The sequence below is a fragment of the Aulonocara sp. 'chitande type north' Nkhata Bay genome, linkage group LG8, assembly GCF_057382095.1.
Source record: "Aulonocara sp. 'chitande type north' Nkhata Bay isolate Kocher_YH1m ecotype deep benthic linkage group LG8, A_spYH_male_GT1.1, whole genome shotgun sequence".
Lineage (NCBI taxonomy): Eukaryota > Metazoa > Chordata > Actinopteri > Cichliformes > Cichlidae > Aulonocara > Aulonocara sp. 'chitande type north' Nkhata Bay.
This window is the reverse complement of record NC_141351.1, coordinates 7,364,271-7,469,474: the sequence shown is the minus strand read 5'-3', so window position 1 is coordinate 7,469,474 and position 105,204 is coordinate 7,364,271. Positions and strand designations below refer to the sequence as shown.

At 41.1% G+C, this 105,204-nt stretch overlaps 3 protein-coding genes across 4 annotated transcripts; 2 read left to right on the top strand and 1 right to left on the bottom strand.

The window, feature by feature from the left end:
- Positions 1-8,084: 8,084 nt before the first annotated feature.
- Positions 8,085-14,195, bottom strand: nptx2b (neuronal pentraxin IIb). The gene is made up of 5 exons (XM_086303081.1): positions 13,377-14,195; positions 12,660-12,879; positions 12,102-12,346; positions 11,827-12,006; positions 8,085-9,515 (listed from the first exon to the last, which is right to left on the bottom strand). Exons 1-5 carry the CDS (start codon positions 13,815-13,817, stop codon positions 9,285-9,287), a joined length of 1,317 nt encoding a protein of 438 aa, XP_086159207.1. The 5' UTR covers positions 13,818-14,195; the 3' UTR covers positions 8,085-9,284.
- Positions 14,196-18,025: 3,830 nt separating this feature from the next.
- On the top strand, positions 18,026-104,062 carry trrap (transformation/transcription domain-associated protein). Of its 2 annotated transcripts, XM_086303078.1 has the most exons (73): positions 18,026-18,073; positions 18,647-18,818; positions 19,872-19,921; positions 20,528-20,638; positions 21,556-21,660; positions 21,913-21,996; positions 23,188-23,244; positions 23,428-23,553; positions 24,117-24,194; positions 24,488-24,576; positions 25,112-25,208; positions 25,848-25,986; positions 26,734-26,812; positions 27,411-27,645; positions 27,748-28,084; positions 28,280-28,377; positions 28,475-28,669; positions 28,775-28,966; positions 29,077-29,242; positions 29,326-29,582; positions 29,768-29,968; positions 31,298-31,449; positions 34,027-34,226; positions 34,485-34,702; positions 35,009-35,206; positions 35,438-35,698; positions 35,938-36,099; positions 36,343-36,439; positions 36,649-36,770; positions 38,172-38,342; positions 38,539-38,607; positions 39,860-39,880; positions 40,429-40,548; positions 41,327-41,446; positions 41,778-41,942; positions 42,108-42,289; positions 42,895-43,093; positions 50,062-50,190; positions 51,177-51,443; positions 53,977-54,183; positions 57,403-57,561; positions 57,917-58,054; positions 59,159-59,269; positions 59,908-60,054; positions 61,806-62,019; positions 62,710-62,838; positions 63,663-63,812; positions 64,918-65,117; positions 65,549-65,670; positions 66,810-67,023; positions 67,159-67,338; positions 67,613-67,759; positions 68,054-68,173; positions 69,577-69,864; positions 70,466-70,603; positions 70,700-70,812; positions 71,283-71,418; positions 73,591-73,782; positions 76,218-76,413; positions 77,119-77,237; positions 77,367-77,513; positions 78,209-78,309; positions 80,766-80,967; positions 82,178-82,339; positions 88,336-88,426; positions 88,699-88,904; positions 89,527-89,788; positions 94,998-95,223; positions 95,513-95,730; positions 96,582-96,766; positions 98,265-98,468; positions 100,566-100,760; positions 102,922-104,062. In XM_086303078.1, the coding sequence occupies exons 2-73, from the start codon at positions 18,719-18,721 to the stop codon at positions 103,204-103,206; spliced, it is 11,553 nt and encodes a 3,850-aa protein (XP_086159204.1). In that variant the 5' UTR covers positions 18,026-18,073; positions 18,647-18,718; the 3' UTR covers positions 103,207-104,062. The 2 variants fall into 2 exon arrangements, with proteins under 2 accessions (XP_086159204.1, XP_086159206.1); XM_086303080.1 differs by lacking the exon at positions 39,860-39,880.
- On the top strand, positions 44,286-45,794 carry LOC147323009 (uncharacterized). Its single transcript, XM_086304738.1, has 2 exons — positions 44,286-44,845; positions 44,890-45,794. Exons 1-2 carry the CDS (start codon positions 44,650-44,652, stop codon positions 45,459-45,461), a joined length of 768 nt encoding a protein of 255 aa, XP_086160864.1. The 5' UTR covers positions 44,286-44,649; the 3' UTR covers positions 45,462-45,794.
- Positions 104,063-105,204: the final 1,142 nt, after the last annotated feature.

Here is a 105,204-nt window from a genome sequence, read left to right as displayed (position 1 = left end):
GGAGGAACGGAGAAGGGCATACAGATAAACCTAAACTGAGAAAACTAACAAAACTGACCTGAAACTATCATACGGCAGAAACACAGGGAGTCTCGAGGAGACAACGCAGACGGAGCAGCAACAAGCAGGAGAAAACACAGGGCTTATATACACACAGGGGCAATCCGGGAATGGGATACAGGAGGTGACAGGCTGACGAGACAAGGACCTTCAAAATAAAACAGGAAATACAACAGGTATGCACAGACACGAGAATTAACACAAGACATGGCAACAGGGAGGGAGCACAAAGACGCGGGACCAGGCAGGCAGAGAGACAGAACAAAAGGAGCTCGAAATACAAAACAGAAACTAAACCTGAGAAGAAGAAATTCCTAACAAGAATGAACCTAAAACATAAGATAATAATCAAAACCAAAACCACTGAGTCCACAGACAGACCATGAGAGTAACCATGTAAACACGGCGAGAAAATGCTAACTCTATACAAAAACACATTTTTTCATACTCTTGAGTTGGTCTTCAAGAATCATTCTCTAGGTTTCTTGAAGGACATTCAAAGCCAGGTCAACACCTGAATCACATGATTAGTTCGTTACCAGGCCTCTGGAGAACTTCAGGACATGTTGAGGAGCTAATTTAGCCATTTAAATCAGCTGTGTTGGTTCAAGGACACATCTAAAACCTGCAGGGACACCGGCCCTCGAGGCCTGGAGTTGCCCACCCCTGTTCAAAGCCCTTCTTTAGCTGTTGGGTGCCTTTTGTTCAGTTCTGTCAAGATGATCCCAGGCTGCTTCAATAATGTTGAGGTCCGGGCTCTGGACTCTGTGCTTCCAACCCATCTTACAGATGGCTGTAGACACTCACTGTTGTACAGCTCTCTGACGTCCTGCATATATATTAATGACAATTTGATCTGTTTCCTTTCTGTATGAATGACTTCTTTACAGCCTTCCAAATGTATCTCTGGGTCCTCTTTTAGGTCTTTGCTCAGTTTTTGTCATATTTTTAAGGACATAGCATTTAGTTCTTGATTTACTTCTTCCTTTGTCTTCCACTTATTTGCTTTATCTAGATTTTTAAAATGAGAAAACTGGACAAGTGAAGAACTGCTGCAAAGAAAAGTGGGCCAAACTTCCTAACAATGTGAGAAAGTCATACAGAAAACCATTACTTCATTAGCTTGTACCAGTGAACCATGTGGTGAGGTGTACTTAGTTTAACACACACAGTGCTATTTTATTAAATAAATACCTAATATAATACGTCACATCTTATTCATCTGTCTTTAAGCAGTTGTAGAACCTGGTATGGACCAGATTTGTCACAGCCGAGCAGGCCGGTGTGTTTGAGGTGTGGACAAAAATGCAGACACGGGAGACAAACGAAGTGTAACAAAAAAAAACAAGGCAAGGCAAACTGGAGAAAAACTAATCTGGAAACCTAAACTGAGAAAAACTAAAACATGAAAACTGTGACATGAACAGGGCCTGAACTGGAACATGAAAAACTCTATCAGGGCATGAGGACAGAAGGGTAATGAGGGAAGTGGAAACACCTGAGGAGACACAGCTGACACAAATGATCATGACGCCACAGGGAAAAGTAAAACCCTAACACACTAAACATGGAACCACCAGGCCTTTCAAAATAAAACAGGAAGCATGGAGAGACGAAGACGTAATAACACAAGCTTGACAACATGAAACACACAGACAAGAAACATGACAGACTGGGTAGACATGAAGCACGGGGAGATGCAAGCATGGGCATAACTAAACGTTAAACAAAGAGGAGAAGACTAAATAATAGCACAAGAACAAGAACTAGCATTTTTACAATAACGTAAGAAAATCCAAAATAAACTCAAGACACTGGGTCACGGACCCGAACCCTGACAGATTGTTTTTGAGTGTGTACTAATGTGCTATATTTTAGAATAAAAAGAGGGTGTACTTTGTTTTTCATATGGCTCTAGACTCAATCGCCTCCTCTGGTTTTGTTTTTAGGCTTAGCTCACGAGGCTTGAGACAAGTTCTTTCAAGCCAGATCTAGTGAGCATAGCAAAAACTTGTTTAAAAAGCAGAGTAGTGATACGGCATGGTTAGGCAACAAAAGACCTTCACCTGGAAAGGCAGGGTTTGAGTCCTGTGTAAAACCAGAATGCAGGTTTGTTTGTTTTCTCTTCATTACTGATTAAGCCATTACCCAGTTGTTGTTGAGAAATCAATGCCACAAATATGAATGTGGTGTCATCAGCAGTTACTGAGGTAATGACTGACCAGTCCTCCACAGAGCCATATTACCTTCTTTTAATAAAACTTTATCATAACCAAAACAAATCAAAATTATTTAAATTCAACTTTGTGATAGAAACACAAAAATATAAAGCAATATTGTTTCTAATTACTGCAAAATGAAGCATCAGCCTGAGATGAAAGAAAGGATCGATTCAAATTCAGTAGAAAAACAGGAAGAGTTGTAAAAGTTAACCTTACATAAAGTCTTTGAATCTTTTCTAACTCCTCTAGCATCAGTCACGTTATTTTTATTCAGTTTTTTACCTTGATGGTGTTTAATGATAGTGTGTTCTCTGTTAGAGACGTCAGCATTATTAATTGTGAGTGTTTTGATGAATGCTGGTTGTCAAAGACACTGCGGGGAGATGCAGATGCTAAGATGAATATCAGGCTGACCTTGAGCTAAAAAAAAGTTAACGTCTGCAGCTGTTCGCATTTTTTAAGAGAAAAATCTGTCATTAAATTTCAGCTCTGTTATATTCACTCATATCTACTGAAACCAACGTTTGAGGTTTGGATGTGGTAATGTAAACATATGAACATATATGTAATATACATACAGTATGGATCATATCACTGATGTGTAAAAAAAACTTTAATGACTTAATTAGACATGTGGGACTTGCTTTTTGTTTGTTTTTGCTTCTTTTCTTCTCTTTTCAAATTTCAAACTTTGATTCTTTTTTCATCACCATCTTTTTGTAACTTCAAGGTCTGTGTTTTAGCTGCTAGAGTAAATGGCCTGTATTTATATAGCGCTTTACTAGTCCCTAAGGACCCCAAAGCGCTTTACATATCCAGTCATCCACCCATTCACGCACACATTCACACACTGGTGATGGCAGGCTACATAGTAGCCACAGCCACCCTGGGGCGCACTGACAGAGGCGAGGCTGCCGGACACTGGCGCCACCGGGCCCTCTGACCACCACCAGTAGGCAACGGGGGAAGTGTCTTGCCCAAGGACACAACGACCGAGACTGTCCAAGCCAGGGCTCGAACCGGCAACCTTCCGATTACAAGGCGAACTCCCAACTCTTGAGCCACGATCGCCCGCCAAAGTGTGCCAGAGTGACCAAAGAGTGAATTGCTAAGTTATAAACTAACACGACGAAGCTTGATTGGCAAGGTGCCATAACTGATATGGATGCATGCACAGATGCAGGCATGGTAAAATACAAAGAAACCAACAAAAAGCAACAAAAAATAAAATAAAATAAGCTCAGGTCCTCTATCAGAGGCCTGGGAGCTTGAGGGTCCATTGCAGTATCTTAGCTTTTCCTAGGACTGCGCTCTTCCAGACAGAGATCTCGGAAGTTGTTCCTGGGATCTGTTGGAGTCACTCCCCTAGCTTGGGGGTCACTGCACCAAGTGCTCCGATTACCATTTAGACCATTGTTACCTTCACCCTGCACATCTTCTCGAGCTCTTCTCTGAGCTCTTGTTACTTCTCCACTTTTTCGTGTTCCTTCTTTTTGATGTTGCTGTCATTCGGTATCGCTACATCTATCTCTACGGCTGTCTTCCTCTGCTTGTCTACCACTACTATGTCCGGTTTGTCCGTTTGTCCACCAGATTGTCGGTCTGTATCTGGAAGTCCCACAGGATCTTACCTCAGTCATTCTTGACCACCACTGGGTGCCTCTATCATTTTGACTTCAGGGCCCTGTTTCAGGAAGCCGGTTTGGAAAACTCAGAGTGAAAAACGACACTCACGGTTGAGTAACCCCGAACTGTCCAACTCGGAATATTCCGTTTCAGAAAGGCTGATAACAATTAGTTCAGTCAACGCGGAGTTGCTTTAACCCCAAGTGAAGCGCGCGGACGAGGATACATAAAGCCCTGATAAGCGGAGCACAGATTAAGCGAGTCACCATGGAGACGGAGGGAAAGAAGGCGCGGTCAATGTATTTCACAGCGCTTGAGGCCGAAATTCTGATGGCAGTATATGCCGATAACATGCAAATTCCGCGGAAAAAAGTAACACAGCCACAGCTGCAAAAGCATGCATGGCAAAACATAGCCGACAGAGTCAATGCGTGAGTGTTAATTTAAACATTGATCGAGGGATTTCCACCCATTTAACACGTTATTTTATCATATGTTATTTTATTTGTTATTTTATACATTTTATTTTGTGATGTGATGTGAGCGCAGGTGCAACCCAACAGGCCCCAAACGTGCCTGGCAGCAAGTAAAAATGAAATATAAAAATATAGTCCAAACAGGTAAGGTGTAATTGTATTATGAGCCATAGTGCTTGGTCTGTTTGTCCCATGTAAATCAATTGCAGTTAGAGGCTACATTAATTTTCTTTCTGTAAGCACTTATTGAAATTATCTGAGCACATTACAAGTACATATTTGCTTACTCTGTATGCTCAAATGTGGCCCGTTATAGCCAACAGAAAAAAAGCGGAGGCCCGAAAAACAGGTGGGGGTCCTCCACCACCACCACTCACAGAGGCTGAGCAGTTGGCCCTCAGCCAAAACAGTGGGCGCCCTGTGGCTGAAGGCATCTCTGCGGGGACATCCTCTGAGTCAATAACCCCGCAAGACACAAGTGCCTACATAGGGGGTAAATTCAAAATAATACATGATGTGCATACATCCTTTCTTCACAGTCACCTTTGCAGTGCTGCTCATTCATTTGATAAACTCTTTACCATAATGAATTATTTTGTAGTGAAGTTATTTTCCGACTGATTTTGCCTTCCCTCAGCCTTGGTTGTCTTTGAGAGCATAATGACAATGAAGTGTAAGGTGATTGGTATGTTTGTTAATTGCCATTTGGTCCCTTGTAAGTTATAAGTGACCTGTATAAACCTCATATTCTATCAGTTGATGGTGGTGGTGTACTGCATCTGGTGCAGCCTCCTGTTGAGCCAGACCAACATGCAGTTGTGAGTAATACTCCACAGATTATATGAGTTTACAGTAGAACAGCAATGTTGTTTATTTCTTTACTACAGGAAAATAATGAAGAAACATTGACAGCTGTTACAGAGGAGGAAGCAACAGAGACACTTTATGAGGTTTACATCTTTTAATACTTTGTGTACAGGAAACACAGGCGACCAATAAAGTCAGTTGAACAAAAAATCTGTTTATTCTTCTTTCAACATGTTGAGGTGATGGGTCAAAAGAAATGATTGTGACATATGGTGTCTCTGACTGCTCTTCCATCTTGTATGTCCGTGGGAGGGTCAGGATGTTCATGGTTTGGATCACTGCTGATGTTTGGTTCAGAAGGACAGTGTTCTCCTCTAATTGTGGCAATGTTGTGAAGAATCACACATACCACAATAATGTCACATGCCCTTTCTGGGGTGACCCTGAGTCTTTGCAGGCACTGGAACCGGGCCTTAAGCATTCCGATAGTCATTTCAATTCTGGCTCTTGTCCTGCAATTAGCCAGATTATATCGCTGCTGTGGGCCCGGTTCAGGGTCAGGGTAAGGGGTAAGCAAATAGGGTAAACATGGATACCCCCTATCACCAAGCAAGTAGCCAGTGAACTCTCCTAAGACAGAAGGGTACACTTCAGTTCAAATGTCCCTGAAGCAATTGGTCTTTATATATTTTAAAGTATTCTCAACTCACCATGTCCAAATTTTGTGCTCAGTGTACATTCACGGAATATTTGTGAGTCATGGACAGAGCCTGGCCACTTGGCTTCCACATTTGTGATAATGTTGGCAGCATCACATATGATCTTCACAGTGCAGAGAACACAAATTAGCATCCATTACTATAATGAAATAATTTGTTAGTTTGAAATGCTACAGGGAACTATGTACCTGTACATTAATGCTGTGGAAAGACTTCCTGTTCACATAGTCTCCTTCATTTACTGAAGGAGCAATGACTGGAATGTGAGTGCCATCTGTACAGCCAATCACGCCTGGGAACCCTGAAAATAAATGTAAAATTTAAGTAGTAGTTCAAATATCACCACATCATGAATTAAGTTTCGTTCATCCTGATACCTGCAATTTTGTGGCATCCCTCTTTGATAAATCTTGTGGGTCTATGACCGGGGAACACCACAGACGAGTACAGGAGACGTTTCAGTGCAACTGTAACATTCCTGACTGCCCGACAGACGGTAGCCTTGGAAACGTGCTCAGCGTCACCAATATTATACAGAAAGCTCCCGTTTGCAAGAAACCGAAGTGCAATACAAATAATATGTACAGAACTGAGAGAATGTCCGCGATGTGTCACATGCGTAATATATGGCCTGAGGATGTTATTCAAATAAATTATAGATTGTGCTGAGACACGGTAACGTTCGCACAGAAAATCATCAGGAAATGATAAAATGTCCAAACGCGCTCTGATCACTCTCTCCCGGCGGAGAGCTCTGCGGAGAATTTTTGGGCTTCACGATCTACTGGCTCTTCAAGGAAGTGGCACGCCATGTCCGACACTTCCTACTGTCAGGTTTCCGACAAAGGGGCGGAGACAGTCAGGGTTAGTTGTAGTAAACCTGCTAGGGGGCAGGTTAGCTTCACGGAGTGTGTCGTCATAGTGACTCACTCAGGCTGCAGCTGAACTCGCTTTGTGAAACCGAAAACCCAGAGTTTTCGTTAACTCAGGGTATACTTACTCAGTTTTTCCACTAAACCGGCTTCCTGAAACAGGGCCCAGAACTTCCAGGCCATATTCTGCATAGATGTTCCTGTATACTATGCTGGCCACTTATTTATGGAGTTCCATGTATACTCTGCCTGCTAGCATCTTGCATCCTTCTGTTATGTGCTGGATTGTCTCAGGGGCATCTTTACACAGCCTGCACCTGGGGTCTGCACAGTCCTGAGAAGATTGGCAGATAATGGACTTCAATCTGTTGGCCTTATAACCCCTCCCTGATTGATGGGCAGCAATAGTTGTTTCTACTAGGATCCTTGCTGATGCTTTTCCTCCTTGGCATTGTGTTACCAAATACCTGAATGCTCCAGAGCAGCGAACTGCAAAAGCTTCTGCTTTCATAGAAATGGCCACACTTTCTGATGATCAGTTAATCAAGTGGATTCATCAAGCAGCATCTGGCTGATACTTACCCTCTTAATTCCTGTAGAAGCAGGAAGGGTGTACTTAGTTTTTACACACTGCTTCTGTGTGTCTATTACATTTTTAAGACCTGCTAAGAACCAGCTTATTTTTATTATGTCCTGAACCTTTAAGGGTTTGCTTTCTTTTGACCAGCCTAAGCTTCTTAAATGCTTACCTCTCCTGAAAACAACCTGTGTGAATTATATAAATTATTCTTCGCTACTAATCCACAAGAGCACAGTTAATATTCCCATCTTCAAAGACCCTTAGAGTATAACAGGTTTTGACAATTCTTGGTTTTGAGAAATGCAAAAAATATTTTTCACCTGTCAAACTTAACCGATTGCTTTGTTTTGCTCAAGCTGGGCGGCTAAGCTAACATATAAAAAGATGGTATTCTATATGATTTCATAATTCTGGATTTTAGTGAAACTTAAACTTAAATAACTCAAATAATGAATGTGTGTCATGTAGTTTCAAGGCTGTGGCAGACTTGTCTAATAGAGTGTCCGTGATGTCACCCCTGACCTTTCTCATCTGTTAAGAGTTGCTAAATCCACCCGGGACATCTGTTGCTGTTTGACTGAAGCCATCAGAGTCTGAACAGCCGTAAGACAGTAAGTCTGTCTTACTCGTGTGACGCCTAACAAACAAGATGGTTTTAAAACTGGCATATAAGATTCATATGATTTTTTTTAAACAGTCTCACAGAGAGTACTCGTGTTCACTTGTAAATTCATTTTGCAGGAATAATTATCTTTATTTTCCACATTTTCTGTACATGGTAAACATTTGGAAACACTTAGAAAACATTTAATGGCACTTCTATGAAAAGGCCACAGGACAAGGTGGAGAAAGCCTTACAAATGTGCTAAAAACAGACCACATTAAAAAAATACTTTTTTTTCTGGACAGAGACGTTACATAATGGAAAGTTACATTCAAATTTACATTCAAGCACATGTTATAAGGTTTTAATTTTTTTTCACTCTTTGTCATCACAACACAGAAGCTGTGTGTATGTTTTCAAAATGATTCACCATTTCCTGTGATGGAAAAAGCCAGGAAGAGAGAACAGTGATGAGCAGCAGCACTGGTGACAGATATGCATCCCACTTTTGTTTTTCACTACGTAAGCTATAAAATGAAATCAGCAGCATGTCTTACACAGATTTATTTCAATCGCTGATGTGCTTCATCCATCAGTGCCACATGAAATATGGTCTTTGGGTTTTTCTGTTTTGTTTTTTTTAGTATTATCCCTTTAAAAGAGCCAAACATGTGAGGATCAGATTGCTGTTGGCTCAGTGCTATTGCTTGGTTAAAGAGGTGGCATAACATTAGCCACCCTTTTAATCTTTCCTCCTACACAGCACGCAACACTCGCTCACATGTTAATGGCAACGTCGGTCTGAACCCTAATGTGTTTGTCATACTACAAGTGTGCTGCACTAGAGTGGATTTTCTTTACTTCAGAGCTTCAGAGTGAGTGTGTGTGTGGGGGGGGGGGTCATTTTACGTCTTAGCACCAATACCTACGGCCTTATGTTACTACGGCTGTTGAAGCCAAGTATCCTAATCGTGATGAAGAAACTGCTGTCACTAAGGAGCGCTCTAATTGCCACTGGAAACCGCAAGCAGAGGTGATTGTGATCAGCCTGGGCGAAACAATACACACTTAGATGTGTGGCCCTGAACGCTGGATCACACCAAACGGTCAAAATGTCACAGCTGTAATCTCAGGGGGTCTTTTTCAGAATTGGTTCAGTAATCTCAAAGCTGTAAATGTAAACCAGACTACGAAAAGCATCCAACTATAAAAAAATAAAATGAACAAGCTGCCTCACAGTATGAACAGACTACTTAAAATAAAAAAAGTTGAATGGATGGAAACATTAACAAATCAAATGACAGGCTGAGAGGTTTTTTTAAGCGTTGGGCAACCTCTCCTGGCATATCTCCAAGGGCCGCTTGAACGCTCCCCTCCCGAAAACTTCGACGTTGCTCGCCAGCCAGGAGACGACATTCCCAGGGACGTACGAAGTGCAGTTGGCCATAGACTGGATCTCGACGGGCTTCAGAACGCGATCCCAAATGTTCACCTGACTCAGCTCGCCCACGAAAGCCTGTCCGGCATCAAAGCGCCCGCCCACCACGTCCTGGAAGAGCCATAAACAGCAGGATGTGAATTTAAACCGCATCGACAACAACATCATCAAACGTAATTACCTGTTCCAGTGCGGAGGAAGAGCCAGTCAGTGGGAATGAACTGCTCATTAAACTTTTGTACTGTCTTTTAAAGTACTCTTGGACACGAGGTCAAGTCCTTTATCTGTTTTCTAAGAAATGTGTCATTTTTTAAAGACTTTATGTTTCATAATTTAGTAACACTAAGCGATCACGTGAGAGCATCATGGGTATTCATGTTGATTTGAACTTTAGATTCACGGTTAATATATTTGGTTTTTGTTTGGCTTTTATTGTTCTTCTAGCATTTGTAATCTTGATTATGTGTTCACTGAATGGTTGAATTCCTGATTTGATTAATTTATTATTTTAACAGAGGTTGAGTTTTTTTTCTTGTGATATTATTGACTTTTTTCTTCTCTTTTAATTTTCAGTTTTACAGTTGTTTGTTTTTTGGTTCATGCCTTCATTTTTATTCTTTTAGTTCCCGCTGTGCCCTCTGTGTTTATATAGTCCTGTTTTTCCTTTGTCACTTTGGCAAAGCATCTATCATGCTTCCCTGTGTGCCACCTGCTGTGATCTCCTGTGGCTCGCCTTCAGTTATTTAAGCCTCTGCCTCACATTCAGATTCTCACTCAATCTCTCTCCCTTGACGGATAAACTGCTTGAGAAACAAAACTTAGGAAACGGATTTTAAAACTGTTGATTTCAAAATGAAAATATGAAAAATACTTAATATTTATTAGTCATATCTGGTAGAAAATTTGTGGTAGACAGATAAGAGTGCAAAGTCCTTAGACAAACAATTCTCCTGACCTTGGTCAAGCTGGTCCTTGTTACAGCTGAAGCACCTTTTCACACCATCTTCACACAATTTTGAGAAGCTTGACCTGAAGACCTGAAGCAATCATCTGACACAGTCATCTGTCTGCACTGCAGTTGCAATCCTTGTTAGGTGTAGTCTATAAAGTCCAGTGGTTTTATGTGTTTGCAATCAAGAGTATGATAAAACTACCAAGCTAAATTTCATGAATCCTATCGATCGATCCCCAGCTCTGTCTGTCTTGGTTGTTGTGTTCTTGGGCAAGACACTTCACCTACCGCCTACTGGTGATGGCCAGAGGGGCCGATGGTGCAATATGGCAGCCTTGCTTCTGTCAGTCTGCCCCAGGGCAGCTGTGGCTACAACTGTAGCTTGCCTCCACCAGTGTGTGAGAGTGAATGAATAGTGGAATTGTAAAGCGCGTTAAGGGTCTCGAAAAGCACTATATAAATGCAATCCATTATTATTATTAAGATAGAGAACTGACATCGGCTTTGGTGATGTATGTACTCTTCTAGTCTTGAATCTGTATGATGTCAAAGACAGTGGATATACTAAATATGGTCATTTCAGACACACAACTCTGGCTGTGAGAATAGCAGTCCCAACCGATCTACTGTACAGAGTGCAAGGGGCAGCCATTCAGAAGAAAGCTGGCTTAAAAGGAGTCTGGTTATAAAGGGAGAGGAGTAAAAAGGCTCGTCTCAGGTAGAGGAGGAACTGAGGAGTTATTTTGTACTGTGAATCATGCAAAGCTACTCTAACAGAAACCAAGAATATAAATATGGAAGTGGAAATTAGGTTCCCTTCAATCACATAAATATTCTGCATGCTGCTATGTAAACTTTGATTAGCAGTGATTTGGATACCAAATGTTCCCTGCAGAACTGAACAGTAATATGATTTTTTTTTAAACGATAACAGCACTCAAAGACCACAAGCCTCAGCAAACGGCCATTCATGCCTTTTAAAGAGGGATCTGGATGCACACCAAATATTTAATGGCTTCTTCCCTCAACACGAAGTGTCACGAAAATAGACTGGGCAGGTTTTGTGTAAAGCCATTAAAAGGGACACAAACAAACGTCAATAAAAACATGCGTTATTACCTGCTTGGCAGAGGTAATAATACATTGATTCATTTAGCGACCTCAGCAGCTGTGGGCAGTGATGGATTCACTGTTGTTTCTGTTAATTGTTTTGTTCTGATAATCAGCCTGGATCTCATTTGTGCCGCTTTAAATCTGGGTAATTTTCTTCTTTCCATCTGCAATTTGCAGAGACACCTCATAAATAGTGCGTCTTATTAGTCGAAGCGCTTGGTACAGCATTTTCAAGTTATTTTCTTCTTGCAGTAATGTGAGCGTGTTGAGTTGAGTGCACATAGCTGCAACACATTCTTTTTTTGACGATGAATCTAAAAATAGACATTCATCAAAGATTTTACTGTATCATTTCACCTGCTCCTGCCCCAGGATGATCACTCCTTCAGGTTTGATGGGGTGCCAGGCTGCCAGGTTGTCACCAGCTCCCAGCTTCTCCCCGTCTTGGTAAGCCTCCCACTGACCATCTCGCGTGGTCCAAGAGATGCAGATGTGGTGCCACCTGCCGTCGCGAACCTCCAGGGGAAGCTGAGCAACCTAGGGTCAAAAAGACATTATAATTTTGAAACGTGTGTTTTGGTACAAATATGATTTTTACTAAATCACTATTTCAATCCGATTTAATTACTTGCCTTGTCATTAATGAGAAGCTCAATTGGGTTGTTGCCCCATTCAATCAGCACAATCTCATTTGCTTGCCCTGGTACACCGTAAGAAAAAGGCGTGCCTATGCCAGGGCTGGCGCTGGACTTGATCCACATGCAGAGAGTGAAAGCATACATCTCTGGCAAGCTCTTGGTGATACGGCCATACAGGTAATTGGTACGCTGGGGCAGGGACAGCTTAAACTGTTCTGGGGATATGAAGTCTCCTCCGCCTGTAATAAGATCGGCAGAAAAGACCCGTGGTGTAAGGAGGGAGAGGTGACCCATGAGGCTAATCTTCTCACCCGTTATTTCACCTTTGGTGATTCATAAGATCATCTTGACTATTCTGAGTGCAGAGGGCAGCAGCCTTTCTCCACTCTTGTAATTTTCCTTTCGTGTGGGACTATTCTCTGTGTAGTCATCCAATCTGTTAAATGGGCTGTATGTCATTGAAACCTATTTATATCTCAAAATAACATTTCCTCTTGATTTGTTCTCTACAGCTATTGTAATGTAAATATGTGAGTTTGTGCTTGGCTGTACCTTTCTCCAACTCATTGATCCTCTCTACCAATGCGTTTAGAGTGCTCTCTGTTTTCAGCCTGTAGGCAGCTGTGGCATTGGACAGCATGCTCTTTTCCGCCTCCAAGGTGCTGACTTTTTTCAGGAGCTGTTTCTCCAGTTCTCCAAGACGTTGCTGCAGCAGGTCACGGAGCTCACTGGGGAACGAGGCTCCAGATATGTTGGCCCTCATTTGCTGTTGCTAAGGAAGGATCAACATCACCAGTTATCATAAGCAGGATGTGCACTAAGCCCCCCTGAGAGCTGTGAGCTTCTGTGTGACTGATTGGCAGGTTTACAGATTGAGTTTAAATAAAAGTCTTTCAGTCAGTTTTCCTCTCCTGTCAGGAGAATCCACTCATTTATTTTAATGTGGGAGGCACATACTGGGCTTGAAACTGAGTATTTTCATACTGTGTGGTAGTCATGGTAAGACTAGGAACAAAAGACTATTCAATTTATTGAAAGCGCAAGCAAAGTGAAGGCAGGTCACACGAGAAATTAACCAGTTAGCTGTATAATCTCTTCCCACATACTGTTTTGATTCTCCACGATAAACTCAGTAACAATTCTTAGAAGTCACGCTCTGCTTTTGTGCGAATCGACAGTTTGTTTTAATCCCCTTAAATCCGTAATCCGTAAGCAAACCAGGTTTTTAGGTTCGGGCTTTGGCACAATGCTTTGCGCAATGACTCTTACCTCAAGGTTTTCCAGTCGGTCCTTGAGCCCCTGCATGGTTTTTCCAAGATTGTCGATAGTTTCATTTGGATCCCCGGGAACGTCCCCCATCGTGTTTTGTTTGTCTTTGCCCCATGTTCCCCCTTTGTCGTACTTTCTATCGGTGGTTGCTGACGCGCACAGAGACAGCTTGGTGGTAAGCTCGTTGATGGTGCCAATCTGTTTGGAAATCGTTTCTTTCTGTTGTAAAATCGTCTCCCTTAGCTGCATGACCGTGTTTCTGAGCTCTTCTTCCTGACCCCCGGCATTTAACTCGGGTAGCAAAGTCACAGGGCAACTGGCATCGCCCGTGAGGGGTATTGCCCGGCAAATGTAGCGCTTTCCATCGTCCGCCTGCCTGTTTGTTAGCTGACCACATCCCAGAGCACAAAAACATAACATCCCGGACAAGAGTGAAAACATACCGGCGGCTTGTGTCGCTCAGAGAGGTCAAGAAAGAGGTGAAAACCTCACAGTTAAATTCTCAGCACTCCAACGCGAGCCCGATGTTGAGTTCAGTGCGTAAAAGTGTACTCCAAACGGGTCTGCGCAAAAAGCATCATGTATAACTATCTTTACAAAGTAGCGACATGATGTCCGACCGGCAAAATCAGGAGTGGAAAATGCGATCAGGGGAGTGTAAGCCCATTAATGTGGCTTGTGATAACGGAACTATTCCTGGCACGAACGGAGCTCACAGTGAGGTGCTGATCAGACAGCTCCTCTCGATAAAGAGGATTACCAAAAAAAGGTGTCTGTGAAAAGTCCTGGATGTGTTGTAGTAGGCTGACGTCACCGAGTCTAGGCTTAAATGGTGATTTGTTGAGCTGATTAAGACTCGAAGTCGTTGTCGGAAATTGATAGGATTGAAAGGTGTGGTCGATTAGAAGGCGTGGTTATTTTCATACGGATGCCTTCCAACACGTTATCATGCTTTATTTTTTACCCGGTTCCCATCCCCAGACATATGTGTGAGCGTGCGCTGTATGTGGTAGAATTTGAGGTATATGGATATTAAACAATAGAATAACTTCAGAACACATTTATGGAAGTCCTGCAATAAAATCAATAAAAAAAAAATTTAAAAAGAAGAAGAATCGATTTGAGTTTGGATGCATACATTTTTCAAACATTGCACCAACACACGTGGCCTCAAGGCAATTTAGAGACTGAATTGCAGCTGCGAAAAACATAACAAATGATTCCCAATGCAGGTGAGTCTCTTCAATAAAGCCAACGGTGGAGAAACAGGATGTGGTGGTAAACAATTAGCAACAGTTGCCTGCCTAGTTGCAAAAGGTCAATAAAGCCTGTTGTGCTGACTGGAAGGCCTACCACTGTGCTTTGAAGATGGCATCCAACCATGATCCAAACCACAAAGTCAATCAAAACTGTTTTACACTAGGGGATGATAAAATGGAAGCAGTGCTGAGCAAAAACTGTTCAATTCTGGGATTTAAAACAGCAGAAATGAAGCTCGTGGAGATTTTGATTTTCTCCAAAGATATGATCAAAGACTTAGATAATTACATGCAGAGTTGGTAAAAGACTAAACATTTTACAATTATTTTCATGTTAAATAAAATGAAGGCATCGCAAGCTGTCACGTCTGACTCATCACGCTCTCATTAGGAAGCACATGAATCAGAGAACCCGTGGCTGTCTTCCAGCCAGATTTGTGAAAAATTCTCATTAAGAGCAACAATTATTGTCACTCTTGGAACTTTAGTTGGAACAATTTTTAATTGCCATGCAAGCTTTAGTATAGTTAGGGGTAACATTACAACATACAGTATATAAGTACGGTTAGATATAGTCAGGTTTCCAACCAAGAGGCAACTTAACGTTCAAAAAATCAACATGGAAGTGAAAACTGTGGAGAAAAAAATAAGTGTGGTACCCGGATTGTTCTGTTTTTTGTCTAGAACATTTTTTAAATCACTGGGCTTGATCCTCTTCTTTCTTTTCAATAAAACATCTAACACCTCGGACATTTGAACTGTGTCACGGAGGTTTCAACCAGTCCAGACACAGCTTCTTTTTATAAGGGTTCATAGGCCATAAAAGTTAGAACTCACTGGTTTAATATTATTAAAGCAATTAAAGTTTGATACTTGGCACCTTTCGTAGTTTTAGTTCATGTCAGTGCAAAGCTCAGCAGGACGATGGCCCCAAAACCTTCAGAGAATATTACTGCAAATCTGTTTGATGATTTAAGCAGTAATGGACAGCAGGGACTGACCATCAACGCTGTTAGTTTGCCCATGGGGTTCAGTTGCTTGTGCTCGTGCACACGTCTTGATTAAACACAAACGCTTTAACGCTGACTCTCACTATCTACTTTGTGTTTACTATAGGATAAAGACATAACTCACCTACCGGCAATGGCCAACAAACTTGGGACGTCAGTGCTGTTACAAAATTATGATTTTCATTAACAAGCATATTCACCGTGGAGGAGATTCTGCTGTGAGTGTTTGCCTGTGTCACAGAGAACATGTGTCTTATTCATACAGACCTCAGGAGTGATTTAAAAAAAAAAAAAAAGAGTGAATGTCCACGGGCGCTTCAGATGCATGAATAGATTTTTGGGTATTGTTGATGATTCAGAACCAGTCTCAAGGAAAGTGCACTTCTTTCTATGGAAGAAATAATGCAGGGGCGATGCGGCTTCATCATAAGGGCATCACCAGTCGCTGCAGAGCACTGAGAAAAACACATATCTAATGGACAGATGAGTGGTTTTGGAAACCAGTGTGTCATCCACTCTTCCCTCTCAGGATAAAGCCCCCATCAGGGAGAGAAAGAAAAAAAAAACACTGATGAAACAAACAGGACAGCGCAATAAGCCAGAGACAAACATCTTTTAGCAGATCATTATTACTTAGGGAACATAGAGTGCAAAGGAGAATGAGAAAGTCATATTATATGTCAGATTAACTCTTACATCATATGTGGCATTCAGTGAGAGGGATATCTCATTCTGCAGTCTTTGTGCCAGTGGCTCCAGTCTATGGAAGGAGGAGGAGGAGGAGGAGGGCTGTGAAGGAGGGAATTAAAACCCATTAGCAAAGCTTGTGGGTAGGACACATGCTTGATAGATTATGCAAGATAAATAATGATCATCTTTCAACCAGACTTCATTATTTCCAGAGCTATTAAAACAAGCATTATGAAAAAAAGAAAGAAATCTCAAGTCTTATCCCTACACTGTCATTTGTGAACCACAAAAGCGTGCATGACAGCAACTTAATGTGGTCAAAATGAAAGTCGGGGGCTGTTTTAAAAATGATCATGAAAAGGTTACATGCTCTGATCTCATAGAATAACTGTTTAGCTTGTGACTCGCTTCACAGAGTCAAGAGGATCAATGAACACTGTTAACATTCATTGCAAAATGTATAACTTTTTAAGGTGGCAAAGTATGGGGGCATCTTTAGTTTTTTAAATATATTTTGCTGGGAAGATGGGAAATAGGTGAAGGGAATACAGGCAAAAACAGAGTTTGTATTATTCAAATGAGCTTGACTGTCTTCCATTGAGAGCATTTCTATTGAGGCTTCAGTGAACAGGTGAGAGTTCAACTGAAGGGCCAGATTGATTTTTCATGTCAGTGTCAGGTCATTGCTGGATTCCCCCCCAGCAATGACCTGGATGGCATCACATTCACTTTACTCTGAGCACTGGTAATTTCAGAACACGGATAGACTCCAGAAACAGCTTCAGTAGGCTGCCATCTTGTGGTTAAAACAGCTCACGATAACTAACTAAAGCAACGCAAAGACATGGAACAAATTAGTCAATAAACTTAATTCAGATTAAATATCACTCCATCCCATGGCCAATTAAATACAATTCCGCATACACTAGTGATTAGTTATTAATATTATCTATTGATCTTTTGCTATGTAGAGCAATATCCCCCTGGACAACGTTTACTGTCCTCCAGCACTGCTACTGATGCAAAATCTGTTCAACTCCGTGTAAACACATCCCTTAAAACATTATTTTACTAACATTTGAAAGGCATCTACATGTGTGTTGGCTTTCCAAAATGCCAACTCACGACCTGTTATTAATTACAGTAGTTATTTATTGTATTGTATTGTCCCATCAGTATTGTGGAATAGCATGGCAAGCAGGTATCCATATAACTAAAAAAAAGCTTCAAATTGCCTATTTTTAAAAATGAAGTCATCAGTACAAACTTCTATTTTAAGTCCTCTATTAATGATTGCTTATATTTGAATATATATTGTTTGCACAAAGACCACTTATATTATATTTATTCAAGGTGAAACGTCTGCCCCACTGGGAAGCCTATTACCTCCAGGAACCATGTTACTTAGGCTACCACTTCCTCTACTGTAGAAGCCTAGGAGCCAGAAGACCATCGAAAATGATGGTCTTATAGCTACTGTTTTACACTGTATATTCTTCCGCGGGTACTAGGATAACAGCTTTTCATTTTAAAAATGTATTATTATAGAGCTTAATAACGAATTTGTCACTATTATGCACATATAAATGCTAAACAGATATCATAATACCATATTTCATTGTTAAAAAAGAAGCTATAATATGCATTGCGCGGAGAGATATCACACATCGTTGGGCGCAAACGGGAGCGCGAGCACGGCGCATACAGGCGAGGGACAGTTTCCTGTCTGTGGCGTTTGGTAAGTGAAAGATTCGCTCTCTCTTACAAACTTTGGATAAATATAAGCAGTTTTGGGGAGTCTTAGATACTGGTGTTTTGGGGTAGGTTTTAGTTGAAGCAAATGTGCTTTATTTTTTTGTGGCTCTTGTTTATAGTCTCCTTAAAGGAGTTTAATGTTCTGGGATGCGCGAGCGCTTTCTTTCTTTAACGAAACTAGCTTAGCATTGCCGTTCGACAGCTGGTTCTCTAAAATAAATGTGTATAAATTTGTGTTTCATTGAGTAAATCATTAAGATTGCAATGCGTCTTAACAAAACATTGGTTCCAGTTTTATGCCGAAACCCCAAGTTTGTTCATTTAAATTTTCAAACGCTATTAGAGTGCACAGAAATTGTGCTAGCTGATGCATAATGATGTCATCACTCTGCGCCCATTTATTGGCATGTTATTTATTATGGACGTTACCGGTTTGTTGGTGGGACGCAGCAGGTTTCCTGTTACAAACTAATTTTACCTGAATGCTCATCAGATACATCTTCTGTTGTTTTTTTTTTTTTGCATGCAAAGATAAGTAATTTATCTCCTCTTGCAGGTAGTGTACATGAGCTCAAAGTGATCGCGTAGACCTGTGCAGACTGCATCCCAGTCTGTCCGTGCTGCCACCATGGCCTTTGTACCCGCGCCCAGTCCCACTGTGGTGGACCAGACCACACTTATGAAGAAGTACCTGCAATTTGTGGCAGCTCTAACAGATGCGAACACACGTAAGTTCATAAACCTTGCTGTGTATTTTTTGGTGTCAGATGTTTGAAAAATCTGGAAAAAATTACTTAGTTTTAGAAAATATCTATTTGTTTTTGTGAGGATTACTGTTTCAAAATGCAGATTTATTGTTTGAATAGCTGCATGTATTTTTAAGCCTCTAAACACTTAAATGCCCTTATGGGTTTAAAAGGTTTTATCCAACAGTAATCCAGCAGTTACAGATAAATTGTTGGGATTTAGAGGCATTATCCAATTTAAGTATGGATACTTGGCATACATATTTAACGGTTATTAGGAGGAAGATGTGTGTGCATTAGTTTTTTTTTTTATAAAAGTGTTGTGGACATGTCAGTTGATTTTGGCCTTGTTCACTGATATTTGCCATTAATCAGAAAGGGAGTGACATTTGCCAATGACAATAGTTAACGGTAATCAATTTTGCACAAGCTAAATGTTCATAGGTAATGTGATGAGGAGCTGAGCAACTTTAAAAGATTCAGTTATCTTATACGGTGCAGATTTCCTTGATTCCTTGTTTATAAAGAGCGAGATAGATGACATTAACAACAAAACCCTGAAATATCAGTAGCAGTGGCTGTTGGCAAAATTGTTACTTTAAACTTCAGGGTCCACCCAGAATTTTGCAATTAGTATATGAAATAATAAATGTACATATTTTTTGATGGGCAAGGGAATAGTTAATGTGAGAAAGGCACATTTCTTATGCACATTAGTTATTAGATGCAGCTCGTTACTCCTGTTTGGTGTGTCCAAAATTGCTCAGATGAGGTCCCTGTGCTTAGCATGAGCGATGTGATGAGAGCGATATGCTTTAGTCCAGTCAAAGGTACGTATGTGTGGGAGAGTGCTTGTGAGTGTGTGCGTGTGTGTCTGTGTGATTCTTGATGTACCTTTTGATTAGCCTGGACGCTGAAAGTAAAACTGATAAGATCTGAGAGCCCCTGCTGAGCACATGGAGATAACAATGACACCTGGAACTGTATCATTAGCAAGTTTGATTAATGGTGACACTCTTGTCCTTCAACTTCCAGCTGATGAAACTAAACTGAAGATGATGCAGGAGGTCAGCGAGAACTTTGAGGTGAGTTTGATGAATGTTTCCAATCTGTGATGGAGTAGATTCATTTTCTTTGTCTCTAAAGATAGATTATGGTGGATTTTTGGTAGTTTTTATGGATCTTACTAAAATGTAATTGTGTGAGATTTTGAGTGGTAACTGGAATCCTAACCTTAAAAATGTTGGTATTATAAATGTTGAGAATATTTGCAGAGATGAAAATGCTTTGATACAGGAAACTTTTGGATTTATACTTGTAATCTATTTGTGGCACCATTAGTAATGAGAAGTTATATCTGAGTTGGTTTTGGATGCATGTAGGTAAACAAACTTTGAAAAAGGAAATCTCCAAATAACTGTCTATAACACAGTTTTGTTATTTAAAATTGACTTGCCTTCATATTTGTACTGTAAACAAAGACCCACAGATGGAATATAAAGTAAAGTATTGGTATAGGTAATATTGTCTATTAGCTTGGTAATGCAGGCTACACCAGAAGCCCTATTGGTCATTACCATGGGATGTTAGGTTATCAGATGAGAACTTCTAATGTATTAATGTAAGCCTGCAGAAACACGAAAACGCTTGTAACAAAGTTGTTGTTTTTTTTTTGTACTTGACTATTTCAGAATGTGACCTCTTCACCTCAGTACTCCACCTTCTTAGAACATATCATCCCTCGCTTCCTTACATTTCTTCAGGATGGAGAGGTGCAGTTTCTTCAAGAAAAACCAACACAGGTAACTTTAAAAAGATGTGTTATCTATCTAGATTGGTGTGAGTCTTTAACATACCTGTTGTAAAGGTGTCTGGTTTCTCTTTGTTATAATAGAACTAATATCACATCTTTTTGCTACATAAAGCACCACTTGATTAAATCAACAGGACACGGTTACTGAAATGTTAATCAATGGATAACTGAACTAGACCCATCAATTGGATAGCGGTCTCTGAGCTGTACTGTTAGCTAGCTGCATCTTTTGGTTGTTCTATGTAAACATTAGAAAAAGTTGCTCCTTCAGTGACCCTGAAGATGATGACTTGTGCCTACTTTTCAGTAATTGAGTCATGAGGTTTTGCTTAGAGCACCACAAGGCAAGTGTTTTTCAAATGCAGACATCTCTACAACTGATAACACCAAAGCTAATCAATTCACACCAAAACAATCTACATGGATGAACAGCAAAATGCACAAATTGAGTGACTGAGTTACTTTAACTTATTTCCGTTATATTCAGTAGTGTGCAGAAAAATCTACAGCTAATATCAACAAAGCTTATCACCTGACAGCACAACAGTGTAGAAGGATGAACAGAACCAGAGAAAGCTGCATGAATTGATTGAGTTACCCAAACTTACTGTTTAGCATGGATTTCCCCCCCTTACAGAGCTGTTAAATGTTTGTGGTACATTAGTCAATGAAATTCATTATAACACATCTAATGAATTTAGTGACTGTTGGATTTAATCAAAGTTGTATTATTGTAGGATATTTACCTTACAATATAAAGCACCTTGAGGCAACTGTTGTGATTTGACGCTATATAAATAAAATTGAACTGAATTGAATTGAAATGATATGAGTGTAATGAAGTTTGAATTCTTAATTTAAACGTGATTACCTGTTATTTATTTCATTTTATTTTAATTTTTTAAGCAATTGCGAAAGCTAGTGCTGGAAATCATCCATCGCATTCCAACAAATGAGCACCTTCGTCCCCACACCAAGAACATCCTCTCTGTGATGTTCCGCTTCCTGGAGGTATGAACCCCTGTTTTCTTACAACATCGTGATTTTTTTTTATGGTTTTATACCTGTCAGGTGCTTTAAAATTATATTGTCAATATTCTTACTGTAAATATTTTGCATCTTGATGTTTGATTTTTACCACTCACTGTGAATAGTAGGAATTAGTAATTTATCATATATGTAATTATGCATTGCACACATGAAGTCAGGTGGCTGCTTTTTATGTTTATATTTCCCCCTTTGTTTGTTTTTTTGTTTTTCTAGATTGAAAGTGAGGAAAATGTGCTGATATGCCTTCGCATCATTATTGAGCTACACAAACAGTTCCGGCCTCCAATCTCTCAGGAGGTGAGCATCTTTGTGTTCTGTGTTTAAAGTTTGTTGGGCATTGTAATGACAGTTGAGAAAGTGATGATGCTGATATTATGTGTGTCTTCAGTCTGAATTCTTAGTTAACTAATAATCAGTTAAAAAAAACCCTGATCATTGGTCATAATGATCGTGGCTCAAGAGTTGGCAGTTCGTCTTGTAATCGGAAGGTTGCCGGTTCGAGCCCCGGCTCCAACAGTCTCGGTCGTTGTGTCCTTGGGCAAGACACTTCACCCGGTGGTGGTCAGAGGTAGGGCTGCTCAATTAATCGAATTTTAATCTAAATTACGATCTGGGCTTTCAACGATCATTAAAAATGACTGAGCCGATTATTAGCACCTCCCTCGTGCTTTACTCTCACGCTGCTCCGTGTAACAAAGTTCACTAAACATAGATGTTTACATTTTTCATGTCTGTGAAGGTTCTCAGTCATCCAGGTCATCGTAGTCAAAGGAGCTTGCAAAGAAAAGCGTCTGGACTTCTTTAAGTTGCATTTTTCATTTATTTTTTATATTGCAAACATTTGCACTGTTATCAGTATTTGCACACTATTTTATATTATTTTTTGACAATCTTTAAAGCCATTATTCAATACATTGTTATTGTTAAATAAATATCGTCAAATAATCGAGATCTCAATTTCAGTGAAAATAATCGTGATTATCATTTTTGCCATAACCGAGCAGCCCTAGTCAGAGGGCCCGGTGGCGCCAGTGTCTGGCAGCCTTGCCTCTGTCAGTGCGCCCCAGGGCAGCTGTGGCTACAATAAAGCTTGCCATCACCTGTGTGTGAATGTGTGTATGAATGGGTGAATGACTGAATGTAGTGTAAAACGCTTTGGGGTCCTTAGGGACTAAGTAAAGCAGGCCATTTACCATAAATGCTGTCCTTAATGAAGAAATATTATGATCTCTTGAAGGACACTTTTTTTTATAAATGGCCATTAGATGTGATGAGTCATAATTAACAAATACAGTAAATACTTTATCTCTTAAAACACACAGTGATCAATAAAAATATGACTAGCAAACTAAACATGTTTAGAAGAACAAGACTTGAATGAGAGACAGCAGCGGCAGAAGTACTTGTGTAACTTTTCATGAAAAATAGAACATTTAAGTAGTTTGTGTGTATTAGATCAACATGTTTACTGTATTCTTCTCTTCCCAGATTCACCACTTTTTGGACTTTGTGAAGCAGATTTACAAAGACCTTCCTAAAGTTGTTGTAAGTAAAGGCTTTTCAGCAGGTGGTTTTGGGTATAGTGATAGTAAAAGTGTTGTTTCTGATGTGACTCTGTTTTTAGTGAAAGCACTTTTAAGTTGCCATTGTTTTCTCTCACTGCTCGCCTACCTTGCCACCTGTATCTTTATCAAGTCGTAATTTCCTTCTATTTCTACTTTCTTCTAGGCGAGGTATTTTGAGAATCCACAGGTGATAGCAGAGAACACAGTTCCCTCACCAGAAATGGTGGGGATGATCACATCAGTGCTGGTTAAGACTGCACCTGAGAGGGAAGATAGTGAAACACGAACAGTGAGCTAACCGCCCCTTTCTAGCTGTTGTTTCTACTTAATACTGTCTACTTTTTACAGTACTGCCTGCAGCCAGTGGAGGGTAGTAGTGCACTGTTTTGATACAATAAGAGCAACTGCAACAATACCATGATATAAAATGTATTAAATAATACATTGTGCTCTTATTTTTAAAGCAGCGACCTGTTTTACATTTTCAGCATTATTAGAGTAATGAATTCTCTGCTCCGGGTAAACTGAACATTTATAAGCCATACAGTTTTGTCAGTTTAATCTGATGCTGCATATAATTTTTGTCTCGCTAGGAAACTTTGTCCATTATTAAATGTAAATTTCATAAACTCTTTTCCTTAAAATGAGTTCTGGTCTTCATTGGACAAAAATGACAGTGGAAGCATAACTCCAAAAATCCAGAAAATGTGAACGCAAACAGTAGTTGTTATTACTCCACTGAGCTATTTACCTCCTCTTTATGCAGCAGTATTGCATTTCCTGGAAACAGTTTTTATGTCCAGCTTTTGTGTCACTCAGGACTCACATTTGTCCTTTTCTTTCTGCCTCAAGCACACCATCATCCCGCGGGGTTCTTTGTCTCTCAAGGTGCTAGCAGAGCTGCCTATCATAGTGGTGCTGATGTATCAAGTGAGTGTAATACTCTTGAACTTTTGTAATATACACATCTGTTCACACAGGAAAATAAGGCAATGTTGTTCCAGAATGAGAAAAAAAGAATGAAGGTTGCTTCAAAATGGGACGTTTTCTTGCTTATAAAACATTTTATAATATATTATGTTTAAAACTTGTAATCTAAATGCAAAGGAAACACTAAATAACAGCAATGTATTTTTGGTATATACATTACAATGTGTATATCAAAATGTTGGAGGGTTTTTTTGTGTAGTAACTCAGGTTGTATGTTTGCTCTGTCTCCTCAGCTGTACAAACTAAACATTCACAATGTGGTGTCAGAATTTGTGCCTCTCATCATGAACACCATCATGCTTCAAGTGTCTCCCCAGGCCAGGTAAAGTATATCCGGCTAAAAGCATCTATGTGAGCCGTGGGAGTGTATCTCAGATACGAGTTTGAGTAATAACTTTTATTTCCAATTTACAGCCTTTGAAATGGGTTTGAGGAACTGATTTCATTTTCCTCCTTTTTTTTTTCTTTCTTTTTTTTTTTTTTTGCTAATGCCAAGTTAGCTGACAGTGTTGCTTGGCTCTTTGCTTGCTTGCTAAAACCTACTTGGGGAAGGTAAAATTGTTTTAAAAAAATTGTTGTTTTAGTAAGATACGAGACCTTTCTGGGTGGGGAGAGGGTTTTGTTAAGCATTCTGAACAGAAGGGAAATGGAGCAGAATTAATTTAACACAAAATACCTGAGCAGTCTCTAGCAGATACAGAGAAACAGTTTCTGCTATGACGCAAGCAAATAAGTCACCCTTGTAGAATTGACTCCCACGATTTTAACCTCTGTAATTACTGCAGGCATACATCATCATTAACACTGTCATCAGTGTTTTGATGGGACTAAATGACTTTTTTGTTTCTTTTTTTTAGACAACACAAGCTTTATAACAAGGAGCTGTATGCAGACTTCATTGCTGCCCAGATCAAGACACTGTCATTCCTGGCCTACATCATTCGAATCTACCAGGTACTTCTTATTGATGGTTAATGACACTGCAAAACAGTGTCATTTGATCCTGCTGAGTGAAGTAACATAAATGTAATTTCAGATGCATCTTTGTATGTGTCATGATGTTGTGAATCATTTGCACGTGTTTGAATTTTGTTTCTGCACATAGCTGTTGTGATTGGCAGGAAAAGGTGTACTATTTTCTGTTTAGTAATTGGAAGACAATGGAAAAACGAAGCTAAAACTGAGTTACACTTGCTTTAGTTTCTTGAACCAAAATAATAATAATAATAAATAATAATAGCACAAATAGCTTCTCTGAATTTACCACCTGCTTTATTCACTGTGTGTAAACATTCTGAGACAACTTGTACTGATTTCAAAAACACTGACAGAAATTAGAACCCACTTACAGGAATTATATTTGTGTGTGTGTGTGTGTGTGTGTGTGTGTGTGTGTGTGTGTGTGTGTGTGTGTGTGTGTGTGTGTCCGCATTGCAAAGAAAGAGCTTGAAAAAGATTTTCTTTGTATTATTACTGCCTTCTTTTTTTGTTTTGTTTTTGTTTGTTTTTTGGTGTGTGACTGCCCTCAGAATAATCCATTTTAAAATAATCCTAATCATTAATCATACTGTATGTGTTTGTCTACCATATTAGGACTTGGTAGCAAAGTACTCTCAACAGATGGTAAAGGGTATGCTGCAGTTGCTGACCAATTGCCCCTCTGAGACCGCTCATCTCCGCAAAGAACTGCTGATTGCAGCCAAGCACATCCTCACAACTGACCTGCGTAGCCGTACGTATATGGACACAAACACATTCTGTGTAATCCATCCTAACAAAGAATGATTTGATGTCTCGAAAATATTTTTTACAGTCTTAAAGTCTTTTTTCTTTTTTTTTTCTTTTTTTTTGGCACTAGACATGTTTTGCCTTTTTCTAAAACGTTAATGCTAAGTGTTACTTAATGTGTTTGTTCTAGTCAAAAACACCAGCAGCCTGGATCCTTTCCAAAGCATACTTGAGCTTACACATTTCACTCTTTCCAAAATAAAATTTTTATTAGCTGTCAAAATGTAGCTATAGAACCTCATTTTGAATTGGTGACTGAGAGGTTAAAAGTGAGACTGTAGATGAAATGGAATGAAAGCACAACCATCCATCAGTGAAGCCTTGACATAGCACGACACATTTTGGATGATTTTCTGCATTTTACTGCAAGTTACTTCTTCTGCTGCAGGTCAAACCACTTTTACTGATTTTGGCTTATTTTCTGTGACAGATTTACCAACGCTGTTAGGTGTTTGCTGTTAACCTCCTGCTGACAAAGCAGTGTCAGGCACAGTGCTAAATTTATAATATTAAATAAACCAAATGGCATGTAGTTTTTTTTTCGTGTATTAATCACAAATAAAAGCATTTCCAGTAACACCCTCTTAATATATTCTTTTACTGCTTTTATTTAATTCTGTCACCCATCAGCTGCTGTTTCAGGTGCAACTATCAGCTCTGAATTCACAATATCTACTTCATTGTGTTTCAGAGTTTATCCCATGTATGGACAAACTTTTTGATGAGTCCATCCTCATCGGTTCTGGCTACACTGCTCGGGAGACGCTTAGGTAAGTTCTTTGTATGTGTAGTCACGATCATTCGAACTCCTCTGTGTCAGAACAGCCTCTTTCTCATGGATGATTTCTCAGCCAGGTGCATGTTAAGTGTCCTAGCATATTAATCAGGTAGTTCTCAGTACTGCAAAATTCTCAAGGAAGCTGACTGAAAACACTGCAGCACAGAAGGCACTGTCAAGTTGTCATGTACAACCTCGTCTCCAGAGTGCAGGCTGCTTGCACATCCTCCTTTAGTTGGATTGCAAAACCTCCTTGACCCGCCTCAGTTGCCAAACTAGCTCACCTCATCAACAAAATGCCTGTCATTTCACATTAGTAATACATAGGAAGCACGGCAGCTGGATGAGATCTGGCAGGATTATCATTGTCACTCATTAGCTTGTCTTCTCTCTCCCTTTCTCTCTTCATCCCAAAGCTACTTTCCATATCCTTTTGTTCTTTCAGCCTCTTTGATTGCTTTTCTCTGCCTTTTAGAAAATACGGCTTCCTCACTAAGCCAGTCTGTTCAGTTTGTACCACTATTTAGTAATGAAATATGATTATGATTCACCTCCAAATGTCACAGTTACATATCTGTCTTATTTTCTAGACCCTTGGCCTACAGCACACTAGCAGACCTGGTGCATCATGTGCGCCAGAACTTGACCCTGACAGATTTATCTCTAGCTGTGCAGCTCTTTGCTAAAAACATTGATGACGAGTCACTTCCCAGTAACATTCAGACCATGTCCTGCAAGCTGCTGCTCAACCTGGTGGATTGTATCCGCTCGAAATCAGAGCAGGAGAACGGAAATGGGCGAGACATCCTGATGAGGATGCTGGAGGTGGGTTGCACAAGGCTCAATTGAAAAGTCTTATTTATTTCAATAGACATATGGCTAGATAAATATTGAAAATTTTCCCTCTTTCCTTATCTTTATCAACAGGTGTTTGTACTTAAATTTCACACCATTGCACGGTACCAGCTTGTGTCCATCTTCAAGAAATGCAAACCTCAGTCAGAGATGGGTGTTGTTGATCCAGGGGCGATACCTGCGGTGCCAGCCACACCCACTCCATCCACCACCCCTGCCATTCCACCACCTGCTCCTCCAACTCCTGTTACTGTGACACCGCAACCACCTGCAACGCCCTTTGACCGAGGTGGTGAAAAGGAAGACAAGCAGACCTTTCAGGTGTCGGATTGCCGCAGTTTGGTCAAGACCTTAGTGTGTGGAGTGAAGACAATTACTTGGGGTATCACCTCTTGCAAGGCACCTGGAGGTGAGTGGGGACACACAAGTGGCACTTATTGCAAACCTATTGATATCTAATAAAATCCCACATGCTCGACTATTCTTGCCTGATTAAAAAGCATCTAGAAAAATGTATAAATGCACACGTAACAATAATTTCATAAGGAAATTCAAGATTTTATCATCTCAAAATGTGTGATTCCCCCCCCCCCTCCCTTAACAGAGGCTCAATTCATTCCTAACAAGCAGCTCCAGCCTAAGGAGACTCAGATCTACATTAAGCTGGTCAAATATGCCATGCAGGCTTTGGACATCTACCAGGTACAACCTAATAAAAACTGACTGTACTGCAGGGGTGATGGTGTCTCATAACAGACAATCATGGAGTAGTGGTATAATTCATGTGTATCATGACCAGGTGCAGGTGGCAAATAATCAGCAGACATACATCAGGGTGGCTAACTGCCAGACTGTACGCATGAAGGAGGAGAAGGAAGTTTTGGAGCACTTTGCTGGGGTCTTCACCATGATGAACCCTCTTACATTTAAAGAGATTTTTCAGACCACCGTTCCCTACATGGTGGAGAGGATCTCGAAGAACTACGCACTGCAGGTATGTCTTGTCTCCCCTATCAAGAGAAAATAACATGGGATAAGGTCTTTGGTCTTGATTAATCACTTGCTCAAATTCCAATTCTTGTTCTCTTTTGTTTTCTAGATCGTGGCAAATTCGTTCCTGGCCAACATCTCAACGTCTGCTCTGTTTGCCACGATCCTAGTAGAGTATCTTCTTGAAAGACTGCCAGAGATGGGCTCCAATGTTGAGCTGTCAAACCTCTACCTCAAGCTCTTTAAACTTGTTTTTGGCTCAGTATCACTGTTTGCTGCTGAGAATGAGCAGATGCTCAAGGTAAATGGATATTTCTTTTAGTTTTTTTGGGGGGCGTAGTGGCAGACTATTTCACTTATTTCACTGTACCATTGCCATGTTTTACTGATAAGACTTTACCTTTTCATCAGCCGCACCTCCACAAGATAGTAAACAGCTCCATGGAACTGGCTCAATCAGCTAAGGAGCCCTACAACTACTTCCTGCTTCTCCGTGCTCTCTTCCGTTCCATTGGTGGAGGCAGCCACGACCTTCTGTACCAAGAGTTTCTACCCCTTCTGCCTAACCTGCTACAAGGTAAAAACCGCACACAGCATTACTCTGAATTACAGACAACTCATGTATGAAATATTGTAAGCACCTATTTCCATTTCTATTAGGATTGAACATGCTTCAGAGTGGCCTTCACAAGCAGCACATGAAGGACCTGTTTGTGGAGCTCTGTCTGACAGTGCCAGTGCGTCTGAGCTCCTTGTTGCCATATTTACCCATGCTAATGGATCCACTGGTATCTGCACTCAACGGCTCTCAGACTTTGGTCAGCCAAGGCCTTCGTACCCTGGAGCTGTGTGTGGACAACCTACAACCTGACTTCCTTTACGATCACATCCAACCTGTCAGGGCTGAACTCATGCAGGTAGGGCGTTGTTTTTGTGATAATGATTACAGTTTTTTCTCTTCTCATAGAAGAGAATGAAAATGTTTTATTGATTATATACAAGGATAACTCAAAAGCTTCCATATAGCCACGTTCCCCCTCAATGTACCTGGTGTGTTTTTTCTTAAACTTATAGTTTATTCCCTTCCTACTCTTTGCTCTAGGCTTTGTGGCGTACTCTCCGTAATCCAGCAGAAAGCATCTCCCATGTAGCGTATCGGGTGTTGGGAAAGTTTGGAGGCAGCAACAGGAAGATGCTCAAGGAGTCTCAGAGACTACATTATGTAGTGACTGAGGTCCAGGGGCCCAGCATCAAGGCTGAATTCACTGACTGCAAAGCATCCATACAGCTACCCATGGAGAAGGTAAAATATGATCAGGTCTTTTTGTGCCCTTTTCTTTTCTTTGTAGATATTTCTAAAGAGCAGAAAACATTAACCCCAATAACTGTAATGTGAAGAAAATGCATAGATTTTGCGTTAAAATATGTCATATTTTTATGTGCGTAATTACCCCGGCACAGGTCGATTTTGAGCCAGGAAAAGGCCTTATGGTATCCTCAGTGTTGTTTAGCTTTTTGCCAGAGAGAAAAGATTTGGGAGTATTTCACTTTATAGCACTTTCTTTTTGATTTACTTTTAGAAGGAAAGAATTAAACGTAAAAGAGTTTGATATTCCTCATTATTGTTCTCCACTGGGAGCAATATGTCTTTGTCACAGTTTTGTGTGTGTGAAAGAGAAAGTGAGTGAGGAGATGTGTGTGTCCTCCAGGTAATTAAATTCATCTCTTGTTTCTCCTCCTCATCCCCAGTCAGTAATCATCAATCTAGTGTGGGCCACCATGACGGCATTATTTACTCTCACTAATGGATGCTCCTTCTTTTTGGCTATCAGTCTGCGTGTTTGCCATCATCATCATGGGCGCAGGCAGCCGACAGAAACCCACACAGACTGTCACATGCTGCACAGCCACATGTTATGGCTAAAGGCATAAATCTCTGGCAGGCTTGAGATGCAGCCATGCGGTTTGCTGCCACATTAGGGAAGGGCAACTGAAGGTGCTGTTATATAGACTGAGATTAAAAAAAAAAAAAAAAATACAAGTATGCATAACTTGCTGTGGTACAACAGGTAGAAATGGCACATTGTAACTGAATTTAATATATTTGTATTTTCTAGCTTTTATTTGTCTTCTTTAGCTCTTGTCCAACTGTCTTTTACCATATCAGCTGAGAAATCTTCTCTAACACATCTTACTTTTAAATGTTATATCTAATTACTAAAGGATTTGTTAGAGGCCCAGTCCTGACTAACACATCTGGTTATAGTAATCCACTGACAGGTCGACAGTTCGGTTTTGCTTGTGCCTTCATTTCCTCTCATGCTCTCTCAGTTGTTGTATTCCTCCTCATGTTCTCTTCCCTGTTCTGAGTGGCATTAATTAGTTCATTTTCTCCCTTTAAGTGCCTGGCTGCCGTGGCTTGACAGCTCATAATGTAGAAATGATAATGACCTTTGCTCAACCAGATGGTGCTCTGTGTTACTTCTCCCAATTAATCACATATGTAGCATATGCAATTTAATTCCCATTTTAATAATTTTAAGGATATTGGAATTGTGAGTCGGAGAAATCTGCAGTTTCTGAATGAAAATGTTAAAGATTTTGAAGTAACATTTGCTGCATTTCCTCTAAGGCGATTGAGACAGCCCTAGATTGCCTGAAGAGTGCCAACACTGAGCCATACTACAGACGACAGGCCTGGGAGGTCATTAAGTGTTTCCTGGTGGCCATGACAAGTCTGGATGACAACAAGCACTCGCTCTACCAGCTTCTGTCTCATCCCAAGTGAGTAAACATTCTTGCTTTGATTTGACTGGAGCATACACTTTAATATTGTTGCCACATGGCACCTGGGTACCATTCCTGATGTAATAAATTATTTGCTCTATTATAGATGTGTTGGAGTTTATACCAAAGAAAAATCATTGACACTACCTAAGGAAGTGTTTACATTCACTTAGTTTTATCTAGAATAAATGAGTTGACAAACGGTGCTGTATCTGCTACACTGGTTTTCCACTTAAGTGATAAAATTACACTTTCGAGTACATACACAGCCAGACTCTGATTAATCACCTACCTTTTTCTACCTTCACTTGGCACAAGTTGACCTTGCCATCTACTTCACCTTTCCTGTCTGCCCTCTCCCACTCACACGAGGTTTTTATGTACATTACCTCCACCGCCTCCAACTGTCTTGCTACCTGCTGACATGTCCCACTTTCTCTTTCCTCCTTGATGTCTTCACCCCACACTGCTTCATCAATTCCCTCTCAAGGGCAGGCATTGCTAATTACACATTTGCAGACACACCCTCTGGCAGGCTCTGCTGCAAGGCGGAAACCCATATATGAACAGACAAACAGGAAAGAAGGTTGTTGTTGGGTGGGTTAGTCACATTACCATCATTGATCCCCGGGCAGGGGCTAATTGACTTTCCCCTGTCTGTTTATTCTACACCATGCCCCTTACACTCTCCTGTCATTATGCACTAACACACATATGCCCACAAATACGTCTTTGTGCACATGGGGGTAATGAAGTGTGTCAGTTACGATCACGGGGGCTGTGCCATCGCCTCTTCAGTCGTCTCGATTTGCATTGTCTTTTCTCTCACTTGAAAGATTTTCTCTCTTTTTCTCCCCCTCCCTTCATCATCATTCAAACATCTCTCTTTGCCTCAGTGTTTGTTCAATCTAAGTATAGGGCTTTGGAGTTGACGTCACGCCGCAATGCATTGTGGGAGCGCAGCTCCATTTTCGGGGTCTACGAATCAAAACAAACACACTGTGTTGGAACAACGACGACAAGAAACATGCTTAAAAGCAGCTCAAAAGAAAACGGACGGTATAGAGACCGATTGCGTCCAGAGGCGAAGCAGCGGTACTTGGAAAAAAAATAGAGTGCATCGCAAATCTGGACCCATATGAAATACGGCAGTGGAGTAAAGACCCAGACGACTTACCGCCACTGTCCTACCCCGATATCTTCACGTATCTTGTTTGTGGAGTAAGCGCTTACACAGCGAACCAGTTTCGTAATTACAAGTCACTGGAGGCGCACATCCAATTTACAAATGGCTGGGCGCAAGATTTGGCTATTTTCAAGCCGCCAAACTCTGAGTACGTCGTCAAAGTAAGTCAGCTGGAGTGCATCGAGTGAAATAGCCATTTTCCACCCCCCACCATAATTAATGTTACACATTTATCATTGAACTGCTAAAATATCGTTACCATATTATATGCCCATAATTGTAAAGTACATGCAAATTAACACATTGATAATCGGGTAAATTATTAACGCCAATTTGTGTCCTTCCTGTCTCATTTCATTTATTGTCTTTACATCAACCAATCAAGTCACTCCATTCTATGTTTGATCGCAATTTCTATAACTTCCGAGACCACCAACGATGATATTATTCAGCTATAAAGTGTGATGTGAACATATTTAGAACTTACCGGAATGAAAATGTCTTGAGCACACCAGCTGATATATCTGGAGACGTAACAGAACTTGATATCAGCTCGTCTCACGGCTTCTATCCAGGCTAGACGCCTTCGTTTGGTAATATCCGATACATGAGCTCCTTCATGTTGCTTCCAGGTTGGGAAAGCATAAAAAGACAATCGAAACTTATTCCCGTGCCGGTCGTAAGATCGAACATTGCAGCCGACCACACAGCAAGTACGAACCATGGCTATGCTTTCGCTCCTTACTTAGACCCCCAAAATGGCGGATCGGGCCAAAATCCTTTCCACGCCCACCCCCGTGACATCACGCTCCAAAGCCCTATAGAAGAATGGGAGACCCCCCTCCCCCACTGCAATTCATGAAATGCCAAATTGGAAGAACGAAGCAGTGATACTGTGGCATGCCCCAGAATGAGTGAAGGGCAATTGATCTGACATTCTGTAGACCATGCCCGCTGCCATTTTCTCACCCCTCTTCCCTCCCACAGCATCATACGCTCCTTCTCCCTCGTTCTCCAAAGAGCAGTTTTTTTAAATGGCAATAATAAAATGAGACGATCCATCAGGTCTGCCCCTGGCATGTGGCATTATAAAACACAAGCTCAAGCATGGAGAAAGCAGCCGCTCAATCACATCATGGCTCAGTTGCCTTCAGCTGCATTAAATAACAAAAATACCAACAGGGACAAAAAGAATTCAGAAGGAACAGAAAGGAGACAGAAAATTTAAGAACAGGCAATAGATATTGATATATACATTTAAATGTTGTGTGAATGCATATTACATTGCTTTTGGGCTTTTTGAAAAAATTTGCATGCCACTGCCACAATATGTCATCCTTTTTAATCTGTAGACATCCCATTCATTGTTTGGTTTTCTCCTTCATTAGCTTTACTGAGAAGTGGATCCCCAGTGTCATCATTTCTCACCGCTATAAGGCACAAGACACACCTGCCCGCCGAACTTTTGAACAGGCCCTGACTGGAGCATTCATGTCTGCTGTGATAAAAGACCTGAGGCCCAGTGCGCTGCCCTTCGTAGCCAGCCTGATTCGCCATTATACTATGGTTGCTGTGGCTCAGCAGTGTGGTAAGGGACTGGTAATCTTTGTACTATAGATTTAATAGTAGATAATATAGATCTAATATTTAACAGTGTTCACTTTTGCCCTGTGATCAACATTTTATTCTCGGCTGTTCAAAAAAATTAGTTCATTTCCGGTTTCCTGTGATACATATGCTTGTAATTGACGTTTAAAATCTACACATACTTTATCGTAAAGTTGTAGCATTCTTATGTTTGACATGAAACATGATCCTTTCCTCTTGTCCTACTCTTTCAACCCAGGCCCTTTCCTGCTGCCGTGCTACCAGCTGGGCAGCCAGCCAAGCACAGCTATGTTCCACAGCGAGGAGAATGGCTCACAGGGCATGGATCCACTTGTTCTGATTGACGCCATAGCTATCTGCATGGCCTACGAGGAGAAGGAGCTGTGTAAGATCGGGGAAGTCGCCCTGGCCGTAATCTTTGACGTGGCCAGCATCATCCTTGGGTCTAAGGAGAGGGTACGTTACTAAGAGGAGGGCATTATATGGTTCACTTATTTAGCAGTCTAACAAAAGCATGAATTGTTTTTCTGCAAATTTGTGGTAAACTAACCCAGCTAAGACTTCATTCTGTCATCCTCGTAAAAATGAATACTCTGCCAAATTGATTACTCTCATTTTCATATTGAAATTTGAACTCTATATCCAACTAGCCTCTGATCAAATTCAATTAATTTTTTAGCATCTTGCAATAATGACTCTGTGTTACGTGTATAGTTTTTAAATGGGAATCGCCCTTAATTACCCTGGCTTCTACATCCCCAGGCATGCCAGCTGCCCCTCTTCTCCTACATAGTGGAGCGTCTGTGTGCCTGCTGCTATGAACAAGCTTGGTATGCCAAGCTTGGTGGTGTTGTGTCAATCAAGTTCCTTATGGAGAGACTGCCTCTGATTTGGGTGCTACAAAACCAGCTCACCTTTCTCAAAGCACTGCTGTTTGTCATGATGGACCTTACAGGAGAGGTGAGAGCAATTGATTACAACTTGTTATGCATTTATTTTATTTATTAAATAACTGTGGTTGCAAAGATTTACCTGGTTGTGCTTTTTTGTAAGCCCTGTATACTGTATAACTTGTCATGTCTTTTTTCTTCCTGTTCAGGCATTTGTATTTATTAAGTTACTGATTTTTCTTTTTTCCCCTGTTTTTTTTTTAAAATTTTTTTATTTTTTAATTTTATTTTTTATCCACAGGTGTCAAATGGAGCAGTAGCCATGGCGAAGACCACCCTGGAGCAGTTGCTGGTGCGCTGTGCCACTCCACTGAAAGATGAAGAAAAGACAGAGGAGTTGCTAGCTGCACAGGACAAGTCTTTTCACATGGTCACCCATGACTTGGTCCGAGAGGTCACCTCCCCCAACTCGACTGTTAGAAAGCAGGCAATGCACTCCCTGCAGGTGCTAGCCCAGGTCACTGGCAAGAGTGTTACTGTGATCATGGAACCACACAAAGAGGTAAAAGTCTTAACAGTTTTCTCTAAACCTTAAATTCGGATTAATACTTTGCTGCTGTTGCTTCTTAAATGCAATGCATTCATGAATAGAAGGACCTCCAATAAAAAGCTGCAGTATTACTTTCTGTCAGCAGCAGGTGTACACATGGCCAATTTTTTATCTCTATCTAAAGATGAGTGTTGAAATATAAATGTAATGACAACACAAGGGCCTTTTTCATGGGTTTGTCTTTTCTTTAGGTTTTGCAAGATATGGTTCCTCCCAAGAAACACCTGCTGCGTCACCAGCCTGCCAACGCCCAAATCGGCCTGATGGAGGGTAACACTTTCTGCACTACTCTGCAGCCCCGCCTCTTTACAATGGACCTTAATGTCATGGAACACAAGGTCTTCTACACAGAGGTGAGTCATTAGCATAGAGCATTTTGACTTTCTTAATTGTGAACTGCACAGTAATGCAACTGTTAGGACTTTAACCTTGAAAGAAACAATATTGTGGGTTCAAACTTGCTGCTTGGCTTTGGCTCATCTGTTTTAAGTATTTATCCTTTTACACGGTGCATATAAGCTTGATCTAATTTAATGGATCACTGACCTGTTCACCTCTGCTCTTTATGTCATATTTATGCTTTTTCCACTATCCAGCTGTTGAACCTATGTGAGGCAGAGGATGCTGCTTTGATGAAGCTGCCCTGTTACAAGAGCCTTCCCTCTTTGGTTCCCCTCCGTATAGCAGCCCTCAGTAAGTAGGCCCCATTCTGCATTGTTTGTTAGTGTACCAGGGATGGTTACTCTTCTTTTGTGTTCGTGTGCATGTGTGAGTGTGCGTGTCAGATTTAAACCTTCTTAAAATCCCTGTCTAAATCAGTACTGTAGACCACATCTTAAGACTATTATTATAGTCTATTCATGCAAGTGTAGAGTGTCATTAATATTCTTTATCCTCATTAGATGCCCTGGCAGCCTGTAACTACTTGCCACAGTCCAGAGAGAAGATCATTGCTGCCTTGTTCAAAGCCCTCAACTCCACCAACAATGAGCTACAGGAGGCGGGTGAGGGATGCATGAGGAAGGTCAGTGTTACATCATTTCATGTTAATTTTTTCACCTCAATTAAATTTCCTTTTTTGTAGTAGTTTTAGATATATAAAAAAAATGCTTTTCTAAGAGATGAATAACTTTTTATGTTCTCAATATTGCTGTTAGAAATCATGATGCCAGGTTCATGTTGTTAATTTACAGTATCACAATGTGGTGCAAATTTTCAGCAAGGCTAAATGTCTCCTACTTTTAGTTGTGTTTTTCTGCTTGTGAGACCGTCTTTATTTAACTTCTTCTATTTAGAGCTCTTTATCCTGGCAACTGCTTTGTTTTTGAATTGTTTGGAATTAATTTCAAGACTTTATCGATTACTGAGAAAGCTTGTATCTGTGTTACAGCACCTAATTTAACTGCAGTTACCTTGGAGCCACAACAGAGCTTAGACTTGACGCCGTAACCTTTTAAAATATGCATTAATCTGTTTGGTTAAACTATGAGGTGATCTACCCACGAACTGATAATTAAATGTAGTCACAATCGTTTATTTGATTTCAGAGTCAGGTTTTCTGCACCTTTGAAATGGCCTTCTACCGTGTCACTTTTTCCTCTTTATTTTTCTGTTTGTATATTATCTTGTTTTCCATTCTTCTCATTTCTTGCTTTACACATAGTTTTTTATTTGTAAGGTCTTTGTTAATTCTCTCCTCATATCATTTCCGCACCCACTTCCATCTTTATGTGGACCTCCGTCAGCTTTATCACACTGTCCCTGAACCAGCTCTGGATACTTCATTAAAGTATCCATGCCATCTTAGCCTCTATCTATTTACTCCAAGCTCTTTGTCCCCTCTCCTATCAATTTATGTGTCCTTATTATTTTATTTATTTATTTTTTCTGCCACCATCACTCCTTTTCACTATCCTGTGATATTTTTTTTTCCTTGCCATTTTCTGTTCTCTCCCTTCTTTCATCTCTGCCCTGCTAGCACTAATGAGCGTTGCCATGGCCAGATCGATACAGGATGGAGTGTTTGTTCTCAACGCTGAGAGGAAAATGAATGTGGCTGCCATGCATCATTCCCTCCCGTGTGTGTGAGGGTGTGTGGGTGTGCGTCATCAGTGTTTGGTTGGCATGTGTGCTCGTTTACAGCTCAACATGCTGTCATTTGAGTGGCCTTATTACTTTAATGGAGACACAAGGGGTAGTGACCAGTTCACGGGGCTAGAAAACCTGAAAAGTCTCATGATTAGGGGGAAAAATATAGAGGTGAAATTAAAATCACTGTGTCCAAAACTTTAGTAAACATCACCACACAAATCTGAATAATATTTGAGTGTTGTATACGTGTTATATTATTAATCAAGGCAAACAAACCACTCGTCACTTTGTCTTGTTGCTGAACATTTCTACTTTGTCCATTCTCCTCTTGTAGTTTTTGGAAGGTGCCACGATTGAGGTTGATCAGATCCACACTCACATGCGCCCATTACTGATGATGCTGGGTGATTACCGCAGCCTGACTCTCAATGTGGTGAACCGCCTGACCTCTGTCACACGACTTTTCCCCAACTCCTTCAATGACAAATTCTGTGACCAGATGATGGTGAGAAACTTAAGTCGAATTCTGTGTTAAAACTGGCAGGTTAATACTAAGGCATCAGCTTTTATTTATTCAAAGACTAGTTTTTGATTTTATTTTAGTTAACTAAAAATTTTTGGCACTTAGTTTTTAGTTTAGTTTTAGTCAGCTATCAAAACCTTACTTAAACACAGGCATCTTATTTCTTTTTCTTTCTCAGCAACACCTGCGGAAGTGGATGGAGGTAGTTGTAATAACACACAAAGGAGGCCAGCGGAGCGATGGCAGCGTAAGTAAACTCATTTCAGATCTGCCCACGTGTAAAACTGCAAAAATACCACAGATGGGAATCTTTGTACAGTCTTGACATGTATTTGTCTTCTTTTCTTTTGTATGTCTTATTTTAAAATCCTGCTTCAGTGTAGTACAAAAGCATTCACGGCCACTAGGACCATGTTGATACGGTCGTCTGCTGGCGCCATATTTGTTCAGGTCATCTGTTATGTCCAAAGCAAATACCATTACCAATAGGGAATGAGAAATTGCCCCTTGTTTTCAGAAAGCCTTAGTCACATGCAGTGCCCCTTCTCTGTGTGGCCTCCTCCCAGATGAGTTGTGAGTGTCCATATTACAATCAATGATTAATTAGGCACCAGGCAGGCTGTGGTTGGCCTCGTACTCTGTCTCCTCATTATCTCCCCGCAGATAACCTTGTAAAAGGCAGCGAGAAGAGGTGACAGAAAGATTGGCCAAAACACCTGCCTTTTTTTCTTTGCTCCCTACTCTGTGTGACTTCATCCTAACCCATCTGAAAGTGTTCTGTTTTAATTAGATGCAAATTGGCCTTTTGTCTTTCATGCCCTCCAAATTTTGGTCTTTGTGCCCGTTGACAGCAGACCTGGAAGTGAAAGCAGAACCAGGGTCAGGGAGTCAATTATGATAAAGGAAAAAGAAAAGTGTGGGAGGAGGAATAGAGCAGGGACGAAGAGGATGGTGTGAAGATGTGTGGGTTTTGACGGGGTGTAGTAACGAGGAAGAGTTTTTGTGACAGATAAAAAACAAAACTTACCACAGTGCATGCATGAAATATGATTATTTCTTTTCGCCCTCACTCTCTAGACTTTGTTTCAGTTACTTAAGTATTTATTCCATTGATTCTGTGTTACCCAACTAAAATTAAAAAAATATATATATATATACACAGTATATTAAAGTTATCTTGGAATTTAAAAATGATGGGCTTGTCCATGTGTATCAGGCAACATATATAAGTATGTCGTCGATAAGCCAAAAAAATCATTCGATCAGTATGTTAGCTGACCTCTATTTCCAATGTGGCCCTTGCCTTTTTATTCACCGGAGGCTAAGAAAAGTTTTTCCTGCGGTCACTTGTAAAGGTTGCGATAATCTGCCCCTCCATTATCATCCCATCTTATCAGCTCACCTTCCATATTGAACAAAGACAGACAACAGATAGCCTCACAAAAAAAGCACACATGCTGTTCTGCTGACTCTGATCATTGTCTCCCATTCTGGCACAGCCTGCGTTGGAAGGTGTTGAGGTGAGATGCGACCCGGTGTTGCGCCCTCTGTTGGTAACTCTTTGTCAGTGATTGAAATTTGGTCTGATCCAGTGTCGTGCTGGTGAATTGAGCCAATGTCATGGTAGTGGTGGAGTTGCCCTGTATTTATGTGTCCATGTGTCTGTTGTCATCTCGAGAATTGTTACCATCATCTCAGCTTCACTCTAACTCTAATTTTGAGTGTCTAGAAATGTTGAATTCTGCTCTTTTATTCCCTTCTGGCATCTTGGAAGCGCAAAAGTCATAGGATTTATAAAATAACCATGTTGCTCCTTTTATTTGTTTTTACTCTGTCTAATCCAAAAGCTGGTGTGTGTGGTACTCTGCATCTTTCCTGTGGGAAGTTAACACCCTATTAATTACGAATTGCACTTTCAGTCATTTGACTGAGGTTCATCCTCGTCTTTCCACAGTGGCTGTTGATCAAGACTGTCTGTCAGGAATGATGTTTGTGTGCAGCTCATCTGTCCAAGAATTTCATCCACTCCTTTGTTCCCTTTGTTGTATGTCTTTGAATCTTCCTGTAGGAGATGAAGATCTGTTCAGCCATCATTAACCTTTTCCACCTGATCCCAGCGGCACCGCAGACTCTAGTCAAACCTCTACTAGAGGTGGTCATGAAGACTGAGAGGGCCATGCTCATAGAGGTAGGAAACCAATTGCATTATGTAGATGGAGTTGTAGGTAATATCTAACAGTGGTGTAAAACTGCATCGGGCAGGCAGTGAAAGCAGTTGGATGATTAGCAAATAGATCGCTCCCAAACAGTTCAAAAAGAGGGCGGTTTTAGTTGTTTCTTCCATTAACAAAGTATCTATCATTAAGGATTTAGACATAATAATAATAATGGATTGGATTTATACAGCGCTTTTCAAGGCACCCAAAGCACTTTACAATGACACTATTCATTCACTCTCACATTCACACACTGGTGGAGGCAGCTACGGTTGTAGCCACAGCTGCCCTGGGGCAGACTGACAGAAGCGCGGCTGCCATATCACGCCATCGGCCCCTCTGGCCAACACCAGTAGGCGGTAGGGTAAAGTGTCTTGCCCAAGGACACAACGACCAGGACAGAGAGCCCAGGGATCGAACCGGCAACCTTCCGGTTACAGATGCACTTCCCAACCCCCTGAGCCACATGTCAGAAATTAGACATGCTTTTCTGGTTATTCCGGTTATGTTTAAGAGGGTGAATGGGGCCAGAAAGTAAGTGTTGGGTCTTATTTAATAAATACAATAAAAGAGGGAAAGAAATGCTTTATATGTGATTTAGAGGATGCAGGATTAAATGTTATAATCAAAATCTTCACAAGGAAGTGATGGAGTCCATATTTACTGTGAAGTAATTCTCATCCCTTCTTCTTCAGGCTGTTTCCTTTGCTTATGTTCCTTCAGTTTCCTCATTATTTTGTCTCGCACTAGGCTGGCAGCCCGTTCAGGGAGCCTTTGATCAAGTTCCTGACGCGTCACCCATCTCAGACAGTGGAGCTTTTCATGATGGAGGCTACACTCAACGACCCCCAGTGGAGCCGCATGTTCATGGTCAGACAATAGGAGCTCTAAGTAGCCGTCCCCTCAGTCTTTTCATTGACACATTTGCCATTAAAAATGTATTTTGCTTCTTTGTTGCATTTGCAATGGGCTGTATTCGGAAATGTATTGAGTGTTTCGAGCCTCAGTGGTCCTATTAACACAGAATTGAGATGGATTGCTCCAGTAAAATTTCCTAATTTTCTTCATCGTTCAGTATCACAAGTCTGTATATCTGCTATGCACTGTTGGTGATTGAATGGGGTGGACCTTGTAGTCTATTGTTATAGTATACATTTTCTTTTGTGTTATAGTTACAGTAGGTGTTTTTGTTCACATGCAGAGTTTTTTGAAACACAAGGATGCCAAGCCATTACGAGACGTGTTGGCCTCTAATCCCAACCGCTTCGTCCCCCTGCTTGTTTCTGCTGGCACTGCAGCAACTGTTCGACCTGGATCTCCCTCTACTGCCACAGCCAGACTAGACCTGCAGTTTCAAGCTATTAAGGTATGCAGAATTCAGTCTGTTCTTTAAGGTGGACTCACATTCACACAGTTGTTATACTCAGGGATGTCTCGGCAGTTTTTGATCCAAATCTATATACAGCTTAACTCATATTTCTGTTATTTATCCTTAACTAATTTAACCTCGTTCATCTTCACATCTGTTCAGATTATTAGCATCATAGTGAAGAATGATGAGGGCTGGCTTGCAGGGCAGCACTCCCTGGTCAGCCAGCTGAGGCGAGTCTGGGTCAGCGAGGCCTTCCAGGAAAGACATCGCAAAGACAACATGGCAGCCACTAACTGGAAGGAGCCAAAGCTGCTGGCCTATTGCTTGCTAAGCTACTGCAAGTAAGTAGATTTGCTGAAATTGTAATGAAAATGAAATGTTGCAGTTTTCATAGATGTTGCACACTGAATTTGCCTGTTGATATGAAATGTTGTCAGTGGACTGATGTGAAACCCCAAAAACAGCAACCAGGCAGTGCTAATGAGCTTTGTTGAAGACTTAGTGACCATTAGAGTGTTAGTTGATAGTTTCAGTAGTGTGAGCACTACAGGTTAATAATGCACATTTTTAAAGTTACTGCATTTTCCAACTTTACTCAAGTGACATTCCAATCACAAATGACCTTCTGACCCTTTCCTTTCTGTGTGAGCACTGAGAAAGTGCTAGCACACTTGGTGCACTAGGCATTTAGCAGATGTTTATTTCAGACCTTGCAATTAACCCCCAAACACTTCAGCCAGTAATTTTAGCTTAGTGTAATGAGTTCAGTCAACCTTCCTTTGACAAACAAAGTTCTGTTTAGAAAAAAATATATATAAAAGTGGCTAATTAACAGTGCGTTGGTTTCTAAGGTTATTTGAAAGTTGTGTTTTATAGTGTCCCCGTTGTTAACGTTAGCCACTCTTTGTGTCTGTGCACTGAACTTATCCACTCTCTCTCTTAATAGGCGTAACTACTCTGAGATTGAGCTGCTGTTCCAGCTGCTGAGGGCCTTTACGGGTCGCTTCCTGTGCAACATGACCTTCCTGAAGGAGTATATGGAGGAGGAAATTCCCAAGAATTACTCCATTCCTCAGAAACGTGCCCTGTTCTTCCGTTTCGTTGAGTTTAATGATCCCCACTTCAACGATGAGCTTAAAGCAAAGGTATGTATACATCCAATCAGACGAAAAACGTTAGTTTATAAGTACAGGCTGCAGATATTTACCCTCTTTTGAAATTGACATTGAAGTGATGCCTGGAGGTAGAATACAGTTTTGCGTATGACATGCTGAAAAAGCAGTGTAGCCTAAACTGATCCAATAGCGCGATCAGTAAATGTATAACATGACAACAAGCACTATACTGTTGGTATACTGTTTGTAGTTAAAGTATCCGACTGGTTGTCTACTCTTTTATGATGACACGAGCAGCATCCACAAGGCCAGATGTAGTAACTCACATTAGCGATGATGGTGCACTTAAATATGCTTTCAGGTCAGCACTTCTGTCTCTATAATCAGCACGACGCACAGTATCCCAACCTCTGCCTACGCTTCCTTACAACATATTGTGCGTCAGGGGGATAAATGCCTATAACCCATTTAACAAAAAAAAAAAAAAGGAAAAAGAAAAAGTGAAATATTTTGCAAATAAGTCCATTCCTCTATTTAACTGAAAATCATGCAAAGACAGCATATCTGATTTTAAAATTGGTACTATGTTATTATTAAATATAAGCTTATTTTGGAATTTTATGTATTCATCGTTACACACATGTAAGACAATAAATGATTAATCAACTGAAATTCATTGGATATTTGTTTGAATGGTGTAGTTTAATTCAATTAAGACTATTTAAAACAGTCATCCCTCCACCTCTGACCAGAGATCTCATACTATTTGCACATTTTAAATACATTTGTTGACCAAACATCATATTAATCCTGTGAAAGACTGACCCATCCAGATGTATCCACCCCATGCTGAAGTAAAACAGGCTGCAGCTCCCCTTTGGCCTGGTGTAGAATAGGCACTCGAATGATGGATGGAAGGTGCTTTGGCAGTGTGTGTTGAGGGATTATTATGATGGTAGATATGTAATACCATTCCTGTCAGATACTTTAACATCTGTGACCCATACTGACCACGGCTGAATAGCACACACTGATTATGTGTGGGCACGCATCCAGAATGAACGATATCGAGCCATAATGCAAATATTTTGCTGCATGTTATGTGTCATGTTTTGGTTTTATTGCTTCATGATGCAGTGTCTGCACAAGCAATCATGGACTTTATTTTGTTTTATGTAGTGGAGTTCTTCAGGTTTGCATGTCCACAAAAGCTGGTGTTACGTTTTGGTGTTGTCGGTGTGTTGCTTTTGGCGTGACTGTTATGTGTTTCCTGTTTTACTTTGAAAGTCTGTGTTATCTTAGTGTTTTCAGTTTACGTTTCCCTGTCTCGTCAGGTCTAATTTGCCCCAGCTGTGTTTCCCTCCTGTTGTCCATTCCCTGATTGCCCTTCTATGTATTTAAGCCTTGTGTTTCAGTGTGTCATGGTCGCGATCTTCCCCCCCGTTGTAAATAGTTTGACGTCTGGTGTTTGGTGATGTAAATAAATGTGGTATTTTGCTTTAAATCTCGTTTTGGGATTATTTTTATTTTCCTTTTTTTTTATTTTTCTGCGTTGCGCCCCGGTTGCCTAGGCCGGGGTGTAACATATGGGGGCTCGTCCGGGATCGCTGGAGGGTCCGAAGGAGGGACAGCTTCGGCCTTCTGTCTTCGCTGGAGGATCCGAGGGACCGCTCCAGCCTTCTGCAGCTGGTGGGCTGCGTGTCCGTGTGTGCAGCTGGTGGGCTGCGTGTCCGTGTGTGCAGCTGGTGGGCTGCGTGTCCGTGTGTGCAGCTGGTGGGCTGCGTGTCCGTGTGTGCAGCTGGTGGGCTGCGTGTCCGTGTGTGCAGCTGGTGGGCTGCTCATCCGCCTTCGCTGGAGCGTCCGAGGGACCGCTCCAGCCTTCATCCGCCTTCGCTGGATGGTCCGTGGGACCGCTCCAGCCTTCGTCGTCCGCTGGAGGGTCGGTGGGGCCGCTCCAGCCGTCATCAGCTTCGTCTGCCTTCGCTTCAGCCATCCGCCTTCGCTGGAGCGTCCGAGGGACCGCTCCAGCCTTCATCCGCCTTCGCTGGAGGGTCCGTGGGACCGCTCCAGCCTTCGTCGTCTGCTGGAGGGTCAGTGGGACCGCTCCAGCCTTCATCAGCTTCGTCTGCCTTCGCTGAGGGGAGGGTCCGTGGGACCGCCCCAGCCTTTGTCGTCGCTGGAGGGTCCGTGGGACCGCTCCAGCCTTCATCCGCCTTCGCTGGAGGGTCCGTGGGACTGCTCCAGCCTTCGTCGTCTGCTGGAGGGTCAGTGGGACCGCTCCAGCCTTCATCGGCTTCGTCTGTCTGGATCAAACTTTTCACTTGGTGTTAAATGTTTGATTTTTGGGTGGGGGGAACTGTTACGTTTTGGTGTTGTCGGTGTGTTGCTTTTGGCGTGACTGTTATGTGTTTCCTGTTTTACTTTGAAAGTCTGTGTTATCTTAGTGTTTTCAGTTTACGTTTCCCTGTCTCGTCAGGTCTAATTTGCCCCAGCTGTGTTTCCCTCCTGTTGTCCATTCCCTGATTGCCCTTCTATGTATTTAAGCCTTGTGTTTCAGTGTGTCATGGTCGCGATCTTCCCCCCCGTTGTAAATAGTTTGACGTCTGGTGTTTGGTGATGTAAATAAATGTGGTATTTTGCTTTAAATCTCGTTTTGGGATTATTTTTATTTTCCTTATTTTTATTTTCCTGCGTTGCACCCCGGTTGCCTAGGCCGGGGTGTAACACTGGATTTTGCAAAACAAGATGTTTCAATTTAAAACGGGACTCTAAGGACATCTTGTTGTCATTGATGCAGCAATTTTAATACTATAAAGCAGCCTTATTAAAAATAAAACAAAACACATTTGATAAATATGATCCTTTTAAAAAACTCATTGAAAATAACACTAAATTTATGTTCTGGGCTTTTTTTCATTGTAGAGAGAGAGATTTAATAATATCATATTCATCATAAGCTCCCCATCTCCACGGCTCGATTACTTTCCTTCTCAACTATTGGACATGCAGCATTTAGGGACCTGATCTGTGTGACTTTTATAGTTAGTGTTTTGTACCAGAAGTTCTTTGATAGAGTGGGGAAGGTCATTTTGTCTGGTTCTAGGACCTCAGAGGCTCACAGATGAATGCTTCTGTAGTCTCTACCTGACCTGCTGCTGCTGCTGCAAGCATTACAGTCATTCAGGCTGCATTTTAATTAAGCTCCCTCTCCCGCATGCAGGCATCGGCACAAACACACACCCACACCCACACCCACAAACACATATTTCGAACAGCTGTAATGGCACATAACCTGGCACAGAGAAGCAACAGCACTGCTGTTAAGTACAAACGGGTCAGTGGGGAAGGCCTGTCCTGGCACACAATAGCACATACCCAAATGGTTGTGTGGTAGGCACACAAAACTGTAGACTCACAGGCACACCATGCCATGTGCACACACACCACTAAAATCCAAGGACAAACAGTGTTTCTGGTGCTGCTCACTGCACCTGTCCCTTTTGCTTGTATTCAGTTTGCATTCCTTGAGCTGCATACGGGCTCTGAAAATGAGAGGCAGAATAAAGGCAGAGGAGAGAGAGTTCAGCCAGCTCATTTCTCTGTATTTTTCTTTTTGGGTGGAAATGCTGCATTAGAATTTTCAGCAAGGTTTACTCTCTTAGCTAGCAGAGCTTCAGCACCCCACCATGCTCAGCCCACCCCCCCCAGCAAAATTTTGCTCCTATTGTTGTTTTTCCGCCTTAATTGTCCTCCGCTGGTGTGCAGCAGATGCTGGCTGTGCAGATGAGGCAGAGACCCAGACTGACAGGCGTGATGTGTTTCTGTGCGAATATGTTTGTGTTGATTGGTGTACGAGTAGTGAGCATGAGAATGAGCGTGGGTGTTGCCTCCATTGACATTTAAATAATTGCCTGTAGCATTTATCATAGGAAAGTGTGTGAGTCTGTGCGCTTGCAGTTTCTCGGGAAATCTGGGAGTTAGAAATTCAGGTTCGTATAGAACATCAGAAAGGTCCAGGAGAGTATTTCAAACAGAGGAGTGTCTAGAGAGAGAGAAGGAGAGAGACAGCAGAATGGGACAGCAGCAATGAATCATCTACGGTAGTGCAGGCTGACCCCGAGCTGCTGGTACTGCTGCTGTGTTCCTTCTTTTTGTTTTATCCAAACACTTCTTATAGAAAACCATTTTTGTGCTGCTCTTCTATTCAAAGGCGTTTCATTATTTGCAGAATCCATCTCCAGTCGACGAGCAAACAAACAAATATATGAAATTTATGATGTGCCGTGCATCTGTTTTGCTTTCTGCTGCTTCTTTGTTCCAACATGAGAAAGAGTGTAGTAGAACATTTTTTTTACAATATGTACGATTAATCCCTTCCCCGAGTAGAGACATTAAACAGTAAGCACGTGTGCAAGTTTTTAATACCTGTACCCTGTCTGGCACAATAATCTAAACAGCGATGAGGAAGATTAAGGATTCTTGACAGTTACATCATTTAGATGAAGGAAGATGATTGTTAAAAATTAATTTGATTTTTCACATTCAAAATATTGTTCTTGAGCAACTCTATTACTAACATACATTGTCTTTTAGTTAACATAATTATTATTCAAACAAATAATCAAACCATTTTAAGTGAATCACGTTATTGAAGCCGATTTCTTAACTTCATCTGCTCTCCTTGGTTATGTGCACTCAAAGGGAGACTGCATCTCTTTATCTAGTCATGTGTAAAATGAATGTACTGTTTACATCTAGTAGTGATTGTCGTCATCACACATTCATTGTGGCTTCGAGCCATTCATTTTTTTCTGGTTTATATAAAGACATTAAAAGACCCCCCTTCAACCACCCACCACTCACCACCCCAGTTATCACAGCTCCCCTTAATTGAGCTCAGAGAGGAAATCTATGGGCACTGCAACTAGGGCTGCTCGATTATGGCAAAAATGATAATCACGATTATTTTCACTGAAATTGAGATCACGATTATTTGACGATATTTATTTAACCCTTTAAGACCTACTATAGAACCAAGTCCACCAGAGCTTATATTATTTTTTTTTACATGCTGTAGTGCCATTTGTGGGAGCATTTCAAGTTGCTATACATCAATACAACTGTTATAGCCCATATTTTAATAATATGTATGCATTAAGTCCATAGTAATTACATAAATTGCAAAAAAGTGCAATAAACTACAAAAAAAATTGAAAATCGCTTTTGTTTTGTTTACATATATTTCTACTTGGAGAAATTTAAGAGGCTTATCCCTCAAAACTTTAAATACAATAAAGTTGCAAAAAATAGTTTCCCACCACAGGAAATTTATTTTGAGTGTCTTCATAGTTTTATTTTGGAGATACAGCAATTTTTATATACTGCAGGAAAAACAAAAAACAATCCTATGATGCAAATTTGCAAAGAAAACAGCATGTGCATAATTTCACTGTGGGAAGTGTTACGAACAGCTGATAGGAACGGCAAAGCGTGTTTCTGGAATATTATGTTTTTGTTCCTGCAAGCGCTTTTTATGCAGTTTTTGCAAAGCTATATGTGGAACGAAACCGTGACTGAGGACAAGCTGATGGCATCAGATGTAAGTACAACTCCTCCGGTTTCATATGCAAAACAAATTATTGCGCTAGCTTACACGGTTCAGGTTCTACAGGGATTTAAAAATAGTTAAGCAAAACGGAGCGTGCTGCTCTGACCGGCTTTAAAGGGTTAACAATGACTTTAAAAAATAATATAAAATAGTGTGCAACACCACTGAAGTTTTTTTTTTTTAAACTCTCTTTTCAACCAACGGCAGTCACTCTCCAAATAACTTCTGCTTAGCTTTCCGAGCTTCCCTCGGGTCCTCTTAATCAGCGGTCTCCAACCTTTTTTGCGCCACGGACCGGTTTATGCCCGACAATATTTTCACGGACCGGCCTTTAAGGTGTCGCGGATAAATTAGGGAGGGGCTAATAATCGGCTCAGTCATTTTTAATGATCGTTGAAAGCCCAGATCGTAATCGTGATTAAAATTAGATTAATTGAGCAGCCCTAACTGCAACACACACACACGCGCACACACACACACACACTTGTTATATGTGAATTGAAAATGAAATTTAAGATAATTAAGACACCTGCAGAATGTGATCTAGGCCACTCGCCCAGAACTCCTGCAGGACCACATCATCAGTGGCATTACAAAATGATGCTGTTATCGTACAATGATTGATATCAGAGAAGCTTAGAATTAATAGGAATAGATGACACTGAAAAACAGAGTAATGCTCAGTGTGTGTTCAGCGTGTGAGAAAGAGAGCGAATATTGTGCTAATGGAGGAGATGGAACATATGCTACCACAGCTCATTCTCCACTGAGCGATGCCCTGTCCTCCCAGTGATGGATTGAATAGGGGTGTTCATTAATAGATAGCAGCTTCTTTAATAAATGCAGTCGTTAGCTGTATAGTGGTTGGGTTAGTCGGATTTTACAAACTAATCAAGCCCTCATTCACATTCCCTGTTAAGATACTCTAAATCTTATTGACTTTTGTTTTTGCTTTAAATGCTTGTAGATTAATTAAGGAAATACATTGTTTCTTTAGTTTTGCCTCAGAGAGGAAATTGTTTTCTTTTTGCTCTTTAAATTATTTATTGCAATCATTTGGTGCCACATTTGACATTGCTGTGGTCAAATGTGTCTTTTTTCTCTTTCTCTGTACAATCCAGTTGTTTTTATTATTTATTTTTTGCTGTTATTATCAGTCCGGAAAGTATTCTCTTCTTGTTCCTACCCCTTTCTGTGTAATCACTTATGTGTTTGCCACTGAGGGCTGATTGTGTGCAGGGTTTTCTTTAATGTAGGTTTGAAAAGGGTACACTAGGTGATTTCACTGATTAGTTTCTCCTTTCTTGAAAGTGTGCTATCGGTGGAATCATCCATTGTAATCTCTCTTGAAAGGGTCAAAGCTGTAAACTCCACTTTTCTTCTTTAATAGGTGCTGCAGCACATCTTGAATCCAGCCTTCCTGTATAGCTTTGAGAAGGGAGAAGGTGAGCAGCTGCTCGGACCGCCCAACCCTGAAGGAGACAACCCTGAAAGCATTACCAGTGTCTTCATCACCAAGGTACACATGCTATCTCTATCTGTCTAAATCCATAAAATACATGGATTTATTATCTTGTTATTCATATTTTTCCTCTTCTTACCGTTCTTACCATTTTCTTCTCACAGTCAGCAGACAACCCTTGCTGTCTGTTTATTCCATGACTTTGTGTCTCTTTGTGTTCCTGTTTCTGATTTCATTACCTGCTGCATTTCCTCTCATAATGTCCTATCAGCCCAACATCTCTCCTTTCTGAGTCATCATCAGCTACATCCTATTTAGTCATCTTCTTCTCTCATGGCCTTACACTTTAATTACTGTCATTTCATCTCTTTCTTCTTCCTTTTTTTCCCTACATGTCTTTGATTTTTCTTTCTTCCTCCCAGAAGCTCCTCTCTGTTTGTTATCACGTTTGATTCATCAGACTATAATTTCTGGTGTAAATGTCACATTGTGACCATGCTAAAGGTCGGCATGTTTGTTTGTACTGTGGCAGATCTCATCACTGACTAACACCAATCCTAATGGCTGCTAATAGCTCCTCTACAGTCTGGATAAAACTGATTTCCTACCTCACCTCCCTGTCTCCCTATGTACTGTGCTGTCTTCTGTACGTTCTCTTTGGGGAATTGGTATTTGGGTGGTTTGAGTGATGCAAGGTTTTCAGTATATGTAAAATTAGATTGTGTTGTTGTAAAGTGTCATTCAGAATCAATGAACTGTGTTACACTCTAGAAATTTAAGTACAGATTATTCAATAGAGTGAGTTTCGGCTTATTGTTTATCTACATATGAGGAGACTTATTGATCTCTAACTGGAGTTGTTAAGAATTAGCATAACAGGGCTAAAGTATTTTTTGTGAGAAGTTTTAGTAGTGTTAATACAACATCCCACCAAGCTCCTGAAAATGTTCTGTGCCAATTCTGCTATAGATTGCAAAAACGGTATAATTTTCCTGTATTGCCCAGCAATTTTTAATGGCACTTCTTTCCTATCCCTCTCCAAGGTTCTGGACCCGGAGAAGCAGGCTGACCTGCTGGACTCTCTGCGAATCTGCCTACTGCAGTTCTCCACCCTGCTAGTGGAGCACGCTCCCCACCATATTCATGACAACAACAAGTCACGCAACAGCAAGCTGCGTCGTCTTATGACTTTTGCCTGGCCGTGCCTTCTGCCTAAAGCCTGCGTTGATCCTGCCTGTAAATACAGTGGTCACTTACTGCTGGCCCACATCATCGCAAAGTTTGCCATTCACAAGAAGATTGTCCTGCAGGTGAGAGCTAATAAATGTTTCAATGCCGAAAAGGGACACAACAGAAAAATGACAAAAGATGGATTTGAAAATGGAACATAGCAGATGAATTCACAGTAGAAAACGGCGTACACTTAGAAAGGTACCTTTGCTTTCTGAGTCACACTTATGAAGAAAATGCTGTGTAGTTGTGAAGTCAGAGGAACTATTTTGGGTGCCCCTGGTTCACTAAAGCCCCTTTCAGCCATGCACTTCCATTAATCTGTCGGCCTCTGAATGTGTCAGCTTCATGGCCAAATGAGCACCTCAATGGTTTTTCTGTAAAAGTTTCAGACGACGGTCCTACTATGTCAGATTTAGTAATATTTACATATCACTTTCAGTGCTGCAGGAGCTTGAACTGCATGCAGTCACATTAAAGAGCAAGCCTGCAGAAGATTATGATGTACTGATGTAAGAAAGAACTAAGAAAGAAATCCGTTCATCGGCAGACTTCTGAGATCCTGTGCAGGCTTGTGGCTGACATGGACAGAGATTTTAATCAAAGGCTGTCTTCGTCTAGAGGTAGAGGGAATATAAAGGACTGGGTTAGCAAAGAGGCAAGGGAGTAAGAAGTGCAGGAACAGGCCATGCAGATGGCAGTCTTGAGTGCTGTGAGTGCCATCTGCATGGCCTGATCTTCTTTTGTTTTTCGAGTTAGATATCCAGCATTATGTTACTTAATGTATTGCCTGCTTTCATGCATCTAACAGATGAGCGTGAAAAGGCAATATTATTATTCATAAGTTGTGCGTCTTGTTTTATGTTGAGTTTTTGAAATATCACTTCTTAGTAGAGCTGGGCGATATGAGATTTTTTCATATCACGATATGTTTTTTTCATTTCAGGCGATAACGATATCTATCACGATATAAGCCAAATAACTATATTTGTAAGATTTAAATGTGCCGTTGCTCACAAGTAAAATGTGAAATAATCAGCAGCTTGTTTTTATTTAAATATTTATTTCCCATAATAAGTTCAACAGGGTAGATGTACTTAAGGAACATGAGACTTTTTCAGATAAATAAAGGCAAATATTGCAAACTACACAAAAGGCAGCCGCTAAAGCGTTTAAGTTTCAAAATAGAACAAACGAAACAGACTAAATTGTCAATTCCACTTAGAAACAAAATATTAATTCTAAAAATAAATCTTAGTTTGTTTTACAGAAGAACAGACAAAACTGACTAACTTTTGTCAATATCAAATAAACTGAGAACTAAAAGGAAATTCTCAATCTCTCCTTGTTGTATAGCTGAGCTTTTCAAACAGTTTTAACAGTTACTTTAGTCTGACAAAAGCCGAATGACGAATTAGCGCTTCCAGTCAGAGACTGAGGCTACGTCCACACGTACACGGGTATTTTTGAAAACGGAGATTTTCCGTTTCCGTTTTAAAAAATAATCCCGTCCACACATAAAGGCAGAAATGAAGGAAAACGCTGCTATGAACATGCCAAAGCAGCAGGTGGCGCTAGATTCCTAACCGTGCATAAATGTTGGCCAATCAGAAGTCTAGAAGCCTCGGTGGGAAAAAGTAAACAAAGCTGGGGCATAGAAGCAGAACCGAGTCGTATGTGTGGAGGGACAGTAACTGTGTGTATATGTAAGCATTTAAACACTGCAGAGAGTAGAATTAACAGTAACAGTATTGTAGAAATTCATTTCACCGAAACAATAACGTGGCGCACAGTGTGACGCATGCACCAGTTTATTGTATTTCCAGACTTGCTTTCGGCACAATTTACAGTGCACGCTACTCTGTTTTTTGTCAGACTTGAAATAGCCGAAATACCTTCACACTACGGAACTTCTATGGCTCTTCCGTTCAACAATCTCTCCGGCATTGGAACCATCATCTGTTTTCTCTTCGGTCACGCTCGGTTGATTTTTCTAGTCGGCACACTCATTTCCTCCATTACGCGCTGGCTCCATTACCTGCTGGCTGCTTCCCAAACAAACACACGTGCGGCTTGGCACTTGTGCTGTAGGTAACAAGTCACGTGACGTGATGCTGCGGCTGTGATTGGTTCGGCTCTGCGCTACTTAATTTGGATTGGCTGACCTATTTTTTTTTTTTTTTTTTTTTTTTTTTTAAGAGGACAAGAGCGGCGAGGTCTATCGCGATAGCTTAATTTCTCTATCGAGTAAAAGTTATATCGCGATACATATCGTTATCGTTCTATCGCCCAGCTCTACTTCTTAGATTACCCCACTTTTAAATTTTGTATCTTGTGTTGATGGGTTTAGCAGTTGTGGAGCCAGCTTAACAACTCAAGTGATGAAGCATTTGCATTTATGCCTGTCATCAGCTTCTTTCATTTTTTTCCCAACTCTGTAAGGAAGGTGTGTGTGTGCGTGCGTGTGTGTGCGTGTGCGTGTGTGTGGTTTGTGTGCTTTTTCTATCTTCTCTAAATGTGTAGGCAGGAAAACAGCACTTTTAAGGGACAGTAAATTTTAGCCAAGTATATGGTATGTTGGTAAATTAGACATGCGATCTCTGCTCTGTACAGGTCTTCCACAGCCTGTTGAAAGCCCACACAATGGAGGCCCGGGCCATAGTCCGCCAGGCTATGGCCATCTTGACTCCGGCAGTGCCTGCACGCATGGAGGACGGCCACCAGATGTTGACGCACTGGACTCGCAAAATCATTGTGGAGGAGGGGCATACTGTACCACAGCTGGTTCACATACTGCATCTCATTGTGCAACACTTCAGGGTGAGTAGATTTAAAAAAGAAAAAAAAAAGCACACACATTAATGCAACTTAGGCAGCAGCAGACTTCCATATGTCAGACCACTACTACCAAAAGTATTGAGTCCCCATGATATCCTCCTGGGATGGATGGAGCTCTTCCTTCTGTCATTTAAATTATTTATGACAGATTTGTTATACCACTTAATAATAGCAAAAGTAATATGCTTCTGAGGATGACAGTAAAATATCAGCGTTTTCTGTTTTACGATTTCTTGTGTTTCGAGGTGAGCTGCCACCACACATACTGAGATGTTAAGTGCCACTCAAGTGCACACATAGACATCCATTTAGTGTCTCTGCCGGCTCTCCTCTCAGCATGCTCACTGCAGGGAACCACGTGGGGGGAGACTGTTGAGACGCTAATTTTACTGATTATCTAAGTGCTCTGAATTACATGACACATCTTTCCTAATGGGAAAGGAGCATACTCATTAAAATGTAGATGATCTTATGCAGACCAATTAAAAATGTTTATGATTTTTTGTTAATTTCAGTTTTATATTGGTTGTAGCCAGATCATTTGTACTTTGCTCTGTTATCAAGTCAAAAGCTGGACTCTCATGTCTAATTATGTCAACCGCCTGGTGTCCACAGTTGACTTAATGCAGATACAGCATTAAACACACCCTTCACAGCAGTGATCAGTAGAGTCAAAGAGCAGCTCATGTGGACTCGTCATCAACAAAAGCAAATGATCATCGAGCTTGCTTTTCGCTTTCCTCCATAAACTTGAAAGACACTTGTGCCCTCTCGCTTCTTCAGCTGATGTTCACCGCCTCACCAGTCAGAGAGCGACAGTCTTTTAGCAGAAGACTGACATTTCCCTCAGCTTCCCTCTCTATCTCACTGACAGGCCGCTCTCACTGGGCCAGATGACTAATCTAATGTAATCACATCAGCATAATTACACTGGGGAGGAGATAATGACAGACAGATGAGAGACTTTGTGCATGTGCGTTTGATAAAGAAATGGAGAGATTGTGTGCGTGTTTGTCTGTGTGCACATGTGATGGACAGGGCTTAGCCACTCTGTCATTAAGGGGCTGTGAAGTCCTGCTCTATCGACTATAATTACCCTCAAAGTGAGAAGCTTTAATATTCTTTGACACTGACAAAAGCCCTCAGATAGACATCTCATCTCTAGCTCCTTTGTCTGCATGTGTGTTTGAGAGTCCCAGTTCAGTTTTCGGAAGCTAAGTGACTCTTGAGCGTGACACTTGAGTTGGGCTAAGTGTGTGTCATCATGTCCTTGAGACTAAGTAAGAATTTGATGTCAGAGTTTGCCTATTCTGACTAAAAGTTTCAAAGTGATTGAACACCCCATTTAACTTTGCATGTGTTATCACTCTAAAATCTAAACTGGTAGGTCTGGAGTACATAAAAACAAACTTTTCCTGTACATGTGTGGACTTGCCTTTATTTTTGTCCACCTCCCATATATTAGTGCATTGTGCATAGACTAGGGGTGTCAAACGTACGCTGTCCACATTCGGCAAAACAACAAAAAAAGAAAAAGAAAGGAAGGGAAAAAAACAAAAAACTAATCTGTACAGTCTGGGCAATGAGCTACCAGGAGCTCATTTTATTTCTGTCATTTTATTTCTTACAAATTAAGTTCAAAGAGTTGCGCTGACAGATTACTTTCTTTGCCGCAGCAGGTTTTCTTCATCATATAGAAAAACAGTTAAATATGTAACTTCTTTATACTAATAGAAAAGGAGGCTTCACTGGTACAGCCCGTTTTTAACATCAAAGTGGGCTGTATGTGACCCGCCATGTAAAAGGAGTTTGACACCCTGGTTTACACTAGATGTTTTGCAGCAGATGGAGCTAGCACAAGGATAAGCTTCCTGGGAGTCGTTCTGTGTGATTCTAGTAGAAGCGCAGGAACAAGATGCTGCAGCAAATGACATATGTAGGCCATTGTTTGGTTGCTTCTTCTGTTGCTAATGCAGTGGAAGAAGGCCTCATACAATACTGTGCAGAAGTCTTGAGGCATTCGTCCTTGCTTCTATTTTTTTGCTTCCAAGGAGCCGGATTTTCCTGTTTCTTTTTTAAGTGGGCTTGAGCAGTAGTTCTCCAGGCTTTCTGAAGGTTTTTTCTTTCAACGTTGGCTGCCTTTCTGTTTGTTTGTTTTTTAAGTTAAAGCCTCTTAACACTGACCTGTGAATATTCAAGCATACAAAAGGCACCTAACTCAACTTTTTAATTAAATCTAAGCAAAGTATCAAACATAACACAATATGACAAGATATTCAGAATTTTTTGAGGAACGTTTTTTTGGACTCACATTTTTGGGCTGCAAGTACGACAGAGAACTGTTTTTGTATGAGTAATGGGGTTTTTTTTGGTCTCGCAGAGTTTAAGTGGTTCCACTTCATGCAAAACAAGCTTGTTTTTTTTAAAACCCGTAATCTTGTCATCCACACTAGTTTTCCACTCTTCCAGACTTCATCTGGTTTTTACAGAGTAAAGGTTCAAGTTGTGAGAGATACAGATGAAAGGAACACACGCCCCAAGCCACAGTGCAATTTATACTGACGTTTAAATTCGTCTGGTTAGCCTTAGGGGCTATTGTAGTCACTTTTTGTGCCTCTTTTAAACTCTACCATTGGTGCTATCTGTCTGTGGTGCTTTGTGGAAGAAAAAATGCGCCAGTCCCTCCTGACAGCTTCTGTATATAATATTAAACATAAGCTTTTGTGACACTCTATCTTTTAATCATACAGTTAGGTCCATAGGTTATTCAACAGTAACACAAATTTAGCTCTTTAAAGAGTGTGGAGTGACTGTTTATAACATTGTCTGCAATTTCTAAACTGTTGAAGGGATTTAACAGATGCACTGCATTAAGTCACCACTTCAATCACATGGTAATTGCAGGATTTCAAATGTATTGTGGTGAAATAATGGCTTATGAGGCTTTTTGGACTTAAGGGCGACTTAAGTAATTGTTTTCTAACAGTTACAAAATAATTAGAATTTTTAAAAAAAAACCACATACACCAAAAAACCAAAACCAATACAAACCTGTGTTTTGCATAATCTGGAGTGCTCTGATGTCAAAGTGGATGATGTCAATTGAATATTAGCAGAACAAGGGATATGAAAATATTGCTTGTTTATAGTACTTCAGCATTATGATACTTTTTCAAAGTTATACCTGGTGCTCCCCCCCAGGTGTATTACCCTGTCCGACACCACCTGGTGCAGCACATGATCAGTGCAATGCAGCGTTTGGGCTTCACTCCAAGTGTGACTATAGAGCAAAGGAAGCTGGCTGTGGACCTGGCTGAGGTGGTCATCAAGTGGGAGTTGCAGAGGATCAAAGACCAGCAGGTAAACCACATTATTTTTACTGACTTCTGTTGATGTCAGGAGTACCAGTTTGGGATGGTCGTCTAGGATGTTGACATACAGAGTCACCAAATTATGTTTCTCACTTCTCACAAAAATCTTTTTCCTTCAGACTGAAGACGCTCATTAAGTCACAAAATAAACCTTATTCATCATAGCAGTTAAAGCGTTTCTTGAGCCGTGTACCATAAATGCTCATTACTTATGTTGCTATATGAGCTAGTGACAAACTTCAGCTTTATTGCATTGTACAGAAAGAGACATACTGTGGTTATATTGTGTTAACAATTGGATTTGTCTCCTCCTTTCTTGTGTGTACCTTTCTTTGGCACAACAGCCAGAATCTGAGGCTGAGGTAGGTCCTGGTGGTGAAGGGACCAGTGGGGCTGCTGTGAAAAGAGGCCTGTCTCTAGAATCCGCCGGGGCTGGACAGGACGTCAAGAGATTCCGTACAGCAACTGGAGCGGCTTCCACGGTGAGCTCAGTTAGTAATTAGTCAGATGCCAGACGAATGTGGCTGTGACTGATGGGCCCTCGTGCCCCAGACAGAATGTCTTACCTTGAGAGTTCTCACTTGATATCCCTGTGTTACTTGCTTCTCTAAGGGTGTTTGTTGTGCAGTTTGAAAGCTACTAATAAGACAGCCAGTTTTACTTTTTTGTCTCCACAGTCATTTATTGAATGAGTCTGAGGGGGAAAAATTGCTAACAGGATTGACAGCAGAGTTGTTGCTGTTATCCAGCTTGTCTTACAGCAGTATGGCAGCGTCACATATACTTCATCATATCCCTCTGTGGTCTTTTGTTTTGAGGTCTTTTGGGATACCTTTGTTGTAAAATCGCCTGTTCAAAATTTTAATCAAATTTGTTAATTTGCACTAATGCCAATCTTTCAAAAGGCAGTTTATACTTAGATTAAAGACTCTGAAATTGCCTCGTGATGTGCCTGACACATCTGGAGTTCTGCCACAATCAGCTTAATGTCTGCATGTCGTAGATTAGAGGGCATAATTGGGCAGTAACTACACGTTTTAAAGAAAGCTTGTTTTATGTATTAAAGTGTTCATAATGAATTCCAAAATGTAAATGTCCTTTAAAGTATGTCGATTTACAGATCACAGATTTATTAGCCCTGCAACAGAGTGAAAACCTGTCTCTCGCTCAGTGACAGCTAGAATAGGCTCCAGCCCAGCTACAATCTTTAACTGGAAAAACCTTTAAGAGGATGGAAGGATGAATGACACTTACAAAAGTAAAACAAATACTTAAAGGTTATTGTAATAAATATTTGTGCTCTTGTTATAATTTCTGTTTTTTGTGCCTCTTCTTGTGATGTCAAGATAAAAATGCGTCTTTTTAACTTGTCAGAATTTGTTTCTGCTTAAGCTGAGGAAACATTAATTGCCCAGAAAGTTGTCAGAAAAGTTATCAGACTTATTGTGGCTGGAGCCGCCTCTTTGTAGACCGAAAAACCCTTTGTACAGCATTTCTGCCTTTTGACAACTTTCTGTAATCATTCTTTTGTCAAAAAAGAAAAAAGTTTATCTATATTTGACAGATTATAATGTTTGTGTTTGTAGGTATTTGGCCGCAGCCAGTCCATGCCAGGCACAGAGAGCATGCACAACAAACCTGTTGAGAAACAACATACAGACACTGTGGTCAACTTCCTCATCAGGATTGCTTGCCAGGTAAGACCTCAGCCACACACACACACACACACACACACGTGTTTTGCCATCCATTAGTCCTTCCAAGTAGGCACAATTATTCTAACCACTCGTTTGGGTGAGGATAACGCACACACAAACACACACACATGGAGTCACTCTAGAGTCATTGACGACCTTGGTTATTAGGCCTGAAATAGACTGCTGAGATTTCACTCACCTTGACTTTTCCTACTTTATTTTTTGGGCCAAGTTTCATTCTCACTGTTCAGCCAAGCATCTCTGTTGAATATAACCTTCCCTATAACCACTGGGGATCACTCGGTGCTCACAGAACACTCTATAGCAACATAATATTTTCTTTGTATTCCTCTCGATAACAGTGTAGTGTGATACTGAATTGATCCCAGTAGAAAAATTACGTCCTCACTGGCCCGAGGAATTGTGATCAGCCAAAGGACATCACACCTAGCGCTGATAGGGATTCAATGTGTTTTTCAAGGATACCTCTCTAAAGTGCATGCTTATCACTATAAAGGTTTGCACAGGGAATGTTGATTGAAAGATGGTATCCATCCTGGATGGTATCCATCCAGCCTCTTTTGAACTCCAGCTGCATGAATTAAGTGCCTAGACAAATATGTTCCTTTCTTTTCTAGGTGAACGATAGCACCAATGTGGCTGGATCTCCAGGGGAATTGTTGTCTCGCCGTTGTGTCAGCCTGATGAAGACAGCCTTGAGGCCTGACATGTGGCCTCGTGCTGAGCTGAAGCTACAATGGTTTGACAAGCTGCTAATGACAGTGGTAAGATGGCATGTACTTTGAGAATGATTGTTACATTAGACTTCATGCATGGTTCATATTGCCAGATCCATACAAGGTGATAATTTAGGTGTGAAACCTGTCAGTACTGCTGTTATTCTGCACTGCCTTTCTGAGTAATCAGTTGTCATTGACTGTGTTCAGACCCGTCTAAGTAATAATTGGTCTAAAAGTTTCTACTATTTAACCATGGTGAATATTACTGTTTGGGGTATGTTTAAAAAAGAAACCTATATCTGTGTAGAGTATTCATGTAAGTTTGTTATTTGGACTTACTAGTAAAAGAATTTTTCAAAGTACTTCAGTCAAACTAGTCTGAATAAAATCAAAATATTCAATCTTTGTGTTGTTGTTCAAGCTCCAAGCAATAAGCAGCAAACAGCTGAGGATAACTAATAGCTTCCCAGAGAAGTTTTCCCTGTCCCCGCTTAAGCTCCGTCTTAGTGTTTGCTCTAACACCTCAGAGTCCTTTGTCTGTTATCAGTAATGCATGAAGTGAGGCGCCAACCACCATAATGACAAAATAATGACAGTGGTGAGATAACAGCACTCTATCCGGGTTGGCCTGTGCCTTCTCATTCAAACCCCCCAAAACCCCTCTACATCCTAAAGCCCTCATCCTTGCTTTCTGTATCGCCCCACTGTGACTCTGTTCATCTCTCCTCGCCTTTCCCTCTGTGTCTAACCACTTCCTCCTCTCATCTCTTTTCCATCCAGCCTCTTATCGCAGCTTTTATTCTCTTTCTTTCTTTTCATCCATGTCTCCTTTCCTCCTCATCTCTCTGGTCTGATTGGGCGTCACTGTTCAGACAAGGTTATCACCACGCGTTGCCAGTTGTCACGTACTGCCCTTGTTCTCTTTTGGGGATCACTTCATCGGCCGCACCCTTTTCTCTCCCTACACACACACATTCACACAAACTCAGTCGGCCCTTCCATATCCCTTTGGGGATTGTCTAACAAACAAGGCCTTCTGTAGGTTTTATGCAGATGTACGCAGGCCCACCCCCTTGGGACCTCGCTCTACCTGCCTAGCTGCCTTACTCAGACTAATGAACAATGCTGTAAATCGGATTACCTTTTATCATCTCATTGTCTCGGCGCAGCAGTGATTAAGAGTCTGGGGGGAGTGGCATGAGGAGGTTGTATTTGGAGTGTAACTTGAGAGACACACAAAACATATACAGTCTCACAGGCATGCCTGCATCTGCATGGTTCCTGCAGCGACAAGTTCCTTTTCTGTTAATGCACTGTCAAATCAATACTACCCTAATATCTAGCAGGAGCCTTATCACCAGAGTCACCTTGTTCATTAGGCAAGATCAGTGCCATGGATCTGTCCCAGATTACCCTCTTGGCCCTGCCATTGTAAACCTTGTTTGCAATTTAGACAAAATTAGGAACCGATGCTGCCCATTGATCTTTGGTTTAACAGCCATCACAATGCCTTGTTTTTGTGTGTGTTTGTGAGCAGTATTGATTTCTGAGTTGAGTGGAATAAAAAAAAAAACTCGGTTGTTTCATCTGTCTGCAGATGAAATTGCACTATTATCTATATTGCTTTGTTTTAGCATTGGGCGCTTGGCTAAAAAGATACATATCAATAATTTTTTTTTTTTTTTTAGATATGAGGCTTTTATTGAAAAGTCTAAATGGATTTCTATCTGTTTTAAGAGCAATACCAAAAAAAATGACCTTCCACTTATAATGTCTACTCCTTTTTGACCTCTCAGGAGCAGCCAGCCCAAGCGAACATCTCCAACATCTGCACAGGACTGGAGATTCTCTGCTTCCTGTTGACAGTGCTGCAGCCCCCAGCCGTCCTGGCTCACTTCAAGCCGCTCCAGCGGGGCATCGCTGCGTGCATGACCTGCGGCAATACCAAAGTGCTACGTGCTGTCCACTCCCTTCTTTCTCGTCTCATGAGTATCTTCCCAACTGAGCCTAGTAAGCTGCAATGATTTATTTCTAAATTCTCACTGGAAGCCAGACCAGCTGCACACAGGAAAAAACACTATATATCTGATTCCTTTCTGAGAAATCGTCATGCCACACTGTGATAAAATTATAAATAGAAGTGAATTATACTGGCGATATAATTTACAAACTTGCTTCCCCAAAAGGATTAAGTGTTGAGACTCATTGGCATGGGATTTGGGGATTTTACAAACCTAATTATGATACAGCCAACAAAAATTGTTTGCATAATTACAAAAAAAATTATGACTTATAAAAGCTGCAAGTCCTGTATTTTTATTCATAAGACGTGCCATTTCTGTAAGTAATTGTTTAAATTAATGTTTTGTTGTAGTGTTGTAATTGGTTGTGTTTTTAACATATATGTGCAATTTAATGTGATTGATTGTGTGTCATTTTGAAATATGGAGAGATGCTTATGGGAGAATAACTGTCCCGCATCTTTCCATACAAAATAAATAGAGCATCATCTGTTTTAGGTCATTGTATGAATTGTTTTAAAGCACTTTCGACAAAGGCCTAAAGGGGCTTGAAACATAGTGTGATCAATACATTATGATGCTGATTCCTTGCAGCAATATAACTGCGTCACTTTGCACGGCAGTGATTTCGATTTTCAGCTGTTCTTTGTTTGAAACAAACATTGCTGTGTTTTTCTAGGCACATCAAATGTTGCATCTAAGTATGAGGAACTTGAGTGTCTATATGCTGCTGTGGGCAAGGTCATCTACGAGGGGCTTACCAACTATGAAAAAGCAACAACCAACACTAACCCCACGCAGCTCTTTGGTAAGACCAACTCTCACATTTATTTTTTTTCCTCCTTTCTTGCCCTCGGTTACTCTTCTGTTGGTATATACTTAGAAGTGAAAAAAAGTCAATCTCCTACTCTCACTACAGCACCAAGCGGCCCCTCGGTTACTTTTACCAGTTAAGCCATTGAGTGGGCCGTTAAAATGCAAGCCGATGGGCTCTGCTGCTCGGGCTAACATCTGGTCTATTTAAATGGGGGCCACAGTCCAGCGGTTTGGGAAAGATTGTCTTGGGAAGGATTGCTGCTTTCCGCCCCTCTTCCTGTACAAACATTACTGTTATCCACCCAGATGTCAGAGTATTTATAGAAAAAGCTTTCATTGAAGCTTATTTCAAAGAGACCTTGATTTTTTTTTTTCTTTTAGATGAAATATGTAGTAGGTTTCAAAATATAGGCCATTCAAGGTGATAAATGGCTATTTGAGAGCAGTCCAAAGGTAATGCTGCTTTATGCAGTTTCCTAAAATTACAGTGGTGGTCAATAAAATAAAAAAAAGCATTCTGTATCCTGCTGTTGCAGTAAAGTCGCAGCGATGTGATGCATCCGTCTGGCCAGGGGGTGACATTTTAACATTTGTCTCCTCTCTGGGGAACAGCAACAAAGAAGAACATTACTCATTCTTATTTCTGCCTCTGTTACACTCTTGAGGGGGGGGAAATATATATATCAAGCTGCGTGAATGAACACAAGCTGACTGCAGGTGTCTGTGTCTGTTACCTCTCCCCAGAGAAGTGAAGCTTCTTGTCAAACTGTTCCATTTCCCATACTTCTTATCCCTCTGCCTTCATTTGTCTTACAGGGACACTGATGATCCTGAAGTCAGCCTGCAGTTACAATGCCAGCTACATTGACCGCCTCATCTCAGTGTTCATGCGCTCACTACAGAAGATGGTGCGGGAACACCTGAGCCCCCAGCAGGCTAACCCAGGGGTGACTGAAACCAGCACAGGTACATAAATACAGTGGAAAGATGTGAGGAAGCCAGTGGCAAATGTAATTTAAAAAGTAATCACATAGGAAAGATGTGCAGTATTTTGAGTTCACAACGTATTAGTCACCATTATTCTCCAAACTTGGCACCAGATAACCACTACTATTTCAGCTGAACTTATTCTACTTGGCTGCAGTTACACCTGGCTGACATTATTGGGGAAGTTTTTGCTCGTACTTTCCCCCAGCCCACGTCCAACAAGGAGCTGACTGTGTGTGAGGTGGACACAACACAGACATGAATGTACACTCGCATTACAGCCTTTCTCAGATTGTTAAAGCTCATATATCCCAGGTGTCTCACCAGTGCCTCTTTCCATAGAAAGACAGTATCAAAACTTGTATATCAATAGCCCCAGCTGTGTTCTCAATAGCTCTTGTGGTCAGGAGAGATCCTTTGTGCAGATAGTATGCTTTCTCGGGAAATGTTTCTCAGCTCTGGTTCCCAGTCTGTATTGTCTTCTGCTCTTTTTGTATCAACAGATGGTCACCTTGTGCTCTTTTGCTGTGGGGTCTGAAAGGGTAGTCACAGTTTGACACAGAACCTCTTGACAACTTGCCCTTTATATTAATCCGTGAGGGGGGTGAAAGGGAAAAAACACGTGTTTAGGTTTCCTGTTCATTTACTTTTCTGAACTTCAGAAAGTCTGGCAGTGCATAATTCCTGTTGCTACTCTTCAGACAGGAGGTAATGACTGTAAGATACTATCAGTGCTTTAAATGGGTCCCTAATGACTGTATCGGGAAACACAGACATTAACTGTCCACCATGAACAGTTAGTCACTAAGACCAAAGGCCTTCTGACCATTAGGCTTTTTCCTCTAAAGATTATTCACGTTTCAGTAATCTAATAAGCTTAACTGTAGTAGTTCCATCCTGATTGTATTGAAAATGTGAAGTTCTGACTGCTGCCACCATTTAAAAATAGATAAGTCATTTCAATTTATTGAAGGCCAGAAAATTTGCAATAGAAGGAAGATGGATAAATGCACAGATAAATGCATCTGTTCTGTAGTTTGTCTCAGCCCTTCCTTTGAATAATTCCATGTGTTTGCTCTGATAGTGACCAGCGAGCTGATAATGCTCAGTCTTGACCTGGTGAAGACACGATTGTCCGTCATGAGCATGGAAATGAGGAAGAACTTTATCCAGGTCATCCTCACTTCCCTAATTGAGAAGTCTCCTGACCCCAAAATCCTCCGTGCTGTTGTCAAGATCGTGGAAGAGTGGGTGAAAAACAATTCTCCAATGGCTGCCAACCAGGTAAGGAGGAGGGGACTGTTCAGGTGTGAGACAGTAAAACAGTATTAAGTGAGGAAAAAAACAAAAACAAATGTGGTATTCAAGAGATCCTGGCATAATTCCTCTCATGAAAACAGGTGTAAATTAAGAACTGAATCAGCAAAGTTGTGAAAGGTGTGAAACCTTTGGACAAACAACAAGCGAAGCACATTTTCTAAATCTAGTAAGGTTAGCATTAGCATAATACCTACAGAGGACTCTCTGGTCTTCATATTCTTTTAAGCTGAAGAAGAGCAAGCGGTACACAGCTGAGCTAGACAGGTGCAGCTGCGAAAAACAACTGAATAGAGAATAGATTATTTTTCTTTTCTCACACCTTTCTATTTGTCTATTGTTCATAATTTTTTTTTTCCTTTATCCTACTTTCTACCCGATTCTTCTTTCCCTTTCAGATGCCAAACCTGCGTGAGAAATCCATCTTGCTGGTGAAGATGATGACCTACATAGAGAAGCGTTTCCCTGATGAACTTGAGTTAAACGCCCAGTTCCTGGACCTCGTTAATTACGTCTACAGGTAATTACTGTCATTCATCACATGGCTAAATGGCCACGCCACTGACGCCACACCGCCCTTGCATCCATCTTAACGTGAGAAGTGAAGGTCGGGGGCGGTTGAGGCGGGGAAAAGACACAGAAGGTTGGGTCAGGGGGAAAAAGGAAAATAAAGATGAAGAGGAAGAGCTTGAAGTACCAGAAGTGTACCTTTCCTTTTTTATGACGAAAAGTTAATTATTAACGATGGTAATAATTATAATAAGATTGTTAAACTCAGGAACTGGATGAACTAATTTAGAATCATTGTAGCTGTAAAAAAACAACAAAAAAACAATTAAAAGCTGGAAAATTTAAGATGGCCACGAAAAGATTGACTGATGAAGATTGATAATAGGGTTACAGTACTATCAGTATTCAGCTAGCTGATGACAGGACACCCAGCAGGTGGTGGTCAAAGGCGAGAGACCGGCTATTCATCAAACTGTGGCCCTCCTCACCTTTCCATCTTCTACACATACACATTTAATCAGCCCAGTGTATCCGCATCCTGATGCCAAAAGATTTAAAATGAGCAGTAAAGCCATGATGGACAGCAAGTAATGATAATGGAAGGATAAAGCAGCTGTGCCAGCGCAAAGTGTGATTAGGAGGACGGTGTAAATACGAGCAACATGCAGCTGTGGCACCGTGTTATTCTTTTCATCCCACCTACTCTCTCACTGCTTCTGTTTTATGAATCATCGCTTCGGAGCACATTCAGTGCTGTAGAATGACGTGGAAACGATTGCATTTGTTGTTTCAATAGTTAGGTAGGTAATGTTACATCAGTCTTATTGTCAAAGATGCAGACTTTTGCCCAATATTCAGTTTTAACCACACCAAATGTAAGAAATAGTTCAAAAAGTTGTAAAAACAAGAGTATTTTCCAAGTTGCAAATTCCTGCATTGTTTCAGTGGCATATACATGTTTTGCCAACAGCTCTCAGGTGCACGGGGCACCAAGTTTTATCTGTGTGTGCAGTTCTCTGTATTACAAGTTAATGGTGACATTTTCTAACTCGGGCGCTAATCGCCCCACGCCCACACATCCCATTTTTTAAGAACATTTTTGGTAACGGGCATCTCAGATTCTTTCTCACAAAACTTTTGCCCCTTTAGGGATGAGAGCCTTTCAGGAAGCGACATCACATCAAAGTTGGAACCAGCCTTCCTTTCAGGGCTTCGCTGCAGTCAGCCAATGATCAGAGCCAAGTTTTTTGAGGTGTTTGATGCCTCTATGAAGCGGCGCGTCTATGAGAGGCTACTGTACATCTGCTGCTCTCAGAACTGGGAGGCCATGGGCAGCCATTTCTGGATCAAACAGTGCATAGAGGTAAGCAGTGGGTCTCGGGTCTTTCTGCAGGCTTCGTAAGGTTTTTATCCTGCGGGCATCTACGTGCTGGTTATCTGCCACCAACCGTCACCAATCTTCTTTTATGTATTTTGCACCTGTTTGTGTGTTTGATAGTTGTTACTGGCAGTTTGCGAAAGAAACACCATCATTGGCACCAGCTGCCAGGGATCCATGCTGCCATCTATCACAAACGTCATCAACCTGGCTGACAGCCACGACCGCGCCGCCTTTGCCATGGCAACGCACGTCAAGCAGGAGCCTCGCGAAAGGGAAAACACCGAGACCAAGGAGGAGGTGAGATACACAGACAGGCGCACAACGCCTCGCAACGTGTCTCACATAAATTGCCACATTATCCCATTAGGAGTTTTTACATACTGTGGGTCTAAGAAAAGAGTAATGCTGTGCCTCTTTGCTCGTCTTAAAAATTGTCTCTGTTGTCGTCATTCGTCCATTATCAAGAAGCTGTTGATAAAATGGTCTTTCAAAAACAGCCCAACACGAAGACTAAATGTCAAAGCTTGAACAACAATACATGTTTTTCCTCTCCTCATTTACCCCCTGGTAGGATGTAGAAATTGACATAGAATTAGCACCAGGTGACCAGACAGCCATTCCCAAGACTAAGGAGCAAGCAGAGAGAGACACAGGCAACCAACTGCACATGCTCACCAACCGCCATGACAAGTTTCTTGATTCATTACGGGAAGTCAAGGTAAGGCACGCCTTCAGTTTTGACCGGCTGATGAAATGAATTGAACTTTGATAGAGTGTAGGCAAAATTACAGAGATCATCCAAGGTTGACTACTTGCAGTTCAAAAACAATGTTTTATGTATTAAATTAATTATAGTTTCAAAACATTTTCATGTTCCAGTGGCATTATTCATTAACCCCCAAGAAGGATGAAAATGTCAGCAATATTCTTGAGCCCTAAAAGCATGAATTAAGAGTCAGTGCCTTGCAGAATCAGCAGCCAGAAGCTTTCATTTGTCTCTTTTCTGTGTTAGACAGGGGCACTTTTAAACGCCTTGGTTCAGCTCTGTCACATCTCCACACCGCTGGCTGAAAGGACCTGGGTCCAGCTTTTCCCTCGCCTCTGGAAGATCCTGTCTGACAGACAGCAGCATGTAAGTATAATTTATTAGCATCTTTCTTCTTCTTTTTTTTTTTTTTTTTTTTGGCTCCCAGAGCAAGAATGGACAAAAACAGTGTGTGACGTGCATGACCAAACCATCCAATATCCTGTGAATAGTCAAGAGAAAGACATGCATGCTGCATTGTGATTTACATGATGATTTCTTTTTAGCTTCAGCAATAGCAATATGTACATCCAAAGACATAAAGAAATATTATTTAAATGCTCCCTTAGGCTTGTTGTGTCCGCTATGAAATTCCTTTAAAGGGTTCACATTATTATTAAATGTCAGTAGATGTAAACTGCAGCTCGATTAGCAGGTAGAGACTTAAAACCAACAGATGTTATTTCTAGTTAACGTGTACATTTTCTTTTTGTGGTCATCATATACAAACACATGCCTTTCTGTACTGTTTCAATAACTTGTGCAAACAGGCAGAGTCTTATTTCTGTCTCAAAATAATTAAAAGTGAATCAACTTTTAAACGAGATGCAGTCACTGGTCAGATTCTGAATAATTTATTCCTATGCCAGACCTCAAGCCACAAATACTTAAGTTATTTATTTTGATGCCTGTCTCTGCATTTTATGTAGCGATTATGCCAACTTATGGTAAAAATGGAAAGATTACTGCAATTGAGGCTTTCTATCCCTGGGTTGACTCTTACAAGGGAATGACAGAAAAGTATATTTTCCATCGGAAGGATTTTGATGACACGTTGGCGTTCACCACCAGTCTAATTAAAGTGACCATTAAGGCATAAATTACTCCATGCTGTCATCGGGCAGCGAAAATTGCATTCATTACCAATACATCAGAGTGTGTCAGTCATGATTTTCAGAGCACTAACCCCATGATCATACTCAAGGTCTATTCTGTCCAAATGTGTGAGTCTCTGATTGCAAAGAGTGGTAGCATGCAACTCAAGCTAGCATATCATGCATTTTCACTGATTTTCACATTGTATTGAATAAATATATACCTCCTTCAAAGTTGCATTACTTTAAAAAAGGACAGCTTATAAAAAGAGCTGGACAAAGTGGTTTAATTACTAATGCAGTAACCATGTTTTTGCAGTATTGCAGAAAATACCGTAGATAATGTATGTAAAAGTGCAACATGGTTCACTGATTGGTCTTGACTAACTTGTTGATCATGATGTGGTGTGATACAGAAAAGCAGCATACAGTTGTGTCATTTGTCCCTTGCCATTCCTCTTATGTGTTATCCTCTACCTCTTTTTTCCTGTTTCTGAACAGCACTCTCTTACTGGAAAATGGCATCATGTTGTATCCCGTACATGCAATTCAATGCTTTCGTCAATATGTTGTATCAGAGCACTGCTGCTAAAGTAATACTGGGTAGTTGATGATCTCGCCTTTTCTCCTCTCCAGGCTTTGTCCGGAGAGATGAGTCCTTTCCTTTGTAGTGGCAGCCACCAGGCCCAGAGGGACTGCCAGCCGAGTGCCCTAAACTGCTTTGTGGAAGCCATGTCCCAGTGTGTACCTCCTATCCCCATCCGTCCCTGTGTCCTGAAGTACTTGGGCAAGACTCACAACCTCTGGCTACGTTCCACTCTCATGCTGGAGCAGCAGGCCTTTGAAAAAGGTCTTAGTTTGCACAGTAAACCCAAGCAGAGCACAGAGTTCTATGAACAGGAGAGCATCACGCCACCTCAGCAGGTAATGGGTTTTCATTTAGATTGTGTGTTGACTTTTTAAGGCTTTTTAAACAATCAGGACTCTGTAAGACAAAGAAAAGTCCAATAAAATCAGGAATTCTATTGAGTAAATAAACTCCGATATTGCGAAACACGATCAACGCAACCCTGAAGTCATTGCCATTTTCTCAGCTTTGCAGGCTCTACTACATGTGCTCAAGATATCTGCTCTGCTGGATAAATTGTGCTATAAAGTATATTTCTAACCCAAGCATCTTTTTTGCATTATGGTCTATAATTATGTAGGGTCACAGATATGCAGATATCTCTCTCATAGTCGGTGGACTGATATGAGTCAGGCGTTAAACAAAATAAAATGAACTTGGCTCTTTCATGCTTATTGCTGCTGTTCCTTTCATTAGTGGTTCTTTTCCACAGTGGAGGGTTTAAACATATATTTGTCACGTCACTGCAGCCTCGTCTTTGAAGCTGGAAAATCTCCCTCTTATCCTGTCTGAACTAGACTCATTAGCAAATCTGCTCTCATTAAATTTACAGTTTGATCACTGCAGATGATCCAATTTGTTCTGCTTCTATCCATATTATGTTCTTCTTCCGTATAGGAGATTTTGGACTCTCTGGCAGAGCTCTACTCTCTACTCCAAGAGGAGGACATGTGGGCAGGCCTGTGGCAAAAGAGGTGCAAGTTTCCTGAGACGGCAACAGCCATTGCCTATGAGCAGCATGGCTTCTTTGAACAGGTGAGAGGAAGCTTAAAGTAGACTCACTGAGGTAGTAATTTGTGGTGCTGTTATGCTGTAATGTCTATTTTGTTAACCCAAAACATATATATTCAGGCTCAGGAAAGCTACGAGAAGGCAATGGAGAAGGCTAGAAAAGAGCACGAGAGGAGCAATGTTTCCCCGGCAGTATTCCCAGAGTACCAGCTGTGGGAGGACCACTGGATACGGTAAGATTTATGTTTCTTAAGTCCATACAAGATAGAGTCATGACAAGAAATGACCCTCATGCTTCCCTGCAAATCCAGCTGTCTCTTGTGTTTTTATGTGTGCTTTTTAAAAAATGTGCTGTGAATTTACGTGGTGTTTGCTGCATTTTACAATGAAGATCATTCCTAAAATGAAAAGGACACAGAAATGTGTAACGCTTGGAAAGTATGTTTAGGGTTTTAAATGATACATTGTGACTTTTAAAAAGACTTGTAGAAAACAAAGCAGACATGTTGATTAAGTGAGAGACAGGAAGAAAAAGCGGAGCTGTCGAGGATGTGAGTTGCAAAGCAGCCTGTTGATGCTAAAAACATGGCCTTAAAAATGGCATAGCAATGTAGATTGAGCAAATAAAAAAACCTGAAGAAATGTTATCGTCAAGTATAGAAAATGTAATCTTTGCTAAACTTCTCATCTCCTTTGTCTTTAGCTGTTCTAAGGAACTGAACCAGTGGGAACCGCTGACTGAATACGGCCAGTCTAAAGGCCATTCAAACCCTTATCTGGTGCTCGAGTGTGCTTGGAGGGTTTCCAACTGGGCTGCTATGAAGGAGGCTCTGGTGCAGGTGAGGGGTGCACAGTTCCAATATATAAGTATTTATATATATGTGTGTGTAATTCTTTCTACACACATTCACGTAGATTTCTTCTCTCACTGTCCTCAAAAGGTACCAATAACAGTTTCACAGGAAATAGAAACAGTAACTGCAAGTTGTCACTAACAAAGTCACAGACACAGTGGAGCCTGTAGGCATGAACCCAATGAACCAGACAGACTCCACTAAACTTTTCTTTTTTTTCTTTTTTTCTTTTACTCCTGTTACTAGTGCAGTCCTGGATATTAAACCCAGGCCTCATGTTAGTGTGAGGTAGAGAAACTTGATATTGGTGCTGTCTGACCTCTCTGTAACCTCACACACCCTGGAAGAATAAGAGTGGCGGCCATAAAGCTGTGGAAATGCAGTTAAGCTGTTTAGTCCATGAATTTATTGGCCTCATGTTTTCCTAAAACAAAGTATAGATGGGTGGCGGGTGTGTGATAGTACTTGACATATAACAAATACTCCTACTTTGCTCTTTCAAGGAGACTTGGAACCAATCCATTGAGCAGCTCTGTCCGAAGGTGACATCTAATTAAATTGTCTGGATGCCAACACCAGCTTCACTATATCCCCTCCTTCTTGTTTCATTCTTTTGCCTCCTCTGTTTACTCATTCCTCTTTCTTTTGTCTCATGCCTCCCCAACCTCTCTTCTTTACTTGGTCTTCTTTCTACAATTACTGCCCACCCTACTTTTACTTTCACCCCCATCTCTTCATCCCTAGCTCCATAGCTCTGGCTGCAACAGCTAATATTTACGACAGCTGTGTGTGTGTGAATAATTACCCCAGCATCTGCTGCAGGGTGATTTGTTTTATGGTGGAGGAGAGGAGCAAGGCTTTCAGTTTCCTGCATGCCCACTCCTCACCAGCTCAGAGGCGAAGTCCAAATGTCCCTGCTTTCAATTAAAGCTGGCTCTTGATAAGGGCGGCCCTGTCTCCAGGATATTCATCAAGCGTCACCACCGATAAGTGCGCTTTGACCGATCACTGTAATTTTCTCCAGCATCGGAAGAGCTTTCGCAAATGCACACACCTATACCTCCTCACTCTCTTGCTCTTTTCACTCTTTATCCTTTTGGCCTTCTGTCATTCTGTGTCTCTTGCTCACTTATAAACGCACAACAGCAGGCCACAGGTGTGACGTAGGAGCCTCCCTGCGGGTGTTATTTGTTTGATGCTAATGCGGTGAGCTTATTAATCAATAGCAAGGCCCTTTCTGCTTCTTCGCCTCTGTGTCAGGCGTGTCAAATTTATTAGTCATTAGTACAAAAGTTCCGCCGAACCCATTCACAAAATAAATCGCAACCAATATTGTTGTATATTTGTCTAAGTACTAAATTGCACAAGGAAAATGTCACAGGCCCTTTCCCCTCAGATGTTTTCATGTAATTAAAACTGCTACAGCACTGTGAAGAGTGTGCGCTGTTCTACTTGACATTATGGTGACAAATACACACAGGAAAACAAACAGGCAATTCAATATGAAACTCCTCTGGGATTTACCTAAAAGCAGTACATGTGAGAATGTAGATGTTTGCTAAACCTCCCAACCTAACGCACAAAATTGTCAAAAGTTCATGTGTGAAATTCTTAATTCTTTCAAGCTATTTATATTGCATATGTATATTTATATTTGAAGCATAACGTTGTGCACTTGTTATTCACATAGCCTGTGTTTTACCCGTTGTAAGAAAATGACATTAAAATGAAATTGATACTCACTTTTCACAAGATTTTTTTTTATCCTGTGTTTCTCCCTCTATTTTTTTTTATTTATTTTTTTTGGAAAGAAAAGTAGATTTATTTTCAACATAAAAAAATGCAAGAGAAAGATGTTTCTCATTGTCATTTTCCAGAGATAGTAGATTATAGAATGACAATAAGATGGATTCAAAACACACATTTATGCTGATGAACAAAGGAAACGTATAGATTTTCAACAACCGCACTGTTCTTGTAAATTATCGTGGCAGGTATATGATAGTAAAAGTCCATTGCTGTACGAGACTGATCTCATCTTTTAACTGTTATTGAGCAAAAGTATGCTAATTTGAATCAAAATTGTGATTGTTCTACTAAGTTGCTACCATTAATTTTTGTTTAAATATTTCATTTTCTTACTGTATGAATTTCCAGGTGGAGCTAAGCTGCCCTAAGGAGATGGCTTGGAAGGTGAACATGCACCGTGGCTACCTGGCAATCTGCAACCCAGAGGAGCAGCAGCTCAACTTCATAGAACGGCTGGTGGAGATGGCCTCCAGCCTGGCCATTCGTGAGTGGAGGAGATTGCCTCACATTGTTTCCCATGTGCACACGCCATTGCTTCAGGTCAGTATACCCAACACATAAAGAGTTTGGATTTAGACCCTAAGACATTGTGCTGTTGAGAAATGCTGATAAGCCCCCTCCCCACCTTCTCACTCCATTCTTGTAAAATTGAGACAGATGATAAAAAAAAAAAATCAAAAACCCTTTAAGCCTCTCTGATTCCACCACAAGAGATTACAATAGACAAGGCAAAGATGAAAAAGGAGAGTGGAAAAAAAGGCGGCAGACTGAGGGACTGAAAATTGAAAAAGGTGGAGAGTGAACAGAATGGAGGAACACGGGGAGAAAGAGTGAAGAATAAAGAGTTAGTTTAGAACGGCTGTAATTACTTCCCTGCCATCAGATACTATTTGATTAAATACCTGCAGCAGAATTACATTTACATGATGAATGGGATAGTCTGAATGAAGGTTAGAAATGGGCCATCAGCTGATATTAACAGATAATTGTGAAAAATATTGTACGGCCTAATTTATTTTGTTTTGGGAGATTTCATTCCGGAATGGGGGGTTAAGTCTTCAGCTTGCTCTGATTTACTACATTTATCTTTTCAAAATGGGTATTTGAATTGTGCAACTATGTTCCTCGTTAGTGTGTGTGTGTATTTGTGTTCATGCTCGTGCATGTGCTCGGATATGTGGAGTCCAATTATTTAGCCTAGCCGAGGGAAAACAAGCTATTTATTCCTCTGCCCAGCCAAGCGGCCTGTTGTAAATCTCCATTCCAAACTCTATATCTCAAATTCACGACTCCATGAGCCTTACAGACCAAGAAGCCCAGACTCTGCAAATACAGTGAGGTTCAACTACTATTTGAATCAAGTTATCATCAAATCCCAGCTCTCAGCAGTGGCTGACGATCAATGGATTATCATCCACACTATTGATTACGAGGGCTGGCATTAATATTGATTGATGAGTAGTTATAATAGAATGATTGATTATATGTTCACAATGCTGCTTTGGGCCAATCAATGAGGCCTCTTTTCACAGAATGAGATAGAAGCCCTCGCTTATCATTTTCACATTTTCCCCATCTCCGTGTCTTTTTTTTTTTTTTTTTTTTTCCCCTTTTTTTCTGGCCACATCCAAGCAGATTAGCTATTGAATAATGTAGGAAGGCATAATGATTTTGCCTGCAAAATAATTTTGTTGCCATGAAAAAAAACTACTGCTGCATTGTACTCAATGTGTTTTGTTCTTGTTCCTGTGACATTTTAACAATCTGCAGTATCACAAGGTTTCTTTGACCAATAACAATTGAGGCATATTGGCCTGAAAGCATTATGTACAAATAAATAGTGTAAAAGTTCATAATGTGATGATATTTGCTACATAAAGAGTGTCACTGTTTTGAGCAGGCATTGCTGTTTTTTTTTTCCCCAAACCTGTAGACCTCGTACTTGACTATGAGTTTCAAGAAAATGACTTGGATGTGGTTAGATTAAGTGATGTTGTTTTGTTTGGTTTTTTTACCTTATCTCTCAATAGACTAACAGTCCTTCATCCTGCTGCATTTTAAATCATCCTTTTTAATCTCCATGCTTTTACATTAGCGTCTCCTTTCCGTTAACACAGCAGTCACGCCATCTTTCTTGCCATCACCCTTCTTGTTCGAGCTATGGCTTCTACTCGTGTCTTTCTGTTAACGAAATTCTAAATGTCAATTTATCGGTGGGTTGATATTACCGACTTAATGATCCATCAGCATCACATTTATAACAGCTAATAAGTGAAATTTAAAAAAATAGGAAAAGACGAGAAAAACTCCCCCGAAACATTCTCTTGACAAGATGGTTATTTATGACAGATGGACAATGTGTATATCTCGCAGAGCAAACTAAGCAAGGAAGTCTGGATGGATGTTTACATTTGTTTAGGTGTGTAGACAAAATATTAACAAGATTAAGATCAGCTGGTGTACGTTCTGGACCAAATCTCTAACGCTGACTGTAGGAGCAGACCTGGCAACACAAAATTTTGACTCGACATCAAAGAAAAAGTTATTGTAAGCAAGACAACCATTTGATATATTTCTGCTACTTCAAATGCTCAAATAAAATTCTACATGTTCAATTTAAAGTGGTAATGTACAGCTCCATCAGTCCTCCCTCACTCAAACCTCTTCTCATTCTATTTGAACCCTCTGCGGTAACCCTACCTCCCTATGGTATCAGAATATGGCGAGGGTTACTTACCCTGATGTCATTGTCCTTGCTAAATAAATAAGAATTGCTTTTCAACTACTTTTAACTTTACCTTCTCATGCAGTCAGCATTTATTTTATCATAAGATAGTAAAAGAAATTCTTATTGAAAGCTTCTTAGTTATAAAACTTTCAGCAGGAATAGTCAAAGAATCAGGCAGGCATGTTTAAGTTTATCATGAATATTGAATCGTAAATACAAAAAAGGTTTAGTTATCATTTCTCTCCAGGCTGCACAGCAGATCATTGAGCTGCAAGAAGCGGCCCAAATTAATGCAGGGCTTCAGACGGCTAACCTCGGCCGCAACACCAGCCTCCACGACATGAAGACTGTGGTGAAAACATGGAGGAACCGACTGCCTATTGTTTCGGACGACCTGTCGCACTGGAGCAGCATATTCATGTGGCGCCAACATCACTACCAAGGTATGACACGTGCTCTAACACAACTGCATCTAAATGCAAGACCATGATATACTGAAACATAAATTTAGCCATTGTACACGTGTTACAGGATGCCACACTCATGCAGACAAACTTTCACATTGCTGCTTTGGTGTCCACTACTTCCATGAAGGGCTCTTCTTTAAAAGGCCATGACGTGCAGAACCCCCTCAGGGTCTCAGTACCTTGCCAAATGTCAGCCCACTAAAGCACTCTCTCTTTCACTGCAGGACACAACACACACACACTCAGACACACATGTTTACCTTGCTCAGTGCTCAGCTCTCTCCCGCAGTGACTTTGAAACCATTCAGAAAGGCAGCCACTGCAAAATGTGATGTCTCAAGCAACTTGAGCTTCAACTCTTACTGAGAGGCACTGAAATAATGATAGCGGTGGTTCTGCAGCACCATGCCAATAAAATCCACTTCATTTATACATGACAGCCTTCAAACTTAAAGTGAAATGGAATTTTCTTGATGAAATTCATCGCCATGGTTCATTTACTGTTCAATACGTTTAGTGTCCCCAGTGCCCTCCCCTGCGTTATGACAGCAGAGCCTTTAGAGTGCTTGAAGTTCCCCACCCTTCAGACTGCCCTAAGCGCCCCTCTTTTAGGTTTCTTTATCAACTTTATCAATTGTGCAGGGGAAAAAAATGCTTCTTTGTCTTTTTGTCTGTCCACAGCCATTGTGACAGCATATGAGACAAACACACAACACGATCCCAACAACAACAACGCCATGTTGGGAGTTCATGCCTCAGCTTCTGCTATCATTCAGTACGGCAAGATAGCTCGCAAACAGGTACTGGTTCAAGCCGACAAACTGACTTCTATTAAAATGAATAAATGCAATCTGTAAAGATCAATGTCACGTTTAGCATCCATCTTTTAAAGAAAAATAATTGTAACCTATCGCACTTTTTTCCCCCAGGGTTTGGTGAATGTGGCTCTGGACATTCTGAGTCGTATCCATACCATCCCCACAGTGCCCATTGTTGACTGTTTCCAGAAGATCAGGCAGCAGGTCAAGTGTTATCTGCAGTTGGCAGGTGTCATGGGCAAGAATGAGTGCATGCAGGTGAGATACAAAGCTCCATGTGTTCTGCTTTCTGCTTCTATATCAAATTGAAGCGACTGCTACCTTCTGCATATATCATTTTCACCTTTCATGGAAGCATTTGACGCGTTAGTAATTTAAGTATTTGGGCTGATATCTGCCAGCAGTAGCTCGAGGCATAGTTAGAGGTACTTTGAGTGGGAGCTATAGAAAGAGCAATAAGTGTTTGCAGTAAAATAATTTCCCTGCTCCACAGGCTCTAGGTGACAAGTTATAGCAGTGAGACTTATAAGAGAGTGTGTAACTCAGGAGCTTGCTCTTAAGCCCATGGAGTGCTCTGATTAATAGAAGTAGTTCAACACACCACAAGTCATTAAAAGTGCCAGTAGACACTCTTCTCTCCCTCTCTCCCTTCTATCTCATCTGTGGTTCTCTCTGTCTATTTCTCCTGCTACACATCGTTTGTCACAGCAGTACATAGGGGACACCTAATCAGAGGCTCACCGTAATGGAAGTTTAGTTCCCTTAACACCTCTACTCTTACTTCTTAATGAACAGTGAGCAGTTTGTTTGTTCTTCACCTGTGATTATGGCTCTGTCTAAAACACAACGTTGCGGCACTTCTTGAGAAATCTTCTGCCTAACGTAGATGAAAATTTACCTGCTGCAGTTTTGTTTTAAGTTTAACTTTTGTTGTTCTGGCGTCTGTCTGTCAGGGTTTAGAAGTAATAGAGTCAACCAACCTGAAGTACTTCACCAAGGAGATGACGGCCGAGTTCTACGCTCTAAAGGGGATGTTCTTGGCTCAAATCAACAAGTACGTTAACCAGATGTTTAGTCTTTGATGGCCTTTCATGCATTGTGCTTTTTTTTTTTTTTGCTTTTTTTTTTTTCTGTCAACATCCAAGTTTATATTTCTGGCGCTGCCTTCCCTTTATTCATCATCACATTGCCTTGAAACTGTGTCAGTGGTCCCTTGACACTGTGTGGGTGTTTCATCCTGCCAGTACATAGCAGTTATGTTTACTTGGCAATTCTTGCCTCAGAGTAATCCACCTCTAAAGCTCTGTTAGCAGGTAACCCATGTGACATGGCTTAGATGAGATCTTTGCCATCAGGTGTCAGTAATTTGTTTCTCGCTGCAGGGTTTGCCAGTGGAGTGTACAACTGCTCTCTCCATGTATAGCTGGGCCTTGCACACCCACAGCCAGACTCCTTAACATTCCTTCCTCTTCAGCACCAGCTTTTTTTTTCTTTCTTTTTTTTTTTGCCTGCCATTTTGTCATGACATGTGGCGTCCTGAGGGGTGAAAGACAAATTGAGGAAGGCTTATTAAATGTATATGCAGCTCAATAATTAACTCTAGGCAATTTACAGGAATCTCTGGGATCAGCAAAACTTGCCTCCACCTCAGCAGGGTTTATTGCAATCATTAAGTTTCCCCTGCACCAGGGGAGAATTAACAGCTGAGTGGGGGTGAGGGGTTCAGAGATTCTTATGTGTGTGCGTGTGCATGTGCAACCACATGTGCTAAGGATTTTGGGATCAGTCAATTAAACGGGTGTCAAATATTTGACAGTCTGTTGGGTGACTGTGCTCCTGTTGAGCCGGCTAGCAGAAAGCGTTAATGTACTTTAACACTCACAAAGCGACTGAGGAAACCCCATTAAGTATTACTGGAGGGTCTTCGGCTCTGACTCCCATAGCAATCAAGCTCCCGTTTTTTAATCACATGCCAAATGCCTTTTATAATAACACATTTTAATTGATTGGCTTGGGAGACATTTCACTGCAAGTAAGTGGCAGAGCTGTTTTGGAAGCACTCCTGAAATGGAGGTCCATTCACCAACTTCAGCTCAGTAAGACTTTTTCATTGACAGGCCTGTCTCCTTGTTTTGACTGCAGGGTAGTGCGTCTCGGGGTGCCGCTTGCATCTTATTTATTAATCAGAGACTGAAAGGTGTGTAAAAATTATTCAGACTGCGTGCCAACGGTTAGAAGCTTCTTGGCATGGTGAAAATAGCTGATGATTCAGAATATATTTCCCTGTCAGCATAAATGTTGCAGTCAAAACTCGGGTCGGTTGCCAGAGTCTACTTGTCTGTTTCATAGCCTGCTATTTAATAGTTTGTGTATTGAATCTTAAGTGTGTGATTGCTAGACCGCAATACCACAATAGAAGTTGTCAAGAATTTATTAAGATGGAGTGATGGATGGATAGATATGAAGTTATATCTGTACAGTTAGGTTTAAGATATATTACATAATACCATGAGACCAAATAGTTAATATAAGTGCAGACACAGATAAAATGTGGATTTTATTATACCCACACAAAAAAAGCCCCAAAGATGATATCAAGAGTCCGTCATCAAGAAAATAAGCTATTTTAAGAAATAAGTGGCCCCATAAGCAAAAGAGGTCACCTTAACAGAACTATACTGAAAAATAACAATTAACAAAACCATATCCAATAAACTGACCAAGTCAAATGACAAACAACTCCACCAAACTATCTTTTTTTTTTTTTTTAAATGAAGAGACCAATTCTTTCTCATGTGAATACAGCAGATGGTTCTGTCCATTTGGCTGGCGTCTGCATTTAAACCTCTCTTAGCGCCCTATTTTGCTTAAGGAGCCACCGGGAAATTCAATTCAATATAAACCAAATTTGAATGCTTAATGATTTTGAATTCAGAGTAAACACCAAATAATACCAAATTAAATAAATCAAACTAATTGTTAGCTTCACAACTTCAGTGACAGCAAAAAGAACTTAAATGTAGCAGTGATGTGGGAGCGTAAAACCTTGGTTCAGTGTCTGGTTTATATGAAAGCGGAGTGTGGATGAATATTACGATTGTGTGCTTGTGGATACTGCAGCCACATAGTAAAACAAAACTGTTAATTCATACTGGGACGAATTTTTATTCTACAGTACCGTGAGGGGAAAAACGCTGAAGATTACAGCTGCTGAAAATCTGTGGTTTATTGATGTTTAGTTAATATTTCAAGATGTGATCAACATTTCTCGCACACTCCTTTTTCCTTTTCTCTTGTTCGATCGCCTCCCACCGTTTCTCCCCTTACATGCTGCTCTCTTCAGCATCTCTACCTATTTCCTTTTCTTTTTTCCCTTCTGATTCACCTTTCACTCAATTTTATTTCCTTTCCCCCAGCTACCTCCCTTTTCTCACTTGCCCTTGACACTCATTAACGGTAATATACCCTTCACCCTCTAACACTTTTCCTTTCCCTTCTTTCTTGTTCTAGGTCAGAGGAGGCAAATAAGGCTTTTTCAGCAGCAGTACAGATGCATGACGTTCTGGTGAAAGCCTGGGCCATGTGGGGCGACTACCTAGAGAACATTTTCGTTAAAGATCGTCAGCTCCACTTGGGAGTCTCTGCCATCACCTGTTACCTCCATGCTTGCCGTCACCAAAATGAGAGCAAGTCCCGCAAGTACCTCGCAAAGGTGATAAGAGAAGTGGGATGCTGGGGAGGGATTTGTATGATCATCTTGGTTGGTAAAACTCCTTGCAAAATGCTGATAATGGCAACATTTCTGTGGTTGCTTGTTTATCTCTTGATTTCAGTTGTCAATGTTTTGTTTGCTTGATAATGAAACCAGCAACCTTCCTGCCTAAAGCCATGTTTTGTTTTTTTACAACAGGGAGTCACTTTTCATTCTCTAGTTTCCTGACCTCATCTACCCCATACATTATTGCTGCCAATGAGAAGAAAGCCATTCTTTTTTCCACCTCTCAGGCTTAGCCATGGTTAAAAGTAGAGTAGTAATTTGATCGATTACAGTCTAGCAGCAGGGTAGGCTGCAGGGATGGGTTCCCACAGTAGATCGATGGTGGAGTGAAGGCCATCCTCTGGCACTTGGGGTCAACAGACTAATGGCATCCCCTGACACTCCAATCTCATGACCCTCTACATGAATTGACCTTTCTCTAACAGTCTGACCGATTTCCCCCATACAGCAACTCTGCAGGCAGTGCCTAGGAGGTAAAGAGATGGAACCTCTTGCTAACAACCATCCTACCTTCTTAAATGGACACTAACTCATTCAGTGTAGCCTCTCGAAAAGTTGCCACAGCACAGAGCCACCTTGGTGTGTGTGTAGATCGGCTGTTACTATTGATTTCTGTTTAAATAATTTAATGCCAGCTTCACCTTCATATTAAATGGGGGGTTTTGTTTTGTTTTGTTTTTTTCTGATGACCCCACCCATAAGTATTGTACTGCCAAAGTGGGTTGGCAGCCCTTACTCCTGATGGATGAAGCGAGATGACCAGTCATTATCAGTAATTATGCACAATCTGTGTACTCAGAAACAGGAAGGGGGGTGGGGGGATAATGTCTTCATCATAATGCACACACACAAGCTTACCAGGGGAGGAGAGATCACCACCACATGGCTCAGCTTTGATCATACTGAGGATTGCCAAGATGCACTTGTATATTGCTCTGCACAGCAATCGCCTGGTTAGTGGTAGCAATGTTGCACCTTGCGATTTGGTGTTTTGCAGTAGGTAAATAATTGTGACTGTTATTATTGACCTTTATGTGACCTTTTTCACATTTGTTATTTCTTCTCTCTCTGCCTCTGTCCTTTCTCCCCAACTATCTTTGACTTTCATCCCACCTTCTAACACCTTTTTTTTTTCCACCCGTAGGTCTTGTGGCTCCTCAGCTTTGACGACAAGAACACTCTGGCCGATGCTGTTGACAAGTACTGTATTGGAGTCCCACCCATCCAGTGGTTGGCATGGATACCACAGCTTCTGACCTGCCTGGTTGGATCAGAAGGAAAGCCTTTGCTTAACCTAATAAGTCAGGTGAGGCTTTTGCAAAACTCTATTTGTGCTTCAGTCAAAAATCTTTGTGGTCAGCTCTCAGTGGGTCTGGATGTTTGCTGCACCATCAATCTTAGTATTGCTTGGCTCTCTGTATGCATTTGGGGCAGCACATCTGGCTTAGTGTGTAAGCGTCAGTCCTTATGCACGTCTTTCTAATCAAGATAAATTAACTGCATTCACGCCAAAGTAGTCTCTCTCCTGCTTTCTATTTACCAAATTAAGCATCCAGATTCTTTTAGTGTCCCCTTTTACAACAATTTATTGGCTTCCACTAGTCCCTGGTGAATTGGTTTTTAAATTATTTGTTCAAGAAATGATTATGAAGTTAATATTGAATGCATCCGCACTGCAGGAACAGAGCTAGTAATTAAACCAAGGACTAATTTGCTTTGCTTAATGGAGTATTATTTCTGCACAATTTGAAGAGGGTGATCTTCAAAGAGTAGTCTGCTATAACAAACAGCCATCCTCTCAACAGAGCTGGAATGTTGTATGGAGGATGTGAGGGAAACTGTGAAGGAGGATAAAAAGACGAGAGTGAAAAGGCGAGGTTTTAAAGTGACTTTGATAAAGTTAAAAAGTGTCACACATTGGATAGCTGAATAAAAAAAACATACTTAGAGGTTAGAAGGAAAATATAATACAAAATGTATATAAACCCAAATCCAAGCATTTTATTAGAATTTAAATTGGCCTACATTGACAGGCCCCCTCTAGCCTTTGGGCACGTGTGTAGTAGCATCATAATCGCCATGTGAGTGTGAAGAAATGAAGATTGCTTTACTTTAGCAGTCTTTCTTACTTTTTTAGTATGCAGATTAAAAGGAAACATGTCACTGATGGCTGGTTGTTAAGCCCATTAAGAAATAGCATTTATGAAAGTCAGCCGTTAACCCTGTAAGACCCAACCCATCAAAAAATAGCCAGAAAATTCAGATTTTGGGGGAACTGAGATGTTTATTAACCCTTATGACAAAATCCACAAAAATGTTTTTGCTATATCATGTTGTGTATAATATATTTTTTATTATATATTTATTCAAATTTTTTATCGCATTTGATACATTGGGTGTTTTTGGCAACTTCTTGTTAACAACAATGTTAATTTTAGACAAACAAAAAACGGTTTTGTCCATAACATTTTGAAATTATGGCAAGTTATTGATCATGTTGATGAAATAGAGTTCTCAGAAACCCATGTATCAATTGTGATACATATTATACAGTTAAATATAGGCCCAACTGTAGAAACTTGCTCCATTATTTTCATTTGCTTTAGTGTCTGTGGAGGTTCTTTGTTTTTTTATTTTTAAAGATGATTCTCATCCAAGAGGCTTCTTCAGTTCTAGAACAACTGATGGAAATCCCAATTATTTAAACCCTCATTTTCCTGTTTTGGTTTTTGGAAATCTTTTTAAAATATATTAGACCATGACACATGACTGATAAAAAGCTTAGCTTTAATGTCTCAGTTAACCCGAATCGCTTCTGTACGTATATAAAATGGATGTCAGTCTGTGACTATACAAATTCTCCTTCCATAGAGACTCACTTCTTCCTTTTGGTCCGCCTTTTCATGCTATTATGACTGAAGTGTAAAAGGTTGACACCCGTTTCTTCTCTGCCTCTTTTGTGTAAAGAACAAACCACATTTTAATGCATGGCATTCTTTATCCCTCTCGCCTGACTGAATTATTTAGAGTTTCTCTGTGGCGGCGGGATGTTTAAAAAAACGTATGTTGAAATATTGATGAAGGTGAGGAGAAGAGCGCCTGGGGGCAGGCGGGAAGATGAATCAGAAGTTAGCAGAGAATCTCAGCACCCCTTCCCACACATGCTCCCTCCCTCGTTGCCTGCACCGTGTCTGCCGTGCTCCCTCTTCCCCTTAGTTCACCTCAGCCGTGCCAAATTATGACATTTCCTATCTTCCCATTAGTGCGGTGATCTCTGGTTCCTCCTCTTCCTCTTTGCCTTCCTTCCTCTTTCATCTTTAATACAGCTGTTAGCTGACACTTAGCACTCCCTCTTCCACTTGCTCTTGACATCTCACTTGTCAGCTCCATATTGTACTTTTCATTTCAAGTCATTTTCTCTGTTTTAGGGACACTGAAAAAGAAAAATGTGAAAACAGGATATTTACTCTTTGTACAACATATAAAATTAGTAAATATTAGTGGGAATACTAATGTTGCTAGATATGTATAGTGTATGTAGTTCCCATGTATGTGTTTGTTTAAGAGCAAGGGTCACATTAAGTTGAGGAAGTGGAGAGTTTTTCCTAATTAAATAATCATTTGTTTGCCTTTATGACTTTATGAGACGTCTGAGATGTCTAGGCTTCCACCCAAAGCGGCCACAGCCTTTCACTACCTTGTTATTCCTGTCTCTCTCTCTTCCCCACCTTCGGGCCAGTGTAGAGTTATATTCCTTTTGGGAGCCACGTCTCTTGAAGATTTTCAGACCAGCTGAGATCTGGAACGGTTCTTTTGGTAACCTAAGGAAGATGTACAAGTGTGTGTTACATAGCCACAGGCTAATCCGTTTTCAACTTGAACTCAGTTTTATGTAATCATGATTTGTACAATCTGAGAATCTTTCTAAAGACAGCTAGATGTCACAGGAATGTGGGTCAAGCTAAAGAAAGCGTAGTGGTTCCAAAATCCATTTATCCTCAGTCTTCTAGTCGTCTTCTGTCTCACTACTGTAGCCCTCTCTCTGTAACCACTGATCCTCGGCCCACCGTTAGCCACATTGAGCTTAGTTTTGTTGGATTTTTGGATCGATTCTTTCTCCAATTTGGCTGTATTTGAAATGTTCAGCAAAACTGTGGCTAGGCTTGTTTTACTTTGGCATACAGTTTTTAATACTGTAAAAAAATTTAGTGAGGTTTGTCACAACTCATGTTCTGCCTTGAAGCGCTCACTTTGTGCTGTGACAGGGAGTATGTGTCATATATCAGTGTCAAGTTTACGGTGCTCATCAAAAGAGAGATTCCTTTACATTGCAATTTGCACGGGTTGTCATTCATTCTGGTGTTATTTGGTGAAATGTGACTTGAATTCAGACTGTAGCCACGGGAAAATGTGTGGATGGATGTTTGGTCAGAGGTTTTACTGCATGTTCAAGACTTTTAGGGTTTAAACAGTGTGAATCGAAACAAACACTTTTCATATCACCATCTGAGCTTTCAGATGCTGTTTGCACATTCACACCGCAGTCCTGAACTTTTCCAGACATCACCCAGCTGAGGTGCATGTGACCGCGCAAGTGTCCAACCTGCCAGCTTGTTAGTAAAACGTCTGTGCGATGTCAGATGATTCCTGTGTACAGTTAAAGGTTCAGTGCATTAACTGCAAGTGAGTGGACAATGTATGTGTTACCTCCTCCCTGAGAAAGGGCAACTGTGACAAAATAAGATTCTTTAGTTGAAGACTCACCTGAATCTTCTGTCACAAGTTAATGCGAACTGTATTTGCAAACTACAGGCTGAAGGAAAGGCTGAACTCTTTACCCCTGCAGTAAGGGCACCTGGTGGCTTTGTTATTGTGTTTTGCTGGCATGGTTTGGGTCTTGTTGTCAAAGTAAATCAATACAGAGCTGTTCTGAGTGATCGCCTTTATCCTAAGATGAAATATTCCTATGCTGGTGGGAGTACGGTCACCCATCCATAGGGTATGAGGGGTCACTGAATGCTTTCTTACACCCTATTTAACACCTTTGGTGGGTTTTTTTTTCTTTTGTTTGTTTGTTTGTTTTTTTAAACTTCTTAGACAGTATTCCCTACCACTATTATTAAAACACCAAATGAGGGAAATGTCTTCTTAAGAAAATCAGTGTGACCAACTTTAAAAGCTAACTGAAGCTCAGTCACATTGGTACATCGTAAGCTTTCACAAACACTGACTTGTCTCCCCCCCCCCCCCAAATAATTTGTCATCTGTCATGCGTATTCTCTCTCCAATGTATCCTGATAACATGGTGGATGTTCATATTAAAGATGGGCAGTGTCAAATTATGATGCCAGCACCTAGAATATGGTCATCTCAGTTATGTTAGATGACCAAACTATAGTCCCACTGACCTGCTGTTAAAAGCTTCTGTTTACAGGGGGCAGCCACTTAAAATAAAGTTGTCTTAAAGGGGGAGGGGCAAGGGGACTAAAACAGCTTGTTTGGGACAGAAGATGAACTGCAGGACTGCCCCAAGGCCCAGTAGAAGATTATAATGGGTTATTTTGAATTATGAATAATGTAAAGCTACTTAAACAGCCAATCATGTAGTTTCATTATAAATGGAAGAATATAAGAAAACTATAACATCAAGAAGAATTTATTCCACATATCAATAGTTTGAGTTCACTGATTGTTTGTTTTTTAAAAACACAATACTTTGATGGTAGAATGGATGACTTAGTGGCTTAGTACAGATACATTTCATTTCATTCATTTCATTTATTTGTTCATTTTCAGGCACAACAAATACCTATATTGAACATAAAATGCACAAAACAAAAAACAAAAATTGCCTGAAAAAGGAGTGGGATGAAGAAAACTTATTAAATCCCACCCCTACACTCACTCATCAACAAAAAAAACAAACTTCCCGCAGCTACGCCCATCATTGCATACAGACCCATCAACAGCCCCGGGCACATACAAGCATCTAAACGGCAACTCGCAAACAACAATTAGAGCCTTCATAACTGAATACAGAATATATAAATTATAAATTGCATTACCACAGGTAACAGGCAGTAATAACTACAAGTAACAAACACACATACATATACATACATATATATCTACACACACATGTACATATATGTACATACATACGCACACTTTTTTTTTTTTTTTTTTTTTTGGAATCCATACCAGCAATGGTAAGAGAACAGACATTACAGAGCACACTAAAAGCATCATTGAGTATACTGTGACCAGACCAACTGTTTGTAGAGAAATTTAAATCTATGAATATTTTTGCATTGTTTCAATTGTAAACTCAGACTGTTCCAGATTTTCACACCACATACAGACACACAAAAACCTTTACGGGTTGTTCGAGTTCTGGGTAATTTGAATTCTCCAAAGCCTCTCACATTATAAACCTTTTCTCGAATTTCAAATCTAGTTTGTAAATTTGCCAGTAAAAGTTTAGTAAAAGCTTTATACAAAATTATGGATGTATTGTAATTAACCAGATCCTGGAATTTAAGTAACTTTGCCTGAAGAAAGAATTTGTGAGTATGATCTAGATAACCAGCCTTGTGAATAATACGCAGTGCTCGTTTCTGTACTGTGACTAATGGATTAGTTGTATTTTTATATGTGTTTCCCCACACTTCCACACAATATGTAAGATATGGAAGAACCAGGGTACAGTACAGAGTACGAAGTGCATCTTTATCAAGGAATTGTTTCACTTTGTTCAAAACTGCGAGGCTTCTGGAAATTTTGGTTTTTATGTGTCTGACGTGGGGTTTCCATGAAATTTAAATAAAAGACGACCATTAAATTCACCTGGTGTATTACTTATCAAAGGATTTGCACCCCAGTAACTTAAAGGTAAATTTGCTGTGCGTTTAAAACTCATAGCCTCTTATGTCCCAACTTTGACCATTAACTCTTCTAGTGGTGTCAGTGACTTTTCTTGGAAGTCTTGAAGGCAGTTTCATCATCAGTCACATTGAGTTTTGTAGCTCAGCCATGACATGTTTTTAACTCCCCTAACTCCACTGACTCAAAGCTTCAAACACCCCCTCTGTAAGAGTACAGGTCTTTGGCAGTATCTGTATGATCTCTCTCTTTCACTCTCTCACCCTGACACATATAGGCATACAGTATCTCTCTGTCCCTCTCTCACTGTCTCTCTTTCTATCGCTTCCCTCTTTACCTCTATCCACACCCCTCTCTCTCCTTTGCAGTCCTTAGGGGGAGTCTTTGAAATGTAATCTGTGACCCTCTTTTATCTGCTAGGTGGGACGAGTGTACCCCCAGGCTGTCTACTTCCCCATCCGCACCCTTTACCTGACTCTCAAGATCGAGCAGAGGGAACGCTACAAAAGCGGTAAGTAAACAGTGCCTGTAGTGTGTTGCCTGATTTAGCACACTTTGAACAATAAAAGGTGGGTTTTGTTTGTTTGTTTGTCTGGTTTGTTGTTGTTGTTGTTGTTGTTGTTGTTTTTTTGTTTTTTAACAAGTCCTTATCTATTAATAATTTATCAGGACAGTGTTGAATTGGCCTCATCTTGTGTTTTCCCCACTTTTTTTGATTTTCTGCATTCTTCTAATCCATCATTTCTCCGTTGCTTTCTCCTCTTTTCCACTCTTTTCTCCCAGATTCATCTGGACAGCAGCAGCCCAGTTCAATTGGGGCCCAGCCTCACTCAGGGGCCTCAGACCCAGGGCCAATCAGGGCCACTGCCCCGATGTGGCGTTGCAGCCGTATAATGCACATGCAGCGGGAGCTACACCCCACACTGCTTTCCTCCCTGGAGGGCATCGTAGACCAGATGGTGTGGTTCAGAGAGAACTGGCATGAAGAGGTGAGGGAAAAATAGTAATAAAAGGTGCAGAACAGATTTTGCTGCAGCAGAAGATCAGAAGGCGAGAAAATATTACAGCTGCCATTGAAAATTTTCATGTATGACAGTTTGAACATCTTCTGTATATAAGGGTCATGTGAAACTCTAAAGCTAAGCATGTATGCATCACATAATGAGGTGCGTCTGTCCAAACTGAACTTGATGCACTTTTAAATAGTTTTAGCCTTGCTAAGCAGCTTCCACACACAGCAGCTATTCTGTTCTGTAGGGGAAGTCTGGCAGACGGTGATGCAGTAAGAGGGGAGAAGACAAGTGATGGATGGGTGCTGTGAGCGTGTAGGATGGGGCGAGGGATGCTATGAGTGTGTATCTGTGTGATTACCTGTGATGATCAGGGGCACTGGGCAGCAGCTGCAGGCTCTATGCATCATTCCACTGGGCAAGCAGGGGAAACATAGTCATTGCCTTCCTTCTTTCCCTCAATTTGGTCACATTGCTGCATCTTTTTTTTCCTGAGGAAATGACTTATGTCTAAGTCTGTAAGAAGGACAGGATGTCTCTAATAATTCCCATATCATTACAGCATTTCTTTATTCTCTTTTCTTCCTTCTTCTCTCTACAGGTTTTAAGGCAGCTTCAGCAGGGCCTGGCAAAATGTTACTCAGTGGCCTTTGAAAAGAGTGGTGCAGTGTCTGATGCCAAGATCACACCCCACACACTCAACTTTGTCAAGAAGCTCGTTAGCACCTTTGGAGTCGGCTTGGAGAACGTTTCCAATGTTTCCAACATGTTCTCCAGCGCTGCCTCTGAGTCACTGGCCCGCCGGGCCCAAGCCACAGCCCAGGATCCTGTTTTCCAAAAGATGAAGGGACAGTTCACAACAGGTTGGTTGGCTTTTATAAATACTGTCAAATAGAGCTATACAAAAAGGCAAAACACTGAAGAAGTTTTTGTTTGAGGTTGTTTCTCCATGTTTACATTCAGTTTCAGTTTTCAAGCTTCGTCAGAGCCATTGAGTGAATATGAAAAGACGTAAAATGTGTGTGTGTGTGGGGGGGGGGGGCTGTTTTGTGAGAGTATGACAAGGTGTGACAAGTGGCCACGTAGTGAAACCAACAACACCTCCTAGCTCTCCTCACTGAAGCCCCTCACCAGACACCAGCCGCCCTTCAGCAAACAAAAGCAGCACTTGTGCGACTGTACGTCTATACTCATTTAAATGATAAGTCAGGTGTATGGCTGGCTTTTGTAACAGTATATTGAACCGGTCACATTATATCTACACAGACACTCGTGCAGCTCATATCTGTGCTAGAGCAGGCTGCCGCTGTCGCTCGGAGCAGCTGGAGCACTGGCTCTCTACAATGTAATTAAAGTTTCCAACTAGATGATTGGATTTTAGGGAGGGATTGGGGCTGGTGACTGGTCAGAGAGGTGTTTGCATGTGTGTCTGTCTGTGCCTTTATTACACTGCATGTACACACGCCCACGTCGGGTTTGATTATACACAAGGCAGCAGCATTTCTATTCTAAGCTTGTGCAGCATTGCGGTGATGATATCAACAACTCGTCAAAGTTTGATGACATAAAGCAGAAGACTTGTTTTCCTCCTGCTCTTTTGGAAGCTGCAAAACATTTCAAGTTCTCTCTGGTTTCATTGGGGGTTTTCAAAACTCTGTAAAACCCTCTATCAACTTATTGAAATACCCTGTAATGAACAACTTTATTTCTTTCGAGGGTTTTATATGAGGGTGAAGCCGGTTTTCAGTTCAGGTTTTACAGACCACAAAAAGTTGAGTAAAATTTCTTTCCATAAAATTGTGTTGGTTAAACGAGGCATTTTACTGAAATGTAAATGTTTCATAAGTAGTCAGGTGCTTTGTTGTTGAAACTTGTACTGGCTGTGTTGTTGTTGAGCATTGTTTACCAGGTGTCTGCTGTGCCAAAACTAAATCTAGCTCATACAGTATTGGCACAAGTAGGTGAATTAAAAAGTCTGCTTTCTCTACTGCTGCTGTAGCATAATGATAAAACATTTTTCCTGATATATAGTGGTTGGCATTTTTGTTCTTGTTATAGAAAACTTACAGAGGAATAGATTTGGTTGTGAATTACTAACATAAATAACTACTGTCAGTGTGGATTCACTAAAGTCCTCTGATACAGCAGCAATGAAAAGAATTTACTGAATTTGTCCAGTTGCATCTTTTTTTTTTGTTTTTATCTTTTGTTTTTTTTTGTCTGTATTTTGTTTTACTTGATGGCAGACCTCCAGTTACAGGCACATTAATGTCAAATAGAATGCCATAATTGAGATGGCCCATTAACAGCTGAATTCTAGACAGCATGTAGTTTATTTCTTATAATTCCCTATTTTTTTATATCCTGGAGCCTTGGAAAATTCGTTCTACTTTCCTGATGTTTTCTCTGAAGTGCTTAGACATGGACACTAATGGCTTGAATGAGACTCTGCAACAAGAGGAAGTCTCTGATCTTTTCCCAGTTATGGATTAACACATTTAAAAAGACGAATTCCTGTCATGCACTGTGTATGCTTATAAGGCAGTAAATGAAACCTGTGGTCAGTTTTTGGCCTGCGTGTTCAGATTCATGTGAAAGCTGTGGAATGCAGCGAGGCAGGTGCTGTTTTATTTTAGCCAAGACCCCCTCTGAGACATTACCTCAAAACAATCATTCTCCTGTTTTTTTGGAAGCCACGTGTCTGTTTTCCCGTGTTACATAAGGGAGTTGAACCACAGTTCAAACATGGACCATCTGCAAGACCCCTCCAGGTTTCAGTGTTCACATAAACCTTTGTGTTTTCTTCTGCTTTCTTTCTGAATTGCATCCACAGTAAACTCGCGCCTCCTTTTATTTGTTGCATTTCCAAACAACTCCTCCTGCCTGCTCTTTATTCTCATCTGCTATTCCCGTTTAACTAGTACTGAGCCTGGCCAGTGCAGCTAATGTGTTTGGCCCTGAGACCGAGGACAAGGAGAGCGAGTGCATGAAAAGCAGCTGGGGGAAAATGTCTTCTTACTAAAACAGAATAAGAAGTAGTAATGCAGGCTAACCAGACCTGATGAACATAGAAAATGACCGAGATTAATACGCATGATGGAAGAAGAGAGAGGAGAAAACTAATGTGAAGTCGGTGAGAAACCATGAAGACAGGTGTGGTGGCTTTGGCGGGTAAAAGCTCGGGAGCTGTGTACAGACTGATTGAATGAACAACACAAACAAGACAGAGCTCAGACTCAGAATGAGCACTTTGATGATGAATCTTACCAGATGTTACGGCGCCAGCTGTGCTCACGCAGCTAGGCGTCACCAGGGCTTCTGCCTCGCAGGGTGCCTGCCGACCGTCACTAGACAGCTGTCCCCACGGCTACGCGGGAGCAGGGCCGACAGAGACCGAAACCACACAAGCCCTCCAGAGTGGAACAAACAGGGTTTACGGAACTGCAGAGCAGCCAAGCTCCCATTCCCTGCACCACGTTAGTGGCTCACTCGCTTTCACAGGGTTTGTGGGCCGGAAAATATGGGTTTATGTGTGCACATATAACATTTGGCAGCAGGGAGGCATTCAAATCCAATTACGAAGAATGCTATTTGCATGAGTTACTGTTTTAGCAGTGGATCTTTTCCAGAGACCTTTGTTAGAAAAGGTTTTTTGTTTTGTTTTTTAATATATTTAAAACAAAAACACACACATTTCCTGGATTTTGAATTTTTTTGCCTCTTGGTTAGACTTAAAGAGTTAAATCTAAGTGTTATGATTAAATTGAACAGTTTGGCTTAGCACCTGTGTAACTTTATATAGTCTTTAGTGAGAAGTCTTAAGTGTAAACATACTGCATGTTGGTGACCTCTGAAACCTTTAAAACTTTAGCTCACCAGTCTGCCATAAGAAAGCAGAATTTACTCGCTACAGAAAAGTCAACCAGGCACAAGCCAGGGCCAGGACAGTACATGAAGAAATGATGGTTCTGTATAGAAAGGTGGCCCACCTCCAGCTCCACAATCTATAACCTGGCTTCAGCAGTGTAGACCATCTGGCACAGCCAGGTAAGGCAGAATAGCAGCACTGACTTCTACACACAGGTCAGAGAACAGCCTGGCTACTTTCCACACTGCACTCTTTTTCTCAGCATCCTATTCCCCACCAAGCAGGGGTCAAATATAAGTTCAGGGGGACTGAAAATAATTCCCTTATCCACTCACTTTCAGTATTGCACCCGGTACAGAGCAAACGTTATTTCTCAGCAACAGACTCTACTTACATTGTCGGCACACATCTGAGGAGCAGGATTTAAATACAAAAGGAGGGAATATGTCCACTCTTAAAATTGGCGTAATCACAGTTTGTACAACTTGTATCTTGTTTGCCTTTTAATGACGGCCTGCAAATGACACTAAATATTTCCGATTTGGATCTTAGTCAAAATGAGTAATGCGTCGATTTTTTATCGATAGTCTCTGTTCGTATAGTCTCTGTTCACACATTGAGTCCTAAACATAATGCAGATGACTACCACATTGAAGCAGTTAAATTTTATAATGAAAGGTGAGATGTTAATCTCTGATTCTATCAGGAAAAGTATTAGATGGCTCATGTATGATAACATGTTAAACGCTAAGCTTTTTCATTCATTTTTTTTAAATGAATTGTGACGGTTCTCCAGTTTTAAACAGAGGGAATGTTTTATATTTGATGAAGATGGAGTGAAATTACTGTATTTCCTCATGGCTTTGAAACAGTGGCGCGTGCCTCACCTTTTCTATTTGTAAGCATTATACACTTTTATGGTGCTGAATTGTTGTCGGTCTGCAATTTTCACAGGACTGTTTCAATTTTACCTCTCAAGTCAGGTGAATTGCAGGCGGACAGATAGCGAAATAGGGCCACTCCGAAAAGAACATTGGCTGTTTTAAAGGGCTTATTTAAAGTATTAGGAGGAGAGATTGAACGGGTTTGAAATGGCAAGGCCTTGCAGTTTCATGGATTCATTATAACAGGCGGCACAACAGGGTGTACTGAAATAGGAGAGGTAGTCGAGTGCACATCTGTGTGTGTGTATGTGTGTGTTCGTGTTTCAGAATTGTCCTAGGGGCTTTACTCTAAAATGGAAAACCTGTTTGGCTCACTTCCCCTCCTTCCGTTGTTATTGCTGCAGCTCATCTCAATATGTTATGTGCAATATGAGTTGTGACTTGAAACAGGAATTTAATACTTCAAGACTCTCATTTTTATGGCACTAATTTAATCAGCTCCTGGCCTCCGACAGGGAGTTTTAAGTCAATAGAGCAAACAGTTCTCCTTGTGCTGCCATGAATAACTTATCTGTGACGTTCCCTTAAGCAAGGCACTGCTGGAGTGGAGTGGGCAACAGTGCAACATAATATTTAAAAAGGCCGTTTCCCAGATGTAAATGTGTGTTACCGCTGCCTTGCCGTAGACCATAAGAGTAAAACAAGGTGTTTTTAGTTACTGGATTAGAACAACACCCAGATCTTACTGCAATTAATCTTAATATGTGGTTTCAAAGAGACCTTGCAAACACTGAAATGTCATTTGATGTATAAGCTTTGAAATATATTTTCTTTTTTTATTCTTAGTTATGTTTTACGTTGCTTTGAGTAGGAACGTCCTCAGAGCGCAAATTGGTCTCTAGTTTCTAGCTTTAGCGAACTTTTAAAAATGATTTTACATTTTTTGTATATAGGTGGTTAAAGGTCACACACACGGAAACTGCTCAGTTTTACAGTCTTGTCCTGCTGGTGATGTAAAGCGGGTCCACTGGAACACTTAAGGGATTAATGTCTTGCCGAAGGGGGAATTTGAGGGTAGTTCATTTAGGAGGAACAACTGTAACATACTCCTTTTTCCCCCATGCACACATGCAGATTATATCGGACCACTTTCAGAGGTTGCATGTGGTTTTATACAGTTATACAGTTAACATCAAATTGTCAAAGGACCTGTTGTTTAAAAGCTGCTTTCACTACAAGTCAAGGTTTTTTTCTGTTGTTTTGTTTGTTTTTGTTTTTTTATGAATGGGTATAGGAAATAACTATTCTCCATCCTTACAGACTTTGACTTCAGTGTGCCAGGCTCCATGAAGCTTCACAATCTCATCTCCAAGCTAAAGAAGTGGATCAAAATTTTGGAGGCGAAAACCAAACAGCTGCCCAAGTTCTTCCTCATTGAGGAGAAGTGTCGCTTCCTCAGCAATTTCTCTGCACAGACAGCTGAAGTTGAGATTCCGGGCGAATTCCTAATGCCCAAACCCACACACTACTACATCAAGATTGCAAGGTACATCATTATTCTACACGGGTGCAGCCGGGCTAATAAGCACATGTGGAATTTGCTGTAGTCATGGTTGGTACTTAGTAAATTATTTAAGTGGCTAACGATTGTCAGATTGACCTGTTTTTACTGGAGCTTCCCCCCCGGGGATTTTATCCTGATCTTAAAGCCTTTCATTTTAAATTCTGGCTTCGACATGTACTCCAGTGCCATTCTTGTATCGCAGTTGTTCCTACCCTTCCTCTCTCCCACACTGTTTAATGCTCTGATTCTGTTCCTCTGAAACGCTGTACAGATTCATGCCCAGAGTGGAAATTGTTCAGAAACACAATACCGCGGCACGCCGTCTCTACATCCGCGGCCACAATGGAAAGATCTACCCCTACCTGGTGATGAATGATGCCTGCTTGACTGAGTCACGTCGAGAGGAAAGAGTCCTGCAGCTTCTCCGGCTCCTAAACCCTTGTCTTGAGAAGAGAAAGGAGACCACCAAGAGGCACCTCTTCTTTACTGGTATGACTAAAATGAGGCATGGGCGCATTTTAGGAATAGAAAGGGGATGATTTTGTTTAGAGATTTGCTGATTGTGAAATTGTGGCTCGATACTGATGTTTAAAATAGTATTTTGGCTGGTAACTAATCCCAATAATTTTTCCTGTTAGTTGTTATTTTCCTCCTTAGTGCCAGGAAAACAAAGACATCTTCAATATTAAAATAAGTGGCCTTCATATAAATACTATGAAAACAGAGACATAAAAACATGTAATCTTATGTCTTGTCAGTATATCATTATCAGTCAACATGGCCAATATTGGAAAATACTGCTTTTTAACCAATTTCTTCGAGTATCTTTATGTGAGGAGATTACATAAGAGGTTTGCCTCTCTGCAGATGTTTGTTTTACACATTTATTTGCTCATTGGTGTCTTTAAGGGGAAATCTGCACACAACATTAAACAGCCCAAACCAACCCAGTTCCTTCAAACATGAATTGCTGGTATTGATTTGATTTGAGGTGTCACTGCATGTAAATGTTTGGACTGCTTCTACTGTGTGACCTGTGCACAGCCTTTTACCTTCTTTGACCCTGCTTGGTGTTGACTGAAGGCACGCCTTCAGTGTTGTTTTTCCCAAACTCCAGAGTATTTTAGCTGCAGGTTTATGGTTTCCAATGGTAACTCGGAGTTTATCTAGCAAGCGGAGACAAATATTTACAGTTTCTGCGTCACTCATGTGGCTGTGTTCCCATCACTGCCTCCCACTTATTTTTCTCTCTTGTGCTTCTTTCTATTTTACTTCCTTCCTCTGCTCTCCTTTGCCTGTTTTCCACCTTTTTTTCCTTCATCCTTCTTCCATCTCTTCAGTGCCCCGAGTGGTGGCAGTGTCGCCTCAGATGCGGCTAGTTGAGGACAATCCTTCATCTCTGTCACTGGTAGAAATCTACAAGCAGCGCTGTGCCAAGAAGGGCATCGAACATGACAACCCTATCTCCCGGTACTACGATCGCCTGGCCACTGTGCAGGCTAGAGGCACACAAGCTAGCCACCAGGTAACTGTGTTGTGGTACTGTTCTGCATTAACATGCATCCAGAGTGTCTGATTTGAAATTTCACATCACACTTGAGCTAAACTTAACTTTTAATCATCTAAGGGGAAAATTGTTTTCAGCTCTGTGGGTATTTTTAAATAATTGATATTAAATGATTAATGTAGCATAAGAAATGCACTAATTTCTCAGCCTGAAAAGAAACCCTCAAACCCCAAGTTAATTTGAAAATCTGCAATTGTTGAGATTTCAGTTTTCCCTGGATGGGGAGGATTTTCTCTAAAAAGTGATGAAATAAAGTGAAAAGAACAAATTGATTTTGCAAGCTGTTATGTCATCTAATTGCAAAAATATTAGATTGTTAGCTCTTGGGTTCAGCCTGACTCTCTCCTACACCTGCTGAGCTTAATGCACACTTAAAACGCAGGCAGATCTATAGGGGAGCATGCCTATAACGTTGAAGATAAAGGTGGGGTTAGGCTGCATGCTGACCCTTGTGTTATCTAGAGAGAACTGAATTCATGTCTGATGCACTGAGAGAGCATGGATCCCCCCTACACGCTTAGCTGAGGCTAAAGTAATCAATAGAGCTGTCTTCAAGGAAAGCAATTTTAATCAACCTATTATAGGGGTTCAAATGGGGAACTGAAGAGGGCAGCTAATATTACGTGAAGGTCTCACAATGGAGCCGGTTGTTTCTGTGAGTAATTTAAGGCATGCAGCATTCATGAAATGCCGTATCACAAAATGCTAGCCTATGGTCTTCCCTCAAAACCACTGTGACTTTATGAAATAGCTGCCAAATACACATTGAGAAGGCTTTACAGTTTTAAGCCAAGACCTGAAGCAATGATAAAGTAATCACCACAGACCGACTGCAACAGTATGGTTTGTGATCCTGATTGAGCTGTGCACAAGTTGAGCCACTCACTGGCCATCCCCTCTCAGCTAAGGGAGGAAAAATGATGACAGGTTAGCCGAGCAAGCTAGCCTCCGTTTGGGTTGTTAGCTGCAGCCATGATTAGTGAAGTGTTGCTTCTTCACTTTGGGAAATCTTTTGCTCTTCAGGATGCAAGCATTGCCACTTAACACTAGCACTAACAGTATTAGTACTGTGAGCTCGTGTAGAACTGAAATGTTGGAAACAGAGTGCTAGTGTCCCAGTGGTGCGCTCAAAACCTTTGAAAGTTGAGTTTAGTGCCCAATTGCCAACAGAGTTCTTGAGATTTGAGAAGTGGTTTTCGAATGACATCCCACACTATGTCACTCTGTTAAATGAGGGAGGGGGTTCCTAACATGGGCAGCCTCTCCTAACATGGCCATCGCTGAGCTTGCTGATGGGGTCACATAGGAGACGTTCCCATAGTCAGATAACGCTATTAAAGAGAACCCACTAAAACCTCTGGTGCAATTCATAATGATGGCAAAAGACAATTGATGTATCAAATAAAGAAGACCCTGCCCAACTAACCTCCAATCCTTGTTCATGGTATACTTCCAGGTCCTGAGGGACATTCTCAAAGAGGTGCAGGGCAACATGGTTCCCCGCAGCATGCTGAAGGAGTGGGCTCTCCACACATTCCCCAACGCCACTGATTACTGGACGTTCCGAAAGATGTTCACCATCCAGCTGGCCCTCATTGGTCTGGCAGAGTTCATGCTCCACCTCAACAGACTCAACCCTGAGATGCTGCAGATAGCACAGGTGGGAAATGCACGCAAACACACACAAACAGCAATGTGTTGGACTTCCTAGGAGAAAGTGAAATCAGTTTGACAGGGGCAAATTCAATAGATATACACACTCTTAGATGCATTAATAGATCTCCATTACCCTCTCCATATCAGACTGTATGAATTACCATTCTCCCCCATGACATTCACGCTAGGCCTATCAGTCAGCCAGCCGCTGTCAATGCAAAGGATGTTTTGACAGAGCGTTATATTCAGTCCCACTGCTCAGCTATCAAAGACGTTTCAATTTGAAGAGGCCATGTTTGTGTGCGCTTCCACACATCTGTCTGCTGCTCAGGGTCTGCAGGCGGCTTTCTCAAAGTCATTATTAAAGATGATTGTGTCAGTCGGCCACCCCTCCCCTCTGATCCTAATCGGCCTTTGCTGACAGGCGTTCCTCCGGGCAGCTAAGCACTAGTATTAAGCCCCCTTTCTGCCTGTTCCACTCCACAGATCCCATTAGACACAGGCGGATTTTAGTGCGAAGAGTGTATGCACATATAAACACACACACAAACTGAGAGTGTATGTGCAAGGACGGGACATCACAACCCGCGGCAGTGCCTCATCTTGACTAAATAAAGACCGTATTTTACTTAAGGTTGACTCATATAGAGCTCAATTAGGAATCAGCACCAAGCATACTGCTAAACAATGTTTATAGGTCCTTAATTCAGTTATAAGCCCAAATTTAACTACACATCAACAACAAGTACAAACACCACAGGCAGTGTGGCATCTTCACTGACACTGAATATAAATTGGAGGGCGTGGTGCTTAATAAATTCGCTATTTGTCAGTCAGATCACTTGTATCATCACCCTGGAACAGCTCCACCAGTCACAATGACACATGACATCAACAGCTCAATAAACGAACAGGGGCTTCTCAAGGAAATTATATTATTTTCTGGATGGTGCAGAGCAGCACAGTGGGCGTGTGCCATTATTGAGCTCATACAGTGACGATAGAAATGGACGTCAATGGCAGCATTTTTACGACAGAACAACGTAAAAATGAGCCAGTCTTAATGACATTTGAGCCATTATTTCATCATTATAGTTTGCAGGCAAAGGTTGTATCCAGATATCAACAATAACCCTCCTCCTTTTCTTAACATGCATCTTCATTTTGCACCAGAATATCACAAATCATCCAATATGATACTTTACACCATTGTGGGAAAAAAGGGTCAGTAAAAGCATCCCATCATGCCTTGAGAATTAGTTGAATTTCCTTATAGTGTTAAGTGTCTTCACTCTTTGGCATTTGTTGTGGAATTTGTCCACTGAGGTTTCTCACCGTCAAGCCCGCAGCCCCGAGTCACTTCACGTTGCACAGTAATGTTGCATCATTCCTTTCACACCGGCCTCTAAATGAAGCCATCGCTGACCACTAGTCTGGTGCTTTAGCATTCTGAGCGCTGCCTTCACAGCCAACAGTCTGCAGGCTTATCTGTGCCTTCTGGGAGTTGCTGGTGTCTCAGCCCACTGCCTCTAGGCCCTCTGCTGGGGCTTGGAGGAGCAAATGAAATGTAGGTGAGGGGGGGTGTTAAGGAGAAAGAGGGAGGGAGGGAAGAGGCCAGACAGAGGAGGAGGAGAGCAAGCACGAGCTGGAATGAAATGCTCTGCTATAAAGCTGTCAGAGCTACTCACTTTTTCATATAAGGGAGCTTATCTTTCCTGGAATGGTCGCTTGTGTAGCGGCCTTCTCGCACATAAATGCAGGCTTAAAAGATGAAACTCAGCCGTATATATTTAAGTCAGCAGAGAGCAAAGGGGGAGGGGAACAGGGGGCAGTGGAGGTGAGTTAAGGATTATAGATGCTGTGCTGCGGATAGTTTGACATGTTACTGTTTCTGGGACATGAAGATCAATAATTGCAGCCATTTTGTTGGCATGAGCTTGTTTTGTAGCTCTCCCAGCTTTACTGAAGACGAGGAGTTGTTTTCTTGGTGCTAATGTGGTTAAAGGAATGTGGACTACACTGCAGAAAATTATATTTCCTGATTATTTTCTGTTTTTTGCCATTGTATAAAAGTTATGTTTATTTCCTCCTCTGATTTCAGGACACAGGAAAGCTCAACGTTTCTTACTTCCGCTTCGACATCAATGACGCCACAGGTGACCTGGATGCTAATCGCCCCGTTCCATTCCGCTTGACGCCAAACATCTCTGAGTTCCTGACCACCATCGGCGTCTCTGGCCCACTCACCGCCTCGATGATCGCTGTGGCTCGGTGCTTTGCACAGCCAAACTTTAAGGTGCCACGTCTGCTTCCTTTTTTTCTTTTTAAATACATTACATAGTGTATCAGAACGGCTTTTTAAAGTAATGGGTAATAGACATAGAAGCTTGCAGTGAACTTGAAATTAAATGGCTGAATATGAAGTTTACAAAACTCTAGTGCTCATTGTTTCCCCCTCCAGGCGCACGGCATGCATCCATACGATAATCATACTTTTGCAAGCATGTCTGGAGTCACTGCAGCCGCTGCTGCTGTTACACTGCCTGCCAACGACATGAAGCTCATGAATCCGCTCTTTCTAACAGTCTGTGTTTTGATTGTTACAGGTGAACAGCCATAAAATCACAGCACTTTGAAATCCTGTACTTTAACAAGTAATACATGGATTGATTACAGCCTCTGATTGGAGGTTTAACTTTAGTGGACGAGTGGGAGGGACACTTTTGAATCTCTTTCACTTTTCATGATGCATATCCAAACCAGGTTGTTTTTTTTCCATGGAGCTGGAAGTGACCCTACTTGGACAAACAAATAAAATGCTAAATTATGAGCTGAAAACGGTTCAGTACAGTTGCTTTTTGGATGGTCTGTACCTCAGAGCTTGGAATAATATTTGTGAGATCCAGTTCAGTGATTCAGCACAGGTGAGGTCTATCACATTGCTTCTGGCTACAACCTCGGCCTGTTTATTAGTGCCGCCATGCCCCTAATTTTATGCCTTAAACAGTTCTTATGAGGGTGAAAAATGATCTCCAGAGGCTAACATGTTAACTTCACCCCTGAAGGTGTTTGTTTTAAAATGCAAGCCTGAGGAGATTTACTCACTTCTGCAGCAAACCTCAAGTGGTCATTTGAGGAACTGCACTTTTTGTCGCTTCAATGTTGGCCTTAGTTTGTTAATAAGACAACACAGAAGATGGCACAGAGGATTGGCTTCTACTGACCATCGCACAAAAGATCACAGCTTAACTGTAAACCTCTCTCACTGTGTTAGTTTTAGGCTCGTGAAAATTAAGGAGCACATCACTGTTAAAACATTCAGTAACACGAGCTTGTCAAAAATGTTGAGTTTACGTTTAAATCTCAGATATATTTGAAGAATTACATTTGTTTAATTTATATAACTTATTCACATGAGTCTTGGAAGCTTTTAGAAGAAGTGGGGTCAGTCGGCTGCCATTGCTGTTGCTCGCGGTGACTCGAGCGTTGCGGTTTGTTGTCAAATTTAAGCTCCTGCGGCGCTCTCCAGATATTGCCTGGCACTTAAACTTGGTGAACTTCCTCTGGGTTTAGGTCTGAGGCTTAACTAAAAACAAAGCAGTGAAAAACAGTAGCAGCCGTTGGGTTGTGTAATATATGTAAAGCAGGGCAGTAATGACAGGCCTGTGTATGGGTCAAGCTCATACTTAAAGTCTGACTGATGTTCCAGACACAGAAGCACTTAAGATGCAAATAAACAGAACACTTGACCATGTGAACTAGTTGGGACTGAATGCCAGAGACCAGTGCTGCTTGTGGCCAGAGCAGAGAGGTATTACCACAGAGCACAGGAAAACACAAACACTTAACAATCATCCACTCAGATATAGTGAAGCCTTAAACTATTTAAACAGTCTAGTGCCGTCTGAAACCGAATAAACACTTTAGGTGAGGGCAGGGAACGGCGCGTACGTAGTCAGGCGATGATTGCCAGGTCTTGGTTTTGATGGTTATGCGTTTCAGATCTGTGTCACCGTAATGAGCTGTTAACATCTCAGAGATTTCCCTGCAGATGACTGCCATGCCCTAAATTGGAGTTAACAGCTTTGTTTTATATGTATGTTTGAAATTAGCAGGGACTTTAAATAAACTGAGGTTTTTGTCACGTTTCACTGCTCTCATTTCCACGGCAGACTGTTTGAACACACTGCCCAGGAGACTGGCATATAATCATATATTTGAGAGCTTCATATAAACTCTATGACTGTAGTTTGCAGTATAAAAACTTCAGTTTTTACATCATTTGTTGCATTGCAGTATAAAAAGGGAAAGTCTGTTTGCATCCTGATGTGGTCAATCCTTAGTAATCAAATGTTTTATCATCAGGATGTTGATGTTTTAAATTCTAGACCTCGTATATTTCTTAAAAAATGAATCTGTTTCCTGAAAGTGACCTCCTGATTTCCTTTCTCTCATAGGTGGATGGAATCTTGAAGGCCGTCCTTCGTGATGAGATCATCGCGTGGCACAAAAAGACCCAGGAGGACACGTCCATTCCCCTGTCCCCAGCTGGGCAGCCAGAGAACATGGACTCCCAGCAGTTGGTCTCGCTGGTCCAGAAGGCCGTCACGGCAATCATGACTCGCCTCCATAACCTGGCTCAGTTCGAGGGAGGCGAGAGTAAGGTCAACACTCTGGTGGCTGCAGCAAACAGCCTCGACAATCTGTGTCGCATGGATCCAGCCTGGCACCCCTGGCTCTGAGAAATCGGAGGCGAGAGAGGAGAAAAGGCACAGCGGAGTTCACGGGATGAAGGGGAAACACTTTTTTTTTTTTTTAGTTTGATTAAAACAGACAAGGGTCGTTACATCTATGTTGCTCTTTGGAAAGTGAATTCACATTGAGACAAAAGCCCTGGTTGTCAGAGCTTGCCTGTGTTCTCAACAGTTACTATTTTATTTTTATTTTAAAAGAAGAAAAAACACACAAGCCTCCTTCATTGTATATTTATTTTTGTATCAGAATGACAGGGATCCTGCGTAATGTCAGCGGCCCTTCTCTTTACTGTGACAAAGTGGTATTACAAGGATTTGTTTAGGTACCCACTCTTTTACTCTTGTGGAAGTTTCTAATTAAAACACTTTGTTTGTTGTTTGCGATGTGTTTTACACGCATCAAGATCTTGGAACGTTTCCACTTTGATTTGTTTTCTTCTCAGATGGTCATGTGTCCTCCCAAACCTGTAGCTTCTTTGCTATACCTTCTAAATGAGGAGTATTGTTGCCCTGTGAATAACAGATGTTGCTCTTTGACTTTTATTTCATCCACTGCTTGAACTGTATTAAGATGTCAGAGGATTCCTGTGTAAAAAGCTTCTGTTCTCCACTTTTTTTCTTTTTTTTGGGATTCAGCTGGCGTTGTAGTAAGCTATATGACCACTGTAATGCAAATATGTAATTCCCAAGCTGCCTGTGAATGCTATTCGCACCCCCGACCCCACCCCTTTATTTTTGTTTTTATTTTTTTAGAGGTACTGTACCGTTTCCAACAGAAGAATTCTCTCTTGCCTTGTAAATAAGCATTTTATTGTAATAAAATGCTCATTTTTTTAATAGAGAAGCTGTGTTGGCTCCTTTTGCTTGTAATCTCCTGCAGTTTTCTTTACACTGTAAAGAAACCAATGAATCTCAAAAATGAGTTTTAACTGTGTTCACAATTACCATAAAGCAGAACTAACAATTAGTCTTCTCCCCATTTTTTTAAACGAGTTGTAAAACAGCAATAAGAGCCAGTAATGTGCCTCTGTGCCTCACATCTATTGCATCACTGTCACAGCCATAATCACCCTGAAGGACGCACTCTTGGATATTATTGCTGTAATAACTCTTGCTGTGAAATGACTCCAGACGAACCGTTCTCTGATGTTTAAAGTCTATTGCCGTCATCCTCGCCGTTCACAGTTAGCAGACTTTTATGGGGAGGCATTTCTTCCCAGCAGTGTTGAATCAGAGCGTGCCTTCTGTCTCGTGGAGGTACAGTAACCTTGTGGTCATTCCCCTTCGCTTTGGTTAGAAAGTCCTGCAGAGGTGTGGCGAGGCGTCCCACCGCCGGTGCTTGATTAATGCGTGCCAGCAGATCTCCGAGTGGGCTGGCCTCGCTTGACTTATACACACTGTCAGCCGGCCCGCCTGCACTCATAAACAAAGGTTATATCTCTGTTTGCCTCTATAGAAACAGTCTCTGCCTCTCAACGTGTTTACACACTCCCTCCAAAGGTTTCTGATCCACACAAGAAAAAGAAAAGAGCGTTTGGTCTGCGAGTCGCAGCAGCTGCTAGTTTCCAACATTCACCGTGAACATCCTTCTTTGTAGCTGTCATTTCAGTAAGCGTCTTGGATAAGAGGCTGCAGTGTTTTGGTAGGTGCTTGCTTTTGTACACACAGAAAGCATCTGTGATCGTTTATACAAATGTTGGATTTTTTTTCCCTCCCCCTGTTGGATTTCTCTTGGCTTTAGCACATTCTTGGAAATGTTTTCAAGACGAGCTGAAATGAAGCTTGTCTTGTTTCCTCGCATTGTGAGTCAGATGTTTGAAGTCATGTAGCTCTGCAACTACCCAACCCTAACCATGCTTAAACCCCCAAACCCTCAAATGTGATTAAGTTTTTGTTAAGCTAACAACATGATAGAGGACGTGTTTAAAGAAGAATTCATTTCTCCTTTTCAAACAATAACTGTAACATGTTTGATGCTCCTGAATT

What these genes read in the sequence shown, in the direction of transcription:
- nptx2b (XM_086303081.1), bottom strand. Translation starts at nt 13,817, where the DNA reads ATGTTTTCACTCTTGTCCGGGATGTTATGTTTTTGTGCTCTGGGATGT. An exon ending in GATCAATGAGTTGGAGAAAG is followed by an intron (nt 12,347 to 12,659) that starts GTACAGCCAAGC and finishes ATCTTATTACAG; the next exon opens with GCGGAGGAGACTTCATATCC. An exon ending in AGCTTCTCATTAATGACAAG is followed by an intron (nt 12,007 to 12,101) that starts GCAAGTAATTAA and finishes TTTTGACCCTAG; the next exon opens with GTTGCTCAGCTTCCCCTGGA.
- trrap (XM_086303078.1), top strand. Translation starts at nt 18,719, where the DNA reads ATGGCCTTTGTACCCGCGCCCAGTCCCACTGTGGTGGACCAGACCACA. An exon ending in ACTGCTCGGGAGACGCTTAG is followed by an intron (nt 26,813 to 27,410) that starts GTAAGTTCTTTG and finishes CTTATTTTCTAG; the next exon opens with ACCCTTGGCCTACAGCACAC. An exon ending in ACAAGGTCTTCTACACAGAG is followed by an intron (nt 36,100 to 36,342) that starts GTGAGTCATTAG and finishes TCCACTATCCAG; the next exon opens with CTGTTGAACCTATGTGAGGC.
- LOC147323009 (XM_086304738.1), top strand. Translation starts at nt 44,650, where the DNA reads ATGGGGGCTCGTCCGGGATCGCTGGAGGGTCCGAAGGAGGGACAGCTT. An exon ending in GTGTGCAGCTGGTGGGCTGC is followed by an intron (nt 44,846 to 44,889) that starts GTGTCCGTGTGT and finishes CCGTGTGTGCAG; the next exon opens with CTGGTGGGCTGCTCATCCGC.